Source organism: Pyrus communis, chromosome 17, assembly GCF_041283825.1.
Source record: "Pyrus communis isolate YQ-2024b chromosome 17, ASM4128382v1, whole genome shotgun sequence".
Lineage (NCBI taxonomy): Eukaryota > Viridiplantae > Streptophyta > Magnoliopsida > Rosales > Rosaceae > Pyrus > Pyrus communis.
In genome coordinates this window covers 27051220-27192954 of record NC_142581.1, presented here as the reverse complement: position 1 = coordinate 27192954, position 141735 = coordinate 27051220, and the positions used below count along the sequence as shown (strand labels likewise).

At 37.0% G+C, this 141735-nt stretch overlaps 15 protein-coding genes, 1 long non-coding RNA gene and 3 pseudogenes across 22 annotated transcripts; 8 read left to right on the top strand and 11 right to left on the bottom strand.

Annotated features, from left to right (window-relative positions):
* Positions 1-84: 84 nt before the first annotated feature.
* LOC148689748 (uncharacterized) lies at positions 85-837 on the bottom strand. Its single transcript, XM_088688527.1, has 2 exons — positions 652-837; positions 85-429 (listed from the first exon to the last, which is right to left on the bottom strand). Exons 1-2 carry the CDS (start codon positions 835-837, stop codon positions 85-87), a joined length of 531 nt encoding a protein of 176 aa, XP_088544653.1.
* Positions 838-4773: 3936 nt separating this feature from the next.
* LOC137709397 (uncharacterized) lies at positions 4774-5979 on the bottom strand. The gene is made up of 3 exons (XM_068448490.2): positions 5709-5979; positions 5550-5629; positions 4774-5322 (listed from the first exon to the last, which is right to left on the bottom strand). Exons 1-3 carry the CDS (start codon positions 5874-5876, stop codon positions 4896-4898), a joined length of 675 nt encoding a protein of 224 aa, XP_068304591.2. The 5' UTR covers positions 5877-5979; the 3' UTR covers positions 4774-4895.
* Positions 5980-6636: 657 nt separating this feature from the next.
* LOC137708286 (uncharacterized) lies at positions 6637-10289 on the bottom strand. Its single transcript, XM_068447330.2, has 6 exons — positions 9882-10289; positions 7867-8022; positions 7598-7730; positions 7465-7504; positions 7058-7193; positions 6637-6974 (listed from the first exon to the last, which is right to left on the bottom strand). The coding sequence occupies exons 1-5, from the start codon at positions 10137-10139 to the stop codon at positions 7106-7108; spliced, it is 675 nt and encodes a 224-aa protein (XP_068303431.2). The 5' UTR covers positions 10140-10289; the 3' UTR covers positions 6637-6974; positions 7058-7105.
* Positions 10290-11354: 1065 nt separating this feature from the next.
* Positions 11355-14570, bottom strand: LOC137707704 (F-box/kelch-repeat protein At3g06240-like; annotated as a pseudogene). Its single transcript, XR_015958531.1, has 3 exons — positions 14518-14570; positions 12774-14123; positions 11355-11671 (listed from the first exon to the last, which is right to left on the bottom strand). The product of XR_015958531.1 is annotated as an F-box/kelch-repeat protein At3g06240-like (transcript).
* Positions 14571-14850: 280 nt separating this feature from the next.
* On the top strand, positions 14851-15522 carry LOC137707628 (NADH dehydrogenase [ubiquinone] 1 beta subcomplex subunit 8, mitochondrial). The gene has a single exon (XM_068446544.2). It carries the CDS (start codon positions 14944-14946, stop codon positions 15319-15321), a length of 378 nt encoding a protein of 125 aa, XP_068302645.1. The 5' UTR covers positions 14851-14943; the 3' UTR covers positions 15322-15522.
* A 4652-nt stretch (positions 15523-20174) lies between these two features.
* On the bottom strand, positions 20175-23180 carry LOC137708163 (nuclear poly(A) polymerase 1 pseudogene; annotated as a pseudogene). Its single transcript, XR_015958530.1, has 2 exons — positions 22873-23180; positions 20175-22750 (listed from the first exon to the last, which is right to left on the bottom strand). The product of XR_015958530.1 is annotated as a nuclear poly(A) polymerase 1 pseudogene (transcript).
* Positions 23181-28288: 5108 nt separating this feature from the next.
* On the top strand, positions 28289-36481 carry LOC137707547 (potassium channel SKOR). Of its 2 annotated transcripts, none has more exons than XM_068446438.2 (13): positions 28289-28990; positions 31313-31537; positions 31723-31786; positions 32025-32364; positions 32440-32735; positions 32886-32966; positions 33426-33524; positions 34367-34588; positions 34699-34881; positions 35004-35079; positions 35170-35464; positions 35692-35813; positions 36130-36481. In XM_068446438.2, exons 1-13 carry the CDS (start codon positions 28725-28727, stop codon positions 36381-36383), a joined length of 2523 nt encoding a protein of 840 aa, XP_068302539.2. In that variant the 5' UTR covers positions 28289-28724; the 3' UTR covers positions 36384-36481. The 2 variants fall into 2 exon arrangements, with proteins under 2 accessions (XP_068302539.2, XP_068302538.2); XM_068446437.2 differs by lacking the exon at positions 28289-28990 and adding an exon at positions 31000-31145.
* Positions 36482-49343: 12862 nt separating this feature from the next.
* LOC137707706 (putative methyltransferase At1g29790) lies at positions 49344-50646 on the bottom strand. The gene has a single exon (XM_068446610.2). It carries the CDS (start codon positions 50554-50556, stop codon positions 49357-49359), a length of 1200 nt encoding a protein of 399 aa, XP_068302711.2. The 5' UTR covers positions 50557-50646; the 3' UTR covers positions 49344-49356.
* Positions 50647-53654: 3008 nt separating this feature from the next.
* LOC148689747 (uncharacterized) lies at positions 53655-62379 on the bottom strand. Its single transcript, XR_015958201.1, has 2 exons — positions 61947-62379; positions 53655-55659 (listed from the first exon to the last, which is right to left on the bottom strand). It is a non-coding gene; the product is annotated as an uncharacterized LOC148689747 (long non-coding RNA).
* A 611-nt stretch (positions 62380-62990) lies between these two features.
* Positions 62991-65715, bottom strand: LOC148689746 (putative polyol transporter 1). The gene is made up of 3 exons (XM_088689615.1): positions 65559-65715; positions 65016-65362; positions 62991-64163 (listed from the first exon to the last, which is right to left on the bottom strand). Exons 1-3 carry the CDS (start codon positions 65713-65715, stop codon positions 63078-63080), a joined length of 1590 nt encoding a protein of 529 aa, XP_088545741.1. The 3' UTR covers positions 62991-63077.
* A 10659-nt stretch (positions 65716-76374) lies between these two features.
* On the top strand, positions 76375-81091 carry LOC137707535 (receptor protein kinase TMK1). The gene is made up of 2 exons (XM_068446421.2): positions 76375-79055; positions 80370-81091. The coding sequence occupies exons 1-2, from the start codon at positions 76727-76729 to the stop codon at positions 80897-80899; spliced, it is 2859 nt and encodes a 952-aa protein (XP_068302522.2). The 5' UTR covers positions 76375-76726; the 3' UTR covers positions 80900-81091.
* A 156-nt stretch (positions 81092-81247) lies between these two features.
* On the bottom strand, positions 81248-82830 carry LOC137707536 (U-box domain-containing protein 21). Its single transcript, XM_068446422.2, has one exon. It carries the CDS (start codon positions 82726-82728, stop codon positions 81388-81390), a length of 1341 nt encoding a protein of 446 aa, XP_068302523.2. The 5' UTR covers positions 82729-82830; the 3' UTR covers positions 81248-81387.
* An 8693-nt stretch (positions 82831-91523) lies between these two features.
* Positions 91524-93920, top strand: LOC137709330 (zinc finger protein 4-like). The gene is made up of 2 exons (XM_068448414.2): positions 91524-91656; positions 92853-93920. Exon 2 carries the CDS (start codon positions 92964-92966, stop codon positions 93729-93731), a length of 768 nt encoding a protein of 255 aa, XP_068304515.2. The 5' UTR covers positions 91524-91656; positions 92853-92963; the 3' UTR covers positions 93732-93920.
* A 1161-nt stretch (positions 93921-95081) lies between these two features.
* Positions 95082-97306, bottom strand: LOC137708838 (Tetratricopeptide repeat (TPR)-like superfamily protein). The gene has a single exon (XM_068447992.2). It carries the CDS (start codon positions 97198-97200, stop codon positions 95236-95238), a length of 1965 nt encoding a protein of 654 aa, XP_068304093.2. The 5' UTR covers positions 97201-97306; the 3' UTR covers positions 95082-95235.
* Positions 97307-98345: 1039 nt separating this feature from the next.
* Positions 98346-100194, bottom strand: LOC137708877 (putative oxidoreductase At4g09670). Of its 2 annotated transcripts, none has more exons than XM_088689657.1 (2): positions 99654-100194; positions 98346-99055 (listed from the first exon to the last, which is right to left on the bottom strand). In XM_088689657.1, exons 1-2 carry the CDS (start codon positions 100123-100125, stop codon positions 98460-98462), a joined length of 1068 nt encoding a protein of 355 aa, XP_088545783.1. In that variant the 5' UTR covers positions 100126-100194; the 3' UTR covers positions 98346-98459. The 2 variants fall into 2 exon arrangements, with proteins under 2 accessions (XP_088545783.1, XP_068304139.2); XM_068448038.2 differs by having other exon boundaries at positions 98346-99080; positions 99658-100192.
* Positions 100195-101740: 1546 nt separating this feature from the next.
* LOC137707709 (uncharacterized) lies at positions 101741-102997 on the top strand. Its single transcript, XM_068446613.2, has one exon. The coding sequence runs from the start codon at positions 101741-101743 to the stop codon at positions 102995-102997; it is 1257 nt and encodes a 418-aa protein (XP_068302714.2).
* Positions 102998-103384: 387 nt separating this feature from the next.
* LOC137708884 (uncharacterized) lies at positions 103385-108667 on the top strand. 2 transcript variants are annotated; one of them, XM_068448045.2, is made up of 19 exons: positions 103385-103719; positions 104095-104295; positions 104401-104505; positions 104638-104703; positions 104811-104975; positions 105221-105295; positions 105393-105508; positions 105590-105668; positions 105748-105817; positions 105899-106002; positions 106108-106164; positions 106320-106463; positions 106734-106816; positions 106894-106960; positions 107042-107108; positions 107196-107332; positions 107969-108060; positions 108209-108275; positions 108386-108667. In XM_068448045.2, exons 1-19 carry the CDS (start codon positions 103690-103692, stop codon positions 108467-108469), a joined length of 1809 nt encoding a protein of 602 aa, XP_068304146.2. In that variant the 5' UTR covers positions 103385-103689; the 3' UTR covers positions 108470-108667. The 2 variants fall into 2 exon arrangements, with proteins under 2 accessions (XP_068304146.2, XP_088545781.1); XM_088689655.1 differs by having other exon boundaries at positions 103546-103719; positions 105575-105668.
* Positions 108668-118678: 10011 nt separating this feature from the next.
* LOC137708013 (transcription repressor KAN1) lies at positions 118679-126503 on the top strand. 2 transcript variants are annotated; one of them, XM_068446976.2, is made up of 6 exons: positions 118679-120256; positions 120398-120474; positions 121209-121254; positions 121704-121878; positions 124891-124987; positions 125900-126503. In XM_068446976.2, exons 1-6 carry the CDS (start codon positions 119407-119409, stop codon positions 126011-126013), a joined length of 1359 nt encoding a protein of 452 aa, XP_068303077.2. In that variant the 5' UTR covers positions 118679-119406; the 3' UTR covers positions 126014-126503. The 2 variants fall into 2 exon arrangements, with proteins under 2 accessions (XP_068303077.2, XP_088545646.1); XM_088689520.1 differs by having other exon boundaries at positions 118936-120256; positions 124894-124987.
* An 8592-nt stretch (positions 126504-135095) lies between these two features.
* On the top strand, positions 135096-136571 carry LOC148689745 (uncharacterized; annotated as a pseudogene).
* The last annotated feature ends 5164 nt before the right edge of the window (positions 136572-141735 follow it).

Genomic DNA, 141735 nt, shown 5'->3' with positions numbered 1-141735 from the left:
ATCATTCGCAGGGTTTGGAATTGCTTGGACAAGTGTCGCCCACTTTGGGTAGATGTCATTTGCCAAGTAATACCCCATATTGTACTAACAGTAATTGATGTAGTAGTCAAGTTTAGGTGATTTACCTTCCATCAGGTTATTGAAGAGGGGTGAACGCTTAAGAACTGTAATGTCATTTTGGGATCTAGGGACTCCAAAGAAAGCCTGCCAGATCCATGTGTCATACGACGCAACCGTCTCTAACACAATAGTTGACTTCCTCGACCTTCTGTTAAAGCCTTCTTGCCATCCGGTGGGACAGTTCTTCCAATTCCAATGCATGCAATCTAATGACCCTATCATACCCGGAAACCCACTGTCTTCAGCTTTGCGAATAAGCCGATCCAGATCTTCTTGATTTGGCTCACGGAGGTACTCCTCTTTGTAAAGCTAAACAATTGTGTTATAGAATTCAGCAAGAGTATCAAGGCATGTAGACTCAGACATACCATATGTTTCATCCATCGAATTAGCTGGGGAGCCATAAGCCATCATTCGTAGTGCAATAGTAACCTTTTGATGAGGTGAGCAACCAGGGCGGCTTGTTCTGTCTAGCTTCTGTCGAAAATATGGATTGACCTGCTAGACATCATGAAGTAAACGCTCAGAAACATGGCGCCTCATCCGGAAGTGACGTCTGAAATCCTCTTTAGTGTACACCGAGTTGGGGTTGAAATAGTTGTTCATTTGATTGGCATGCGTGATCACTCTGTTTCGTGGTTTGTAAGAGCGACCAGCAACATAGCCACCCCATTGAGCTTGTTCCTCAATTGGTTGACATACCATGACCGTAGCCATGGTTACCATATATTGTGTGTTGCACCATGCTTCATCTTCTTCATCAGACTCCTCATATTCTCATCTTATCTACGCCCATTTTTCTTCCAATTTGGAATTTGATGAAGACCCCCAGTTGGAATTCGAAAAGGATTCAAAGTTGGAATTCATTGCAAACTTGAATTCAAAGGTATGTGAATTATAACCCAATATCCACCCTATTTATAGCCCAGAAAAATTCAAATCCAACGGCTAGCTAACGTCAGTTACCGTTGGATTTGAATTTCTTTTTTCAACCAAATTTTTTTTTTTTAAAATATTAAAAAATTCTCATTTTTTCCTTTAAATTTAAGTTGTTGTAACTTTTAAATTAAAATAATCAATTATGTTTGGCCCTTGGTTGTAGATGGTTTTTTGTCACAAGGCTATGTTTAGCCTATGGCCCTCTTGACACACCCCAACCGAGATCAGGGCATGCTAGCCGTCACGTAGAAGTAACGTAGCCATGTGCACAGTGCGGAAGCTAAAAATAATAATAATAAAAGTACGAATAAATAAAAACCTAGCTATACACAAAGTAAGAACATACATGTGCAAGCGTAAGTGTGAGAAACAAAGTTCAGAGCACGAAAGACCTAGTGCAGTCCGGGAGAAACAACACTAAATAAACACACCCGAGGGTGGTCCTACACTAGTGATAATCTGTCAGATAAGCTGGGAAAATCCTCTGGGGAGCCACCAAAAGCGCTAGCCAAACTAAAATCTGGAGGGGCGCAAAACAGAAAGCGTGAGTGGGCAAAAACAAAGCTTTTCAAAAACCATTTCATAAACAAAGTTCTAACTCCTCGCCGTAAAACCTGTATACTTCCCAGAAAAAAATAGAATATATACATATATACAAATCATGCTCGGAAATATGTCATGCCAAATGCCTCGAAATAAAATGCAAGTACTCAGGTAATGCCAAACAATGCCATGTAATCTATCAGCCGGAGTCGCCTAACGTGATATGTACGGCTGAATCTAGAGCTCAAATCTCCATCTCACTAACTATACCTGCACACGAGTCGGAACCACCTAAAGTGGTCTGTACGACAGGACTGGGTGTATAATAAGTACGCTCAAGTGCTACGATCACGTGAAGGCTGGGCGAATAATCGCGGGTTACCTACGAGTCGGAACCACCTAAAGTGGTCTGTACAATAGTACTGTGCACCTAACTTGGATCTAAGATGAGCGTGTGGTGCGGGAGGTGAACATTACGTGAAGGACTGTGCCCAACTCTGGGCGGGAGTACTAACACCGAGGGTGCAGGTTATGAGCTCTCTATGCATCTCATATCACCACTAAGCAATAAATATAAACCATAACTTACCTGACACTTACCTGTGCGTCCGCAGAACCAAACACACATATAGATATGCAACTAATAATGTATAATCAACGACAAACATAATGCATGGCATATAAACGTATAAACATTTCAATTCACTTTCTGGGAAAAACATAAGTATATAGGTATATACGGAAAACCAAAAGTCCACTCACTGGTATGTAGAAGGGTTGTAACCCCCTTGCCTCGAGTGACCGTGCTCGTCCTCGGGATAGGTCTCACCTATATGCGAAACAACTATAATTACGTTAATTTTAAAGCACATAACCAACATTACGAAATAACTTCTCATACAATGCTCAAATGGGGTGTATGAATACACCAATGTGATTTACTCAACCTCACAAACATCCCCATATTTTTAAAATAATTTTTCGACGCTGCACGCGCATGCACGTGCCTGGCACACTGACGGCGTCAGTTAACGCCGTCAGGAATATTCCATTAACTCTGACATATTCCATTAACGCCGTTAGGAATATTCCGTCCAAACTAACGGAATATTCCGTCGTCTTCTCAGGCCAAAACGAAAAATCAGGAAATTTTCAAAACTTTGTATCTTCTTCGTTTTTCAACCAAATTTCACAAAATTGGTACCAAAATGAAGCTTACAACAAGAGGAACAAATACATACCACTTTCAAGCACTAAAACCCACGGAATCTCGCCGGGAAAACACCACCAACTCTGGCCAAACCTGCAACTCACGATCCCGACGTCCAAAACCTTCAAACGAACCACCCCGAGCCTTCTAAGGACCTCACCAAGCTTCCTACAAGCTTCAAATTCCCAAAAACACAAGAATTAACGTGTGCATGAACAATGATCAAATCGGGGGATCCCGAGTTAGACATGAAAACGAAGGTATCCTTACCTGAAATGGGTATGGTTGAACTCCTAAGGACCTCACGAGCACAACTATATAATTTGTTTCCACGATCCGTGAAGATCTCGAGGGTTATGGTGTTGTCCGTACGTAAAGAATAGGAAAGGAAGAGAGAGAGGGGCTCGGGACAGGGATAAGGATGAGGGTGAGTGTGGGGGTGTGTGTGTGGTCCAAACTCCACCAATCAAAACTCAAAAACAACCACACAACGAAAAAAAAAACCATACTAGGGGCAAAACCATAATTTCACCCTTACGGTACGAAAAGTCCGGGACGGGCTGTCACACCTCTGGCCTCTTGATTGGAGATGGTCAGAAATATGGCCCTGCACTGTTTATTAAAATATTAATTTCTTGTAGGGCTATAGAGCTAAAACGAGCCATCTGGCATTCCTTCGGTTGGAGATGGCCTTAGGTTCGATTCTCGCCAAAGACGAATTTGAACCACATTATTGGTAGCCCATTATGAGACTAAGTCCATCCCTTCTCCCATTAGTGTAGATAATATCATTTATAAACAATAAAAAAAAAGTTGAAAATAAAACGACCCCTAAGAATACAAAATCAATGAGGCGATTGCAGTGTTGGTGCTATTGTCCAGGAAAATGGGGTGTTTCATTTCGAGGTGCTGGTGTGGTTATTCATAACAACCGTGGTGAGTTCATGGAGGCCTATTTACTGTGCTAGCTATGGGGGCAATTGTAGTGATGCTTGAGTTTCAGTTTCCTAGTGATTTGGGGTTTTCAAAAGTAATAACGAAGATGGATTCAAAAGCTGTGGTGGATTTATCAATAGTGATGTAGGTATGTTGGACGACGGAATGGCTTGTTTGGTACATATGATTGAATTGGAATGAAAAACTCTTAAATTACAAGGTATATTGGTGAATATTTTGGAAAGGATTAACTATGAAAAAATTCATCCCTTCTAATCCAACCATTTTAAGAAGTATTGGAATGAATGTCTTTTCATGAGAATTATGAATTTAGTAGAGGTGGTCATAATTGTATAATTTCTCCAATACCTTTAATTTAGTAGGTTATCCATTTAAATCTAATCATGTGTACCAAATGAGTCTGAATTTAGTATGATTCAAGAGGTTATCCATTCCAATCTAATCATATGTGTCAAACGAACCCGAATTTAGTATGATTCAAGAGATAAGAACTATATGTATTAGTTCAAGTGTTTTAAAAAAACTAGTTTTATGACTCGCCTAGGCGAGGCGGAGTTATAAGGAAAACATTTTTGCCTAGTAGAAGTGGGCTATATACTAGCCTAAACTCTTAGGCTATTGCCTTAAGCGTCTAGGCTACCTGGGCGTATGAATCTTTTTATAAAAATAAAAAAAACAGCCCAAACACAATGTGACGTTGTTTTGGGCAGGGTTTTTTATTTATTTATTTTTATTTTTTATAAAATTTACGTTTCCAACTTTTAGTTTCTATTAGTTTATTGTGACTTTATGATGTGAATTAAAAAAATAATAATAATAGTCAAATGTTGATTGCTTGACATGTTTGCTTAATTGTTCTACAAAGTATCCTACTATATATATATATATATATATATATATATTAAGTTGTAATAATAATTTTAGGTACTTGAGGCTGTCCATGAAACACCTTTGTTTCGCTTTTGCCTTTTAAAACATTCACCGGATATTTAACTTAAACTATATTTCAACAACTAAAAATATTATAACTAAACTAGTTCTTGTTACAATAATACTTCTTTGTCGCGACTCGTTAACGCTCTTAATCTAGTGATATTTCTTTTTCTCTGGACGAGGTATTTATTGTTCACTCAGATATGGAGAACCTACATACTGGGCAACGACCATTGCTCTTCACCCAAGGCACAATGCATTCTTCATGAAACATATGCTTACAAGGAGTGAGCATAACCTCTTGTTTGGGCTCAAAGTCATCCAAGCAAATGGTACACCTCTTTTCATCATTCTCCATATCCTTCTCCTTCACAACTGTGTCTCTGTAATACAAGTTCACCCTCTTCGATATTCTCCTCAAAGGATTGTATATCTCTTTCTTCAGCTTCTGCAACGCCCTCTTTTGCTCGTTATGGGTCAATCTGGAGTCTGCTTCAAGTCCAGGGGCGGCCGTATTCCATTGGTTACCGACCATCTGTCTAGTCCTCGGGTCTGCCTGTCGTGCCAAATCATCGCCAAGGACCAGAAAATGAATTCGGGGACCTGGTGCTGCTGCTGAACTGCAAGTTTTTCATCAGTAGAAGGTGAGAGAGGGATAACAAATAAAATGTACTAGTAATGGCTGCGCTCTAAAGAGGCACATTAGCCGTTAGATCATATATGAACTGATGCTAAACCACATACGTATGCGTACTAATCATTTTACTGATATGTGAATCAATGACATGAAAAAAAAAAAAAAAAGGTGAAAAATCTGCATGTGAACTGTGATCTCGACTGCGATTACCCTGCTGAGCCAAGAGATCTTGCAACCGCTAGCGTTCCCTCAAATGGTCGCCTTGAATCCGACGCACCTGTTCTGGTTACCTGATTATGCAACCAAAATAGTTTGTGCCATATTCTACACATCGTATCATAAAGAAAAAGGGAAAGAAACTATACTTACTTGAGTTGCTTGAAAATTATCATAGAAGGGACTACCAGAGATCCCAGAAGCCCATTCACCAAAATCGTCCTCAAAATTCCCGAAGTAGAGATCAAACGGCTCACGATAGGTAAGATGAGGACGAGGAGGAGTAGGAAGAGAATAGGTAGTGTTGGTACTTCTGCTCATGATGTCTACGTTCTGCCTATCTCCGGAGTTTGCACTTCCTATGCAATATTGTTGATGTGTTTTCGGGTTCTGAGAGTTTTTATTCCTTCATCTGCTTCAAGGTGTGTCTATATATATATATATATATATATATATATATATATATGTATATATGTATATATGTATGTATATCCTTGTCAATCAAGGTTGTCATTTTTTGTATTGCGGATGCTTTTTCTGGTGGCATGCAAGAAAAGCTAATAGAGATTCGATAGAAAAAGCAACGTAGGAATCGATTCCAACCCGTTCAGTTTCTACTTTTCCTGTTTCTGCGATGTGATTGAGATAACAATGCATTCTATGGCAGAGGTTTCCCAGCAACGGCCACACACAACTGAACAATCAAGCACTCATTCTTATGAGTCAATCAACGGTTTGCAGATGCTCGTGCGCCGTGGATTCTGTCCATTGTAGTGCGCTCCCCAGTTCTTAAAGTTTATTCCCCCGAGTCTGAGCTTTCAGACTCTCAGTTGTCACCTTTTGGCCCCATTAGCTATCGCAAGGCATCTAAACATTCTTACATTTCGTTCACGGAGGATGTTGTATATCTCCATCTGTAATGCAAATTGCTTTAGATCCTTGCATTGCAAACATCTGTAATGCACATTGCTTTAGATCCTTGCGTTGCAAGTAAACTTGGTAGATCTTCGATAGCATCCACCGTATTGGTCGCTGTATGAATTTATTTGTTTATTTTTGCCATAGAACAAGTATGCTCGAGTTGTAGCAAAGTTCAAAATGCATTGCCAAATGTTCAATATGATTCCACAAGATCTAGTTTCGTTCAAGTAACGGAACCTAGCCCATTTAAAGGCAGTTTCAACAACTGAGTGGCTGAAAGATTAGAGTAATGACCAGGTACGTTAAGAAAAGTACCCGTTTTCCTTTCTTCTTTTACAGCTAGCAGAAAAAGAATCAGTTCACAAGGTCCGCGTTGTTATAACAATCAAACTTCAAAACCGAAGGGCTTGAATTTCATATTTTTTAACTAAAAAGTTGCTTCTGGTCCTCATTTTCTTCTCAACCGCGGTCTCCCAGATGTCAGACGTCCAACCCAACCTGCCACGAGTAAAGAAATAGCATAAGACAGGAAGAACTAAGAAGCTCAAAGCAAGGTAAGCAATCAGATGTGTAAATGATACCTCATGGCCAAAGTTGCTGATAACAATCGTTGATAAAATGCACAGATGCTACTTGCTCATAGTTGAAGACAAGCAGAAGTTCCAGAAAATTGAACCCACGGACATGAAAGCTACACGAGCTTGAAGAGGTACCACCCTGTATCGAAAGCCATTTCAGTCAATTAGATAAAGCTACCACTTGATTTGGTATTAAAAAGTGGAGTATATGCCAGAGTATGATGTTCTCGGAAAAGAATTTTCCCATCACCCACCGCAAAAAATCTTTCATTGTCTTTATAAAGAAATTACTAGTTTACAAACAATTTCAAACAGTCTATGATAACACTAATTGAGGCACGGCTTAAATTTCCGGTACCAGAGGAGATGAAAAAAAGAGGAAATAAATAGCAGAAGAGAAAATGGTGTACCAGAAATTCAATAAACTGACAGGTATCCAGAACCTAAATCCTGCACAAAATAATACAACAAAAATTGGAAAAATATGAGTTTATGAAATCTGAAATGCAGAGTGAACATAAATAACAATCAGAATAAGTTTACCATAAAGTAAGGTGGGAAGAGCATCTCTTCGATACTTCTCTGGAAGCTGTGAGAGTTTCCCTTGCCATAAATTGTTCCACGCAAAAACAACAGCAATCACACATGGACCAAGCACAATTTGATTCAACAAAACCTGTAAGAAAAGAAAGCTATGAGATACCTTCCAAATGGGTTCCGTTCATTTTTTATTTCCTCAAAATTTACTTTGTTTTGTTTCCGAAGTTCCTTAGAGTCATGCTACCTCAACAGTGATGTAAAAGAGGTCGTACCTTCAGCAGTAGGTTCTCTACAGTTTTCGCAGGCAAAGAATGATCAAGATACTGGTACCAAGCATAAGAACCAGGGCCGTACAAAAGAAACCCATAGGAAGTCATCCGCAGTGCACGAAGCCAATCATGGTGTGAGAGGAGAGCATGTGTTACATCCTAAGAAAGAGATTTTGGTCATCAAACACTAAACTCAAAGGAACACAAATAATAATGTAACAACGCATCCTTACAAAACATAAACTATAATATTAGACAAGACTAGACCAATTGACGGATCTACAAAGAGTCAACAAGCTTGGAGGATGGACCACATAAATCAACTAGGAGACGCACCATGATCTTCATAGCATTATCCATTATAAATGAATTTTCTAGCATTTGACTCCGCACCACCGAAAGGTTTGGTCGCATACTTGAAAAATAACCCAAAAAAATCAAGGGAATGCTTGGATAATTGGTTTATAACTTTATATAAATACTTCCTGGTTGAGACCACACATAAGAATGACATTGCCATAAACTGACAAGATAATATTTCCACTGTTTTATCGAAGAGGGGTATCCTTCGAAGACAGAACCCGGTCAAGATGATACAGGTCAACTCCTCCTTGTGCCAAAGATCTTACCATTTCCGAAAGACACTTGATTCTTTTCCACCTTCATTCAAGAGTTCTCCCGAAAAATGGACAACCTCCTTTTCTTAGGAACACATACAAGATTCGTCACTACAAAAAGCTAGCAGAGCCAAAAAACTAAAAGAAATTCAAGATTCACAGCACAAAGTGCTGATCCATCTTGCACCCGCTACAACCTTAAAACCAGAACCTTCGGCTAAGCAATAGCTTAGTGGATAACAACCTATAAACTGGGAAATTGTGGCCTAACAGGGCCATCCAACCCATATTAGGCACTTGTTCTTTCTAGTCAGTTTAACACATCGAGATCCAAGAGTTTCCTTCATTTAACACAATATACAACCAAGGAAACACCGGTTTAGCATTTGTGCCAACTTCGGTACAATTATAAGAAACAAAATCATCCTGCAAATTAAATAAGTAGCTGCTGCACTCAGAATTAGAGCACCAACTCGCAATTTACATCACTAGAAGCTGAAAGTTGTTCTTTTCTCACTCCAAACCCCAACTATAAATAAAGCTACTAGAAAAGCTACTAGAGATTCGACAGAAAAAACAACGTAGGAATCGATTTTTTGTATTGTGGATGCTTTTTCTGGTGACATGCAAGATTCGTCACTACAAAAAGGTTTATGGTAATATGTCTCAAACCTAGAATCGTGTTCGCTAGCAGAGCCAAAAAACTAAAAGAGATTCAAGACTCACAGTACAAAGTGCTGATCCATAATTGCACCCACTACAAACTTAAAACCACAACCTTCGGCTAAGCAATAGCTTAGCGGATAACAACCTATAAGCTGGGAAATTGTGGCCTAACAGGGCCATCCAGCCCATATTAGGCACTTGTTCTTTCTAGTCAGTTTAACACAACGAGCCCAAGAGTTTCCTTCATTTAACACAATATACAACCAAGGAAACACCGGTTTGGCATTTGCGCCAACTTCGGTACAATTATACGAAACAAAATCATCCTGAAAATTAATAAGTAGCTGTTGTGCTCAGAATTAGAGAACCAACTCTCAATTAACTGCAATTTACATCGCAGGAAGCTGAAAGTTGTTCTTTTCTCACTCCAAACCCCAACTATAAATAATTCCAAGCCTCAAACTTTATAAACCCTCAAACATTTTTTGAGCACCCAAAACACTTTTCCTTACCCCACATTTTCTCAGCAACCAAACCCATCATAAAATTCCGATATTTATCTTTTCCTAATTTTCTCAGCAACCAAACACAGCATAAAATTCCAATATTTTACCTTAAGTTTTCCTACATTTTCTCAGCAACCAAACACAGCATAAAATTCCAATATCTTACCTTAACTTCTCAGCAACCAAACAGCTTAATGAAACAAAGAAAGAGACGTTAAATTTGACAAACCTGTTGGTCTTCCGCGCCTGCTTTTCTCCAGCGCTGTGTGAGCTGAGCAATTGTATCTCCCGTCAGAGCCAGTGTGCCAGCCGTGGCGGCTTGCTTTAAGGGAAACCAGTGACCTGCTCTTCCGGTTGCGTCCACAGATTTGGAGGAAGACTGGGATTTGGAATCAAATGGGCGTTTTCTTTGCTGCTTCGGTTTTCTGGGTGATGAGTAGTTCCAACCCCAGAGGCCGCCATGGCCGCCACCGCCAAGAGCATTCATATTCTCAAAGCAAGGCAAATGCAATTGAAAATTGAGAAACGGTGTGCGTGCTGCGTTACTGACAGTGGACACGGGTCTGGTTGGCCCGGGTAGAGCTCCAGTCAACCCGAATTAGACTAGTGGTCTTTGTATTTTTTTCTGATTTTTATTGAGCGATGCTAAAGCCAACCACATGATTTTATCTATCTTTAGATTAATGACTTAATTGGATTAATAGCCTTCATGGTAATAGCGTAATCATGTGTTAACAATTAAAAAAGATTTGACGAAATTTTCAATTTTGTGGTTTAAATTCTAACATACTTCACCACAAGAGTTTAAATACTAATTTTTTTTACCACGGCTGTCTTCGGACTACTCATGGTATCCTATCACCACGGTAGCTATTAATCCAGGATAGTGTTATTCACACCTATTTTTACTTCTCACACACCCCATCAATTTTCAGTCGTTGGATTGAATAAATTGAAGAATATATCATCGACAAAAAATTAACAAGTGTTTGGGGGAGTAAAATAGGGTGTGTGATAGCACTTTCCTTAATCCAATTAGACCTAGATTTTTTTTTTATTTTTAAATAAACAATATTATCTATACTAAGAAGAAGAGGTAAACGTAACCTTATAATGGACTAACAATAATATGGTTCAAACTCGCATTTGACGAAAATCAAATCTAAAACCTCTCGCTTACAAGTGAAGAAAAATATCACTAGATCGTAATAGTAAATGACAATTAAGCCTAGATTAATTTAAGGGTTTTAAATAAAATGGTCCTTACAGGACCTCATTTATAGGCCCTTCGGCGAGCATTGTATTTTCTATCCACCTGGTAAATTTTTTGAAAAATGACTCAATAAGTGTAGTCTGTGAGATTAGAACTCATGATACCCAACAAAATGAGTGTCAAAACGGTGTAGTTAACAACTTAAAAGTTAAAAAGAAAATTTGAAAGGAGCATCAAACTCGGCTAGTAGAATCCGGATCCTCACCGGATCCTCTTTATGAGGATTCTGAAAATCGATGAATCATATACGTTCTTCGTACATCGTGCAGTAAAAAATTATTTTAAATATTTTCATTTAAAATTAAATACAAACAATACCTGACAAAAACTGACCGCACGATATACGATAAACGGACATGATTTACAAATTCCCATAATCCTCACCGTGTTGGCAGCTAGTAATTTAACTCTAATCCAAAATAATAAACATTTGAAAGGAACATCAAACATAACAATACTAGTTAGACCGGAATCAAAGGTTGTGCTGTCCAACAGTGTAAAATACTACTAAGAGCCCATCACAACCCTTTTAACAAAATGGCTCTTTTGATTCGATCGATACTATAATTTAACAAAATGGTTCTTTTAGCTCGCTGTGAAACCACATCACCTCCATCAGTGCCTGCTCGTTTCATTCGTCGCTAAAACAGTAATTGTCCGACGAAAAAGGGTCTGATTCGAATTCAGCAATTTCTTCCTTCAGAGATGGAGCTTTAGTCTCTCCTTGCAGTTTCAACCCTGCACACCTGTATCGACAACAGTAGTTATGAGATTCAAAGACAAAAACTTGAACAAGTAGAAAAATGTATCAAAGGATCAGAAGAGGAGCGCATTGTTTGGTTTCACGTATTCTGTCATTGCAGCACCTAATGTAAACATGATATTCTCTCAACGGCTTAACGAGTTACCCTTCAGAAAAGCAGATTACCCAAGTTCTAAGTTCTAACAGCGCAAAGAAAGGACAATTCAGCAAACCTATATGTAACAATGAAAGACGATGAATCCTACTTCCTCGTACTTTCATAGATATGTGTACATGCGTGTGCAGGTCCCATGTGTTTTTTGTTTGTAGAGATCCAAAGATAAGTTAAGTCTAAGCATCAGAACTAGTGTCAGCATCTTTCATTCATCTTTCAAAACTGACATTTGTCTGAGCAGGAGTTTACAGGTCCCTTCTTCTGCAGTTCTGGTGTCATAAAAGAGGTCAAACACACATTCATCATTTTCCGATTCATGAGCATAATTATTATTTGGTGCTCTGGTCTAAAGTAGTCTCAAATATAGAACAGTAGCCTCGAAAAGCACCTCCTCGTTGGAAATACTATGCAACCATAAAGCACAGAGTTCTACTTCCTCATGATTGAGAGTTGAGATACAGATAAACACTAACTCATCTTTTATACTTCCATTTCCAATATGTTAATTTATGTATACGTTCATATATGTGTCCAGTTATACATGGTTTTCAAATTAGCAATTGCATACACACGACCCATCTTTTCATTAGAACCACGGATATACTTCATATCAACTAAAATAGGCAAATATCACAAATCCTATAAATTGACAATATCAGGTAGTGAAAGCAACTAAGACGAAAAAATTCATGCTCTTCATCTAGTTGAAAAGTAAACTCAACCATGTACAATCAATCACTGAACAAAACTACAAATTAATCAGCGGGAAACAAATTAAACATATCGGGTGATTTTGGGATCTTTCAAAGACAGGCAAGCATAAATGTTTGTCCACATAAATTCTTCTGAGGTTGAGTTTGATATCCTACAAATACATAACTAGAGCAGCAAATTTACGCAAAATCTTAGAAGGTATAGAAAAAATCCTTACCTTGTATTTATATTCAATACTTCTACATCCTTCCCTGCCAGATTGTCCTTGAGTAAAATAAAGCTCGGAACATGACTAATTGCTTGAAAATTTTCCTTGAAGCCACAAAGCTTAAGATAAACGTATGAACTTGGTTTTTCTGGGTGATAGTAAAAGAAGGAATTTGTTTGAGAATGAAACATAAACAAACCATAGTTCTTATGGTATTTCATAGCTGTATATATATGGCCACCTTCCACAATCACCTTTATCAATAGCAATCACCTTCGTCCAACGATATTTTCCACCAGAATCTGTCAGTGTCCACACAGTGATAAGATCACCATAGGAATCACACAAGCAAAGACAACCTTCCAAAACTCCCATGCCCACATACATAAATTGCTTGATCGGAAAAGGCGGTGATGGAACTGATTTGAACTTTTCAGTGTTCAAATCAAAAGAACGAATTCTATAGCCATAAGACTCATACCAATAAAGCACTCCTTTCGCATAGGTAGGGGATACTAGGTTACCCGCTGTTTCAGAAACTTCACCAATGGACTTCCATGAACCTGTTCCAAGTGTGTGTATCTCAGCAAACTTAAAGCAATAGCCTGCTTCAGCTTAAAAAATTCGTATCACCTTATATTCATTGGTCTCAGAACTGAAACCCAATCCACATTCGACAGGAATCCTTATATTCTGATGCGGCCTAGAACTTTTGGGAAGGTTTATAAATTCACCGGTTACTGGATTGCACACAACAGCAGGGTCATTGTGGACTGGCTCAGACAAGCAAAGCAGGCCATTACACGAATTCACCACATTGTACTTGTGATGATGTGGTGGTATCCTGATGCAAGTCTTCCTTTTGGTGCCGCGGTTTCCATTAGGCATCACATTGCCGTTATCACTGTTGTTATTGATGACCTCCTCAGCGTTGCGCAATGGGATCTTGAACTTGGCAAGCTTCATGTGGACATGAGACTGGTCACAAGCATTGCCAGTAGCAGCACAGGCACAATCCTTCAAATCAAACCCAGAGCGATCTTCAGGCTCAACCAAGTAAAGGGTTCTTGGCACACGAGTTGGAGTTGGACCGAGGAGCGACAGCAGAGGACAGGGCTCTGCTTGTGCAAAGTGCAGCTTAGCAAATTCAGGGTCCGAAATTCGAGCACACCAAGTCTTGCAAACACATTTGCAAATGAGAATGCTCCTGGTTGGTAACTTTAGTAAAATATTCCAAAAGACGGGCTTCGGAAGATCTCTGATAAGGGGACCCTTTTCTTGAATTTGATCATCCATGTTGCCTATTTGGATTTGGGTGTCACAAGCAGCAGATTTTCTTTTCCTCTTCATCCTTGTTGCCTATAAATATTATGAATATATTCCTTTGAAAATCATAGACTTAAAGCCACAACTGGATCATATATAACAGATTGAACTGGGAAATTAACCATTTTTACCAATTTTAGAATAATGACTGCTACTGATGGTGCTTTTTTAAAGAACTTTTAGAGAAAATGTTTTTAAGTTCCAAAAGCACTTGAAGTGACATAACATTCTTGCTGGAAGCACTTCAAGGCAATTCCATGATTTATTCACATTTTACTCCAAAATTATTTTCACCAAAAACGCATTTAGTCATTTTAAAAACACTTCCTAACGAGTCCATACAGATTTTTAGGTTACAATTAATTTGAATAAACAACAATTAGGAAGATAAATACAGACAGACATAGGTTTTAAGCTATAAAATTACCTAGAAGAATTTAGCCCTACTTGCAGTTGCACAGAGAGAGAGAGAGAGAGAGATGAAGAGCCGGATACGTGCGTGCGTAATGGGAAGGGGCAGAAAGCTAACTTGTACGAGTGAGGGTTTCAGATTGGCGGGAAAACGAGGCGACGAGGCGCGCACATCCATGGGATATGGCCCAGTGGGCTTGCAACTTTTGGACTTTGGACTTGCAGTGGGTTTGCAGGCCGCACAGGTGGCCGAAAGAAAAAGTCACATTGGGCCAATAAGGGAAACCCGTGCCCAGCCCATTAAACAGGCTAAGATTACATTCCAAAGCGTCGTCGTTTCATCTGTCATCTCGATTCCTTCAACTCCAGATTCCAATTGCGATCGAATTTGTTGGTTTAGGTTTCAGAAAGAGAGAAGGAAGAAGAAGAAGCATTTTGCGCAATGGCAGGGAGATTGAGCAGTGTGGCTTCCAAGATCATGGGCGGAAACGGCGTCGTCTCACGTTCCGTCGCTTCCTCTCTCCGTGTCCGCGCCGGCATGGGCCTTCCGGTCGGCAAGCACATCGTCCCCGACAAGCCCCTTCCCGTAAACGACGAGCTCATCTGGGACAACGGCACGCCGTTTCCCGAACCCTGCATCGATCGAATCGCCGACACCGTCGGAAAGTACGAAGCTTTGGCTTGGCTCTGTGGGGGTTTGAGCTGCTTTGCTGGTCTGGGTTTGTTGGCCGTGTGGAACGACAAGGCGTCCAAGATCCCATTTGCCCCAAAAGTGTACCCCTACGACAACCTGCGAGTGGAGCTCGGCGGAGAACCGTAGGTACATCCAGCGGTCGGTTTCTGATTGTTAATTGTGTGGTTAATGTTGTTTCGGATGTGCTTTTGCTGATTTCTGTGTTTGAAATGATGGTTCTAAATAATGCTCTGTAGCTCAAACTGAGTCTGTTTTCGGCACTACGGTGTTCAAACAAATTGCGATTCTGGTTTCGTTTAAATCAACTTAGTTCGAATTTGGCGTTGAGATGCAATTTTTTTAGTTTTGTTCAAGTGGCAATCAATCTAGTATGTGATATGTATCATTGCAAGTCGAGATTACTTTCGGGAACCGGAATTTTCGTATGTGGAGCTCAAATTAAGGGGATAAAGGTATCAAATTGTTCGAAAAGGATATACTGTTTGCAGAAGATTAATACTTTTGAGTGATGTAACACTGAACAAAGTTAGCTGAAACCGAGAATTTGGTCTCAAGAGTGTGTTTGAAGTTTGTTTTCGCATGGTATTTTTTGAGAGTAGAGCATAGGTTGAAATGGCGCATTGTTTAATTTAGATTTCCACATGTTTTGTGTTTTTTGCTTAGTGTGCCGTGTTTTTTATGTTTTGATTCCAAAGTCGTCTTTCAAGGGTCGTCCTGTGTCTTTGCTTGTGTTTCCGAGGATATAACAGTGGAGTTGAGGGCTGATTCTTGTTGAGTTTGCTTTTGTACTAAACGTTTCTGAATGGAGACTGTAGTGTTGAATACTTTAGTGTTGAATACTTTATGGATCCTTCACTGGGGCTCAATGTGAATACATAGTTAATTGGTCTATAGTTTTTTGAAAATTATCAATTGACCTGCACAATTGAGTTAATGGGTTTGCATGTTCTTTTGCATAGCTGATTGAACAGATACGAAAGGCCAACCTTCCGGCATTATAACTGTTTCAGGTTTTTGGTAACACTTAAGTGGCTGTTGTAAGACTAGGGTGTTTCTTTCATCTAGTCAATGAGAAAATTGAAAAGAGAGAGAAAATATATGGGCAGTGTGTTCCAGGAAACATGTAGGCTTTGAGTTCATTTCATTTGTCGTGATGAAAATCCCATGATTGAATTGTAGTGTGTATAAATGCTCGACCTATGCAAGCTCTTATCTCAAATCCTCTGTTATTACAGTTAAAGTTGTACTTCTACCCTTGTTAGAACTTAGAAGGGAGGTTTTGGTTTCGTCCAACGGCAAGTGCAATCCAGACTTTTGATCAAACGAGGAACAGATTTCTTTAAACCAGGGTGTTGTGTTAATGTGATTTTATATGCCTAATTTGTTGTTGCATGATCCATTTATTATTTGTGAACTAGTTCTTTTGTTATAGATCAGTGCTACATGGGACTTATTACATGCCAGTGGTTAAACGTTGACGGTAATGTGATTCGGTTATCTGTTTAATTTGTTTGTTTGATTTTATCAGTCTGATGATGCAAGAACCTTTATCTATTAGACACACTTGAACACAGGCGTCAGTTAATGTTTCCCATATTGTAATTGGCTTCAGATTCACGAGTTTTGATTTGGAATATGCTCGTGAGTCAAGGATGGGCATAGGCCGGGCCCAAATTTAGAGGAACCGGACCTTACCCGTTGTAAAGGATGTGCATTTACTTATGAAGAGATCCCAAATTTAGAGGAACCGACCTTACCTGTTGTAAAGGATTTGCATTTACTTATGGAGAGATTCATACCATTCTTTGTTAAGTCCGTTGACGAGGTTGTTCTAGTGATCGATTCCATCTCGGGGTCTGCCACTTAAGGTTCCCTCTATGCATCTAAAATTTCAAACAAAGAGCAAGAGTCTAGCAGAGATTAAACGTAAGAAGCTCAGTTTTATTGGTCAAATGACATCTTCGAGGGGTTTGCAATTTTGTTTGAATTTAACGAAAAATCACCAAAATCCGAAATCATTGGACTATTGGATTAAATGGTAGTCATAGCAGTGTTTCTTTGTAAAATTGTCCTCCTCTATTTTCTTCATTACAATAGGATGTATTATTGGTTTTAGATTTGTCTAATTTTTGCAAGAGTAATCTATGAATGATGTACTAAAATATAGACGGTTTGGGCCATTAGACAAAGTTATTTGAAGGATCACAAGGTGTCCTTAAAATAAATTATTTGAAGGATCCCTCATCGGAATATATAATGCTCCTTCATAAATGTCAAAAACTATGACAACTCTTGCCTGGTTTGGTACTGAGGTGATTCTGAAAAAAGCTAGAAGCTGTTTTTGTGTTTGGTAAACATTCAGCTTCAGCTTTTTTTCACAGTTTTGGCTAAAAAAAGCCAAAAATAAGAAGCTGCAAAACTCAGCTTTGAAAAACCGGCTTTTTTTCACATTTGTTTTATATAAAAGTTTATCAAACACTATAATACTGCTTTTTTTTTTTTTTTTTTTTTTTCAAAAGCACTTTTACAAAAAAGTTTACCAAACACTTTGCTGCTTTATTTCACAGCTGCTTATTCTCACAGCACAGCAGAAACAACTTTTTTTTCAAAGCACATCAATATCAAACCAGTCCTTAAGATTCACAATAAACAGAACAAGAACTACTTTTCTTACCATTTGAGTTTTGTCTGCCTTAAATTGTTCTTAACATCAGCAAACAAGGTTTATTTCTATATACAACAAGTGTGTGATATTTATTTTAATTAGCAGCAAATAATTTAAAGACATAAAATGCTTCAATTCACATGTCTCTTTCTTAACATTGATAAGGATCCAAAGTTGCCCCAAAAGCACATATGTCGAGTCATCACAACTCAATTCAATCAATCCAACAAAATATCACCTAAGAACTTGACAATATGCCATATGATATATTAACTAAAGTGCCCGGTCAGCTTTTGTGAATTATTCATGTCAGCATAATAGTTATGTTGAGCTTTCTTTCTGAAATTCTTGATTTGCTAGAGTTAAAGAAGATAATGCGATGGGAGTATTACAATATCAAAATTGGACAGTTGTAGGTAATGAAAGAATTTCTTAATGTCTTCTGATTATGAAACATATCTTGCAACGCCTTAGTGACATGTGTGGCATGCTTCCATTCTCTTGGATCAAAGTACTCATCAAAGTAACATCTTTCCGATCATCCAAGTTCAATTACACACAATAAAAAGTCGACGCATGCTAGCTTCGTCGTCAATTGGGCACAAAGTTATGAAGAATGCGATTATTAAGATCAACAAGATTGAGAAAAATGACGTACTATAATTTTTTTTGTTTATTTTAATTTCCTCCAATATTTTACTCGGTAAACAGAAAAAGTAGGATGAAAATGTGCATTCAGAAAATTAATGATGTTTGTTTAAGGTCTTTGAGATTTTAGTAAATGAAAAGTTTGAAATTGGACATGATACTAATATTCATTTAGAATAAAATAGTTGTGATAGTTACGTAGGTGTTTTTCCATGAAATAAGTGTTTAAAAACAAGTTTTGCTAGTTTTGAACCTCATGATACATCATATCTAGGAATTCTTCCAATATGCCGATGTGGATAATTTAAAAAGAAGTTCTGCAAGGTTTTTTATTTTTTTTTTTATTTTTTTATTTTAACCAATTCTTCCAATACTTGGGGACTGATTAATAACGATTATTGAAAGGTTGTTAAATTAAAGGGAGTTTTAACGAAAAGTCCATGGTACTGTTCACTTTAAAGAAAAACCACATTTTTACATTAAAAAGTCAATCCTGGTACTATTCATTTTACCCTTTATTTTATCTTTATCATTAAAACTCAAAGTTTTCAATCTCTTTTCATTAATTTTCTTTAAATTAAATGGATACATTATGTATTTCAACTTTCAAAGTTATTTGTATCGAATTTTCTACCTGTTTAAAACCCCATAATCCTAATCGTATTGGGTTTTCGATTTCGTGTGAATTTCGAGGTTTTGTTTTGAAGACTTTCATGACATAACCATGTTCGAAAAAGAGCTTAAACAGATATATTTAAAACTTGTATGTATCGGATCTTCGAGTTTGCGTTAAGCTCATATGTCGAGTCATCCAGCTCAATTCGAGATCCCAAAAGGAGGAAATCAAAACGTTCTCTTTACAGTGGTGGAGGCTACATGGGATCATTGGTTGTCCTTGACTCTGATAAATCCAAAAACCTCATTTATATTTGTTTATATATTGTATTTGACCCTCTATAAATAGCCAAGACAAACAAAATTGCAACATTTTCCTCCAACATCTTCCTCCTGCTTCTTCTATTTTCTTCTAACATACTTGTCTCCTTTTTCTCTCCTCTTGTATGAAATACTTTAGTTGAAAAGTTTTAACAGTCTTTAACATTACTCCACAGTATCTTGTATCCACCATCAACAAGCATCTACAAATAATAGTAGTCGTTGACATATGTTGGCATAAACTTTCGACATATGCTGACAGGAATTGGTAGTTGCCAATTAGGTGTTAGACGAAATGACCAAATAAATTTTTTTGATTGATATGATGACCCTATTATTTGAAAATCCTGACTAATGATGCGATATGCTCCTTGTATTGCTTGTATGAATCAATGGACGTAAACATGTTCGAGTGGTCTAAAATCCAATTTAAACGTATAGAAAAAACTCATCCCAAATGATATACAATCTCCAAAAGAAATTAGGAAAATTGTCAAAATTATAGAATCTTGCCTTTTGTTTTACTAGTGTACTAGCTAGATACGATTACTTTTAATTTATAAACAAACACACAAGGATAAATAAATCACCTTAAATGTGCAACTTAATCCAAACAATTCTTAAATAAATGGATATGATGATCTGTATTTTCTACCATAAGACAAGTGCATAAGTACTCTACTTGTTAATTGAAAAATAATAGAAATTTGTAATCAAATAACGCAAGAGATTTACGAGGAAAACTAACTTTATTGATAAAAAAAGGAAAGATTACAAGCGTAGGGCCTTGGCGCCTGACCCGTCGCAGACAGATAACATAAAACTAAAACTTCGTGACTGTTAACTTTTAAATTGTCAATACAACGAAGAAAGAAAAGGAGCATTGTCATTGTGCATGTGAGGTTTCAACATTGAACATCCTCATGCCTTTAGCCACTAGCTTTGACGAATGTAGAGAAACTGAACCTGATGATTGGCTTTCTTTGCGCCGCAGGTGGAAAAGAGGTTCCGTTTGAGGATGGCGCCACGAATTCATCCACGAGTTCCTCTACGCCCCCATTATATGAATCATTGGAAGGACCAGCAGCTCCATTGCTAGAGTTTATTGGCGTACCAACTGAAGCGCCCTCCTTTGTAGCCGTAATCTTCTTCTCCAATGCCAGCTTCTCTGCTTCTTTAGAATTTGATGTATTTGCAGCAGCAGGTAGACTATCGATTGGTGGATTGCACCTTGACGAAGATTCAGTCTGATCATTCTGATAAGGAATGTCTCTTGGGATTCCTGTCTTTCCGGAGTTATTGTTGTTTGCATCCATACTGTCACATTTTATGGAACATGAATTGACACTGCTGCTCATAGAAGGGCTACCCTCACGAAATTCTTCACCGCAGGGACGTAAAGACTTGGCATGCCTTGAGTCAATTTCTACATTACCATCCACTCGCTTTCTCTTCTGCCTGCCATCTGATCCATCTAAATCAGTTTTAGCTTCACAAAATTTATGTGGTTCAGATGCTCCAGAAACCGTTGGTTCTGAACCCCGCCTTCTCCCCCAAGTTACTTTAGACGTGCGCAGAAGTCGAACCCCACCAGGAAATACAAAATTTGGGATGCTCCTGCGGTTTACATGGGATACACGGATCTCCATTCCAGGTTTCCATAATGTGTAACGGTTAACATCAGCTTGCTTAAACTCCTCAATTGTTCCTCTTATGTCAAAGTATCGCTGGCCATCATTGGCACGAACTCCTTGACGTCGTTGTAGACCCATGAAGAAAGAGCTATGAAAACCTCTTGATTTGTCTGAAAAATCATCTGGTTGTGGGTGACACAGCAGCTTGGCGGATGTGTGCCTCTCAATCTTCAGCATTAGTTGACGGATACGGGACCCAACCCAGCCTTTCCATGCTGTAAAGTCATCATCATTTTCTGCAGTGATGTCTATCTGTAAATAATTCTTATACGCTTCAAAGAAAGCATAAGACTCAAAAAGGGTATCCCAATCAGCCTCGTTTGCTTCCATAGCCTTACAAATATCATTTCCCCTCTGAAACTCGTCTAACATGATACACTTAGTACTCGGAGACACGCTGTAGCTAGAGTTCATGCTGGGATATGCCGGAGTAATTATGGGCATCAAATGAAGCCTGTCCATTTTGTTTCTTATAGGATCCCAGACCTGCAGTCCAAGAGACCCAGCTTCAATAGCACAGAGCATGACAGGATTTGGCCAGTGCCACTGCGTATATATCTTAAAGAACCGAGACACTAGCATATTAGGCAGGGCATTCGGGTAAAGTTGGCATATGCGAGCAACAAGCAATGTCCAATTTATACCACCAAGAAATCCCGCAACGTTGGAATAAACACAACGACGCTTTGCCCATAACCTCATGCATCTCAAAGTCGTGCAGAAGTTCTGAATGCTTGGGATTAAACGAAGAATTCGGTCTGTAACTCTGAAACCATTAAGACTACGAACCGTCTGTTCATCCACACCCTGTAGTACTGAGTCTTGTAATATATCCAAGTCTTCTGGAATAACCAAGAGTGCTAGTTGCGCATAAAGAAGATCTATTGCCACCCCACTGAACTTGAATCTCATGACCGGGACGTGAGCATCGGGTACAGGGTTCAACTCTGTCACTTGAGGCATCTCAGACAACATCCTATGTAGCTCGCCGAAGAAATCTTCTTGACGAGTTGCATATTTAGGACCGACACAGAGTGTGTCTATATCTGCTCCTGGGCCATGAACCCCTAGCCGATACGATCCAAAGGTGACGATCAAAGCATTTGCTTCATCCACCAGTTGCTCATTGAATCCCTTGGCCTTGCTAACTGTCTTAACCCACACCTTGACAATCTGGCCGAGGCTGCCAAGAACCTCCTGCCTGCGCACAGCCTCTTCCTGACTCTCATACAATCCAGCATCTTGCAAGTAGTTTTCCAATTCACGAGTCTTGATCACATCAGACTCGGTGGGTCCGGCCAGCGAGATGGGCCCCGTAAGGCCAAACCTCTGCCCGTTATCTTGATTGCTTAATGCATCATGGTTCCCCATTTACAATATGCAAGAATTTTGAGTATATATAATTTTGCGAATATGGGAATTGGGGAAATTTTTTATCTTTTCTTCTTTTCCAAAATAATGAAATCGAACCCAATCAAATAAAAAAAGATATAATGAAATCGAAACAAGCAAATCAGAAAAGAAGAATAATAATAATAATAATAATAATCTCAATTCTCAAGCTATTTTTTTTTTTTTCAGTTGCAGATGCAGTATTGGGCAGATCGAAGCCCTACAAAATACAAATTAAGATAACGAAATTGAGACAAAGCGAAACCCTAACCCTAGATTTTCAATATCGTAATTAATATAAACTTAATTTCAAGCAATTTAAAATTTCCAACCCTAACTAACCGTAGAGGAGGAGGGAGAAGAAACAGAACCGATCGGAATGGACGCCGGAAAATTGAGTAAGTAAGCGCCAAAACGTCTGCGACTGCGGCTTTCAGAATCGTCGGTGAATATCCTCGGCCTTGGTCGTTTGAGCCTGAGAAATGCAGATACGACGACGACGAATTACTGCTCCAATCTCGCCGCCCCTGGAGATTATCAGGGAATTCTGATCGAGAGATTTTGGTCGATCGAGAGAGAGACGGTAGCTTTTAATTTTTTAGAGACGAGAAAGACAGTGACGGTTGGGTTTCCCTGCCCCGTTCAGATGGTATATATAGGCTTCCGCTTTATCAGGGATTCCTCAAAATTGTGGGACTCTCAATATGGATTCCTCGAATTAGCGGGAAACTGTCGGGCCCCACTACAACCTATTATATATCGACCGTTCGATCGTCTACTTTAAATAATACTTTTTTTCTTAAAGGCGGTGTATCAGCATATTAAATGAGGAAAAGAATTTTTTTTTTTTTTTTCAAGGGTGACTCTATTAACTTTTTGTAATTTCACATTTTAATGTCAATTTTTTAATCGATATTATTAAAAATTGTACAAAAAACATGAGACGATAGATAATTCATAAAAAATTTCACTTTTAGGAAAGTTTGCTTAGCATTTTTCTATGTAGGTCTACTATTATTAAGAGCGATCTTGTTCTCCTGGCCCATGGAGACCAAGAAAAATGATAGTCAACCAATCATAAACTCCACCTTTAGAAAAGTCTGCTTATCATTTTTCTATGTAGATCTACTATTATTAAGAACGATCTTGTTCTCCTGGCCCATGGAGACCAAGAAACATGATAGTCAACCAATCATAAATTCCATCTTTAGAAAAGTCTGCTTGGCATTTTTCTATGTAGGTCTACTATTATCAAGAGTGATCTTGTTCTCCTAACCCATAGAGACCAAGAAAAATGATAGTCAACCAATCATCGAATCTAATCCAAGGGTGGAGAAAAATTTAGTGGTCATTTAATATATATATATATATATATATATTTTTTTTTTAACATTTTGTTTCTTTCTATTTCTTACACATTTCCACAACCCTCTATCTTTCTTAACTTGACTAGAGAACAACGATCGACGGAGAATGACGACCGATGACCGACGAATAGTAACTAAACCAAGCACTAGGTCCGACAGTCTCTAGGTCCCTTTGTAGGCTTCCTTCCATGTTAATAAACGATGCGGGGCATAGAGTTAATGTTTGGATAGACCTGTCTGTTGGAGTTTCGTGCTGAAAAGTTGTCAGGTTCACCCATTGACTAAACAGGAGAAAAATTATTTCCAAGCATTCATTTCTTTTTGGTCGGTGATGAGGATTGGCTATTTATTGACTCGAGCAGTTAATGATGTAGCATTTTTACTCACCACCATAACTATGATATATGCTCATTATACACTTAGACATTTGTCATGTATCATTTCACCAAACTCTAGTTAACTTTCACATTAAATGTTACATTTTTGCTTTCATTTTAAACATATTAACTAAGGTTAAGTGAAAAAACATATAGTAAATAATTAGATGTAGAATGAGTATACACCATAATTTAAGATGGGGAGCAAAAGTGCTCCCTGTTTGATGATGTTCTTCGTCCATAGTGTACGGGCTATGGAAACTCTTGGACTGGTTCATGGGTCTAGTAACTTAAATCTTTTAGCACTTGTGGCCTTTTATGGGCTTCCTCTCAGGGCCTATTCCAGAGAAATACAAATATACATTATTTCAACGAGTTAATAGAAGATCATTCGCTAACCACTCTCTCGTCACCGTTAAAAGTAGTTATTATTTTTGTAGTGCTAATAGTAATTTCATTATTTGTAGCAGAAAAGTAAAGCATAAGTGTACGCAAATAGTTATGCGATGTGCTAGTGTAACCGTTAAGTTCAATTATCATTTATTACAACTAGAAAGTAAATAGACAGAAAGTAGATTCATCCTACTTCGTAGGAGGGATGTACTCCTGTCAAGTCCACTCGTCGTCACTAACTGCTGCTCTTTTCCCACTAGGTCTTAATGAGTGAAAAACAAAGTGCCAGTGAATCATAATCAATCATCAAGTAAAAATCCTTTCGAACATATTAACTCCTGTTTTAGAAAACTTATATAACACAAAATAATATATGCTAGTATCTACTACATATATAGTTTGCATAATACAAAATAATATATACTAGTGTCTACTCATATTTTTGACACAATTATCGTACCAACATATAAAACATTATGTCAATAACTTGAGATGATGGAGAGTCCATAAGGAGTTTCACTTTCAGAGAATCTCCTTAGCATTTCTATCAATCCAGAATCTAGATAGCTAAAGTCCCACATCTTAAATCGATTTGAAGTTTCATCGTTAAGCAAAGCTTGTCTAATTTGGATTTAATTAGATCGCTCAATCTTTCGTGAAACAAAAGGAATATATGTTGCAGGTATTAATTAGTCTTAAGATGCTTATGTTGGCCTAAGACATGGGATGCTTCAAATCCGAGGCAGATCGTATTACTAAACTTGTTAACTCCCACGTGGGGTAATGTATTTGTATACATTGTATCTGTGTGAAGCTGTCAGGGGCCCGCATGAGCATATATTGATTAATTTGTGTGTTCAACATCCACGTCCTGTAGCCACAATAGTTCAGTAGTCTGGGCGCGAACTGAAACTTTTCAATAAATAAATAAAATATGAGAAGTTTCAGGTTCGATGTTCGACTGGTAAGTTTGTTTAATTGTGCTCATGAGAAAAGTGAAATTTTTCATAGTTTCTGCGTGCTTGAAAGAGATGGATAACCAAAATTTGTCACCATTTATCTCCCTTTTAATAAAAAAAAATTAAAAGAAAAACATCTACGCCCTGCTAACCTAATCAAACCAATCTTAATCGAAAACCACAATCATATTTTAGCTGCTTAATTATACCAGCCGCCACCAACCATCTTGCTTTGCCCTTAATTTTTTATATTTACATTTTAATATAATAAAACAGATATCGTTCGCGTGAAAAAATATGTGACATGCACGCACATATTTATTCACTGATTATTTTGTGACTGATAATTGTTTGTTTCGTTAATATTTTGTTTTACACTCAATAAAACATAATTAAATCAGGTTTCATTAAACCCTAAACCCAAATTTTCCGATGATTTCTTAGTTTACCGCAATTCTTAGAAAATGCAAGGGAGGATTCAGGAAGATTTGATCTTGTTCGAAAAAAAAAGGAAAAAGTTTGGTCATAAATAATTTGTGATGAGGGAAAATAAAAAGGAGAAACACAAGGACGAAGGAGTTAAATATGAGAATAATGTTTGGTTATTCAAGGATGAGGAAGAATTTATACTCAAAACTCTTCATATTCGAATCACAGAATTTTGTGCTTATGATCAGAACCGTTTATGTTATGAATCACTCTGTAAAAATCATATATGCAAAAAAATGAATTAACACTAAGATCGTGCAGTCAATCTATTATAACAAATACATAGACGGTTCATAATACTTTTATGAATTTTGTTCATCTATTTTTATACAGTTTGATGACTAAAAGACTTTAGTATTAATTGATTTTTTTTGCAAAGGGGATCTTTATAGAGTAATTTATAATATGATCGGTTTTTATCATAAGTACGAAGTTCTATGAATCGGTAACAAACTATTTTGAGTAAGAATTTCTACACATGGTTTGAGTAGTTAAGTATTATTCTAAACATGATGTGAGAGAGAGAGATAAATGATAATAAACTGGTTAACATTAGTTAGGAATATAAAAAGAAAGCCAAATTCTATATTCTTGACATGTCACGTTTCAAGTCATCAGACTACTCGAATGACTCAAAATTTATAAAATACGGATTTACATTCCTTTGATTAAAAAGATAGCAAGGAAGAAAAAAGAATTAAGAAAAACATAGAGAAAAATGAAAAATTTAGGATTAAATACGTTTGTTGTCCCTGTATTTTGGTCAGATTTCATTTTCGGTACTTGGGTTTGCAGTATAGTATCTCTAAAATTTTAATAAATTACATTTATTTACAAAGATAAAATGACAATCATTGTGGTCATTTTTTTGGGACAAAAATGAAAAAAAACTGAGTTCATTTCATGCACGTTAACGTCAAGGTCATATAAATAAATAAATAAATAAGCGTATACTACTTTTAAATATTGTGAAATTTACTTTAATATCTAATTGTGTTTGTTTTGTCACATTTTTATACTTAAAGTTACATTTTTTTTTATCAAATTTATACTTCTGTTAAGTTTGTTATCAAAAACTCTGATAAAGCGTAAAGTAAATGGTGACTTGCAATAAAATGACATTGTGACCCCACGTAAACAATAATTGTGCAGAATTTTTTTTTTTTTTTTTTTAAGATCCTTAAAACGCACGGAAATCATGCAAAAGACCAAAGTTATTGAAGATCCTTAAAACACATGGAATGGTTCATGAAAAGACCAAAATATTTTTGAAGGAATCTTTTAATAAATGGATTCGTTGTCACTAATATTGTCTATTTCTTATGTTCTAAAACTTATATATACATACAAACATATATGTATGTATGTGTGTGTATATATATAAAAAATAGGCCACACAATTTCAACCACACAATTTCAATGAAATTGTGTGGTTGAGATTAAATCACAGACCACAGAATCTCAACCACATAATTTCATTAAAGCCAAATTTAATGGTCAAGAGGGTATCCCCAATTTTTTTTTTTTTTTTTTAAATGAGAATGCCTCTTGTTGAAGGGCATGCATATATATATATATATATATATATATATATATATATATATTGCTTCTAACACAATGTATTCATTTTCATCGTAAACATATAAGTTTAAGGTTATGAATAACGAGTTCAATATCAATTTTTCGCTAGTCATCATGTCGCTTATTCCAAACTCCTACACCTAATATCTTTGAAATAAAAAAAACAACGTATCTCTTGCCTACAGATGGAGTAAGCATTTCGTCGCTTACTACACGCTTCATCATCCATTGATGCCTACATAACCATCATATACCATTACTCGTTTGAACCTCGTCTTTGAATTTATATGTCAATAGAGTTTTTTTTTTTTTTTTGTTAACAGGTGATTAACTGGATATCAAGGGTAGCATTTTCAATAACTTTATATTTTAAGGGAAAAACCATGATAATGAGGAGAATTTTTTTAGTGCGACAGAAACGCAACCCAATTAATTACAATTAAATTTTTTTTTTTTTTTAACCAATTATATTGTTACATACCCTTCCGATAAAAATCACTAGACAATTGTCTATTGGGTACCGCGCCTTCAAGTGCGATCCACGTCCAGTCGCTACAGCAGATAAATAAAAAATAATATCAAAATAATATTTATATTAAAAAAAACGTAAGGTGTTGGAAGTTCGTCGTCAAGGAAAGAAGAGTTGCAAGCATAAATTGCAAAGGGCGCATAGTGATTTTCAAACTCTGATAAGTTGAAAACTAGTAGCACCAGAAAGTGCCGCAGTCTCTTGTGCGCTGCGTGCTTCCAATTAATTCCAAAAAAGAGAAAAGAAAGAAAACAAATAACAAACAAACAGAGTTTTGAAACGCTTTGAGCTCTGCAGCTTTCAGTTTCTCCAACAAGAGTATCACAAATCGCAAATTTTTCCGAGAAAAAAGATGCTTGGATTTTCTCCCTAACCAAACACATCATAAGCACCACGTCCTCGTGATTTATTTCTTCATTTATTTTCTTCGCTCGTGATTTCGAATCTGCGCGCGCTTTCCTTCTGTTCAGCGTTTCGAGTTTTGGTCGATTTGGGGAAAATGTCGAGGCGAGTGGTGGTGGAGGACCACCGTCACACGGAGGGTGAGTCGTCGAAGGACGACGGCGAAGAGGAGGATGAAGAGTATCAGGTGCAGGATCTGAGGGAGCGAATCAAATCGTCGCTCGGGAGCCAATTCAATCTGATTAAGAACGAATTAGGACTCGGAGACGGTTCTTCGACACTGCGGCGGCGGTTCAGTCGCCAGAGCCTGGTCGATGGCGTCAGGGGGCTCTCCAAAGGACTCGTCATTCATCCTGACAACTGGTACGATGCTTCCTCTTCAGTTTATCTTTCGTTTTTCAGTTTTATTTTTCCTTTAAATATTGTGTCTCCATAATAATCGGTTAACGAATTGCAATCGGTATTATCTGTCTGTCTAAACTTAATTACCAGTTTAAAATTTAGTTTTAGTTTCTCTTTATTACAATGATATAATCAGTGTTCACAATATCAGTATCGATAGAATTATTGATTTGCAAATTTGTACAAACATTGATAAATATATCGATTGCCTTCGATGAAAATTTGCTTAAAAAGTAAAAATTTAAAATGAAACTTTCAGCAGTATCATATGACAATTTATCAATATTTAAGCCGAAAATATTGATGAAATTTATCGATTTTAGTTGAAATTTAAGAGTTTCTCCATCATACTTCAAATGTAGAGTTTAGATAGATGACCACCGACCATGCATAAAAGTAGGAACATGTTATCCAAAAAGAAACCTAGCCGCGTGCCTTCTTCCTCTCTCCAAAAAAAAAATTTCCTAGATCTGAAAGCCTCTTAGCTTACCCTTCTCATCGCTTATTAGATCTTTGTGTGGCCTCCTTATTTGCGATGAATTTTTGTGAGGGTATCGGTGTTAGGTCTATCATGTCTATCGTAAATTTGGTGTAGGTTAGCAAAAACAAAAAATCAGTACATAACTAATAAATTATTGATTAATTTTTTGTTTTTCTTATATGGTTGACTACAGTTGGAGAAAAACATACATAACATATGTACATCATCTTCTAGAATTGAGTCTTAAGATTACAAAATCAAGTCGTAGCTATCGTATCTATCAAGAATTTGTCAGCTCAATTTTAAGTCAAATAAAGATGATTTATATCCAATTGGCCAAAAACAAAAGTTCTATTAGTCCCCAATTTGAGGTTTATAATTTAGTATTGTATTAATTATTAATTGTTTCTCATGCCCAAAATTAATCAGTGTCATCTTTCATAATTCACTTTCAATCCCGTAAAACGCATTCGTTGAAAACGCTTACGTGGCATAAGTTAGTTTATCAACTATAATCGCGCGTGAGTGTTGTCAACCGAAATTTTAACAAAATTGAACGGTGGAAATCATATTGATGTATGGATGGAAATGTGGAGGACAAAATTTATCAGAATGAAAATGAGAATTTAAAAAAACGCGTACTATTTGAAAAAATAAGAAAGAAAAGGAAACACAGTAGAAAAAAAGTACTCTCTCTACCAATCTTCATCCCTAAACCTTCACAAGCTAATCCCAATGCACACATATTCATATAACAATATTAACATTCCACCATAGATTTGTGAATATTGACAAATGAATGCTTAAACTGATGTTTTGAAGATCTTCCAATGACCAGTCATCAAATTTTTGTAAGGTTCTAAAAGACGCTAGGCGCTAGTCGGGCGGCAGGCTAGGGACTAGCACCTAGGCGGGATCTAGGCGGGCGCCTAGGTGGACTAGGCGGATTTAATTAAATCTACTATATTTCGTGTAAATATGTCTATTTATACTTAAAAATATATACAATTTCAACATAAACTACAAAATATAGTGACGTATATATTATGAGCTATTGGAATATAATGAAAACATGGGAAATAAGCATATAATGTGTGTTCATTTAAGTATGCATTAAGTCTCTTACAATTTATTGACAAAAAATAAAATGCAAAATGAATGTTATCTCTAAGTGAGTCGCAACCTAGGCGGGTGCTTAGGCGGTCTAGGCGGGTGCCTCAGTAGGTGTAGGCGCCCTTTCTTAATTTTCAAACACCTAAACATTAATTAGGGCGATGACCAGCCGCCTAGCGCCTAGGCGGGGATTTTTAGAACAGTGGATTTTTGTCGGCAAATGAATCAAAGAACTTCAAAATTCGTCAGCAAATAAGCATCGTCCACGTTGCATTATGTTCAGCACATCAGCATCAGTATCGAACACAGGGATAATTGCCACTTTACTAGTGGACCTTTAGTGTTCAGCCAATAAGTGCCCAACACGTTTGAAAAATTATCCCATATAATGCATCTGGGATTCTGGTGGCTATAAGCAAAACGCCCTCCTTCTTGGGTTGCTGAACATTCCTCCTATGTGTTCCGGCAGGCCTAAATGATGCCGGTGATCGAAAACGGCCCGATCCCAAGATTAGTTAACAAGTAAAACCTTAGCCATGCTAAAGAACTACTTTTACCTTATATACTGTCATGCATTGCACTCTTGTCCTGTATATATATATGTACACACACATATAGTTATATATGATTGTTATTTTGTGTTTTGTTGTTCTTCTCTCTGTGTGCTGAAATGCGAAGACTAAATGCAGGTGGTATCGGGCATGGATGAAATTCATACTTGTATGGGCAGTGTACTCGTCCTTCTTCACACCTTTCGAGTTCGGGTTTTTCAGGGGTTTGGAAAAGAAACTTTTTATACTGGATGTAGTAGGACAGATAGCATTTCTTGTAGACATTGTTTTGCAGTTCTTCCTTGCCTACCGGGACAGTCACACCTATCGAATGGTCTATAAGCGCAAACTGATTGCTCTGAGGTTAGTTTTCTTTTCCATCTACTGTTTATGGAAAAGAGGATTGTTGTGATGTTTATCACTACTTACTGGAATTTGTTGAATTTAGTTAAACCTTAAAAGCAAACAAATGTCCACGGTGATTTTACAAGCTATATGTTCCGGCATTGTAGTTTATTTTTGTTGCTGATTTAACTTTTCCTTTGCAGGTACTTGAAATCGAGTTTTATCATTGACTTGCTTGGTTGTATGCCTTGGGATCTCATCTACAAGGTACTGCCATTTCCAATTTACGTGACTTGCCCATTGACGCTTTCTCTCATAAAATGTTAATTTGTTTATGCACGTGTTTGCCGATTCATGAGATTGGCGGGCAGGTGTACAGAATGTATAAGATCAATAAAAAATTGCAGCATATATCTTGATTTGTTGAAGTAATTAAGTTAATCTACTACAATGCTTTCAATATGTTCTGCTTCCGTATTCACTTTGTGAAATCTGTTTGGAATAGGCTTGTGGGAGAAGAGAGGAAGTTAGGTATCTCCTATGGATAAGGCTATATCGGGTGTGCAAAGTCATCAAGTTCTTTCATGACCTAGAGAAGGATATTCGTATTAGTTATCAGTTTACCAGGATTATAAAGCTTATTGTTGTTGAACTCTACTGCACGCATACAGCAGCCTGCATCTTCTATTACTTGGCCACCACCCTGCCTGCTTCACAAGAGGGGTATACATGGATTGGAAGTTTGAAGTTAGGTGACTATAGTTATTCAAGCTTCAGGGACATCGACTTGTGGAAGCGCTACACAACTTCTTTGTATTTTGCCATTGTAACCATGGCCACTGTGGGTAAGTTACCTTCTAATTTGTAAGCGTACAGTTGGAATGTTTAGTAATGCCTGACCAGCACTCTTTCTTTTATAGGTTATGGAGATATTCATGCAGTCAACCTCAGGGAAATGATATTCATAATGGTTTATGTATCTTTTGACATGGTTCTTGGAGCGTATTTGATTGGTAACATGACAGCGTTAATTGTAAAAGGATCAAAGACAGAAAAGTTCAGGGACAAAATGACAGATATTATGAAATATATGAACAGAAATAGACTTAAGAGGGATATGCGTAATCAAATCAAAGGTCACTTGCGTTTACAGTATGAGAGTACCTACACGGAGGCTGCTGTTCTCCAGGAAATTCCTGCTTCAATTCGTGCTAAGGTAAGATACAAATAAGTTCTCTGTGAACTTTGTCTGTTGACGACATAGTTTCAATAAATTCGGTAAGAAGTATTTCATTTTAATTGTTACCTCATGTATTCCAATATATATGCGTTATTCCGACTGTTTCTGGTTGTTTCTTCATTGCAGATTTCACAAACTTTATATTTCCCATACATTGAAAGTGTTCCTCTCTTCAAGGGATGCTCGACAGAATTCATCAATCAGATCGTAAGTCATTAATTTTCCATTTACATAATATAAAGTACTTTCACTGGAAGTGGAAACACTGGTAGTTGGATCTTTCTGATCTGGTGTGCAATGCTGGTGTGTTCGTAGGTGTCATTGGTGCTAATGTTAACAAGCATTGTCATTGACAATAAAAATAATACAAATTTGGTGCTTCTTCCTCTGTTGCATGGGTATGATTTTGAGCTGGAACCTCATTTGGAAAACAATACATGTGATATAGGGTCTACCCCATCTTGTGAATGTTTGTGCGGGCATGCCAAATAGGCCACCGAAAACCAGTTTGGCATCACTTTTCTGTAGGTGGTATAATTATGGTTGCCGGAAGTTTCATATGCAGCACCACGCATAATGTCAAGTAGAATCTTCCATGGTTCATGGATATATCTTCTTGAATGTGAATTAGTGAAATGAGTTATTCTTTTTCTTTTCGTCTTGCAGGTTATTAAACTGCATGAAGAATTTTTCCTCCCTGGAGAAGTGATCATGGAACCAGGAAACGTCGTAGATCAACTTTATTTCGTCTGTCATGGTGTGCTGGTATGATTTCGTACTCTAGAGTCAGTGATGTGTCTTATTTAGTTGATAATGCCATGTTTCTCATTTCATTTCTTGTCATCTTAGGCAGGGCCATTTCTGAGATTTTGGAGGCCCTATATGAAATTTATGAAAGGGCCTCTCCTTAAGATAGTTTTAAAAAAGGTAGGATAATGTATTGATGCTAGAAAATAATCACTTAAATCAAAATAAAGTTTAGCACTCACTGATTGCAAGTTTAAAAATGTCATTAATAATAAGTAAAAAGAGCTGCAAATTAACGTTCACTAAATAATCAAAAGCAGTTCAATCTTAAACAACCAAACAAGGAAAAAAAAACTTAAAATTTCTAACTTTAAAGTTTCACTTTAATATATAACATTGTTATAAAATAAAATTGAAAAAAGAATACCATTTTTAAGGTGTTAGAAAGGAAAAAATACGTTTATAAGGAGTGCACAATGAAATTTTAAAGTGCTAACAAAAACAATTTTTAAATATAGAACGTTATTACATATAAATATTATATTAGATGACAAAAATTTTGGAGGCCCCTTCAAATTCGAGTCCTGTGCGACTGCACCTTTCGCTCCCCCCTCAGTGCCCCCTCTGATTTTAGGGTGTTCTATTGAAAATTTGGAAACTGGATCAACCAATTCACACAAAAATCAACATATATTCTGTAACTTGTTTGTTTAAACCTGTATGAAGTTTGTCTGAAAATAATTTGTCCTTGCTTTGAACTATATGCTATTTAGTTCACTATTATGTATTTCTGGTTTCATACAAAAATCGACATATATTCGGTTGCTTGTTTGTTTTTTTGTTCTACTACGTGAGTACAGGAGGAGATAGGCGTAAGGGAAGATGGAACAGAAGAAATTGTTGAGCGTTTGGAACCAAACAGCACATTTGGAGAAATCTCCATTCTTTGCAACATTCCTCAACTTTATACCGTTAGGGTGTGTGAATTATGTAGACTTCTGCGACTTGATAAGCAATCTTTGACAAGTATCCTTGACATATACTTCTATGACGGGCGGAAAATCTTGAACAACCTTTTAGAGGTAAGTTATCTGTGGTTATTTATGTTCCTTTTTCTATGTGCCTACAACTGTATGGAAAGATTTTGATTAGATTTACCTATGTGCCCATCGTATGGCTGAAAATGGTACAGGGTAAAGCGCCTCGCGTGAAACAACTAGAGTCAGACATTACATTTCATATCGGAAAGCAAGAAGCTGAACTTGCTTTGAAGGTCAATAGCGCGGCTTACCACGGAGATCTGTTTCAGCTAAAAGGTTTGATCCGAACTGGAGCTGATCCCAACAAGGCAGATTATGATGGAAGGTCACCCTTGGTATAAATGGCATGAATTTCTTAGATTAATCATTACGAATATATCTGTGACTTCTCATTGTGTGTGCGCGCATGTATGCGTGACATGATATATTGTCTGAAAGCATTCTTTCTTCTGTACAGCATCTCGCTGCATTAAAAGGACATGAAGATATTACACTTTTCCTTATTCAGGAAGGAGTAGACATCAACATCAAAGGTATGTTTACAATGTATACCAATCCTTATGTGGCTTTATCTGTTGCCCAATCATAGTACCACATTATAATAATTCGTTTAACTTTTCTAGACAATTTTGGGAATACACCCTTACTTGAAGCCATCAAGAACGGGAATGATCGAGTTTCTTCTTTACTTATTCAAGAAGGGGCCTCCTTGAACATAGAAAATGCTGGTAGTTTTATATGTACATCCATTGCAAGGGGGGACGCAGATCTCCTTAAAAGGTTATTAGCAAATGGCGTTGACCCGAATTCAAAAGATTATGATCACCGGACTCCACTTCATGTAGCTGCATCAGAAGGACTATATGTGATGGCAAAGTTGCTGTTAGAATCTGGTGCTAGCGTTTTCTCAAAGGACAGGTACAGTTGAAATATTCATTTTATTTGAGACAAACTCACCGGTACTCTTCCAAAATGTTACTTCTCTATGCTAGTTCCCTAGCATTGTTTGACATGAAGTTTAGAAACTTAACTTTATAGACCTATCCAACCTCTTTCACCTGTACTTCTCTCTTTCATGATGATTGTTGTAAGTAGTAATTTTTCTTCTTGCTTTAACAACCATATGATCGTTTTCCACCCTGCAGATGGGGAAATACCCCACTAGATGAAGGTCGGATGTGTGGGAACAAGAATTTAATTAAACTGCTGGAAGAAGCAAAGGCAGCTGAGTCGATAGAATTCCCTTACCGTGCTCAAGAAATCACAGGTATGACAAGAGTCTTACATTTTCTTTGTGACCTTTTAGTTTGTTTTTTCCCCCTGAAATTAGAGAGAAGAAGAGCTAGAAAGAAATTTAGAACGATCTGAATGTTTTACGCTTCAGTCAGATGTTAATACCGTTTAGTAAACAAACACCAAGGAGAGATGACTGTATAGGGTGATGAATGTTAAGATTTAACGAATTAGTTATGTCCGCATAGATACAGATCACGCTAAGGGCCTAGTGAATATTCCTGTAGATGACGGCTCGTACTTACAGTTATCATGGTAAGCTGATACGAAATTTCTGTTGCAACCTGCAGATAAAATGCACCCGAAGAAGTGCACAGTATACCCTTTCCACCCATGGGAAAGTAAAGATCAAAGAAGACCTGGAATCGTGTTATGGGTCCCGACTACCATTGGAGAACTCATCAGAACAGCAGGAGAGCAACTAGAGTTTTCATCGAGCGGTTCCTGCATGATATTAACAGAAGATGCAGGTAAAATTCTTGATGTGGACTTGATAAATGATAGTCAGAAGCTGTATTTGGTCAGTGAGACGCATTTTACATAAACATTTTGGCCATTCCATCATTGTAATTTGTGTAGTCCTTGTACCATTTTAGTAATATCGAATCGGAATGTATGAAATGATATATGCATTTTGTAAAACATCTGCATTAGGTGTAAGCGCAACGAAGAAAACACATCGTTTTGAGTAGGTTCCAACATTGATGACGAAAGAGTGAAGTACAAAGAACTAGGTGAATTCTGAATTAGAAGAATTTAATTGACTGTTGGATCAACAATCTGGTTGGTTTGGGACCAAAATGTAGAGGTATGGTTGGTTGTCCTCGTACAAACGAACCCAACACAACCACAGCAACTGAGAGATTCTCATGTGTCATCAGAAATATATCGATGAAATTTACGGCACTCGTCTATATGGTGTGACGTTATGAGTGTTATAGACTTGAAAAATATTATCCCACAAACTAAAGCATTATATCTCACTAAGGTGATGGATGCTCGAGATAGTTTTTGAGTTGATCACTAAAATCTAACATACAAGTGGTTTATAACTCGGTTAAAAAAATTCACTATCTTTCTATTATTTACCGGATAATATCACTGATTACAAGAAAGAATATCTCCTAAATATTTCTTGTATAAAGAGGTAATTAAAATCAACTTGTAGTTTCTCAAAAACAATCAACGACTCCCAAAAAAATGAAAATATAAAAAAAAAATTGGCCAAAACTGTCATTTTCCAAATTATGGCATCGTTGTCAATTGAAACTTCCTATTATTGCCTTACGACTTGAGTGTCACTAAGAAGACGACATACTCTATAATTGCACCCTTTTTATCTTTCTTTTTTTGGAAACTTACTGTCATTGCTTTACGACTTGAGTGTCACTACATACGCAATTATTGCACCCTTTTTATCTTTCTTTTTTTGGAAACTTACTGTTATTGCTTTACGACTTGAGTGTCACTAAGAAGACGACATACTCCATTATTGCAGCCTTTTCATCTTTCTTTTTTTGGAAAAATGTTTAAGGGGAGGGGAAGCTATCTCATTTTAGGATCAGGATGAGAGATTTTTTGTGATCGGCATACGAGATGGTATATTATGTGTTATTATACAAATAGTAGGATTTATTTGTTAAAAAGTTAATGACTTAAAAAATAAAATTTCCCGTTCTTACATAAAAACACGTGGAACCATCCGTGTTCCCGTCACAAAGAAAAATTTCTTCACTTTGAGGACTTACAGAGAGGGTTTGAACCTTTTTTTTGGTTTTTACATATCGCACACGAAGAAGGATTACCAATAGTAAAACTCGAACCTAAGCTTGATTTAGTAAAGAGAAATATACTTACCAACTCACTCTTTTTTATCTTTTTTTTTTTTTTTTTTTTCCTACTTTCTTTTGGGAAACTAAGGGTCAATTTTGAGTGGTTTGAAATTTCAAACTACATAGAATTTTCCTAACTCAGTCACCACGTTCGTTTAAATATTGACTTAAAACTAACACGTCTTCATTGCACTTACTGGCGGAGCCACGTTAAGGGCTGTCTGGGCTGTAGCCCAGGTAGTTTTTGATGAAAAATAAAATTTTACATGTAATTTTAATTGATTTTCGAATGTAGCCCACTAAATATTTAGTCACTAATCCGAATTCTCTAGATTTAACTATATAAAATTATATAATACAATTTACAAACCATCCTTTTTTCTTACATCATGTTAAGCTAGCTAACATTATGAAAAATACGGTATCAAGTTTCTTTATTTATAAAGATTTAAAATTTTAAATTAGCCCACTCGGTAAAAAATTTATAGCTCCGTCATTGACTGCACTCTTCACTATAAATTTAGCCCAAACATCAAACGCACCACATACTTTCCAAATTAGTTATAAGCTATGAATATCAGACATATTGCAATCGTATGCTGCTCTCTTCCCTTTGTGGGCACTCTTGTTCGCCTCTTCTTGTCCTCTCTGCAAGACAAGCTTTCGACTTCTGGAGACAATGGGAAGAACGAAGCCGAGGATCAAAATATTGTTGTTGCTTCTGATCCAAGCAATGTAACGGAGGATCAAAGTGTTTTTGTTGCTTCTTATCGAAGCAATGCAACGGCCCAGATGCATTTCCGGCAACTTCAACACTTAAGAACAGCTTGATCATACTGCTGTTGAGTACCCGTCTAATTATGAGTATGACTTTTAGGGCCAATTTCTCTTTTTATCTTTTACTTGTTATTTCTTATAACACGTGAATTACATAATGTTGTTGACGACCCATCTAATTAAGGGTACGATTTTTAGGAATTGATTCTTCTTTTTGTCTTTTACTTGTTATTTTTTATAACGTGTGAATTAGTAACAATTTATGCATGATATAAAGGGTGGGGTTTTTTTTTTTTTTTTTTTTTGTTGTTGTTATTGTTGTTGTTTTTTTTTGGTTAATATCCAAATTTAAGACAAAAACAAAACAAAGAGAAAACACGTGTGGAAGGAATTTGACTCGCTCGCGTTAGGGATCCCTGGTAATCATTTGACCATGGTTTAGAATCGGACACCACAATGCTTATCTTTCATGCACTAGTCCTATCTTCCCACCCACCTTATATTTGCACCCGCATATCGGATTCTAAAGAACAATTGAAGGCAAAAACATGAAATTCAAAAGACAGGACAATGAATTGGTGAAATTAACCGGGTAACATCTTCTGTTAGAATTCAATTTGTCAGAAACACTCAGGCAGTCCCCGTTGGAAACTCTGCTCCAGTGCATCAGATTCAAAGACTTCGTACAGTAATCCGCGATTCGAACACTTTTAATATAATCTGCTCCAGTGCATCAGATTCAAAGACTTCGTACACTTTTAGCTCCACCTGTGGCAGCACAACAGAAATTCCACCAGTGATCAACAACTGTGAAAATTTAGAAAGTAAACCTTAATAATACAACATACATATCAATCAATTTGACGACACTAACCAAGTACATCTCTTAGAATTCGGTTTTTCAAAAACTTACACACTTTGGCCCCTCGTGTTCAAAACATTCAGGCTCATTCTATATGTGCATCATCCACAACATTCATCTGCAAAAAGGTGCTCTTCAAAGAGATTGAAGACATGTTGATAACCATTTCGTTTTTACGTTTTGTGCTTGAGATATGAGAAAAGTATATGACAGAAAGGAAGGATAAAGGAGGGTGATGAGAGAGAGGGAAAGAAATAAACAAACAAAGAATGGCCGTTTCACGATAACATTCGACTCTTCCTTCAAGAGGACGTCGATTTGGTGCACTCTTCTTGTGCATGAAAATAGAAGCATGGTTGTCCCTCTTTACACCATTGAAGAGGCCGTCAAGACCTCTGAAGAACCCTTCTGCAAGCTCTGCCGATGCACTGGTTGAAACTCCAATTTCTTTCATATAATTTGATCGTTTCCTTGATTTTGGAATTGGGTTTCTGCAAACTTCTGTTTAAGGTCAGGAAGTTGTTGGTGTTCCAAGATTTGCTTATATTTCTTCAGCATTGGCTTTTTCAAGTGGATTTCTCTGAAGAATTCGAATTTCTCTGATGAAATGGATGATATGGAAGTACTTTTTGGAGTAGCTGAATCGGGAGCAGAAGTTGGTGTGAGAGGAAGTGGGATAGATCTAGACACATCACTGAGGTATGAAGGCAGATCAGACACTTGGATGGTGAGAAGTGAGTGCGGGGCTAGAGGTGATGATGGGGAGAGGATGGTGGATTGTGACATTTGTGAGGTGTGGCAACATACACGGTGCTGCAGAATTGAGGATGCTGACACTGTTCCACCGCTGTTTGTATGCTCTGCATGTTGTGTTTCACTGGTGCCTCCTAGAATTGAACCCTGTCTCAGGTTCGACTGCTCTGATGCTTTTTTCATGTGCTGCAGAGACTGAATAAGGACTGGGGTTCGGGTTCGGGTACTAATGCAAACTGATGCAAATGATATGTGCTGATAGTTAGCAGCCTAGGAATGACAATGCATAAAGATTTGCGAATATTCTTGGTCCTTCGATAATATCATAATAGTAACTGTAAATGTCATGCCGAAATTCATTCTTTCAGACACTTAAGGGTAAGCTGATAACGAAAATCCTCGGAGTCATGCTCATCTCTCTGTCTCTGTCTGTCTCTCTCACTATTCACACATGCAGTCGGGTAGTTCAGTGACTGCTGCAATATGATAAAAATGCAGAATGATGTTTTGATGGCATGCTTGAAGTTCTTCGAGAAACCTTGCATCCTGACTTGATACGAGAGAGTGAAGAAAGGCCTGAAAAACAAGAAGCAGGCTTTACTAAGAAAGTTTTAGTGTTTAATTAATTGAATGACTGAAAACTGAGTACTTTCATTTTTAAGCATCAAGCATGTGAACTGACCTAAGGCTAGGCTTTAGAAAAAGGGGGCTCTGCATGGTTTTCCCTTTCTTTTGGATAAACTTCTTTCAGGTTTCGGAACTCTCTTGCGCTGCTTAGAAGGCTGGACGGAAAGAAATGGAGGAACTGAAGCACTGGCCTTTCTTGAAAATGCTTTGACCTGAAGTTTTACGCAGTAACTTTAGACGAATTCAATTGAAGGTAAAATGAAAGCAGTACACACACACACACGGCAATCATACTACAGTCAGAGACTTTCCTTGCAAGAAATACAGCAATAGCGATGACGATCTGGTTCACGTAATGTTCTTTTACAAATCTCACAGCACCCTTCATCATTGGCAGAGTCATTTTTTGATCCAAAGCGGGGAAGTGGAGTCTGAGGTAGAACCAATTTCTTGTTGGATCTATATGGCTGAAAAACCGACGAAAAAAGAAGAAGAAACAGATGAAGAAGGAAAACACATTAAAGAATTTAGTAAAGAAGGAAAACACATGAATAATTAATGTACCTGAATTTGGGAACAATCCATATGCTTTTTCATGGCATCAAGTGGGACAGCACCCTGATAGATATAGTGGTAAATTTGCAATGTTCGGTGATGTCGATGATCACCAGAATCAACGCAGTACTGGCAGGCTGCTGTGTTACAATCAACACAGTATCTGTTCCTTTCATTCAAGTATCTGTTCTTTTCATTCTTGTCTACAGGATGATCTGGACAGGCATCGAAAAAGATTATTTTTATAAATGAATCGAGCCATTCGGGCTTTTGATTTCCTTTCATAACTTCCTTTTTGCTTAAATTTTGCTCCCTCGTCAAGCTTTCATTCCGCAAGTCGCTTGCAACTTCAACTACTTCATCTCTGCTTTCATTAAGTTGATAATTCCCCTACAAAACAAGGTTTTAAGGACGAAAAGTCGGGAAAAGTTATTGTCTTGGCAATGAATTGTGATGCTTCAATCTTCATCACCCAAAACAGACACAAGTGCTACGTCTCTTGTCACCAACACCACAACTGCTCACTTGCGGTCGCAAAAAGAAGAGCGGCAAACAGATTCTCCACCCTAGAGTGGCAGGATGTAGGTGAAGAGACCATCCATTTACGACGAGAGGTCTCATTCACCCTTACTAATTAAAGTATGAATTTACTTGATGCAAAATGCAGCAAAAATGGAAACACCGAGACAATGGTATGAACCGCAAGCAACCAAAATGCAAAGTCTAACCAAAAAGATTGGAAGAAAGCCAAGGTCATAACTAGGCAACAGTAGCAAGAGCACAACATGAGGGACATCATGCCAAACCATGAAGCACAAAATCTCAAATTGTTCATCTTATAAACGACATTACTACTCTTGCAATTAACATGGAGGATCCAAAAACTTAATTTTGCCTAAGGGAGACACATACGTGTGAAATTTCATTAGTTCTTTAATGAATATTACTTACAAAGATAAATAAGAACCTTACACTATCTACAAAAGCCAGACTTAAAGTCTATCATTTAAAAAAAAAAAAAAAAAAAAAAAACTACTAGACAGTATTGCTAAAGGACTTAGTATATAAAACAGTCGGTAAGTATTTCCGTATTTCATGGCAAAATAAGGAAATTATTGGGAATCCCCTCATTGGACTTTTTGTTCGGTAATAAAATCCCCTTATTGGATTTGAGTGAATTTAATTATTGTCTTGCTTTCTTGTTTGTGGGAAAATGCCTTGTCTCTAAAATTGTTCTCGTTTTCCTAGCCATGTTCTAATTAATATATCTAAACGACATGGATGGTGACTCAAACTTGGGTTCATAGAAGGGACCGTACTACAACAGCCAACTTGATTAAGCTTAAGTTTGTGACTCTACAGTCACATGCAATTACAACTCTCAAATAGTTAAGATGGCACTAGTATGGTGCCGCTCAAGGACTTTCTAACGGTCAAGTTAGTTGTGTTTCAGTATAAACTTAAGACTAGTAGGCTTAGAGCTTGAAGGATGGTGTACCTTCAATGGTAGATGATTGGGTGCACTTATAACGATGATTGAAGAGTCACTATAGGAGGGTTTTTTTTTTTTTTTTTTTTCTTTTTTTTTGTTGCACAAACAATATTATCTATACACTAAAAGGAAGGGGTGGGCTTAGCCTCACAATAGGCTAGCACTAATGTGGTTTAAACTCGCATTTTGTGAGATTTGAACCTAAAACCTCTCATTTACAAGTGAAGAAGAATACCACTAGACCGTAGTACTTAATGGCGAGTCCCTGTAAGGATTGTATACCCTAATATGGGTGTAATCCAAATATAGCAGGAAATCTAGGAAGGTGTCTCCTTACATGATATGGGTTCATAATTACTTGGAGTGCGATCCAAGTCACATTAGGTCTAGGCTGCAGAAAATCTGTGAATTAAAGGCTAATTCAAACCTGAAAAAAACTTAATGACACTGAATATGGCTGCACAAAATCTTTAATACCATGTTAATTCTAACAATACGAAATTTGATCGTAATTCAGTTATGATGGAGATAATGAAGGCATTTAACAGAATCTATCTTTCTACTAAAGAAAGATGGAATCAACGATTTGAATAGTAACACTAACTATGATTGTTTTATTTTGTTCTAACACTAGGAAGATATGAACTTTATGGCCTCACATTGGTTTAGATTGAAACTATGTCTTCTAAGTAAATGTTCATAGGATGCATTTATAGATGTTCTTCACTTTGGATGCGTGGTATTTATAGGGCTCGATTTGGTCCCATTTCGGCTAGCCATGATTTGGCAGCTTATTTGGAGAAATCTTACTTATATAACTGAAACTTCTGTCATTTCGACGTTATATTTTTGAAGCTGCCCTCATTTTGTGACCTTTTGTTCATTCAAATTGTCTGCACAGTGACGTTATACTTTTGACGTTCATAATTGAGGTCTGACTTATACTTTTGAAGCTTCCCTCAGTTTGTGACCAGTTTGTTCATTCAAATTGTCTGCATAGTGATGTCATCTATTATATTCCATTTCGGCTAGCCATATTTGGCTCGGATGAAGCTTGTTTGGAGAAATATTACTTATCTAGACATAACAAAATAAATCGAGGTACTACGCTATGCTTTTTAATCTTCCTTCCTTTTGTGATCACAGTCTGTTCACTCAGAGTGTTTGCACAACACTGTCATCCATCATATTCCACTTGGGCTAGCCATGATTTGGTATGACTGAGTTTGTTTGGAGAAGTCTTATTTATCTAGCTGAAACTGAATAAATTGAGGTCTGGCACTATAATCGTTAATTTTCCATCCTTTTTGTGGCCACAATATATTCACTCAGATTCCCATTTCGGCAGGCCATGATTTGGCTTGGCTGAAGATTGTTTGGAGAAATCTTACTTATCTAATTGAAGCTGAATAAATTGAGGTCTGACACTATGCTTTTCAATCTTCCCCTCCTTTTGTGACCACAATCTATTCATTCAGATTGTATGCACAATGATGTCTTGTTCCGAAATAAACATACAAGGGTAGATCACCCTAAAACTAACTCAATAGTTTATTACAAACAGTTCGAGTCCTAAAGACAATGATCTGGAGAACATATCAAGTCAAACGAATTTGCTAGTTGGTGCTGCTTGGATTGCGACGACGACGCCCCTGGTCCGCATTGCCGTCACACTCTCACCGTCGTCACCGCCACCAAGACTCATGGCCCCAATCCCATGCGACGCCACTGCCATTAGAAGCAGTGTCGTCTCATTATTCTTATGTTTGAATGATGCCTACAGGTGAGCCATCGTCTCCAATTTTGCAGAATGACGCCCGCAGAGAGGGAGTCGGAAAGGGAGAGAGACTAGAAGTCAAAAAAAAAAAGAAAAAAAATGTTAGATTAGATCCGACAGTGAGTGACCAACATTTTTCTTGCACCCTATGACTGGGAGAACGAGACTGTTTATGTGAATAGGTCATTTGTCTGTTAGTGTTCGTTTTGTCATTTAATTGAACACAATAGCCTACCCAGACAATGAGGAAGCTTATGATTTCAATCGTACCACGAAAGGTCGAATTAATTGTTATTTAAGTTGCATTTTGTCTGCTTATTCGTTTTAAAGTCTACTGCATTCATCTTCATTTTTTTTTTCACCAAAGCCGGTATTCCACACCACGAATGGTAGGACTAATCACTAGTAGGGCTCGAAAAGGCTGAAGAAATTTTAAACCACACATGTTCTTTCAAAATTTTCAACCAGAAAATCACTTGTGTTTTTTCCAGTTTCGTGTTACAAACCCAAAATCAAAGAGCATATCTGACTTGGATTTCTACCGCATTTTCACTTAAAGACTTGCAATAATTGCAATAATCTTTATTGTTAAGTACAACAAAGGGTGGCAGTAATGGCTTCATCTGCAAGATACATTTGTATTACTCACAAAGTGGCTTGCCAATCGTACGTGGTTTAGTCACCGAAGTTTGGTAAATAAGTGGCTTGCCAATCGTACGTGGTCTATGCACCGAAGTTTGGTGAATGATTGTGGTTGCTCTCTCTTAAAGATATTCAAAGGAGTCCAATAGGGTTTCGATTTTTTTCTCTTAAGAGGGTAGAAATGTCAATTTGACTAATGTTTTTAATCCTACTCGCTCTAGCAAATATGGCTCTATCCATAAAAGGTAATCAACTAACATACTACTTAATTTAAAGGGAAAACTAATTAAAAGAGTTTGAAAACTTTAAGTTTTAACGATAAAGACAAAATAAAGGGTAAAGTAAATAGTACCAGGATTGACTTTTTGGTGTAAAAATATGGTTTTTCGTTAAAGTGAACAATACCGGAATCTTTTCGTTAAAGTTTCCTAATTTAAAATCTCCATATATATTTGCTATCCGTTACAACTTTCCCTTATCTCTCCATGTAGTCAAAACCGTTGCATAAAGATTGCATACATGTTTTTTATTTTTTATTTTTTATTATTTATTTATTTTTTTAAAAGATCAGCCAATGACTTCACCACGACAGTCTACTTTTTTGGAGTCTGATAAGATTTACAAAGACATTTTAGCCTCCCCTTGATCACCATCGTGTGGTTCACAAGCGTCAAAAATCGAATACATGATGTATTGTATGAAATACGGGCCTGAAATTCGTCCTTAACCACTAAATTGCTCTATGATGGTTATACACAGTTGATTATCACATAAGTTATATAGTTTACCTCCTAAGAAAAAATTTCATTGCATGATGGAAATACCCAAAAAGCAGAAAGAAAAACATAACTTGAATGAATCAAATTTATAGCAAAATATACAATTTCGAAAAACAAAAGTAGCTAGAGATGCCAAATCGATTTCGGGAAGCGAAAATAAGTATGTTTGCAGTGAAAAGTAAAAAGATATTTCAACAAATTTTGGGAAATTAGCTCAAGAATTTCCCTTTTTAATTATTAATTAGATCTTTTAGCACAACATAAGCAAAACATAATAATAATAATAAAAAATAACAAAACTAGCCACACTCAACAAAAAATACTTTTATTTTGCTAAAAAAAACCAAAATTATTTTATCTACTGGCTAATTCATAGCGAATACTCGACCAAAAAAATTTCATAGAAACTATATACCACAAATATATATATATATATATATATATATATATATTTTAAGTGAAAACGTTATTTTGGTACAAAATAAAAGTACGTTGGGTCTTGGACGGGACCATTCTGAATATACACCACAAATTGAATAGGAAAAAATTTCAGCACACAGGCACAAGAAACATAATTAGGGAAAAAAATCATGGATATATAGAGAATAAATATTGGTTACAATTTAACTATTTGCAACAAATTAAGCCAAAGGGAAATAGAATTAATATTAATTCGAGGTCTCGTACCTGAAGATGTCTTTTCCTTTGAGGAAGTGCCTCAGGCCTTAGCCTAGAGTAAGATGAACTCATCCTTCCACTGAAAACAAGTTGAAATTGTAAGGATTTGGTGTTTGATTCAAGGATGGGAGGAGAAATTTGAGAAGTGGTAAAATTCTTAGGAAAGAAGGGTCTACTAAGTGAAAGGGGATACGATTATATATGAATATAACAGCTCCTTTTACTTTTTATGATTAACTGGTCGATGATATCGAGAATAGTGTAATCTGTAACATAGCATGACAAACATTTATTGGGATGTTAAGGAAAAACTTTTATTAATACGTGGCAAATATTTGTTTAACCAATAACGCCAATATGACTATGCATAGATTTCAATAAATTCTTATGGATATGGACAAAAAAGTTGCATGTCTTTCTTCTTTTCCATGATGCATTTAATTTTCTTTTCCTTTCAAAAAATAAGAAAAGTATTTACAACGCAACAAATTTATTAATTTTCTTTTCTTTCAAAAAATAAGAAAAGTATTTACAACGCAACAAATTTATTAATTTTCTTTTCTTTCAAAAAATAAGAAAAGTATTTACAACGCATCAAGTTTATTATTATTATTTTTTTGGGTCAACATTTTATTATCTTTCTATAACAATACATGTGAGTACTCCACCTGGAAGCTGCCGTGGACGAGGACAAAATCGTAAATTCATGAATAAAAACAACAGTACTAAATTTGGATCTAAATGTGACGGTTTCGGGTAAATTGGCATCTTGTCTGATACTCATGCATTTCTCGAGGGATGCTTGCATGGCTAAGATTTAAAAAAATGAAAAGAAATTGTTAATCTTACCATATTGTTCATTTTATATTTGTAACACCTTTTCAATGCAGATGAGATCCCGATATATATGTGTCATTTATTTATTATTAGAAAAATAGTACAAATGAGATATGAAAAATATAATCAGTACATCATTAATCTTTTTAAAATTTTAAACACATTTTATTTTCCTCGTATTCATCATTCTGCCAGATCATGCCTAGAATTTTTTTTATTTTTTTATTTTCATACTAGTGGCTATTGCAGGAGGAGAGTGAATGGAACTTAATTAGGACTAAATTGAGGCCTCAGATGAAAGCTCAAATGAGCCCTACCTAATTTAATTCGTAAGTATATTTTTAATCATTAACTAGTGAATTTGAGGCAAATTAAATTAGGTTTAGATGAAAAAGAGAATTCATGATTTTTTTTTTCCCTTTTTTTTTTTGTTCGGAATAAGAAGACACTTTTATGGTACCAAAAAAAAATAAGAGTATGTAAAAAACTTAAGGCTTGATTCAAAGTGAGCCACATGTGTTGTTCGTTTTGCATTTGAGTCGTCTTTGTCTAGAATCTCGAATGCAATTGAGTTACAAGTCCGTTACGCGTCTACAAGTGTTAAGCCTTTGGCATGAATAAACCATAGGCTAATCCGAATTTACGAGCTGGTAATTTTCAAACCCATAAAATTTGTTTTTAGAAGTGAGAAGAAAAGTATCACTAGTTAAGCTAAGAGCTAGTTATAATTTAAGTAGTTAGTTTGATAGAATGACATGGTTTAAGGGTTTTAGAAATACAATCATTGTAAATGCTATTGTCAATATGTTATATAGGAATATCGCACTTTCTAAATTTGCGTTCTTCCACTTTCTTTTTCATATCTCATATCTGACATCATGACCACGAAACTGCTATCTCCAAGGATCAAATACACTCTCCTTATTTCCTAGCTAACTCCGCGGCAAGTGTTTAGACATTTAACTGGTTTTTTTTTTTTTTTTTTCAACAAACGATATTATCTACTTTAAGATGGAGGGAGTAGGCTATGCCTCACAATGGGCTAGCAATAATGTGGTTCAAATTCGCCTTTGGTGAGAATTGAACTTATGATCTCTCAGTTATAAATGAAGAGGAATAGCATTAGACCGTAGTAAGGGCGTCTTTGAGATTTTCGAGCCCTATGCGAGATATATAAAATGGGCCCACCTTAAGATATTTGAAAAAAAAAAAAAGGATAATGTATTGATGCTAGAAAGTTATCACTTAAATCAAAACAAACTTTAGCACTCAATGATTGCAAGATTACACAAGTAAAAAGGGCTACAAACATAACATTCACTAATAAAATTAAAAACAGTTCAATCTTAAACAACCAAACAAGAAAAAAAAAACTTCAAAAACTTTAACTTTAAAGTTTCACTTGAATATGTAACATTATTATATAATAAAATTGAAAAAAAAAATATTTTTTTTACTCAAAGTATCTCATTGTACTCCAAATTTTTATATTTAGGAAGAAAAAAAATTACACTTATAAAGAATGCACAATGAGATTTTAAAGTGCTAACAAAAGTAATTTTTAAATATAGAACATTATTACACACAAATATTAGATGGCAAAAATTTTGAAGGCCCTTGAAATATGGAGCCTTATGCGACTGCACCTTTCGCTCGTTATTTTTTAGTTTCAGTTATGTTTTAATGGACCTAAAAGTATTGATTCTCTATTAAATTTCAAGATAGGAGTAACAAAATTAACAAGAAGACATGTATTTTGGGGACAGCACACACGCGGCCCATTTCCAAATCTCCTTCTCTTTCAAATATTCTTCTATGCAACTTAACAATAAAAGAAAGCAAAAATGTCAAAAAAAACAAATACCAGCTAAGGCTTTTTATATTTCCCCTCTGGTTAACTAATGAATCACCTAGAGTTATTCAATGGCTTCTCCAGCAACGCCGAGAGGTACATCTCCCTACGCTCCGGTCCACGATCAAGCTTCTTCCCAACAACCCACTTCAACTTCTTGTACCCAATGCTCTCAATGAGAGGTCCATAGACCTCCTCCAACTGCTCACCTACGCAGAAAAAATGGTCAAGCCAAAACAACCCGCCAGGCCTAAGCACCCTGTAGATATCAAACATAGCGAAATGAAGCAACGTCGTCGGAATCCAGTTACTCAACACGTGCATCGAATGCACAATGTCGAGCGTATTATCGAAAAACGGCAGCCTCTGCGAAATGCTTAGGTACAAAGGCACGACCCCTCTTGAAGCAATGAAGCTGTTAAAAGGACCATTCAAGTTCATTGAAGTTGTCAAAATTGTTATGTTCCTCTCCTTCATTCTCACAGCGAATGTAGCCACTCCACCGCCGATGTCAAGCCCTATTCGTATCGTTCCGGGTTTCTTGAACCCCAAGACCTCATCCACGCCGAAATCAAGCCCTCCTCCTTTTCCTTTTGCCCACCGATGCTTCTCAATTCCTTGAAGGTCAAAGCAGTCTACACAGTCGTCGAAGCCCTTGTGGTTTTTCTTTCGATTGATGAGGCAGTCGTAGTTTTTACATTTGTAGGCTGTCCATACGACTGAGTTGTCGGACGGTGTGGACCAGTAGCTTTTGGGAAGAGGGTAGGGTTCCACGTAGTTAGGGTTTGAGGCAGGGCGGCAGCGGCGGCGTGGTAAGGGTTCGCAGCCCTTGAGGAGGAGCCTTTGGGCTAAAAACTCGTCATCCGGGCACGATCCATTTACCTTGTAGGACATGAAGCGGCGGAGGAGATCAGGGAAGAGTGTGCATGCTTGTCCAACTGGAGGGTATATGGTGTTGGAGTCAAAGTTTGCATTGTATCCAAATGGGAGGAGTTGTCCGGACGCAAAGGCAAGAAATTCAGCTGGGAGGTTAGATGTGTCTTCCGTACAGGCATCAGGGAGGTTGGAGCCGGTCGTTGGAGTGGCGGGATCCGCGGTGGCTGCTGCGGTGGTTGTTGTAGAAGGTTTGAGGGCGCAAGACGAAAAGGATGAGGAGACGAACAAGGTGATGAGATTTGTTGAGAGGAGAAGGAAAAGGAAAAAGATATTTGCTGAGTATGGAGGCTTGGATTTAAGTGGCGAATCCGAGGCCATTGTTGTTTCAGTGTTTATTTGTTTGTTCAGGTCACTTAGAGAAGAAGCAAAGAGATGGAGTGAGAACTAAGAAATCGGTGTGAGACAACATACCGATATGGTTTGGGATATGTACAACTATTCTATATAATATCAACTGACATTGCCTAGGGAAAGAAACTTAATTAGAACATTAAACAAAAAGTGAGAAAGTCAACACAACCTTGGGCAAAACTCATTAAGTTAAACTCCGATCCGTGTAAATTGTCTTCCATTTATTTAATTAATTCAGATCTGGTTTTTAATTTGTTATAGAATTGTATATGCAGAATTTAACTGTTGATAATGTCCACTAAATATTTATATGCAAAATATAATATAATTTTCAAGAGTGGCACGTAAAAAAATGAATTTTCTAGAGTCCACCCATTGCAGGCAGCGACGTGCATGCCTTGCCTTAGATCCGCATAAGAAGGTGAACCAAAGTCAACTGGCCAATAGCCAGAGCATCTGAAGTAGCAACTGGCTCCAAAAAGTCGAAACCTGCCGATTCGTGTACCTCAAAGAACTTGAAGCACTTGAGACATATATAATTAACAAAACAAAGATCGACTTAAAACAATGCACATGTATGCGACTTTTGGGTCAACTGGATTAGACGTCCTTATATATATGGTTACGATATAGGAACTCATGTTTTTGTCGCACATTTTAACGTCTATTTTGTAGGATCCACTTTATAATGTATTTTAACTATTTGAATTTTCTATTTTAGTACATTATTCATAAATTATCTTTATAAAAATTTAGACAAATCTAAAATCATTAAGACATTTATTTGTAGTGAAAAAAATAGACGAATGCGGTTCTATAAAGAAACACTAAATTTCATCCAACGGTTATATCATTTTGAATTTGTGTGATTTTTGGTAGACATGATCTTTGAGGTAAGATATAAAAGGTAGACTGTCATATCGTTGAAATACATTGCAGAGTAGGCCTCACAAAATATGTCAAGATGTGTGTCAAAAGCTTGTATTCCCGAATCATAACTCATATATATGACTACTAATCTACTATTACCACTTGAATAGTTCAGCTAATCTTTTACAAGTAAGAGCATGTCGAAGAGGCTCTTTAAACCTCTTAGAAAGTTGGTTTATAAAAAGGTCTTGGAGATGCTCTAACTTTGTGTGATATTTGTACCCGTGCACAGTGAAAGGTGCATGACTTATAAGAATTTAGGGCCACATGACCAATAATTACTTTGAACATATCAAACATCTTCAATCGTGCTCTCTAATTTGATATTTTAAATTTTAATTAGAATAACAAATTTATTTTAGGAGATCTTTATAAAATGTCTACTTTAATCATGCTCTTCAATTTAAGAATTCGTAATAATTAGGGGCCGATATAGTGTTATACAAAATATCTTGTTTTCAATGAACTATGTTGAACACAGACAAACCAACAAAGAAAACAAGAGTAGAAAAAAAGAAAAAAGGAAAAAAAGCAACTTTGGTTAAAGTATTAACCCCCTAAACCCTTTCATCAAACCATAAATCTCAACCCTCTCCCTCTCTCGCATGCTTAATCACTCTTGGTGGACTATTTGTAATCCAAACCTGGGTGATCTATCCATGATCAGGATGAAAAAATTTCATTGAAAAATTTAGAGTCTAACCTTGAACTTGCATCCCAGTTTAGCGTTTGTCTCTAAACTAAAATTTTATGAATTTAAGTCCTTGAATTTAACAAAATGTTCAGTATTCATTCTTTCATTTGACTCACGTGCGGTTATATCGGGCAACAAGAGGGAAAGTCAGATTTTGAGGCAGAATTTCATCTCATTCAAAGCCCTAATCTTTAAATTTCACATCCTTCCAAATTGTTTTAATTCATAAAGCAAACACCTCAATCGAATAGAAAGGGTTCTGGGTTCTGTAGTTTAGAACTATTTGAACTAGTCAATTTAAGTCCATCGGAAACTTTCATGTAGATTTCCGTATCAAGATCCCTGTATAGATATGCAGTTCCCACATCTATAAGCTTCATGTCAAGTTGTTCGGGAACTACCAGTCTTACAAGGTAGCATGACGTTATCAAATCCATAATGAGTGAATACGTCTCATCATAGTCAACCCCAGAGCGTTGAGAGAAACTCTGTGCCACAAAGCATGCTTTAGCCTCCTGAAAATAAAAAATCTCCGACGTGGTATCTTTAGAATTCTTGACATGGGCGAAATTCGTCTCACGGGTAAAAGTAATTAGAAGTAGTCGTTGAGGTAAGTGGAGCACAATGAAACGAGAGAACTGCCAAAAATGCTCCCGAGTCCCCTCACAACTACTTTAATATCTAGGCTCTAGATGAAAATTTTAATTGGACCAAACTGAAAACATATGATTGGCAAATATTGGATCCATGCTTGTTGAATTTAACAATGGTGAGAATGGATTTAGCAAAGAAAAGTTTTAGTTTATACTAGGTTTTATTTTTATTTTTTTTATTTTTTTTATACTCAAAGTGGTATATGAAATTGGTATAACTTCTCACTTTGGTCACATAGATTTAAAATTGATAAAAGTGGTCCTTGAGATTGTCTACCATCAAGTTTTTTGATGTAGTAGGGAGGAGAACATTTATTCTAGTCAATGACCACGTCTACATTTACACGGTGAGACTAAATTTATTATATAAAAAAAACTAACAAAACGGGCATCATGAACTACTTTTTGTCCTTGTTATTAATAAAAGTTCATTAAGTGTTTCTAATAATAATAATAAAAAAGTTTGTGTGACCATTTTATCAAATGTCCCCAAACATCGGGCGACCTCGTGGTATATTCATATCTTTATATAAGCAATATATGTTTGTTTTTAATTACAATTAGGGTAAATCTCAGTTTACTACGTTTAAGTTTCATGATTTTCAACATTTGGTATATGAAGTTTTTTTCGTCACAGATAATAACAGAGATATTGCCATCTGTCGGTTTATCATTTGTACACTTGTCATTTGTAGATTGATTGCTTAATATGTAAGCTCAGTAGTAGCACACTTAAGAAGCTAAGATTGGCAAATGTATATATAGCTGCTGTGCCTTGTTTTTCACTCGGTTAATAAAAAGTCTCCCTCTTCACAATTTTCTCTCTCTCTCTCTCTCTCTCTCTCTCTAAATTCTCTATCAAACCTTCACTGCAAAAACCTAGATTTTCATATTGTTAAGATGGTATCCAGAGCCAGTGATTCTTCTGTGGAATTGCTGACTTCTTGATTGATTTGGTTTGGTCCGCTGCTTCTGTTGTTGAGAATTTCTCAGGAGAAATCAAGTTCTGCGAGTTAGGTTTTTCTTTGGGGGATTTCGTGCGCTCTTTTCTGATGTGATTTGGTGTCTTCGGTTTGTGAGTACTATTCGTTTGCTTTTCTTCATCGATTGTTTGATTTTTGTGTAGTTTGTGTTGATTCTATAAAGGCCTATGCCATAGATTTTAATAAAGGCCGATGCCTTAATTCTTGCATATTTCAATTTTCTTTCAAATTGATATATTATGAAAGACCGATGTCGTTTGTAAATTGGTGAAGACCGAAGTCACTACCAATTGATTGTTCGGAGGCTTATTGCCAATCAGAATATCTCTGTTATTACTGTGATTTTATTACTGAGATTCTTTGAAAGATGGGTTTATCTACTATTAAGATTGAAAGTATTCTAGGAATGTTAACTATTCGTCTTACTGATAACAATTACTCTACATGGGCTTTTCAATTTAAGTCGGTGCTTAAGGGATACAAGTTGTTTGATCATTTTGATGGTACATCTGTATGTCCACCAAAATTTGTTGTTAGTCCTAAGACTGGGGTTACTAAAGAACTTTCTTCTGATTTTCAAGACTGGTAGACAATTGATTTAGCTCTTCTTAGCTTGTTAATTGCTACTCTGTCGGATGATGCTATAAACCATGTTCTTAGATGCAAAACTGCTCATGATGCTTGGTCCATTCTTGAGGATAGATATGCTACTGTTTCTAAGTCCAGGATTAACATGCTTAAGACTGAATTGCAGACAATGCAGAAGGGGGTCATAATATTGATAAATTTTTGTCTAAATTGAAATCTTTTCGTGATCAATTAATTGTTGCTAATGAAGTTGTATCTGATAACGATTTGATAATTGCTGCTTTTGATGGTCTTCCTTGTGAATATGCTATTATTAGAATAGTCATTTTAGCTCGGGAGTCTTCTATTTCTTTGAAGGAATTTCAAGCCCAATTGTTGAATATAGAAAGGGATATTGAATGTATGGAGCATACTTTGTTGACTTTTATGGCTGCCATGTATGTTCAGGGTTCTAGTTCTCAGACTAATATTGAACTGGGTTCATCATCTAATTCTCATTTTGCTGATGGTTTTTCATCTGCCACTGTTGGAACTATTCAACCTGGATCTTTTTATCCTGCTCCTATTGTTCATAATTCACCTTCTTTACATATGCCTCATGTGCAGCAACACCCATTACTTATGCTACCTCCAGTTCAGTTTTCTCCATATGGAGATGGTTATGGTTTTGTTGGTACTTCTGAGTTTGGTTTTTCTGCTGGTAATTCATCTCAAGGTTCTATGTCTATGTCACCTCAATCTAATTACAGATCATACAATGGGCATCAACATATGGGTAATGGTAACTTCAGGTCCAATTTAATAAAGGCAGAGGTTCTAATTTTGGTTCTAGACAGGGTCAGTGGAATGGAAATATTGATTCACGGTTTAATATGTAGCCTGAATGTCAGATTTGTCAAATGAGAGGTCATACTGCTCCTAACTGCTATTATCGGTCTCCAAGTTCATCTTCGACTGTCACTACATGTCAAATATTTGGTAAACGGGGTCATATTGCTTTAGAATGTTACCATCGTGGGAATTATGCATTTTAAGGCCATGGTCCACCTCTTGCCTTCAATAACATGCCAAAATATGTTTACTCTTCCTTTTCTGCTTAGTTTCTTGGTTTTACTTCCAATGTTTCAGGTCCTATTCCATCCTCTTCTAATATGACTCCCATGAATGCTCATGTTGTTGCACCTTATCCAATTAAAGATGCTTGGATTGTGGATATCGGTGCCTCGCATCATATGACTTCTTATGTATCTAATCTCAGCCAGCCCACTCCTTTTGATGGTTCAGATCAAATTAAAATTGGAAATGGTCAAGGTTTGGAAATAAAGCACATTGGTTCTACAGTTCTTAAAACTCATTTTCATTCTCTTCAATTATCTAAAGTTCTTCATGTTCCTCACTTAGTTGAAGATTTATTATCTGTTAAACAACTTTGTAAGGATAACCGGTGCTGGTTTATTTGTGATGACACCATGTTTTTTGTGCAGGACAATGTAACAAAAGAGATACTATACAGAGGTAGGAGTAAGCCAAATGAGCTATTTCAGATTCCTGTGTTCAAACAGTTTCAGATTCCTGTGCAGAGTGCAAATTCTTCAGCTTTTGTTGGGCAAGTGATCAAGTCTTCTGTGTGGCATAAGCGGTTGGGACACCTCACTAATGACGTCCTATCAATCATGTTAAATAAGTCTCAGCTTAGTTCTCTAGTTAATAAGCAATGCAGTATCTGTTATGATTGTATAAATGGCAAAATTACCTTTTCCTATTGAGTCCACTAGGTGTTTAGTACCTTTTGAAAGGATCCATACTGATATTTGGAGTCCTTCACCAGTAAAGTCTATTGAAGGGTTTAGATATTATGTAACCTTTGTGGATGATTGTACTAAGTTTGTATGGATTTTTCCATTATTCAATAAATTAGATGTTTTTGCCATTTTTGTGAAGTTCTATACTTTTATATCAGTTCAGTTTGGAGGTTTTGTTAAATGTTTTCAATCTGATGGTGGTGGGGAGTTTGTTAGTAAACAATTTCAATAGTTTTTTTAGTTCTAAAGGTATTTTTCATAGGATTTCTTGTCTTTATACTCCTCAACAAAATGGATTTGTTGAGAGGCGAAATAGACATATTGTGGAAACTGCTATTACTCTTATGTCTGTTGCTGGTTTGTCATAAGGCTTTTGGTACCATGCCTGTGCACATGCAGTTTATCTCATTAATAGGATGCCTTGTCGATCTCTTCAAATGTCTCTCCTTTCTTCAAGTTATATAATAAATCTCTAGCTTTGGGACATTTAAAAATCTTTGGGTCTGCGGTCTATCCTTATTATAGGCCATACACCAATAATAAACTTCAACATAGGACTCTATTATGTGTCTTTTTTGGTTATGCTGTTGGTTATAAGGGAGTTATTTGCTATAGTTTGGCAACCAAGAGATTATACATATCCAGGCATGTGGCTCATGATGAGCATATGCTTCTTGCAAAGCTGCCTAGTTCTCCAGTTATTTCTTCCTCCATCAGTTCAGATTCCAGATTTCTTCCTCCTTTGGTTGTTACACTGCCACAAGTTACTTGACAAGGTACAGGGGTTTCACCAATGTCCTTTGGTTTATCCGGTTCTTCATCACAGGAATCTGAATCTTTAATAGCTCGCTCCAATGCTACTCCTCCTCTTTCTCCTGAGTTGTTACCTGTCTTTGATTCCACTCAGCATTAGGTGCTTTTACCTTTTGCCCATACATCTAGTTCTTCTGCATCTTCTACTGATCATGGCATACGCACAAGATTGAAGATAGGTGCTATATCTAGGCATGATTATTCTGCATACTTAGCTGCTTCATCTTTACCTCCTATTTTTGTTCTTGAGCCCTTAGAACTGCACTCATTGTAGATTAATGTTATCAATCATGATACAATCGTTGATCACCTGGGTGACCTTCGTTGTCTTCAACTATTGGCAAGGACATTAGGTGTTTTTCTTAGTTCGAAAAAAATTAAAGTTAGTCAAACATACTCCAAAATTCTAACGGAATTTCGGCAGAACCTCTCCTATAATTATAGCGTTTCCCAAATCCTGCAAACAGTAATAACCAATATTTCATATCCACATTCCGAAATGCACAGTTACGGGATGTTGTTTATGACTCCATTGGATTAGATTTCGACGTGAGACAATTTTGGCAGCATCTCTTTACAATTCTTCAAGTGCACGATGTAGATATAAAATACATATCAAGCACTCGAAGAATGTAAAAAACTGTGACCGATCTGTGAACCGTAAACTACGCCCCATAACTGTGCATTCCCAAACTATCCAAATAATGGGACAATTCAAGAATCAATTGGACCACAGTCATATGCTTTCACAGCCATGTGTGAAATCCAACTAATCCTTGAACGGGAAACTAAGTTTATTTTGAAAAAACGCACGAAGTTAGTTACTATTAACTCTGTACAACACAAAACAATTTTGTTCGCGATGTACACAATAGTTTATATACAAACAATTTAACACACCATAATTTAAAAATAAATGAAATAATTTAAAATTTAAAAACCAAAGAGCATACCTCCAATTTTGTTTTTCACCAATCGATAATCGTATACAACAGCTCTATAAAAAAACAAATTTAATGGCGTTAGTACGAATTCACAATGAAATTTTCAAATACAAAATGAAAACGCATACCGAATAAAGTATGATAGATTGATTTAAGGAGAGATGATGAAGATAGAGATGATGGGAGTATTAGAGGAAGGCTGAATTTTTGTAGTGGCAGAGGCAGTTGCTGTAAAATTTGCAGTTTTTGCCTCTACAGCTGAGCAATCTGATTATAAATACAAACTCCTTGTGTGACGAAACCTCCGTCGCACAAAACATACACCGTTGAAAATTGGCACAAAATCTACCTGCATTTTTTGGCTACTTTGCGCGACGAATATTTTTGTGCGATGACAGGTTCGCCGCCTAAATGCTGAAGCGATGGAGGACATTAAATTTAAATATTTATTTGAAATTTTGAAGCTTATGTAAACAAAGAGTTTATTGTCTAATTGATTTAGTGAAAAAAAAAAAACTTAAATCAAATTAAGTTAACCAAATAAATCAAATTAACCAACTAATCAATTAAACTGAAAATTTAATTCAAATACATATTAAAGAAATAATTAAAAACATCATCCTCAAATACATAAATATAAACATATGTTATTCGTCCACAACAATTAATTAACACTTCTACTCCACTAGTCCGTCAGGATTTCCTTATAATTCTATGTGTCGCTAGATGTTAGGCCACCACTGCCGGTAATGCGTCCTGAACATCTCATTGATCAACTTCATCAAGCGTTGGTCCGTAACATAAATAATATAGTTACAATGTGACACAAAAAATAATTACAAATTAATCGTTATAATATACTATTTAACAAAAATAATTATTATTTTACTAATTTACACTTACTGATAATTCATCCAACGTAGACTTCTTCAAGTCCTCGGGCAAATTGTTCCAAGTCACCCGCTTCGTAAAACAGTTGATCCGCACTAGTACCTGAATGTCGTGCATAAGCTTCGCATTCGTCGTCGTATTCAATCCCCTCATATCATCATAAATGATTCACTTATGCTGGACACTTTCCTCTTTTTGAGCTTGCACCTATCTCTGGGTTTTTTTATCTGCAATATCCGCGGAAACAAAACATAAATTTCAAAATCACAGTAAGTGATTCACCCAAAATTGTTTTTCCAAAAATATAAATATTACATCCACAGAAACTTAATTATTACATTTCCTAAATCATTATCCGTTACATTGCTTAGTTGTAAGAGCAGCGAAATCGGCCATCTCACCAAATTAAAACAAGACCTTAGGATATTTTAAATACGACAAGTTCAATGTGCATTGACCATTTCAGAGCCCTTTACCTGATAAAATCTCTCGTGTAATGTTTACACGGGAAATTCTTCGTCATACGACTATTTGGTGCCAAAAACTCCTTACCTGCATTTACTTGAAGGCTTTTGCACAATGAAGGTTTTTAGTTGTTGAGAAAAGGTAACTTTCGCGGCAAAATCCTTCGTTGCGTAAATTTTTCCACATTTGACTGATGGATTACTGTTTTCGTCACTCAAGTGCACTTTAGGCGACAAAAGTTTTCCACATTTGACTGTCGTAGGGTAAGATTTTGGCGCCAACAAAAAATTTGGCAAGCAAGTAATTAAGGCTTACGGGTCGAAACAATGATTCGTTGGCTAAGTTCAGTTTGCCTGACGGACAACTTCATTGACTAACGGTTTTAGTTAGTTTTAACAAAGGACCACGTCGATGTTTTAAAAAACGAGCAGAAACACGTTTGCTCGATGACTGAGTGAAGGTGCCCGTCACGGATTTCGTCGAGCAAACACTACTTCACCAATTAGGTCTGTGTGTTATTCTTTATTCCCATTTTCCTTTCCCTACTCCCCTCAGCGGCTGCTGTTTCTCCCTGCATCTCTCTTTCTCTCTCTCTCTCTCTCTCTCTCTCTTTCTCTTATACACAAACACCCTACACTCTTCTCCATCTTTTCCCTTCCTAATTGATTGAAGATTAGTTTATTTTTATTTGTAGATTAATTTTTTCTTCGAATGTATGATTAATTAATTTAGTAGCTATTAAAAAGGAATCATGCAAGGAGCCTAATGAGGAAGGACGATCTACTTACCATTTGAGGTATATTATAGGGTAAAGTACAAAAAACTACCTTAACTATTGGTGTCACGACACTTTCATACCTTATCTTTTAAAATTGACAATGTCATACCTTATCTTTAGAATTTGATCCAATGTTATACCTTCCGTTACTTGGCCGTTTACTTTTTAGTTAAATATTGACATGGCTTGATTCGGGGCCCACTTTTGGTTAAAAAATTAATAAAATATTATTAAAAACTAAAAAAATTTATTTAATATTTTTTAAATATTATATAAAAAAAAAAAAAAAAAAAAAAAAACCCCTCAGTAACAACCCCCCGCCCGAAGAAGAAGAGGAAGAAGAAGGAGGAGGAAGAGGAAGAGGAAGAAGAAGAAGAAGAAGAAGAAGAAGAAGAAGAAGAAGAAGAAGAAGAAGAAGAAGAAGAAGAAGGAGGAGGCCACGAAGGTTTCCCGATTCCACCTTAATGGGATCTAGGTTTTTTTTTTTTTTTTTCTTTTTGTTTTGTTTTTCCTCCTCCTTCTTTTTAGGTTTTTTTTATTCTTTAATTTTTCTTCTTCTTCCTCCTCCTTCTTTTGCAGATTTGGGTTTTTTTTTTTTTTTTTCCTTCTTCTTCTTCTTCTTCTTCTTCTTCTTCTTCATTCTTTTTTTTTCTGGGTTGCAGGAAGGGAACTGGAAGGGAGAAAAAGATGAAGATAGGGGAGAAGAGAGAGAAGAGGGGCCGGGGAAGGGCGGTGGGGGAAGGGTACGAACATAAGGTTTATTTTTTATAATAACTTTTCTTTATTATTTTAATATTTAAAAATTATTAAATGATTTTTTTTTAGTTTTTAATAATATTTATTAATTTTTTAATAGAAAGTGGGACCCGGATCAAGTCACGTCAGCATTTAACTGAAAAGTAGACGGCTAAGTAACGAAAGGTATAACATTGGACCAAATTCTAAAGATGAGGTATGTCATTGTCAATTTTAAAAAATGAGGTATGAAAGTGTCGTGATACCAATAGTTGAGGTAGTTTTTTGTACTTTACCCTATATTATAATATAATATAATATTATATTATATTATATTTTGTTCTTGAGTAGTCTTTGAGGAGACTTAAATCTAGTTAAACTTGAATGATATCTTAAGACTATTGGTGATTCATTTTCACCAAATGGTCATCGTACATATCGTATAGCTAGTTATGACCATACGTTTATGCAAGTACTGATGTTTCCAATAAAATCTAGATTCGTTAATAGACTCCAGTCATTTATCAGGTAAATGCCACTTCACCTGATTGTTATACACTTGAATTACTTTGATAGTGTGAATGCAACTTACATTCTTTGATATGACGAGCGATGTGATATAAACTTGATTACTGTTATGGTAGTGTTATATGTATATAGTTTTTTATTATATATATGATTTCAAAACGAGGGTTATTATATTCAAATGATTTTAACTAGATAAACTTGATCCACTCACACTTTATTTTGTCGACCCTTCAGGACATAGTGAGAACAAGGATAACCCAGGAAGTGAAGAGTAGGCTTGGCAATGAGACCTTCACCTTCGTATTTTGGTGATGAGTCCCTTACTGTAGTTTATTCTAGTATATAATAATTGCATGATTGTACTCTTGATTATGTATGACACTACATTGTTTTGTGTTAATTGTTGTGTGAGGTTACTATCAGCTTTGGTGTAATGCGATAAGGATGAGATTACATCCCCGAACACGTGTTCGCAAGTGGGAAGGTTGATGAGGTTTGCTTAGTAGACTGTTTTGATTATTAATAAAGAACAGTTTGGTTCAAATTCATTCACATCATAATTATCTTATGATGGCTTTCATACTAAGTTGGCTTGTGACGTCATCTCATGATGGGTTCATGTGGTCAATTTAGTGGCGGCCATCATATTATGGCCTCATAACTTACGTTATTGGGGTTAGAGTGTGTCACTAAATTTTCATGCCTAGCATGTGAACAACACAAAGGGTAATGCTAGGGAGACCAAATTTGAAGACTAAATTTATAAACTAAATGATGTGTTACCAATAAGAATAAACACATTTATCAATGTGTAAGTAATAAACCAATCAACTTTCATGTCCTCTAGTTTAAACTTTGTCCATAAATTTAGTCTTCTTGACCTTACTCCAACACAAATAATGTGACGTAGAGCCATGTGGCTGTCGAGCTTCATACATAGAGCAACCTGCTCTGATATACCATATAGAAATATGATTCCCTGATTTGTGTGATACAATGTGTATAATGTATCGATAGAACATCTTGTTACTTAACAAAGAAAATAAGATGTCTGAGACTCTGAACCTTCCCAAAAGGTGAGAGTGAGCATAGAACTTGTGTGCTCGATCGATCTTGATGATGAAGATTTTGTGTCCACTAGAAAATTTTAGAAAGGACGCTAGGATCATAGAGAAGAATAAAGGGAGCGTCGATAAGTGAGGGAGATGGTTTACGGGTAAGTCAATGGATGTCTATGAAGACTGGGGTTTTCATGTGCTGTGTTTAGTGATATTTTTAGAAGGATAATGCTAGGTAGCAAACTTTTAAACCAAATTTTGCAAACCAAATGATGTATCATCAATAGGAGTTAAGCATGTTAATCAACACTTAAGTAATAATCCAACCATAAACAATCGTATCATTTGGTTTGAAAATTTGGTTCCTTGGCATTATTCTTCTTAAAAGTTCAGAATTTAATATAATGGCTGGAGCGATTGCTCGAGATCTATGTCTCACTAAAGATGAAAACCAAAAGTTTTTAAAATTTTCAACTTCACTACGTACTAAACAAGTTTTTGGGTTTTAATGAAAATTATTCTTATAAATGTAAGTACAGTTGCATATAACTGAAATATATGAGATAAATGAATTGATCATCATCATAAAGTGCATTAAACATTGATTAAGCATTGCCCTTCTATTCCTAATGGATTTGAGCCTTGTTGTCATCACCAAAACCATGATCAGCTTGCTTAGTCTTGTTAAGCATGGGATTGGCTTCTTTCCACTTGTGGTATTTACCAAACAAGACCTCCATATCTTCAAGGGATTGACCCTGCGTTTCTGGATACAACGTATAAAAGAAAACCCAACTAAGCGCAGCAATTCCCGCGTAAAGAAAGAAGGCCCCACCAATCGTGATGGCCTTATACAATGAAATAAAAGTCATGGAGATAACCCCGCTAGTCACTCTGTTTACGGCCACCCCCATACTGCACCCTTGCGCGCGCAACTGCAACGGAAAGATCTCAGAGCTGTATACCCACGTGATGGGTCCTAACCCGATAGAGAAAAAAGCGACAATGAATAGTACCATGGCGATGCACAACCCGACGGCCCATGGGACCTTGCTGTGGGATTGATCAACGACCGTAAGACCCACACCAAGCAACGTAAAAGAAATTACCATTCCACCCACGCTGCTCAAAAGCAAAATACGACGTCCGAACCGATCAACTTGAAATGTTGCCACTAAGATTGCAATGGTCTTGACAAATCCAACAGCCACGGTTGCAAGTAGCTTGTCATTGTAAGAAGTGATTCCCGCATTCTCGAAGATCCTGGGGCTGTACAAAACCACAGAGTCTATACCTGATAATTGTTGAAAGAAGTGGATACCAAGGGCTGCTATTAAGATGTGGCGAACGGCCGGCGTGGGGCGGATTAGCAATTCCTTCCATATACCTTCACCTTGGCTGCGTTTAGAAACCTGAACGACCTCATCCTTTGAGTCTCTTGGGATTCCTGCAGCTTCTTTAATCTCGTCTAGTCTGAGTTGCGATTCCTCTTCAGAAGATGATGTTTTATTTAGTACTCGTTTGGCGTCTCCGAGTCTCCCTTGCATGACGAGCCAGCGTGGTGACTCGGGCATGGCTAAAACGCCGAGGGCTAGAAAAACTGAGGGAATTGCGCCGATGCCGAGCATGATCCTCCAGTTCAAGTGGATTGGGAGCTTGGCTAAGGCAAAGTTGGATACGTATCCCAGTAATATACCAACGTTAACAAACACCTATATATTTTCAAAATGATAAATTCTATTAATATACACTCACGTGCATGCATGTGAGAGGTTTACGAAACAATAAATAGGGTGGGGCTATCACACATCCATTAATATTTTTCACACACCTCTTGTTAATTTCCGTCTTTTGATATTCTGTAGTTCATTTGATCTTGCGGTCGGAAATTCAGAGGATGTATGGAAAGTAAAACATGGTGTGGATAGAGCCACCCAATAGATATTTCAGGGAAATTCTAGGGTGAGCACATTTTTATATGACATTTGTGCACTATTTAATGTGGCAAGTGATGTGTACATGTCACATTAATTAATGAATTTATCTCATTTAATATTAGTTGTATACATCACTTGCCACATGAGATGATACACTAAGTGCTATAAATATTTGGTCTCCCTAGCATTATTTTTTGGGTGGTGGTATTCACACTCTTTTTTTTACCATCTCACACATTCTCTCAATTTTTAGCCGTCGGATCGAATGAATTGAAGAAGACCGGTGGACAAAAATTAACAAGATGTGTGGGAGGTAAAAAGAGGTGTGTGAATAGCACTGCCCTACTTTTTACGAGGAAATTGTTAGAATATCACATTTTTTTATTCGGACGTGGCAAGTGATGGTTTAAATGCCACATCAATAATTGAATTTATCTTATTGAATGTTCATTGTATGCACCATGTGTCACATGAGATGATACAGAAATGTGATATAAATATATGGTCTTGGAAGCATAACTTTTTTCAAATACTTAGATGCTTATATTTACGTAAACATATTACCTTGGCTAATAACAAAAATAGTTAGTATATTATATGATAATATAACGTGGTAATGAAACAAACCTCGGGGAAAGATGTGAGGAAGCCACGAAACGAGGCCGGAGAGATCTCGGCGGTGTAGACAGGAGCTATCATAAGAGCATAGCCAACTCCAACTCCGGCAATGAATCTACCGAACATGAGAAAAGCGTAGTTCGGGGCAAAACCCATGAGGAGAGCTCCAATAAAGAAGATTGTTCCGGCAAGTACTATGGTGTACCGGCGTCCAATCCAGTCAGAGGTTTTACCTGCCAAGGCGGAGCCAATGAGAGAGTATATGTTCAAGGTACCATTAAGAACTTCGACTTGAACGTCACTGATATTGAGGTTTTCTTTGATGAAGAGAGACGCTCCACTCATTACACCAATATCTGTAAATAAATTTAAAATAAGCATGCATCGCAGGTGGAGAAGTTTCTTCCAAAACAAAAAGAGTAGGAACGGAAAATGGCGGATTGCAATAGTAAGATACTATTTTTAATCAAATAAGAATAGGAGTGGAGAATGAGTGTATCATTAGACAACCACAACCACTAACAATATCCATGAGTTTTAAGGAACAATTACCATAACCCAGTAAGATAGACGTCATTGAAGCCAAAACGGCACAGGCAACAGCGAACTTCTTTGTCTTGGGTTTCTTTGGGGGATCAAAGTCTGCAATACTATTCTGGGGTTGGCCGAAGACGACATTATTTTCTGCTCTCTGGTCAGCCATCTCCATCTCTATAGAGCTAGATAAATGAATAGATAGATAGATAGAGAGAGAGAAAGAAAGAGAGAGAGAGAGAGAGAGAGAGAGAGAGAATTAGATATGAGGAATGAGCTACTAATCAAGTACCATTTATACAAATTATATCCATTTGTTCGAAATGTTGTTGTTCATGGAAACAAACACGTACCGTCATCCAGTACTGTCATCAATCAATGAACAGATTTGAATTATCTTAATTCTAGAACACAATTTAGTTAATTAGTTTTTATATACCAAAGCAACAAAATAAAAAAACTAAAATATGGTTCCATATTTAGTGTCATTTCAGGCATGCAACTATATATGCGCAAAAACTGTGTGATATTGTTCCATATATGTTACAAGCTCACCCGCCATCAGAAAATTAGGGTTGCCTTACAAAACCTTGCCCTTAGGAAATAATTAGTTCGTAGGGCGAATTTGGTCAATATTCACTTCTACATTTTATAGTTTTTGTGATGAAGGACACTTGGTCGCATAAAGTAAAATTCCATCGCATAAGATATTAGGCGAAGAAATCTTCGTTATGCTGGTTATTCTTTTGTGGCTAACATTTCTGATATGGAGGAACCAAAGACATTTCGAATTGCATCTCAGAAATCATTATGGCAGCAAGCTATGCAAGACGAGTTTAATGCTCTTAAATATCAAGGTACTTGGGTTTTGGTACCACCTCCTCCCAATCGTTCTGTTGTAGGATGTAAGTGGGTTTATAAAGTCAAAAGAAATTTTGATGGCACCATTGCATGTCACAAAGCACAACTAGTTGCTCAAGGATTCACCCAAGAACAAGGTATTGATTACTCTGAAACCTTCAGTCCGGTTGTTCAACACTTTACAGTGTGGCTTATTTTGGCTTTGGCCACTTCTCACTGTTGGTCTCTTCGCCAGTTAGACATTAAGAATGCCTTTCTTCATGGAGAATTACATGAGGAAATTTATATGCGGCAACCACCAAGATTTGTGGATCCTAGTCATCATTCTCATGTTTGTAGGCTTGTCAAGTCATTGTATGGTCTTAAACAGGCTCCTCGAGCATGGCATCACAAATTTACTGGAGTTTTACCTTCCTTGGGTTTTCAAATGTCTTATTCAGATGCTAGTTTATTTGTGAAACATGATGGGACTCATATAGTTGTTATGCTATTATATATCGATGATATTATCATCACTGGTTCTGATAACGGTCAGGTTCAGTGTACAATTACTCAACTTGGTGAACTTTTAAGGACATGGGTGCTCTTACATATTTTCTTGGTTTTCACATTTAGTATCAAGCAAATGGGGATTTGTTTATGAATCAAACCAAGTATGCTAAGGAGCTTCTTAAGAAAGCAAGTATGGAACATTGTAAACCTGCATTTACTCCTGCCAAACCTGATTCTCAGGTTTGTGTTACTGAAGGCACTCCTTTGACTGATCCCACTTTGTATAGAAGTCTCGTTGGTGCGTTTCAGTATCTCACATTTACCAGACCCGATATTTCTCATGCTGTCAAAGTTGTCTGTTAGTTTACGAGTAAACTTATTGATTCTCAATTTTTCTTGGTCAAATGAATTCTCAGATACATTTAAGGGTCTTTGCAGTGTGGATTGTCATATAAATCAACTTCTGATACTTTCTTGACAGCCTATTCTGATTTTGATTTGGCTGCGAATATTAATACCCGTCAGTCTATTATCGGTTATGTGGTGTTCTTTGGTTAAAATCCTGTGTCTTGGCAATCTAAAAGACAATATTCAGTTTCACTAAGCTCCACTGAAGCTGAATATAAGGCCCTTGCTCATTGTGCAGTAAATGTGTGTTGGTTGAGAAATATACTGCGTGACTTGCATGTCGTTGTTCCTTCTCGACCTCTCTTACATTGTGACAATCTCTCTACTCTTGCTCTGAGTACTAATCCAAGTTTTCACTCTCGAATTAAGCATCTTGACACAGACTATCATTTTGTTCATGAGAAAGTTCAAAAGGGTGATTTGTTGGTTTATTATATTCCTACCAAGGCTCAACTTGCTAATGTGTTTACCAAGGGTCTTCATAGTCCACATTTCATTCGTCATTGTTCTAATCTTAACCTTGGTACTCTTGGTTAAGATTGGGGTGGGGGGTAATAATAGAGATATTGCCATCTGTCAGTTTATCATTTGTACACTTGTCATTTGTAGATTGATTGCTTAATATGTAAGCTTAGTAGTAGCGTACTTAAGAAGCTAAGATTGGCAAATGTATTTATAGCTGCTGTGCTTTGTTTTTCAGTCGGTTAATAAAAAGTTTCCCTTTTCACAATTATCTCTCTCTCTCTAAATTCTCTATCAAACCTTCATTGCAAAATCCTAAATTTTCATATTGTTAAGACCAGAGTCATACCTGAAGTGTTAATTTTGGGACAATTTTATACATCCGTTAGTCTGGTTGTTAAGTCTCCCGTTAACTAATGATGTGGCGCTTATCTGGACAATGATTAGGCACCACGTGTCATTAAGGGGTCCACGTGAAAATTAAAAATTAAAAAAAAAAAAAAACCAAAATTTCAAAATTCAAAATTTTGAAAATTAATTAATGAAATTAAAAATATTTTATTAAAAAATAAGAATTCTGAAACCGAGATCTTCGTTCGTTTCCATCCGAACGCCAAACCTGCAGATCGACGATGACTCAAGATGTGGTAGGCAGGGCTTTGAATAAAAAAAAAGGAAGTGGGAGATTAGATTAAGTTTTCCAACCTCCAAATACCACACAGAAATTGCGGCATTAGATAGCTTGGAGAACATCTTCTTGGCTCATCTTAAAAAATAACACACATTCACCAAATCAAATCAAGTGCACGTTCAATACGATATTCAAAACCTTTTTTTCTTCAATTTTTTTTTCCAAAAAGAAAAAAAAGAAAAAAAGAAAAAGATCAGATGCACCTAAACCCTTTCCTTTTCATCCTAAAAGCCAGAGCTTTCTTTTCCAGCGGAAATGGCGGTGGCAGCGCAGGAGCGGGAGGAAACAGGGGGGGGAAGAAGCCAAGGCTGAGATGGGAATTCCAACGACTCTTCGTCCTCATCGATTTCGGGATTCGAAGTTATGGGTATGTTTCTCAACGGGTAAAACTGAAAGAGCAGCCATAGAGGTAGATGTAATACCCTAAAAAATTTAAAAATATATGATTATGTGGATTTTTTTTTTTTGGGAAGTGAAATGACGGAAATGTCCCTCGTTGATAAAACGTAAGTTTATGAGGATGTATTTTATCCTCATATATTTTGTCACGTTTCTTGACATATTTGGATAGAGTTCGATCCTACGAGCGCGTAAGCGAAAACCATTCGTGAAACAGAATTATAACGAATGAGTTATTAATGTTTAAAGTTAGGGACAAAATGGTCATTTAATTGTAAATCTGGAAAGCTCCAGATTTGTTGGAACTTTAATCAGGAGCCACGTGTGTGGCTGAGATGAGAAGAAAAGAAAAGAAAGAAGGAGATAGACGGCTATGATGGAAATGAAAGGATAGAAAAGGGAAGGACACAGATGAATCAGGGAGGAAAGAAAATGAGGGAAAGGAGGGAGAATAAGGAGAGGGAACCAGATTCCCTTTGCCGCCGACTCGACCCGTTTCCTTGACCTGGTCCTATCTTCCTCGTTCGATATTTGTTGGAGGTGATTCCGCTGTCTATGAAAAGCTCTTGACTAGCCCAACATCCATGTGGTGTTAGATTCTTCAATTTCTTATCCAATTTTATGAATCGAAGCTATAAACCCACGGTTGTTCCGAGGGGTTTCTCATTTTTCCGGTGAATTCTGAAACTGTCTCCTTCAATTAACACCTTCTTTGGACTCCCCTCGAGGTTTGGAACAAAGCCCATGAGTTATTTGGGACGTCAGAATGGTTTTGGAGTCGAATCAAGAACACCTTATTCTAGGGTTTTTAGCAGTTCAAGGCCGATTTGAGGTGTTTCTCGGCCGAATTGGACTTCGGCCTAGGTGTGAAAGTTTTTCCTCTCATTGAACTCTATAACCTTGTAAAATTTGGTAATTTTAGAGTTCGTCGGAATTTGGGGTTTCCGTTCGCAGGAAACCGCCACGCATGGCGGTGCGTGGCCAAGGGCCAATGCTACCTTTTTAAACAAATTTGATATTATGAATCCATATTTGATATGCATTTGGTGTAATTCACTTGTTTGAACCTAGTTAGTGATTGTTAGTCACTTGAATGATTTTCGGAAATGTGTTAGAAATTGAAATGTGAACTATGAATGGCTTGATGCCTTCGCAGGGTACGTAGACAGTCTAACGAGACGGTTAGATGCAACCATAATAGGATTGAATTTAATTTATGGTGGTTAAGAGTATGTTTATTAACCATGAATTATTTGGGCCTACCTTAGTATTTGGCTTCCGAGTTAACTTTTTGGGACGTTACAGTAGATCTGCGTTTTTGGCGGCTTAAGATGTCCTCATGGTTGCCCAGCAGCTCATCAACTTCTCCGGCATCAAGCCCAGCGACCCTTCCACCTTCCAAACATTCAAAGTGATAATTTGGATGTCGGGTTATTGGGGTTTTTGCTTTTAGGTTTTTAAATTTTAAATTTTAAATTGGGTTGATCTAACGAGAGAGAAGGGAGGGGAGGTGAAAAGGGTGAAGGAGAGGAATGAGGTGAGTCGGGTAGGTGGAGGGAGAAGTGGGAGGGATTAGGGGAGTGAGGGTGCAACGGAGAGAAGGGAGGTAGAAATTTTTGTTTTTTTTTTTTGTTTTTTTTGAATTTTTAATTTCCACGTGGATCCATTAATGACACATGGCGCTCAATCATTATCCACATGGGAGCCACGTCATCAGTTAACGGGAGACTTAACAGCCAGACTAACGGATGTATGAGACTGTCCTAAAATTAACACTTTAGGTATGACTTTGGGACGAAAAAAATTTCATATACTAAATATTGAAAACCACGAAACTTAAAGGTAGTAAACTGAGATTTAGCCTTACAATTAATATTAATATAACTTTAGCTCTTGAAACTCAATTTTCTCCACATAAAACTTGACATAATTGTTTTACTCGAATAAAACCTAGTGGCTAGACTCCATAGAAGCAAATTCATTAAGTTTATTTGACTTTACCCATTTTACATTTTTGGGGTGCCTAAAATACCCCTATGTGAATGTTTGATGTAGAAAATTAATTTCATGCGAATTGTAAAAGGGATTAATGATTTTACAAAAGAAAAAAGAAAATACATAGTTAATGATATATACTCATTGCCTAATATATGTTAAAATTCTTACAAAATAATTTACCTTGAAAATAGAGAAATAAAATATAGGTCAACTATTTACAAATAAAATGATAATACATTCATAATAATAACTAAATGGAGAAACCCTTGCCCCTTCTCCCTCTAGAAACCCTCGCCTGCAAATCACCCTAACCGTCAATCTTTTGCCATGGCTTGGGGCTGGTGGCAGCCCATCCTAATCTCCTCCTCCTAGCTTCCCTTTCCTTCCTTTCTTCTCTTAGTTTTTCCTTCTCCTTCCTTCTAATCTATCACATTTTTTCTCTGTGCGTTTCTTCACCTTCTTTCCTTCCCTCATCCACGATTTTTTTTCCTTCTCTTCCACCATGTGGGCACTGCTCTCTCTTCCCTCCTTAACGTTTTGTGCGCTGCATTCGAGCCACCATCCCAGATCTGTTTTGTGCCCTTAGCAAGGCTTTCTATTTAATTTGGGTCTGATTCGAGATTTGTGTTTGGTTTGGGGTTACTGGCATGTCAGAGCTACTTCCGCCATTCGTTCCAGGTTTTGAGATTTTCAAATCAAAATTTTCCATCGACTTCTGCTCCCATATCTGGTGTTGCGCCACCTAGGTCGTGCAAACTTTGAGGCTGCTTAGCCTTTGGGCGTGATAATCTAGAGTTTCATTGCTTGGGTTGACCTTTTTTGGAGGCCCCGCTGCTTGAGGTTTCTTGGACCCTCCGGTGTCTTTTCATCTGTTGAGGGACTTGCTGATGGTGTTGGTCTTATTGGTGCTTGTCATTGCAAGTTACCTTGTCTCAGAATTGTCCTATCCCTTCATCGAAATATGCCGGCTTGTGGTTCCCTTCTCGATTTTTTTCTTTTTCTTTTTAGTTTCTGATTAGTTTAGTTTAATTTAGTTTATCTTAGTTTAGTCCTGTTGTCTCACCCAGCGAGTGTTGTGGCAACTCGCAACATTGGCTGGATATAGTTTTCGTATTGAGCGATGTGTTATGTGGTCTCATCTACCTACGATGACTTTATGTGGTCTTGCTCCTGAGATGACTTTGCGTGGCCTAGCTATTTGACGATGACCCTTTGTAGTTGCTAATACAAATTTGTTATATCTATCGTTCCGAGATAATTTTGTATGGTGACATGTGAAGTTTTCGCACATGTGGTAGCCGTTTAGGGGTTTTATTATTGTTGTCTTGCTGAGCAAATTCACCTCCAGATCATTGTTTGGTCATTGAAGTGTTGTACCCAATTGGCAACTATGTACTATTTGAGATGATGAATGAAATACTAATCTATCATTGCTTGTATAAAAAAAAATAATAATAACTAAATGGAAATAAGGATTTCATAGGTAGGAAAATAAATGGCAACCAACCACTTGCTTATATAATAGAGTACAAGAAGTAGGCCTGGCAATTCCTGACACGACCCGATAATCCGACACGACACGATACGAAATTAACAAGTGTTCGGGTCAACACGATAACGAATCGGGTCATTATCGGGTAACCCGATAAGCACCTGTTAAGATAACGAGTTGATTCGGGTATACACGTGGGTAACACGATACACGATAAGCAAAATATTATTTTTATAATTTTATAACCCTAAAAAAAATATTGTAATAATTATATATATATTAACTATAATAATTATACCCCCAAAATATTAACTATCTATAATAATTATTTATATATATATATATATATATATATATATTAAATTTTGAATTAAATTTTATAAAAACTATAATAATTATTAATTAATATGCATCTATTGATTTGATTCCATAATTGATAATTCCATTCCATTCCTTGCCATTTTTGAAGAAAAAGGGAGGGAAAATGAAAATGATAAGAAAAGTTGAAAAGGAAACAAAAAAGAGAGGGAATTAGGGAAAGATGGGTAGGCACCGTAGGCTGCCGGAGAGAAAAGTGAAAATTATAAGAACAGTTGAAAAGGAAACAAAAAAAGAGAGGGCAAATGAAAATTAATAGAAGTGGTGAGAAATTTTTTTTTTAATTTTAAATTATTAACTTTTTATCACACATATAACATATCTCATTATTTTTATAATGACACACGTGATGTATTATTCCGTGTACCAGTCAATTATACGTACAAAATAAATAGATTTAAATCTACTTAATAAATATATATATACACACACACACCATTGAACTTGATAGGATACGAATTCTCCGAAACTAATTTCAACGATCCCAACCGTCAAACTTGTTTGTATATGCTTCGAGATCACATCAGCAAAAAATCACAAAAAACAAACATTCAGATATCAAGTAACGGGACAAAGCTTTTCAACGATTATAAACGAAAAATCACGATTTAACGGTTATTTTAACTTTGATTTTGATGATTTTTTACAGCTACACTCCTTGACCCTATATGAATACAATGAATGAATTCGATTTTCAATTTAAAATATTACACAAGTGGATACCACAAAATCTTATGTTATACTTGATGAAAGTATAAATAAACTCTAAGTGTTAGTCAATCTATTGTTTTTATGGGATATGAATTCTCCGAAACTAATTTCAACGATCACAACCGTCAAACTTGTTTATATATGCTTTGAGATTACATCAGCAAAAAATCACAAAAAACAAACATTCAGAGATCAAGTAACGGGACAAAGCTTTTCGACAGTTATAAACGAAAATCACGATTTAACGGTTATTTTAACTTCGATTTTGATGATTTTTTACAACTACACTCCTTGACCCTATATGAATACAATGAATGAATTCGATCTTCAATTTAAAATATTTACACATGTGGATGTTATACTTAATGAAAATATAATTAAACTCTAAGTGTTAGTCAATCTATTGTTTTGATGGAATACGAATTCTTTGAAACTAATTTCAACGATTTTAACCGTCAAACTTGTTGAGATCACATCAGCAAAAAATTGCAAAAAATAAATATTCAGCGATCAAGTAACTGAACAAAACTTTTCGATGGTTATAAACGAAAAATCATGATTTAACGGTTATTTTAACTCCAATTTTGATGATTTTTTACAGCTACACTTCTTGACCATATATGAATACAAAGAATGAATTCGATCTCTAATTTAAAATATGTACACTAGTGGATGTGGATATCACAAAATCTTATGTTATATACTTAATAAAAGTATGAATCAACTATAATAATTATATACATTAATCTAACAATTTTATACCTAAAAACTATAATAATTATATATATATTAAATTAAATTTAAAAAATTGATGACCATTGGATCGGCTGAGATTAAATCTCAGCTGTCCATTTCATAATTATATATATATATTTTTTTATTTATTAAATTTAAAATTTTGATAATCATTGGATCGATTGAGATTTAATCTTAGCCGTCCATTGTTACTAGAAACAGTTCAAGCTTTGTTGTGCACACAAGATTGGCTATTTGGAAAAGGAGGTAATATATTTTTATATGGTATAATACTATTATTTTTTTTTTCATAATTATTTTGGTAAACTTCTCATAATTTGAATGATTTTTAATGTTTGGTTTTTCTATACTTAGTTTATGGGAAAGAGAGTTCTGAAGTGAAAAACCTTACTGAAAACATCATCAACATAACTCTTGAAGACAATAGATCAAGCCAAAGTTCCAATACAATTTCATTATGATCAATGTAAATTGAAGATTTTGTAAATGGAGGTTTAAACTTTTGAGAAGGACTTACAACCTTGAAAACAAAAACTCTCTCATTTTGCATATTCTTGCACATTTAATATTTGTAATAGATTAGTACTGTATGTATTATTTTTTATTAGGCTCTTATTTTCGAGTGTAGATATAGTACTTAAACGACAAATGTTTTAATGTTTTAAAGTAATATTTATGTGACAATGTGTGGTATGTGCAAATTAAAAAAAATATTTTTTTTTCTTAACAGGTCATAATGGGTCGGGTCACTTTATCCCGTTGGGTAAAGTGACCAGACCTGTTAAGGACCCGTTAAGATAACGGTTATGACACGACACGACCCGTTAAGATAACAGGTGTTACATGAAAACAATACGAACACGACCCGTTTGCCAGGCCTAACGAGAAGTCACTTAGTACTATGGTATAATAGTATTATTTTTTACTTGTACGTGAAAGATTTTAAATTTTAAACAAGTACAACAAATTGAACAACTTAAAAAAGAAGTAATATTACAAGTGTCACGATGCCCATATAATTAGGCCGCCAAAGTCAATTGAAACTAAGGTCAGTAAAATCAATTATTTCTCTCCAACTAAGATCAATACCACTTGCTAAAATTTCTCTCTATGATCTTCTCATTTTCTAAAAAAAAAACTATTATTATTAAAGGGGGAAGGAGAGTTCGAAACTATTCCAATAATTTAGGAGATGAGAGAATTTCAAATCTGAGACGCATAAATAGAAATCCAACACCCTATCCACTAGAATATTAGACAACATGCAGTACACATCTTGATTGACTCAATCATACATTACACATGTTTTTGTGACTTCAAAGAAAATACCTAATACCAAAGTTTGGACCAAGGTTTGTCAATGCAAGGACAATCCTATTCACAAATCCATTTTTATCTCTCACACACCCTTATTAATTTCTTGGTCATTGATCTCTTTTATTTCATTCGATCTGACAGCTGAAAATTAAAAGAGATATGTGAAAAGTAAAATGAGTATGTGAATAACATCACTTATACATATATATACACAATGATTTTATGTTTTTCCATACACCTAGGCAAAATAATGGAAACATGCCATGTGCATTTTTCTGGATTGCTCACTTCAACTCGATCTGGATGGTTTCATATTCTGGCGGTCAACACGTGCATGAGATAGGAGAAATCAAATCATATAAAGAGAGATACTCCAAATTCCTAGACTTCGATCCAAACCATACAAGTATAACGCAACTTACTATGTATACATATCCTAATGCCAACTTGACCCTCCTTGTACTCATGGACCACTCCACTCATGACTCATTTCCAGCCTTATTAACTCTGTTATATTGATTAGTTCATTAAGGTACTTTGCATATGTTTATATTGTGAACCGATTACAGTGAATTCTTAACTTTTTATATGGTATCAAAACACATTAATCAACATGTTGAGCCCAATTGTATATGTGCTTTCACGTCACTCAATATGTATTATCCACATAGTAAACTTAAATAATGCTTCCTAGGATGATATTGAAAATATGAATTCGACATTAAGGAATTAGAGACTCTTATATGTCCTTACAAGAAATTACACTATTTTTTGTATTGTCAATTAATTTTACAACAGACTTTTTAACTTCGCTTACTCTTTGTTTTTTGGCAGAACTTTGTTTAGTTGCAGAGTTCAATTCTCCCTCCACAAAATTGCTGAAGTGATGTCAGTGACGGTATTTTACTCTTTTTTAAGCCTAAACACTCCACACCCCCATGTGGTCCTCACTCCCCATGTGCAAGCCAGTCAGTCCTCCTTCATCGATTCTCTCTCTCTCTCTCTCTCTCTCTCTCTCTGCATCCTCATTTCCTCCTACTCAAAGATTCCAACTTTCTTTCAGCTAAATGTATTATCTCCCCATTTCTCTACAATCTTATGATCATACCTAAAGAATCAAGTTCTTGACACTTCAAACCTTTCTTCAAACACTTTGCACAAAACCCAACTCCTAAAGCTATCTCTCTCTCTCTCTCTCTCTCTCTCTGAAAGTTTTTCAAGATGAAGAAGAAAACCCATGCTGGGTTCAAGTTTTTGACCATTTTGCTTGCTGGGCTTTCATCAGTCTTGCTGGGTGCCAACTCCCAACCAAGTTCAAGCAACGATGCTGCAGTGATGCTGGCTCTGAAGAAAACCCTCAAACCATCTGAATCTCTCGGATGGTCCGACCCGGACCCCTGCCAATGGACCCATGTGGGCTGCTCAGACGACAAGAGGGTGACCAGGATCCAACTGGGTCACCTTAATATAGAAGGTACGCTTCCTCCTAGCCTCCAAAATCTCACTGAACTCGAGCGTTTAGAGCTTCAATGGAACAAAATTTCAGGTCCTCTGCCGAGCCTTAGTGGGTTAAGTTCACTGCAAGTTTTACTGGTCAGTAACAATTTGTTTACTTCAATTCCCAGTGATTTTTTTACTGGTATGACTTCCCTTCAATCTGTTGAGATTGATAACAACCCTTTTATGAGTTGGGAAATTCCTGAAACTCTCAAGAACGCATCTTCGCTTCAAAACTTTTCGGCCAATTCGGCCAACATTACTGGGAAAATACCCAATTTTTTCGATGGAGATGCGTTTCCGAGTCTGGTTAACTTGCACCTGGCCTTCAATGGCCTCGAAGGCGACCTGCCCAGGAGCTTTTCTGGATTGCAGATTCAGTCTCTGTGGCTTAATGGGCAAGAAAGTGTAGGTAAGCTTGGTGGAAGCATTGCTGTTTTACAGAACATGACTCTGTTGAAAGAGGTTTGGTTGCATTCGAATGCGTTTTCAGGTCCATTACCGGACTTTTCGGGTTTGACAGACTTGCGGAGGTTGAGTTTGAGAGATAATATGTTTACTGGTCCTGTTCCAGTGTCGTTGGTGAGCCTTAAGTCACTAGAGGCTGTGAACCTGACAAACAATTTGCTTCAAGGACCAATGCCGGCTTTTGTTTCAGGGGTTGCAGTAGATTTGGTTAAGGGTTCTAATAACTTTTGCTTGCCGAGTCCTGGTCAATGTGATCCTCGAGTGAATACTTTGCTTTCGATTGCAAGTTCAGTGGGTTACCCCCAAAAGTTTGCAGAGAATTGGAAGGGGAATGATCCATGTGCAGATTGGATTGGGGTTACTTGTAGTAATGGGAACATTACTGTCCTCAATTTTCAGAAAATGGGTCTCAATGGAACGATTTCTCCCGAAATCGCGTCATTGAAATCCCTGCAAAGGGTAGTTCTTGCTGATAACAATTTAACTGGAAGGATTCCAGCCGAGCTTGCCATGCTACCTGCACTCACCGTACTTGATGTGTCAAACAATAATCTCTATGGGAAACCCCCAGCTTTTAAGGATAAGGTGCTTGTAAAAATGTTTGGTAACCCTGATATAGGGAACGAAAAGAGTACTTCAGCGGGAGGTGCACCATCTCAAAATTCCACCAACCTTTCTACAAGTATAGGTTCTGGAAACAGTTCTAGACCTCATGGAAAGAAATCTTCAAGTCTAATAGGAGTCATTGTGTTCTCTGTAATTGGGGGTGTATTTGTGATTTTATTAATTGCACTGTTGCTTATCTGTGTATATAGAACAAAACAAAAGCAGTTGAGCAGAGTTCAGAGCCCGAATGCAATGGTAGTTCATCCCCGCCACTCTGGATCCGATAATGAGAGCATGAAGATAACAGTTGCAGGCTCCAGTGTTAGTGTTGGTGCACTGAGTGAAGCTCATACTCTTCCTAGCAGTGAGTCCAATGAAATCCAAATGGTTGAAGCAGGAAACATGGTGATTTCTATTCAAGTGCTCCGGAATGTGACAAACAATTTCAGTGAAGAAAATATTTTGGGACAAGGAGGTTTTGGGACAGTGTATAAAGGGGAACTGCACGATGGAACAAAGATTGCTGTTAAGAGAATGGAGGCTGGGGTAATAGTAGGAAAGGGGCTTTCTGAATTTAAGTCTGAGATTTCTGTTTTGACAAAGGTTCGTCACAGGCATCTCGTAGCTCTTCTGGGGTATTGTTTAGATGGAAATGAAAGGCTTCTTGTATATGAGTATATGCCTCAAGGAACGCTCAGCAGGCACCTCTTCAACTGGCCGGAAGAAGGACTGAAACCACTGGAATGGACAAGAAGGCTGACAATTGCCTTAGATGTAGCAAGGGGTGTTGAGTATCTCCATGGTTTGGCCCATCAGAGTTTTATACATAGGGACTTAAAGCCTTCAAATATTCTTCTTGGTGATGATATGAGAGCTAAGGTTGCAGATTTCGGCCTTGTGCGGCTTGCTCCAGAGGGCAAAGGTTCAATTGAAACAAGGATTGCAGGGACTTTTGGATACTTGGCACCAGAATATGCAGGTAATTCTTGTTTCTGTTGATTTTTTTTTTTTACTTCGTTTTTGCTAAGTTTCTTTTAAAATCAGGCAAACTTTCAATTTTGTTTACTGAAAAAAAAAAATAGTAAATAAAACATGAGAGTGATATGAGGTCAGTTTGAGACTTTGAATACCTGATACTGCAAGCGAATAGAAAATGCTTGCATAATATGGCACAACCAGAATGCAACCTTAGTTCCTTGCCTTCATTTCCTTAAGGCTTTTTTAATATTCAAGAAAACCAGTTTAAGGGAAAAAAATAGCTACTACTTCTGGCTCTTAAGTTTTGGTTCCAAAGTAGAGAACCTTTTTCTATTTCTATATCATCAATTTTAAGTACGTTTGTCATTACTTTTTACCAGAAAATTATGAATGGTTCAGAAAATATGGACTATGAGCAGCTCTGCAAATGTATCAACAACTTTATTTTATTTTTTATCTCTTGGTCTGATTAACAAATTCAAACAAGAATGCTTAATTTCTAGTCGGTGTTCTTAACGCATTGGGGGTGAGAAGATATGTCAGGCAAATAGTTTAACAAGTTTTATTGTTTACTAATCTTTAATAGAGGTAAGGTCACAATGAGTCCGTTTCTGCCGTGTTATGAAATGTAAATCCATTGTTGTGATCCATTATGAGATTTAGGTTGGATTCTCATGACTGCCATTCTTAAGAAAGTAAATTAGAAAAATGAAGTCATGATTTTCTTGGGAGTTCGTGGGTTGGTTACAGGAAAAAGAAAGGCACCAGAATGATGAGTGTTCTCTAAATTTCACTAAATTGCATGTTCAGTAATCATCGTTTCACATCATCTTATTCTCTTCTCTGCCAGCTGTGTATTTGGCCTTTTGGGACATCATTGCTAAGGGTTTCTGAAATCACTCGAGCAACCCGAATATTTTAAAGCCATTTTCCCTTGCTGTTTGTAATAACAGAATGGTAGAATATTTTGCTATTGGATTGTTCTCATTGGAAATCTCCATGATATTAGTTGTTCCCAGCTGGTTTTGGCCTTTTGGAGCTTAAAGCAGTCGATTCACTGAACCCACTTTAGTAGTTTTGATTTTCTGTTTGTTCCTTCCTTTTTAGGTCAGCTGATCCCACTTACCTAGCTTTACAACAAAGCTAACCATTGCCTTTATTCCGGGTGTTCCGCAATTTTAATGTCTTAGACGTTTTGCCTTCTCATAGTTCGTTTTACTTTTCATTTAAAAGAAAATTCTATTGAACTTTTGGTTAATAGTTGGTAGTCAATATTGACATTGATTGTAAACAAAAAAATTTGCGATACTTGCAGTTACTGGCCGTGTGACAACTAAAGTAGATGTGTTCAGTTTTGGAGTGATTTTGATGGAGCTGATCACCGGGAGAAGGGCACTTGACGACAGCCAGCCTGAGGAGAGCATGCACTTAGTGACATGGTTCCGGAGAATGTTCATTAACAAGGACTCATTCCGCAAGGCAATTGATCCCACAATTGATCTCAACGAGGAAACACTTGCCAGTGTCAGCACTGTCGCTGAGTTAGCAGGTCACTGCTGTGCCAGAGAGCCGTATCAGAGGCCTGACATGGGCCACACCGTGAATGTCCTATCTTCTCTGGTGGAGCTTTGGAAGCCAAGCGATCAAAGTTCTGAAGACATATATGGTATAGACCTTGAAATGTCGTTGCCGCAAGCACTTAAGAAGTGGCAGGCATATGAAGGTAGAAGCAATTCGGAATCCTCTTCTTCATCGCTTCTTCCCAGCTTGGATAACACTCAGACGAGCATCCCTACACGCCCGTATGGATTTGCCGAGTCTTTCACATCTGCAGATGGGAGATAATTAGTTGGTGTAAATGATTGTAATGGTGGGTTTGGTATGTTCCTTCTGGTTGATTCCTACCTTGCGGGTTTCTGTGTACAATTTGTTCAAACTTTCATGTTTTAGCCTTACCCCCTCGCTCGGATGTTATCAGATATTTTCAGTTGTGTTAGAGGTTTTTGAATGAAACTAGAAGAAGTCCTTCACTCTCAAGACTGAACGTCTCATTTTCTTTTTATTCGAGTGATATTCTAATATAATTTATATTACAATTTAACGAAAAGGATTCGGACCTGCGTGTAGATGAGGAGCAATTGTTTTAGCCAATTTGGTTACGCTAAATTAGATCCAAAGACAATACACAGAGCATAGAATGAATGTTTGTTCCAGGTTTCAACTTGATATATAATTGAATAAGTGAATGGTATCTTGCTTTACAAATCTCTCTATTTTGTACAGAAAAGAATTTCTAACACAACTAAAGAACAAGAAAAGTAATTTCTTCTCTCTTAATTCAAAAATGACCTCTTCAGGTACTTGAAATCCATGGAGGAATCAACACAGTCCAATTTACTCGTGTGCAGATTAAACAATTTCAACAAGTCAGTAACCTTGTCCTTGATCCCATCACTAACCCCGACCTGCAAGACCACCAAAAGCTTCTGAAAAGCACCCACTTGAAGCGCCTCAATCAAAACGCTTTCCTCGGTTTCAATCCTGCACAGCTTCCAGATTATAGACACCGAAAACTCCGTCCCCAACTCTGAAATCCTCAAAATCTTCTTGACCAAAAGAGGCATTGTGAGAGCATTCTCAAGGGCCTTTTCCCTCCCTTGTTTGCAGTCGCAAAGAACCTCCAAAACACCCAAGGCTCTCTCCGAAACTCCTTTCTCTGCCTCAACAAGAATTTCCAGCAGCAAAGAAACCAAACCCAATTCCACAAATCTTGATCTGATTTCGTCACTGGTTTGCGCGGATGGCGGTGATGAAATCATGAAAATAACACAAGCTAGAGCGGCCTTGGTCGCTTGAGGACAAATAGGTTCTCTAATGATCCCAACAATTGCTTCAGTACCTCCTTCAATCGCCCAGAAAGCATCCACATATTTTTGATCCGAAGAAAACAACTTTCTAAGTACCAAAACCGCGTTTTTCCGTGCTGTTAGATCTTTCCCCTCCAAAAACGACACAAAAGATCGCAAACACCCTGAAGATCCAAGCTTTGATTGGCCTTCTTCACTCAATGGAAAAATCCACGGCAGCACTGATAGAATTTCCACCAATATCTCAACATGTTTGTCCATTGAACCGTCGGCAAAGGACTCGAACACAGCGGATAAGCAGCTGCCAATTCCGTTCTCGACCATACACTTCTTGTTCAGCTCGCTTTCCTTGCCCCACGCTTTAATCTTCCCCACCAGTTCATGACACTTCTTCTCATCCAAACGCCGCGCTGCCCCCGCAACTCTCTCGCGGATCCTCAAAATCTCATAGGGAGTCACGGGGATTCGCGGCGTTGGAATCCGCTCGATGCCATTAGACCTGTTCTCCACACACCAATCCTGGATCATCCGACGCAGTGCATGGTTCGGAATCTGGTCAAAACTCACTAGTTCCTGATTAGTCACCGGACACGTACTGTTGCCGGTCTCGATCCACATCTCAATGCTCGACCTGTCGTACGTCATTCCCGTCGAAAGCGTCACCGGATCTTTCATCAAGTCGAGGGAAATCGGGCACCGGAAATGCGTCGGAATGGCGATCTCCTCCACGTCCATGTCCAAATTACAAAATTGTTTCTTGTTGTTGGCTTTACGTCCGGCCCTTCTTCTTCCCCAAGATAAGATCATTGTTCGTTGCTTTGAATCAAAGTACGAAAAAATAAATTAGAAATCGATGAGAGAATTTGCTTTGAGTATTCGTGTTGTTTTTGGTTGTGAGAAATGTGGGGAGCTCGATGAGCTTATATATTGTATACGCAACGCGGGGTCAAAACTCAAAAGGCGGAATATGTAATGAATGTTTGCGTTTTTGAATGTTGACCGTTGAATTGAAAGATTCAAATGTAGGAAGAAGACAGGTGGTGGGTGTGTATTGGGTGGGGGAATGGGGTGTGGGTCCAGTCTACACTTGTCCTTTTATAATTTGTATTTGCGTCGGTAGATGATTGACCAAGCTGTTTTGAGCTGTGCTGGGGTTGTGGTCAAATGTCGATTAGTCGGTGCTTGGACTCGGACGCGAACTCTACGGTTGGTAACTGCGTGTCCAGATGTTTTTCTTTTTAAATTTGGTCAACTAAAACTGCTAAATCACCTGATACACTTTGCTACATAACAGTGCATTAGGTGATGTTGGCAGTATAAATTTTAAAATGTCATTTCATTAACTCTAAGTACTTTGTGGTTTTTCTTAAAATATCTTCATAAGTTTTTCTAGGTTCTTCTCTATCTTTTTGCTGTGAGTATGTCTCATAATCGTACTTTCTAACCGGAGAATATAGATGTCTTCAGTTTACATGTCCAAACTATCATAACCACATAAATTAAGTAGTACAAAAAATAAATAATTGAATCTGAGTGGTACAGTTAAAACATTTATAGCATTAAGTGTTACGTAACTTTGAAATCACAAGCAAAGTAAATGATTGAAACAATCACATCGTATGGACATGGTGGCCCAAATAAGTGGTTGCGTTCTTCTAGCCCTAATAATGCGATTTTTTTTTCTCTCCTAATTTTTAAGTTTGGGTAACAAGAATAAACCCACCACACAAAGGAGTGGTTGAGCCATACTAACAAGAGAATTTTTCGATGAGACATAGGAGATGTTCATTATTATCTATTATTTTGACTAAGACAATTGAACGCACTTCATTGCATTTTGGATGTGAGTGATTTAAGGTGCGAATAACAGGAGCTCACATACATTGTTGCTTTGAAAATGTGTACTAATTAATGAAATATGATTATTTATATGTAATTCTTTTATGTATAATAAGTTGTTAACGCTCACTAACAACGGTTGAATGGGTCAAAGTGTTTGTCCTTCATGGACTTGGGCTTTGCAAACAAGGATAATAGACATAGAATTTATGTTGTTCACCCCTCAAAATTGGCTATGTTCACTGAGTTTCTTATAGAAACTGAGAAAAAAGTTACAAGTAGCACTTGGCCAAAATTGTACAATTTCTCTCTCAATTCATCCGACCCTCTGTAAGGGGTCATTGTCTTTCTTATATAGGCGATTTTTTGAGTCTTCAATCTTTTTGCTCGAACCTATCACTTCCTTTGCATTTGATGCGTCGAGTGCACATATTAGACCTGCCAATTGTCCCTCATCTCCTTGGTCGACACATGGCAACAATGCGACCTTCGCATGGGTCCACTTGTGTCTATTCTTGAGATGAAGCGGCTGAGTGCCTTGCTCTGCCCTTGTGTTGGTGGGAACTGGCACCTGAGCGTCCTACCTGTCAGCCTTTATGTCTATTCGTAGGTATTTGTTCCCTCATTTGGCCATCACATGGCCTGAAATTAATGTTTGACTAAACCTACCCCTTCCATTTCTTAGAGCCCGTGCTTAAAATTTGTCAGTAGCCAACTGGCCATCTAGTGCTCGGAAGACACTCTATGAAGAAACGCTCAGCTTTATTGTTAATAAGATGTTAGGAGGCCATGGGCTCCTTTAAAGCACTCAGCCTTATCCTTCCATGTTCATTGGACCTTGAATATCTTTTGGGCCCGTGCCCCTTTGGGCTTGTGTTACTCTAGGTTTGTATTCCTTTGGGCCGGTCATAGTCGGAAATGACCCTTCTGTTTACATAAGTTACTACAATTTTTTTATTTTGTATTAATTGGTGAATAACAATCCATTTCCAGATTATCGTTATTGAGAAACATGATTCAATTTCAATTATGTTACTCACCATGTAATATATTGTAGTAACTTAGTATACCTTATATCAAAGAACAATTCATCAATTCTAATCACAATTGTTCTTTATTTAGTTATATTATCCTTCAAGGAACATACTTTTTTTGGGCCCCTCGATTCGAGGCTCTAAGTCGTCGCACTCGATGCCCATGGCCAAGGAAGGTAGTTTTGTATTAATTTCATCGATTCCAATTAGAAAATGTTTATTTATTATGAGAAGGAATGAGAGTATAAACGATTGAGTTTGAGATTAAACAACTCCTGCACATAAATTCATATCTTGGCTTTTCATTCCTTAATTGTTAATAAACACATAAATGAGAATCATAAGCATTCATTTCAAATCATTAGTCGTAAGTAAATATTCGATTAAGATAATACCGGTGAATCGCTTGAATTTAGTAGTGGATAATGTGAAAAGCATGTGCTACAACTCACAAAAGTGAAAGGATTCTTTTCGGTTGACTTCTGCATATGAAGTTAGGGAAATGATAATGGAGTGGATATGCTTCATTAGATTAGCCATATAAACTTTACGTCGGGTCTTAAATTATCTTGATATATATGCAGCATGTTTATGTTATTAAAACTAAAGCAATGAAGCATGAGAATAAAGAAAGGAGTCACTAACTTAGTGGAAGAATGTGCAATGAAGTAGTAAATTATGATGTACATCTTCAAGAAAACTCTAGTGGTTGGATGCTTGGTGGTGGGAACAAGAACTGGTCTTCGAATGCATGCTTAATCTGTATAATTTTGATATGCTTTATTGACCTATTCTGTAATAGCTTCAACATTTAATAAAAAATAAAATTTATAAAGCTTTTGTGGCAAATAGTAATGTAATAGGAACACACACACATATAAGATTGTTAGGGTGATCGAACTCTAATTTTCAGTAAAATCTTATAAATTAAATGATGGAATGTAGTTTTCATTTGTTATCTAATATTATTGCTAAAACATTCAATCTTCATGTTCCTTTACGTTGCGAATGGTATGATCAAGTCAGTGACAATTAAAATATGTTTAGTATTTTGTAACGTCTAGTTTAAGTGTGATTGTGAAAATCCTAAATTAGATTTGATTCTAGCTATATTTTTATATTATGACTTGTATTCCTTGGAGTAGAAGGATTTCTTCTCTCTTTTATTACTATAAATAAAGGCATTGCGTAAGGAAAGTAACACATTCCTCTACACAACCCTACAAACACATCTCTCTCTCTCTATTTTCTCTCTGTGCCGCTGGTCCTCTCTCTCTGTCAGTTAAATATAGGCCACAACACATTATCAGCATGCTCTTACCGTTGTGCTTAAGAATCTGATGTGAAAGCTTTATGCATCAAACCAGTTCATCCGTATCATCACGCAATCAGGTTCTTCCAAAACAAGCTTTTTTATCGCGATATTTTTGAAGCCCTGATAGCATGAACATTCACCATAATGTATGACCAAACTTTATGTTTTTTGAATTTTAAATTCTACATAAATTGTGTACGCATTATATTCATAATTGTTGAATAATGTGAATTTGATATTGCCATGAATTGCATCAAATATCTATTCATTCATTAAAATTATATATTAAATATGCCTTGAATTAATTGAAGAAAAAAAATAAATTTTTTTTAGGGTTCTTCGAACCCATGACCCGAGCCGCTAGCCCAGGCCTGCAGCCTGTGTGGCTGAGCCAAGCCGCATTACCACGAAGCTGGAGCCATGGGCTCCTGGTCTTAAACCCCAAAACAAATCCAACGCCATCCATGGCATCTTCTCCTTCACGGTTTTATTTTCAAATTATTGGAATATTATAAATATTGTTATATAATTTATAAATTATATATTATATTTTGGTACGGTACGGTAATACCGTGGTAATGGTATCCATTACCAATACTGTACCATAAAATTTCGGTACAGTACAGTATCGTACGATTACCGATTGGCACAAAATCAGTATGGCAAGGTTGGCACGGCAATTTGGCAAAAAAATCCACCCCTAGTTGCCACTTCATCTAACCATGCCAAAATTTTTGCCTTACACGAAGCAACTTGGGAATGCTTTTGGTTGAGAGCAGTTGTGGGCCATATTCGAAGGTTTTGCGATCTTTACCCCGTCGTTGATGTCCCGATGACGATCTATGAAGACAACGCAGCATGCATCAAACAACTCAAGAAGGGTTACATCAAAAGAGACAACACCAAGCACAATGCGTCGAAATTCTTCTTTTCACATCAATAACAAGAGCATTAGAAGATTGAAGTCACACAAATCCGTTCACAAGACAATCAGGCCTACCTCTTCACCAAATCACTATCGAAGGCGACGTTTCAGAAGTTTATACAAGGAATTGGTATGCATAAACTTTATGAGTTGTAACATTGCTAGTTCTCTTTGGAATTGTGTCAAACTCAAGGGGGAGTATCCTGGCATATGCTTGCTTGATTTTAATATACTCTTTTTCCCTACGATTAGGAGCATTTTTCCTACTGGGTTTTTGCTACCTAGCTAAGTTTTGACGAGGTACCCACATTGGGTTGATCATATCCCTGATGATGTCTCGTAGACGTTTCATTTGATTTTGCATTTCTCACGCATTTTTGCTTAGGCTATAGATTTTGTCCCAACTCGGGTTTTTACCATAGCCATAGGGTTTTTTGTGAGACTTACTTCCTTATGCAAGTTCATACCTTATTTGAGAGTGGCGTGTTCCCAAAATCAGTGTTGACGAGTCGACTTCCTCAACCTCTACATGATGCCGAATCTATTTGAGTATTTACACATTCAAGGAGAGTGTTGTAAACTTCTAGTTTAAGTGTGATCGTGTAAATCCTAGATTAGATTTGATTATAGTTATTCTTTCCTATTAGGACTTATATTCCTTGGAGGAGAAGGATTCCTTCTCTTTCTTATCACTGTAAATAAAGGCACTGCATAAGGGGAATAACACATTCCTCTACACAACCCTACAAACATATCTCCCTCTATTTTCTCTCTATGCCGCTGGCCCCCTCTCTCTATCAGTTAAATATAAGCCACAACATGGTAACTATTTTAGTTCTAAGTTTTGTATATAATTGTTTTCAAATTTCATTAGAAAATTGAGTCCAAATTTGAAAACTTAAAAAGTAACTTTAATTTTTCATTTTCGGTTTTTTTTTATCCCTTTTTTTTGGGAAATTCACTAGTTCATTGTTTATGCTCAAGGTCTCGTGAGCATGCAATATGTCAAAAACCCATCGTTGGATTCCTCCACTTTTCATGGCTTCCCAATACAAGGTGGTTCTATCCACACATACAGGGGCGGATTTACTAAGGGATCAGGGTGGTCTCGGGATCATCCGGAAGCTCAAATAAATGGATGTGAGAACCTCCTAGGACCATCCAAGTCTAGGCAGTTGTAGAGAAGAGCAGCATCCATGGCTGCTACACTGTGCAAAACTGAAGGAGGAAGAAGAAAGGTTTTTTTTTTTTTTTTTTTTTTTTAAATAACTTGGCCAAAACGACGTCGTTTTGAGCTAAGTCATCAAAAAAAATTTAAACCCACGTGATAGCACTCACCATCTTTTATTAAAAAGTCAAACAATTTGAAATTTAATAAAGGGAGATTTAATGAAAAGTTTCCAGTATTATTCATTTTAATTAAAAAAATCATATTTTTACACTAAAAAGTCAATCTTGGTACTATTCACTTTACTCTTTATTTTGTCCTTATCGTTAAAACTTAAAGTTTTCAAACCCTTTTCATTAGTTTTCTTTTTAATAAAAGCCTATGACTTTTCATTAGTCTGCTTTCAATCAAATTCAACTTTATAAAATATAATATACCTAATTGTCTGCCACTCTTATTCCTCACGCAACCCGAGCCAACGAATGCCATCAACAGCAATTTCAGAATTTCTATAAGTTTTCTAGTTTAGTGTTAGTTCATACATATTTATTTTTAGTGTTAGTTCATACTTATTTTTAGTGTTAGTTCATACATATTTATTATTAATTTGTTATTGTAACATCCCACATCGTCTAGGGGAGTGATCCTTAAATGTATATTCTCATCCCTACCTAGCACGAGGTTTTTTGGGAGCTCACTGGCTTCGGGTTCCATAGGAACTCCGAAGTTAAGCGAGAAGGGGGCTAGAGCAATCCCATGATGGGTGACCCACTGGGAAGTTGCTCGTGAGTTCCCAAAAACAAAACCGTGAGGGAATGGTAAGCCCAAAGCGGACAATATCGTGCTACGGTGGTGGAGCAAGCCCGGGAAGCGATCCGCCCCGGGCCGGGATGTGACAAATTGGTATCAGAGCCAATCCCTGGCCAGAAATGTGCCGACGAGGACGTCGGGCCCCTAAGGGAGGTGGATTGTAACATCCCACATCGCCCAGGGGAGTGATCCTTAAATGTATATTCCCATTCCTACCTAGTACAAGGCCTTTTGGGAGCTCACTGGCTTCGGGTTCCATGGGAACTCCGAAGTTAAGCGAGAAGGGGGCTAGAGCAATCCCATGATGGGTGACCCACTGGGAAGTTGCTCGTGAGTTCCCAAAAACAAAACCGTGAGGGAATGGTAAGCCCAAAGCAGACAATATCGTGCTACGGTGGTGGAGCGGGCCCGAAAAGTGATCCGCCCCGGGCCGGGATGTGACAGTTAGGATTTTTTGTTTTAGTTTTTTATTTTATTTTTTAAGAACACCAATTAAAAACAAAAGGCTGAGCAATCACACACTAACGGGTTTTAAACTAAGTTCAGCCTTATTCATTATTAATTTCTTAGGATTTTTTCATATCTATTTTAGTGTTAGTTTATACATATTTATTGTTCATTCGTTAGGATTTTTTGATATTACTTGAATTGTGTTACAGTGTATTTTTTTCTTTTTTGTCGAAGATTATGTTACAGTGTTAGTTCAGACATATTTTTTGTCGAAGTTGTAGTTTGCCATTTATTTTTCAATGTTATTTTCGTTTTTTTATTCCAAAACTTTTATATTAGAACCATCCTATGTTAAAATCCTGGATCCATCACTGCACACATATATTTTATCTTTCACACTTTTTAATTTTTGGCTATCAAAGCAATTAAATTGAAGAATATCAACAAAATTAACAAACGATGTATAGAAAATAAAACGAGTTGCGTGAATAGCACATCCTAATACAATACTTCTATGAAAAAACAGATTATTAATTAATCTTGAAAGAAAAACGAATCCTCTTTAAACATGTGCTTAGAGGCTGGAGCCCTTAGGCTTGTAGTACCGCCTACCTAGCTAGTTATAGGTATGTCGCTGTGCTAGTTGAGCACTAGAGGATACGATAACTTAGAGTTAGTTCTGTACTTTTTTTGTTCTTTTGCATTATCCATGCACAGTCCCACGTTGTCACACATGTTTTTCTCTCTTTCTTTTGAGAATTATTGTTGTTATTTCGTCAAATAATTGGAACTTCAACTCTCCATTTAGCTCTGGTTCTACCCTTATTTCATTGATACTGCTAGGGTTACATATGGAGTTTAGTTCTTTTACGGTTTATTGCTCTTTTATGTTCTGATGTATTGCATGCATCAAAACAATCAATAGTTGAATATAAAGTCATAAATAAAGATTCAAAAATTGAGGATTCCAGCGTATAAAAGTAACTAATAATGGATCAGCATCATTGCTCTAATGCATGTAGCTTTTTACTATTCCTGTAATCTGACTGAGGTTTTATATCAATCAATATTAGAGTGTTCTATTCGTGAATTAAAGAATATTTAAAGAAATTATTTGATGCAAAAAAGATTAATTAATATGTGGTAATGGGAGTGGCAGTACCAAAATTGAATTCTCTTGAGATTTTAGTGGGTGGACTTGTCGGAAATTTTATATATTACAAATATTGGCATATTTAGCTTTGTGTGATCACTACATGCAGGCATATCCTAGCAAAGAAAGAGTAGCTTTTGTTTTTGTTTTCCAATGAGAGAGATGCGCGAATCGAGCCCAAAATTTCACGTGAAACAATATATATACTTTAAACTATTTGAGCCACGAGTCATAAAAAAAAAAGGTAGGTTAATGTTAGGCTGGACGTGCACAGTGAATATGATGAATGAGAGGAGGCTGGACCCATGCATGATGGAGTTATCTCAATTCAAACACTTGAAAAGTGGGATTGAAAGAGAATCTCAATGCGGGACTGGCTTTGTTTGTAATTGGCTTGGCTCTTGCTTCTCTCTCTCTCAATGTAATTGTTGCACTATCAAGGTTTGAGAGTTAGTTGTCCATGTAAGCACTAAGCAGTGGCCCAAAAATCAACAATTTAGGATAGAATGGTTGAGAGATAAGAAAAAATTACATGAAACAGGTTCACTGTTATGTGATGTTTCGATCTAATAATATATTATAATGTGTAACTTTTTCATTACATAACATTGTATTATCAGATCAGAACATCATAACAATAAAGTTGTTCTATAAATTATTCTCCCGATAAAGACTGAAGATAAATAGTAGTAGTAACAGTAGTAATATGTCATAATATTCTTCCCCTTTCTTTCTATAGTTTTTCCCAACTACACTTTATCTGGTCCCTTTTACTCTTAGTACTCTCTCTGACCTCCCACCAGTGTCCCCCACAACCCCACCACCACCACCACTGTCCTCTTCCTACCTTTTGCTTTAGCATAATTTATCCTCAAAATCTCTCTACTTTTCCTTTTTCTTCAACTTCCTTTTGTTTGTTATTTAAGTAGCGAACTGTTTTGAGATGATCAACTGCATTTATATAATAAGAAACACTCAACTGGTAGATGTCTGCTAATTTCAAGCATTTGCAATACTATGGACTCCAGGAGCTAGCCAATTGTACTTGATCTTCAACCAGATAAATGCTATACTTTTCTTCGCTCATCTTTCTTTTTCTGCATGTTCTTGTTTATATACATGTACGCGACAGATTGTATACAAAAATCACCAGTTGATCTAGTCTTTTATGGTGTACCAATGCTGATTTGTGGTTGAGCCTGGTTTTGGAGTTGTGATTGTTGAAGAATAAGTAATTCCACATCGGAGAATTGACAAAATTCCCACGGTTGAGAATATCATCCACATCATATTAGTACTAACTTGTTGGTCTATCTCTCTAAAATCTTGATAGTAATAATATACTAGGCTACTTTGAAATTTTTATGTGACTAGTGGTCTTTTGATAAATTTTCCTGCATCTCCTCCTTAATTTCCTAGGTTCTGGAATAGCGTCTGAATTTCGACTAGTCTAAAGAACACGTTTTTTCTATTTTATTTCATATTTCTATACAAGATTAAAATTGTCCAGAAAATATGCAAGGATTAAATAGAGATTGTGTGCTTCGTGAAATTCCTAGGTCTTTTCTGGCACATAATTTTCCATGTAAATGTGAAAACTGTTTTCCTTGTGAGAATCTGTTGGACCCTGTGACATTTCAAGATGCTGGCCTCCTCTTGTTTTTCGGAATAAAACACTTGAATGCCAGCCTATTCAATCCCTTGTTCGTAATTCTGTGTCTTCCGATGCAGCTAATCTCTGGGCATGCCTGCTTCACGAGATGAGAATCGTTCTCTATAACTATCGACAAAATCTTGCTTACAGTTCGAGGATCAGTAGATAATCAACAGGTTTAGGTTGAGATGAATCTTACTTCCGTAGGAAACTTTTGTTTTGTGAGAGAACCCTGGTCTAAATATTTTTATGACAACTCATAACAATGACGCTTAAACACTGTTAAAGGATTAAGTTTCGAAGCGCTTGTAACATTATATGACTGATTTTGTTAAGAAATCAATTATGCTTCCCCTCTATGCTCCGGAGATTCATTGCTCACCTTTCAAATTATGTTTCAGTAAAATTCAAACTCATAAGTTAAACTGCAATCGATCAAAACATAACAAATGGTTGCGATAGATCAATAAATTTACACTGCAGACAGCAGTATTCAACTATTCATGATCTTTCATTTCATTCAGGTAAAGGAGAGTGCACATTACCTCTAACATTTGAGCTTTGTTTGTTTCCAAAAATGCAGGATGTATAAGATCGGATAGAGATCAGAGAGTCCTTACTAGACCGGCTTAATCCGGTTATTTCAAGTCTGATATGTAAACTATCCCCCCCTCAACTAAAAGGACAGTCAATCATGAACACATATATTGACCTTGAAGTGGAAGCCTCGTCGGCAATTGACTCTGATGTTAGCAGCCAAATTGCTTCTAACACCTCCAACGACAGCGCGGCTAACTCTTTCCATTTTTCAAATCCCATTGCAGCTCAGCAAGTATTGGAGCCTGCAGTTTCCCTTGACTTAACTCTTAGCTTCAACAATGAGGACTTGGGAGGAAGTGATTCGATAGGACACTCATTGTTGAGCACAAGTGAGAGCAGCAATGAGCCTGCATTTCAGAACACGAATTCTGCGACTCCAAGACTTTTTTCTTGTAATTACTGTCAAAGCAAATTCTTGAGCTCACAGGCACTTGGTGGACACCAAAATGCACATAAGAAAGAGAGGACACTGGCAAAGTGCGCATTGCGAAGGAGTATTTTCTCTGAGAATTACGCAAGCCTGGCATCTTTGCCTCTGCACGGACCTTCATTTAGGTCACTGGGTATCAGAGCACACTCATCAGTGCATCAAGGATTTGCACCACCAATGAGGCCTCCTGAGACCAGAAGCGGCGCAGGATTTGAACATGGGTATATGGGGGTACCAATTTTATTGGTGAATGATGGGGCGCAGCTGTTATGGCCTGGTAGTTTCCGCCAGGCTAGCGCTGCCGAGACAAGTAACACTACTCACCCAAGTTTTGTACTGACTCATGAAAGTTCAAATTTGAATTTTGTAGACGTGAGTCCGCCGGTGGATGCCGTAGACCACTCTGCACCAGATCTCACACTGAAACTTTGAAAGGTTTATGTTTGTTGCTCTTAGTTTGTACATTGAGAAACACATGAGCCATATGACTGCAAGTTTTCTTTTCTTCTTATTGTTGCCTTTACCTTTTCAAATTGTATAAGAGCTGCATGAGTATGAGGATTATTTCAGCGCTCCTTAGCTTGGATTTGATACAAATTGTTTTAGTTTGCTGTGGTACTAGTCTAACGCTCAAGCTCTAACCAATAAGTAAATACAACGCTAACCACTCGTTTCAACGCTCTACACAATCTAATCTTATAATTTGAACTGTTCTTTTTCTAAATCCTTAATGAAAGTTCATATACGAATATTTAAATTCCTATATAACAAGTGTAACTAATTTTCATTGTAAGAGAATTTTACTTGTGAAGATATTTACATTTAAATGTTATCACCACTTGAGCTATAAATCTTTCAAAAATAGTTTAAGTTATGCGCTATGGTAATAATTAGTCAAGGCTGAGTTTATGGAGTATGGGTTAGCACTACAATTAATCTAGTAGTATTGTTCTCTATTTATAAGTGAGAGATCTCAAGTTTGATTTCCTTCAGAATTAAGGCAGTTTCATTAAATTGGTCTTTTCCCTTTATACATAGAGATTAATAAGAATAAGAATAAGAATAATAAATAATTAATAAATAAATAACAAAATAATGAAGTAAAACATATTCACCCAAAAAAAAAAAAAAAACAGGAAGTAAAATATAGGAATCATGAAAAATAATTGTCCAAGTGACCCCTTAAATAAATAGTAATTGCCTTTGGTGAATAATAAATGTCCAAGTGCTTTTCCATGAATAATAAACGTCCATGTGTTTTTCCACCCTTAAACTAAATAGCCTGGATTATTGGTATAAAATATTTTTTTAATAAAATAATTTACTTTTAATTTCGGATATGGTTTCAATTCCGTTTGGTAGAAAATCATATAGACGTTGTGTTGAAGCAATCGGCAGCAGTTTAGGAGCAATCCAGGAAAATCGAAGTTTCTCAGTCAGAGCTGCAAGGGCAAGTAGAAATGAAGAGAAATTTGAACAAAGGGATGGCAATGCTGCAAGAGTCGTACAGCCATTTGGGTAAAGAAATTGATAACTTGAGAGATGAAGCTGTTGAAACTGACAAAGAGATCGTTAAAGTTGGAGGACGAAATGTCATCTAGGATGGAAAATCTGCAAACCAAACCAGATGATATCGGGAATTTGGCTGGGATCTCTTTGGATAAGCAACATCAGCTTCTAGATGGACAGATGACCACTCTCAAGGATTGAGACCAACTTACCGGAAGATGTAGACGGTTCTGAAGACCCTGATTACTTCTTTAAAATTGAATAAGAAAAAGATGCTAGAACATAACATAATTTTATTATATAATCGGTCCTTATAAGAGGAAGAATCAAACTTCACAAAAAAATTTAAACAAGAATCATGAAAATAAAAAAAGAGACAGTGGCAGAACGTCGAAAGAAGCAAGAAAGAATTGTGTTATTTAACTTATTACCAGTAGTCCTTGCAAGAGCATGCTCCTCCTTTGAAATGGTGGAAGCGATTTGTGTCTCTCAAAACAATCTCTCTCCCTGTAACCATTGAAACTATTTTCACCCAGGAGTGGCAATCTGAACAAATGCGCAAGTTCTTTGTAATCCTAATTGGCATTCCGTCAGCAGTGTGGACAAGTGCGAACATAAGTGCGATTCTTTCACTATGTCCACAAACCCACATTGCTTTGGTTTCTTCATTTACATCATGTAGGACAACACTGGTGTCAGTGTTGTATCCAACCTCTTCCATAGCATCCATCAGTTCACTCCAAACCTTTTTAAACTTGGTTGAATTACGAAATTCAAAACCGCCACCTGCTACAAACGTGTGAATTTTGTTCTTTATTTGTATCCAACTGCATCCAGCCTCCTTTTTTATTCCCCTATCCTTCATTAGTTCCCTAACCCTATTCACATCTTCCCACATCCCTGCATTTGCATAAATGTTTGAGAGCATCACATAGTTCCCAGGATTGTGTCGTTCAAGCTCAAACAACTCCATTGCAGCATGCTCTGCAAGAGAAACATTGCCTTGGAGCCGGCATGAGTTGAGTAACGATCCCCATATGCTACCAGTCGGCTTCATAGGCATGTTTTCCACTACATCTAACGCCTCCTTAATTCTACCGGCTCTACCCAAGAGATCCACCAAGCAAGCATAATGCTCAAATGTTGGTGACACGCCATAACCCTCCTTCATTTTACTAAATAAACTCCGTCCTTCATCAGTAAGCCCTGCATGGCTACAGCCAGACAACAAAGCTATAAATGTCACCCCGTCTGGTCGGATTCCAGACTCTACCATCTGAGCAAACAATTTCATTCCCTCTTCCATAAACCCATTGCTGGCATACCCTGCGAGCACAGTATTCCACGATGTCAAGTCTTTACTTTGCATTCCGTCAAACACCCTCTTACAGTAATCAATTGCTCCAGATTTCGCATACATGTCGACAAGTGAGTTTAGTACAGGTACATCTGGTCTCTTGGTGGACTTTACAATCTGGGCATGTATCTCTTTCCCGAAATGAAGTGCAGTCATTCTAGCACAAACTGGTAAAATCGTCGTGAGGGTGACCCAACTGAATCCCATCCCTTGTCCTTGCATCCTTCTAAAACAATCCAATGACTGAAACACTTGGTCTCGTTGAGCAAAACTAGCAATCAAAGAGTTCCAAGACACAACATTTCTCTCAGGCATTGTATCGAACACCTTGAAGACATCCACAGAACACCCGTTCTCCGCATACAGCCGCAGCAGAGCATTACTCACCACCTGATCAGGCTTTTCACTGGATTTCACAATCTGGGCATGGACCGCCCTACCAACCCTCAACTCAGACAGCTCCGCACACGCCTTCAAGGCCATCGAAAAAGCGAAATTACCCGGCAGGACTAACCGGCTCAGCATGTCACAGTACACAATCAAAGCTTCCACCAAGAACCCGTTTCGCAAGTACCCGATAGCCATCGCCACCCACACCGACTCCGGCATCTGACCATCTTCAACCCCATCATAAAAAACAGAGCGAGCATCGTCGACTCTGCCGCAAACGGAGTAGAGCGTAATGAGCTTGCTTTTCAAGGTGGGGTTTCGGAGAAGGATGCCGTTTTCAGCTCTGTCGTCGGAGAGGAGAAGCTGGAGATAAAGCCTTTGGCCGTGCTCTAAGGATCTTCTGGAGATGCAGGTGTGGAGGAGGAGGGAGTAGGCCTCGATGTCCGACTGGGTGGCTGTTAATTTGGAGGGTGAGGATTCGATCAGGCGAAGGGCCTCGTCTAATTTGCCGGATTTGGCGAGCCATTTGAGGGTTGTAGGTAGAGGTTTGCTGGGTTTCTGAGGACCGTTGGGGATTGAAGAAGGTACAGTTATGTTGGTTGAAGCCGCGGGTTTGGTCGTTGAGAGAGAAATGGCGGCAATCATCTTTTGTCCCACTTTATTCGGATTTTAATTTTCTTGATATTATATACATGGCCGAGTCAGCAGACTTTGAAAAACAAAAGCCAAACGCAACAACTAGTATTAGAGATACAATCACAGCAAGTGGCCTAGTAGTAAGGGTGCGAATTGCAGCTCTCTAATAAATAAATAAATGTGGGAGATTTCAGGTTCAATACTTCGAGCTAGTCAGTTTGCTTAACCTTGGCCACTGGCAGGGTGAAATGTCCCGGAATGGGTGGATAACCGTGGAATTCCTCATAGCTCATCCGGGCTTGAAAGGGGTGGATAACCGTGACTTACCACCAATTGTCGCCCTTTTTAAACAAGAACTAGTATTAGAGATACCACAACGTCATACCCTCAAAATGATTAACGTCTCGTTTGGAAGTGATTTTAAAATGACTGAAAATGTTTTTTTATACCAATTCTTGGTGCAAATCTAAGTGAATCCTAACAAGCAGTTTAAGTATTTCATGCAAGAATCACATATCTAGTGCTTGTTTCAAAATCAATTTCACCAAAAGCTCTTTTAGTCATTTTAAAAGTACTTCCAAAACGAGCCTTTAATTTTATCTTTGGAGCATAATAACTAATAAGAAGTATGATTAGAGATGAAATTTTATGAATTCTCCCTAAATTTTAATTGTGAAGTCATTTAGGGAGCGCATGGAAGATTAAGGTTTGAGATTGAATATTTGAGATTTTAAGTTACGGGATTAATTATTTTGAAGTTATGAGATTATAGCCTGGTGATCTTTTCTGAAATTGATAGGTTTATAAATTTTCTCTTATAATTATCCACCTAACTCAAAAAATTTCATTTGAAAATGTGCATGTTAAATCGGACCGCAACATTTATAAACCGATTAAATCAATTTTAAGCCTTTTATGGTTTATTTGTGGTTTGGAATTCAGTCAAATCGCATTGTGCAGTTTGGGTCATGTCTTGGACCCATAATCGAATCAATCCAAACCGCACCCACCCCTAATTCACGACTAGTCTCGGAGCAGTAGAAATTTAATGACTATTCATTATAATTAATCAACTTTATCCATGAAGTCTTTCCTGCTTCCGAAAAGAATGGTTTGCCATTAGTTGTTCACCTTTTAAAAAAAAAAAAATCAACTTTATCCATATTTCACCACTTGCTTTAAATATTTATAAAACTACAATTGTCCCAACTTATTTAAGTGTTCTTACCAAACTAATCCCGTACGCCTTAAAAAAGCCAAGAAAATTATTACAACTTAACAGGTTTACAACCAAGATCAATGGATTTCTTCACCGCAGCCAACACTAACTGCGTTTTTCTGCTAATCTCGGGCCATTTACTGTCCGGACGCTTTCCAAATTTCCGAATGTCCTCAGCATTCCTTGCAAACTCTTGAACCATCAAGGCCTCTTGCGGCAGCTCAGAAATGACGGTAACTTCTCCTGGTTTTGCATCCCACCCGCTATGGAGTTCCACAAATGTTGCGCCGGATGTAAAGTCAAATGAAGCCGAATTCTCTTGGTACGGAATAATGTAGTCGTTGCAATGCATCGAACCATTAGAACCGGTCATAGCCAAGTCCATGGACGAGTGGGAGAGGAAAGAGAAGTGAATTGTGGCGACGGTTTTGTCTGCGGGTTCCCAATGAATTGATGCAGAGCAAGACAAGATGACCCCTGCAGAGTTTTTGAGGACATCAGGTAGAGCATTCACCACAGTTGGTAATTTGTAGTCCTTTGCCCACAAGATGGCCCCAATGCAGTACCAGCCTATGTCCCCAAGTGCACCGAGAGCATCCAAGTTCGGATTCACTCTGATGTTGCTCTCCAGGAAATCCTGGGTTCCTGGCATTGTTGACGTGCTACGGATCTTAAAAGCATAATAACATGTTAAACAAGAACAAAGAATACCAATTATAATTCACATGAGAATTCTCAGTTCATTACAATACATTAATTATTGATAACAAACATATAAAGTACTCAGCAAAGTTTTATGATATGCTTTAACACCCTGGGGATAATACACACTTCCTTTATGGAGAGTTTTCCAATTTATTAATAACGAGCATATCCGAGATCAAGTAAGAGTGCCCGCAATTGGAGATAAGATGAGATAAAATTAGTTAAGGTGATTTGGACATGTGAACGAAGACCTAGAAATGCTCCGATTAGAAAATGGGATTGTGAAATACAGGCTCATGCCAAAAGAGGTAGAGGAAGACTTGGAAAAAAATGGATGGAGGAACTGGACTCGTACAGATTTGCACATTCACCTAATGACCATTTAAGTTTCTTTGGGAAATCTGAACCACTTGAAGGGGGTTGAGAGCTTTCGAGGGGCTTCGACCCAGAACATAAATTATAACACAAAATATGACACTGAAACTGAATATATATATATATATATTATATAGAGAGAGAAAGAGAGAATTATACATACTTACAATGTCAATCTGACCAAAAAGCTTGGGATCAGAGACCAAGTCCTTCAACTTGGCAGTCCTGGGATGATGCAGCCACATGCTCCCATCCATGAACTGTACACCGTTGGATTCGCACGCTTCCAGTATCCGATCAAGCTCACCCACATCCAGAGCCGTTGGTTTTTCCAAAAGCAAATGCTTCTTCTTTCGAGCAGCCAACACAGCCCAGTGCAGGTGAAGACTTGTGGGCAGGGGCATGTACACTGCATCTACACATGGATCGTCGAGCAGTTGATCGTAGCTCCCGTATATCTTGACGGCTCCAGAGAGTCCACTGTCGGCTGCGAATTTCTTTGCTTTGTCAATCGAACGGCTGGCGATAGCGTAGAGGGTGGCGTTGGGTGCGAGCTTTATGGCTCGCGCTACTTTTCTGGCTATGTCGGCGCATCCAGTGATGCCAAAACGTACCGCTGCTGGATTTTCTGCCATTTTTTTTTTTTCGATTTTTGACCTCTGAGAGTTGAGAGACTGGTGATATGAGGGTGGTGGTTGTTGCCTTTGTTTTAGAAGTGCCACTATTGTTGGTCAAAATTACTTTATAACCTTTACAATTTCATTTTCTTTTTATTTGATGTTCGAGAAAGTTCAGAATCAATCCGAACACAATAAGATTATTAATCGAGTTAATTTTTCTAAATCGAATCTCATATGATTAAAACGCAATAATAACACGATAAACTTATTTGATTTTCGTATGATAAACTTATTTGATTTTCGTAAGGACAAATTACCCATAAGAAATAATGTATACATTAAATAAAAGGGTTTAACTTTATTATTTTACCTTAGAATTAAATAACTTATGCCATCTTATGCAAATTACTAAGTTACACACTTGGATAAATGTTTATGCATGTCATTTTCGAGTTAAGAGTATTCACACGAAACACGAATATAATTTTAACCGTGTTTAACGAGCCGACAAATTGTCAACTTATCTCATTTAGTAAGCGAGTTCAGTTTTCGTGGCATGTCCAAAAATGCAACTTCCATCATTTCTTAGGTTTTTTTTTTTTTTTTTCCCTTCCCTTTGTAATGATAGTGGCAAATTGTTCAAAATAGCACTCACAAGCCACTTCATTAGGAAAGCAATTTGTACGGAACAGATTCATTGTCATTGTGATGTTCATGTCTAATAATATTTTACTATGTGAAGTAAAAATTACACATACTAATATATTATTGGACTGAAATACCACATAACAATATACTTGTTCTATGTAAGTGTTTTTCATTACCCAAGACAATGATAGGGAGACTAAATGTGTAGACAAAATTTTGTAAACTAAATGACATGAAAGTTGATTATATTTTAGGTAAAAGTAATGTTAGGGAGACTAAATTTGGAGACAGAATTTGTAAACTAAATGATGTGTCACCAATAAGAATGAGTACGTATATAAACGCTTAAGTAATAAATCAATCATCAACTTCCATGTCCTTCAGTTTCCTAAATTTTATCTACAAATTTAGTCTCATTAACATTACGCTTATATTATTACTTAAACGTTAATAAATGTGCTCATTTTTATTAGTGACACATTATTTAGTTTGCATATTTTGTTTATAAATTTACTCTCATTAGCATTTCCCTATTAACAAATTTACTAAAAATTTGTATTTGAGCTCGGTAAAACTCAAACTTCAAAAGAATGACGTTCAATTCAACTGACTAACACGGTGTGTTATAAATTTTTTTTTTTTAAGTCCCACCACAGTCAGAGAGATTTTCTGGTCTCTAGGGAACACGACTTGATATACAAGTGACTGGATAGTTAAAAAAATAATTACAACTTTTATAATGATATTATATGTATCGAGTAGTATTTTCGATGAAAAATAAATTTCTCACCACAGTCAAAAGAGTCTTCCAAGCATTTACAAGCTGACGTGGCTATAACTACCATAACAGAAACAAAATCTCTCTCATAAATAAATCCTCCCCTCCAAAACCTCAAGACTTCAAAAACAAAACATTCTTTCATTCCCTCTCTCTGTCTCTGCGACGGAGATCAACTATCCTGTCAATAATCCCAGTATCCTGATGAACCAGCTGGACCAAGACGCCGGAGAGCTTCTTGAATCTCCATTCCCCCTACCCATGGAGTCTCTACTCGCAACCATCATCCTCCTCCCCATAAACAGCCCCCTTGCCCAACAAAAACGAGAGCTCCTTCAACATTGCTCTTTCCAATTCACCGATGCCCTCTCCCTTAAGCTCTTCCAGGTCTCCAGCTCCTCCCACTACCCCCGAATCCGCCGCAAATCACTGAAACTCCTCCACAATCTACTCACCGACCCCGCCGTTCCCCAAATCTCCCTCATGATCCTCAACGGCCTCAAATCCCCGCTCTTGTCCAGTTTTCGACCCAAGACCGGACAACCCATGTCTCAAATTCTGCCCGAAATCGTCGCCGTTGTCGCTTCTCGAATCTTCAGCGGCTCCGACCAGCTGTGGGAAGAGCTCCTCGACTATGTTTACGTCTCCATTACCAGCTCCAACGTCACTCAAGAAGTCCAAGAAATGGGATTCATGGTACTCTGCAATCTTCCAGATAATCTTTTGAATCGGTTGATGCCGGGATTCGATTTTCTTTGGGCGAAAATCATGCACCGTTTGCGAGATTCCTCTGATTTGGATTCCTGGGCGGCGGCGATCCAGGCGGCGTCCAGATTTCTCAAGATTTTGCCGTATTTCTTGGGGGCCGACCGCCTTGGAATGGCCATGTCTACAGTGGTCAATTCGACACACAAGTTGGCCACGAAAGTTGACCCGAGAAGCGCAACGGTGGCTCAGAGGTTCCTCGAGTTTATAACCCAAATGGTGACTAAAACGCAACCGAGACTCTTGCTCAACCGATTAAACTACGTGTTGGAATCAATGCTGATGATCGCGGAGTCTGCGGTGGCCACGGTGATCAGAGAGGGCGCAATCAGAGTACTTAAAAAGATCGACGAATCGAACAGAAGGATTATGAGTCGTCAACTCGAAAGATTGGATCGTGTGAATTTGGATGGGTTTTTCTTCAGCCTGATGAGGGTGCTTGTGGGGGCTGCAAATGTCGAGAAAAACAAGAGCTCTGTTCTTGCGAAGTATTTTATAGACCGGCTTTCGACTATGCACGGAGGGAAGATTTTTGCGCGTCTTCTTCGGAATCAGATCCAAGTTTTTGCGGCGGCTCAGGAATGGCAGAAACGCCATGCAGGGCTTGTTACTATTTGTGCCACGGCTGATGCGTGTGAAGAGGTATATTTTGATTGGAGTATTTTATCATTTTTTATTATTTTTACAATTTTGTGAATTCGAAAAAGGAGATAATAAGTGTAGGAATATTCGTGATTTATTTTTTTCATTTGGTCTAGTGACATTTAATCTTAGTGTTTTTGGAGTATGTTCTAAGTTCAGTTTTCATTGACGGAAGTTTATTGTAATAAAATTTTCATTTATGGGAGTTTGTTGTAGACCATTTTCGTTGACGGGAGTTTGTTGTAGTTCAAATCTCATTAGCAGGTAGGAGTTTGTTAGAGGTCTGTAGTAAAAGGGCAATAATGGACACTGAAAAAGATTATTGGGCCTTGTCGCAAAGAATTTAGGGTTAGTTTCTATAGTAGTGCTGTAACTATTTACACATTTATTTTTAACTTTTGCATACTTTTAATTGATTGTTGTACTTTTTTATTTTTCTTCCCTTCAAATCATTTGATCGATGGTTTGGAAATTAAGAAAGATATATAAAAAGTTAAAAAAAAGTATATGGATAGTCATATCAGTAAAAAAAAAAAAAAAAATGCTGATTTTGTAAAAGTGTAGAATTGCCATTAAAAACTTAATTGGAAACTTGGAGTTCATCTTCTACATGCACCCAACAATTTGAGCACAGCACCCAGTGACGAACTTGTTGGAATAAAACACGAGGAATTTGGAAATTTTAGTCACCACACCCACTCAACAACACCAATGGCGGTTCTGGGTCCAAATCCAATCGTACACCAATGGCGGTTCTGGTTCATCAAAAGTGGCAAGTAAGTTTTGGTAATTAGTGTTACGAATGTTAGTTAGTGGCTTGCTGGGTTGCTTGGATTAGGAATTCCGGATTTTGGGTTCACAAATTTTGAATATTACTTGTTGTTTATTCTTCATGAGTGGAAATTTCAGAAATTTTGGATATTGCTATTTCTCCATAAGAAAGTATAAAGATTTCCTTTTGTGTGTGTGTATATATATATACATGTGTGTGTGTGTATGTATATATATACACACACACGCACACACATTTAACAAGTTCAAGAAACTTGGATTTTAGAGAGAAGTGATTTAGCTACTAATTTGGCATATTTGGATTTTGGATTTATTTATTTTTCAGTTGATTCTGGTAAATGGTGATTGTGTTGTCACAGGTTATGGGAAACCATGTTGAGGAATTGGCAACAATAGTTCTAGATAGCCTAGAAGATCCTCACTATCGAGTTCGTTGTGCTGCCACCGATGCCATTAAGGCACTCAGTGTGAACTTAGCACCTACATTACATAAGCATTATCATCGCGCGATTCTACGTCTGCTAACTGAAATGCTTAAAGAAGAGAACGACACCATATGGGTAATAATATTTTCATTTTACCAATTTGTTGACACCTCTAGCTCTTTCGATTGATTTTATTCCCACATGTGTATGATTTACCATTGAAGCAATTCGTTTCTTCAGGGGAAAGCCATTCAAGCAATTCGTTTCTTCAGCAATGGCTGCACACCCGATAATTTAGAACCTTACTTGCCTCAGTTAGTGGGGGCACTGCTTGCACATCTTAAGGTATGAACTCAAATTTCATCAAATTTAATGAACTCCTTGTTCTTTATCCAGCAGAATCTGTTCAGAATGCTTATATCTAGTTTTCTTTGTCAGTTTTAACTTTCTGAGCTCTACTGATTTGTGCATATTCAGAACGGGAATATAACTGTACAATGGGGGGTTTTGGCAGCTCTGGGAGCAGTTGCAACTTCGTCGGAGGTATTCATTGATATCTGTTTTAGCACAGCTAGCCGTTGTATTTTCTGATTTTTTTTTTTTTCTCGTTTAAAAACATTGGTCTAACCATGCTATATTTGTGCCAGCAGAACCGCTTTGATATTTACTATCGCCACACTATGGATGCCATTAAACTTATCTTGTTCGGTGTGGCTAATGCATCTACGAAATTGCTCCATGCCCATTGTCTGGAGTGCATTAGTTATATTGCAAGTGTTGTTAGAAAGGATAACTTTGCAAACGATGCTAACGAGGTAATGGTTCCTTAGAATTTTCTTCTGTGACAGCAACTACCATGTATAGTTGACAATTATGTTGCAGACGATTCTAGACACGTAATAACTAATCTGTATTAGTTTCGGAAAGAAAATTGTTCTATACAACCAACAGGTTGTTGCTCAACTATTATGTACTAACACTTGAAGAAAGTAGAATTTCTTTTACTGATAGACCTTTTGAATTGATAAAGTTTTTAATTTTTCAATGTATTCCGTGCAAGATTATGGGAGTTCTTATCTCGCTGCTAGAATTTCTGCTGGAGACAGACCACATGGTAAAAGTTTCCATCTTCCAGGTAATTTTAATCTTATTTTATCCTGGAAATTATGCCAATCAAATATATGAGTTCCCCCTTTAGTATATACTTACGTTTTATCTTATTTTTGTTGCAGGTGTTGGCAAAACTCTGTAGGCTCCTAGGGGATGACTTTTTAATCTATGTCGACGATCTGATGCCTAGCTTGATTCAGTCTGCTCAGAATAAAATCAATACAGAAGTCAACCGAAGGTATAGAAATCACTTCTCAACTTATCTGCAGCAAGGATAAGACATCAAACTATACTAATATCTTAGAGTTCATGTCACAAGGGAGAAAGCTTTGGCCTGTAAATTGCTATTCTGCTTCACTAGCCAGTTTAAGGGAAAGTTCTTGCCTTGGATTGAACAGGTTGGTTGTAATTAATTCATGTGGATTTTTGTTAAACAAATATCTCAGCGGTGTTTGAGTGGGATTTGAAATCGTTCAGGTTACTCCGGTTTTGCGTCCACTTCTTCACTCTGATCTACATTTTGAAACTCGAATGCAAGCTATTTCAGGTACTAGTTTGAATTGCAGTTTGTGTTTCCTCTTTGGTTCAATGAGCTTTTCTTGTGACGGTTTTTACCTTGTCTATCTAGCCATGCCAGTCCTATTGCGTTTAGCTATATCTAAAGAAGTTATTTTGGAAGAGATCCAGGAGGAGCTTATCTACTTTATAACAGCATTAGTAAGAAACTTGAAGGTGAGTCTTCCAGTTGGAAATAATAATGTTGGGCAATATCATTTTCGGTTCATTATATTCTTTGTAGTTGATGTAATTAAATTTCAATCCACTATTACATCTCAGGAAAATGATGCAGAAATTTCTGCGAGAGTGTTAAATTCTCTAAAAGAGTGCATAAAGGTTTGTCATATTTTTACTTACAAAGATCTTTTCTCTTCCTCTTTATGCTGTGCCACCAGATTGCAGCTTACCATATATCATATATAAGCAATACTGAGGCTTTGGACTGATAGTCAGTGATGCAATTTTACAAGCATCGGATTTTCCTGTCACAGGTCTCTGGCCGCATTTTGACTAATATACATGTCAAGTTTGTTGTGGATGAGATACAGAAAATCCTGAACGAAAACTCTTCAGAAAACGAAATACAAGAAGCAGAGGGTTTTGAAATTGGACCGCAGGAAGAAACCCGTAATCGTGTATGTTTCAAAAGTTTCTTTTCTCTATTTATCTTTTGTTTTATTTTTTTCTTTCGAGTATTTCGTATGCTTTGTAAAAATTTAAACCGTCATTGTGTTACATACTCTACCTTTTTGTTATCTACACGAAAAACTAGTTAAGGAAGCAAACAGACAGGTAGAAAATTCACTTTTAAATTATGTTTCATAATGTTGAAATGGGTTTTCCATTATTGCCTGAAGCTTCTGGTTTCTCTTGTTATAAGGTTTCACGTTGCTTTCTAAATGCAGGGTGATGATCATACAGTTAATGCAAAAATTGTTGTGTTTCTGTTCAACTATTTTGTGCAACAAAGCCAAGAACCTGCTTCTAAGTGAGTGCATTTTCCTCGATTATCCTGTGTCTTCTGTAGGGGTTTTTTAATATACATATTTCATATTTGGTGGACAGATATTGTTCTACATTCCTTCCATTCCTCCTGAGAGCTTGCAAGGATCATGATCCATGTGTTAGACAGGTGATATTCGTCCTTGTCCTCACCATGGATATGGTACTCTCTAATGCTTCAATGAACTTATGTTTTGCCTTCTCATTGCAGCAAGCTGTACGCGGAATTGGTACTTGTGCAGAGTTTGGCGTTGATGAATTCAAACCTTTTGCTGAAGGTAGCTTCTTCCCATTCTCTTATTTTGCCTAGGGTTATAAATTATAGTCACTTTTGGTTAATGTGGGATCCCATGGACTTCCTTTAGAGGCTGCCAAAAGTCTGGATTCTGTGATTAGACATCCAGGCACATCAAGCTCAAACAATCCAACGGCACATGTGATTGTCGTGTCATCTCTTGGGAGAATATGTGGGTCTTATTTCAAGGGTATTAATGCTCCTCAGGTAACTGTCCCCTCCATCTTTTCCCACAAATATGCTTTCCTTTTCACTCTTCGGACATAGTTTCAATTTCTCCTTTCCTTCTCTAGGACGCTACATAAATTACACGATGTTGTGTGTTATCTCTTAAAATATTGCAAAGGCACATATTCTTTGGTTACATCATATGTCAATGTATACGGGTACACATTACTATATTGTGAAGAACAAGTTCAAAAATAAAGGACACCATTATACTTTTCTCAAAAGGAATATAGATCGTCGGGTATTCCATACGAAGAAACTTTAGCAATAAAGGTTGATGCGTCAAAATACCTGCTGCTATGGATACCAGGATGTAGGCTGTCCTTATCATCAGATTTTATTGTATCGTTTAGTTTGGCTGCTGATCTCGAGCAGCTATTATCAATCAAGTTTCGATGTTGCAATTGCAAAATGAAATTTGGGTCAAAAAATTTATTTCTTTGCGAAATATGAAAATATATTTAGCCGCATCATGAAACTAGTTGGACTATTTTGAGGGATAACAGTACAATGCTTTAGGATATCTGCACAGATTGTTGTTCTTCAAGCTGGTTGCTCCCACTATGAATTTATGGATTGATTCTCAAAATGTTGTTATTTGATTCTACTTGTCAGGTTGTTGGCAAATGGTTGGACTTCTTACCACTGAAAAATGACACCACTGAAGCCAAACTCGTACATGCACGACTTTCTGCAATGATTGAAGAGTAAGCAATTTTCATTCTACACGTTGAACATGTAGATTGCTCCTAGTTCAACCATATCACTTCTTCTTTCAAGTTTCAAGTACACGTGATCATTGCTTCGTCCTTAACATGAAATTGAATTTAGTTTGCAAATTGTATTGAATTTCAGGTTTCACGACATTCTTTTGGGCGTTAACGGTCAATATAAGTCTAGGATTTTGGAGATCTTTGCTCAGGTAAACTCTTTTAGCGAGTCTTATGACAAGTCTATACAGAATGCCGTCACTGCTTCCTGTGATAAGATGCACAATTCGGGCTTTTCGTGACATATAAATATAATTTGTAGGTTGTAGCTGACGGTGATAATCTTGCAACAAGGGATACTGTTAACAGGATGGTTGTTCAATTAGTCCAGTGTAGCAGGCCATGAACGCCTCTGCTGTACGTTCAGGTTCTACTCGGCATTACATCCGCCTGGCATTTTTCCTTTTCTTTCCAGGCTGTTTTAGCTGGTTGGGATACTGAGATTTCTCTTGTAAATTTGTGTTGCGAACTTGTAATATGTACAAGTCCCATTCTTTTGTACAGCGTCTTTTCTTCGGCATCAATCCCGTAATCTGGTTATTCAGTTTTCTGTACAAATGTCCTATAGAGTTTCGTTTGTTATGTTCTTGAGCGCTCGCTGAATGTAAAAAGAGGTGAAGTTAATGATATTGGGCAGAAGTACATCAATACATGCACATACCTACTTTTAAAAAATACTCCCGTTTTCAGTATACATTTTACTCATTCGTTAAATCGCACATTTTTAAAACTCCTATATCATAGGCCACTCAGTACTATGGTCTAATTTTATTCTTCCTCACTTGGAAGTGAGAGATTTTAGATTTGAATGTCGTGGATGACGACAAATTTGATACTAAATTAGGCTGCCCATTGTATGGCTAAGCTGAACTTTCCCTTATTTTACTCATTTTTTAATAATACATATTAGATACAAGTATCCTTTTCTATGTTTTTTTTTACCCCAGTTAATGGACTTGGTACACAAAAATCAAGCCGCGCCCAGAAACGGGCCAAGTCCAATATTAAGATATATAGTGTGGAAGCTAGACTTGTGGTCAGGGAGGAGCTAAAATGCTTTTACGAGTCTTTCCGACCCTCAGAAAGAGTGAATAATCGTGGCTTGCTACCAGTTGTCTCCTTTTTTTTTTTTAAACAAAAAAATATTAAGATATATACAAACCCTATTTCATCTCTTGTCAACGAATATAGGGTACTTTTGTTATGAAAAAAAGAGTTCAGTTTTAATGCTACATGTGTTTTGGCTCTTAAATTTGATTTTCACAATTATTTTTATTTTCAATTTATACATTTATTTTCTGTATAACTCAGTACTAAGTACAAATAAAGAAGCAGATGGAAAGCATTGAGGCCTATGCACCTTGGTGCGGGTTCGATTCCCTACGACTCAAGAGATTTTTTAATGTGACCGGTCCACGGTGTCATTATACAAATAGTGGGATATGTGTGCTAAAAAGTTAAAACTTAAAAATAGAATTTCACACCACTCCTATTAAAACACGTGGTGTAACACTTGTGTTTCCGTCATAACTAAAAATTTCTCCTACGACTCCCCTTCTCCCTCCTAATAAATTTCTAACCTACTAACATTATTGCTCAACTCAAAAAAATAAAAATAAAAATAAAAATAAAGTACAAATAAAGAAAAACTATGAAAAATATATTAGGCCCTTTATTAAAAAGTAGTAGCATATGCTCAATTTTTCTTCGGTACAGCATTTTCTTAATTTAAAATAAATATGATAAATGAAGGGCAATGGCAGGTAACAGGTCACAACATTTTCTTATTGACTTTATAAATATGAGATGTCACATTTGGATTGGAAGAAAAAAAAAAGAATTTTATTGAGGTCGTCACGTGGGATTCCAACTCTTCTTCCAGTTTCTAACTTGTTCTGCTATTCCATCAGCTCCACAACACGAAGCAGGGAGTTGGAGTTCCAAATGTCAAACAGGAACCCAAGAGGTTATTAAAGCCCGTGATCGGTTTCACGATCGGCGATGCAGATGTGACTGTTCAAAAATCTGCCCTTTTGCTCCGTCATATTCGAAAACATTCGACTTTCGAATCCCATCTGCTGATTTCCTGCGATTTCATTGTTTGAGCAATATATAATACTCTACAACAGGTCAATACGTCACTCAACCGCAGCCGCATGATCAAATCCAACGGTGATGAAACGTTTTGTAATCATGCAGGGACGGAGTTAGAAACTTTCTTTATTAGAGGCTGACCTTAACTTCTACTTGAATTTTTTTTTTTTTTTTTTTTTTATGATAGTAAATATCTTATATAATTTCATTCCTTCTTTTCTTCTCAAATTTCATTAAGTCACAATTTGAAGGTATTTTTTTTACAATGATCACTTATTTATTATACCTATTTTTTGAAAATAACAACTAATCAGTTAAAGTACTTAAATATGATAATTCTAAGTAATATACATCTTTTACGTTATAATTCTTTTAAAAAAGCATGAATAATATGGTAAATATATTCTATGCTCCTTTTGTAAGCATTCCTCAATTTCCTCTACACACAAATTTGGGGAGGCATCTGCCCCCAATGGACCGTAACTGCTTCTGTCCTTGTATTCATGCGGAGTTGTATCCAAGAAATATTGATAAATGCTGCTGTGACAGTAGGGTCAATTAGTTTGTTTATGGACAAATGTCTCTCTCTTAACAAGGTATGATGTGAAAGCTCAGTCACACATCCCACATTAATGCCCCTAATCCTATTCCCCTCTACTCCTTCCCACACAAAATTTACAGCCCTCATTTTCACACCCACCTACTTACTAGGTCCAAGTCCAACCAAGCCAGCTAAAACACAAAAGAACTTGACAAATCTTTACAACCAATTTAAAACGATAGATGTTTCCATCAGAACATGAATCCATACAATACGTATCATAATATAAGACCGTCTTCCTAAATTTTACACATAAAATTTAAATTTAAAAGCTTATGTGGCATTTTAAATTTTTTTCTAATTTTGTTCTATGTCCGATATGTCAAATTTAAACTATTATTTGTTATATTATTTACTTTCCCTAATTGTAATAAGTATTTTTTAAAACAAAACGTAAGATAAAAATTATGCAAAGCCATTTATTAATCACTAAAAATATATTCGAAGCTGCTGTTAAGTTTGACAACAACCTTTTTTAATGCCATTTTATGTCATGGCATATAAGAATTGATATTTCGATTAAAAAACACTAATACTACCTTTATTTTTATTGTTATTATTGATGTAGACTATTTGACTACTCCATTAAAAATGTCCTAAATGGAAAGAGAATATATTTTACAGTATCTCTTTATGTTTGCTATGACATATGATGTAACGACTTGCGTGGCGAATGGAGTAAAAAATCTCATTAAAAACAAGGTAAAAAGAAAAGTCTTCAGTATAGTTACTATTCCCACTAGTACTTGAGAGAAAGATCTGACACACATGCATATATCCATGCATGAAAACATGCCTTATCATATGGTCATGATCGTTTCATGATACAGAGACTTTCTTTCTTTTCACTTTTTTGTCTTTTTTGTGTCAGAAAAAAAAAAAAAAGAAAGAGAAAAAGTAAAAGTTGAAAGAGCTAGCTCTGAAAATTAATTTTATTATTATTTTTGAAAATATTTACTTTTGATTTATGTCAAAGGATGATCAATCATAAAGCAATCGATTACAAAATCATGTCATGACCTCTCACTTTCAGATTGGACCATCTTTTCTGCTCTGCCCAAAAAGTCCTCCTCTGCTCCTTCTGCCGCTTCGCATTTATTATCTTTTTTTTCGAGGAATGGGCCTTCGTTGCTACCAGGCAATTGGCAATGACAATGGCAAATGGCAATAGCATTCCCTCCCCTCTCTCTGCCTTATTTATTCATTCATCAGTCAACTTCGTAAACACAGAATGTTGAAAGAAACATTTCTTACCAATTTAATTACAGAATTGTTAAGTTTATTATTGAGATTTAAATTCTAAGTTTCTGAATTACTTCACCAAAAGAAAAAAATGAAGTTTTAACGAAACACTTCCTGTATTATTCACTTTTAAGGTAAAAGACATTTTTACACTAAAAAGTCAATAATGTTACTATTCACTTACAACACATTTTTGTTTTTTTGATTAAAACTTAAAGTTTTCAAACATTTTTCATTATTTTTTCTAAAAAAGAAGGAGATAAATGCTAACGGATTCTCTATGGATTCTATCACCTCACAGTTTAATAACAATTTTCGTATCAACATTATTATGTTAAAAATATGAGGTGCGAGAAAGTCCATAAAAATCTCACTCTTGAGATAACTCCCTTGGCATTTCCCAAGAAGGGGAATCCTAATTTTTATGCAACTTGGGTTGTCTATGCTTATACAACCCATAACTTTATTAGAGGAATGCTCAACAAACTATAATTTTGCATGTAGGTTTTTTTTATAGAAAATGATAAATACACAGCTTTTGTTCTACTTCTCTCACACATTCATGTTTATTATGTGTGTTGTTTTCGTTTGATTTATTCAATTAGATGACCAGAAACAAAGAGAAATGTGCGAAAAGTTAATCTTTTTAGAGATAAACGAAATACAAGAGTTAGAGGCAAAAACCTGTGTTACAACCACCACTAAGTCGAAAATGAAGGCATGCCTAGCAGCTGTAGGGATAGTACGATCCCAAATATACTTTTATTCTAAATTATGTGCGAGAAGCTAAATATGATGAGTAAAAATCAGTTTTCTTACACTAAATTGGTATCGAGCTCGCCATCTACGAGATTTATACTTAATATGAATATCATTAGATTGTAGTACTAAGCGGCAACAACTTTCTGTAGTTAAGAACAAAAGAAATCTAATTTTTAATTACTTTTCCGTAAGAATAAACCACCCAACTTTGTATTTGAGATTTTTTTTTTTTTTTTTTTATGCATAAAAAAATGCCCAGAATACAAAGCAACTGTAAATGGCTTGACAACTATAATGGACAGAAATTGCCTTGTAATATAATTGAAGGTCTCAAAGGGCTGACCTACATCCCATGTAAGTTTCTCTTGATACTTCCTTCCTCCTGGTACGTATATCCTTATATTTTAGTCACATGTAGCTAAACAACAAAATTGAAGGCCGATCATTCCATGGTTTATGCCACTTATCATGGTATGTCGATATGCAGCCTGTAAACTGCAACCAGTTACAATATTCATACCTCAATTTTACAAACACTACTCCAACATTTGGTCCCTAAGATTGAATCGGAATGAGTAACTCTCTAGATTTAAATATATTAAAGAAAAAAAAAATAAAGTCAACTTCTGAATTTTGCCAAAATTGAAGGTGGAAGATGAATTAATCATGAAGAAAACTTGACTTTTAAAGTCGTATCATTTTATAGGGACTGGAAGATGATAAGTTTCCTACATGATATATATGAAGAAACTACATTTACTTATTATACCTCAAAGGAAGTTGAAGTTTAACCGTGAAACTAGTTGACCACAAAGGAAGCGCCGAAGTGGGTATAAAAGGAAGCAAGTGAGAGTGGGTGAAAAAGAAATTCAGATTTGGAGGTCGGTAGGGTTTGTGGTGGCGGGATATGGCATGATATATATCATTTACAGTACATTTTTTGCATTTGCGTGGTGGTCTTTCACCTTCAATACATTCGCTCGTCAAAGGGAGGAGCCACAAAGGGACCCCTACCCTCCATCCCCACCCCCACCCCGCAATTGTTTCTTAATTTCTTCGTACCCTCACATCACATAAAAGTCACTTTACATCTCTCTAGGAATTGATGCTTAATTCATTAGACAACAACTTCATACATGCATACACACACAGAGATATGTATCCAGTCGTATAGGTATAACTATATGCATGCATATCAATATAGAGCATACAGAGTGTGCATGTCACTAATAGTAGTTCGGCGTTGAGAGAGACAAAGCACTGACCCTCCGGCTAATCCTAACTTATCCCCTCCCTCACTCACCAAAAGGGAGTTACCCTAAAGCTTAGTTGATGTTACATTCGTGATTTTTCCTCTTTTGCTACTTTAGGTTTTTCATTTGTAGCTTACTTCTTTTTTGTAGTTTATATGATTTCTTTTAGGATACGTTTGGGAGAGAAATTTTCAAGTCATGAGATTGAAAGTCAAATTATAAAAAAACAAAAATCACAAAATGTTAGATATTACGGACACATATGAGAAAGATTAGCTAATCCCTCTTTGGAATGTGTCATTTGCAAATTTCTCTTACATACCTTTGTAACTCTTTATGGTGCGTTCCTAATCCCACTATCCAACTTTTTGTGATCATTTTCTTTATAATTTGGCTTTCAATCCCATGACTTGAAAATTCCTCACCCAAAAATAGAGTTAGTTCAAGTGTCATCAAACTAGCATTCACGTAAGCGAAAAAAAGGATTTTTATTTTTATTTTTACGATTAAAAGCGGTAATCTTAATTATCTACACCAAAAAAAAGAAAGAAAATTTAAACCCGAGACACGGTGATTTAAGAGAAAACCCCTATTCAGCAAAACAATCCACCACTTGTTTTAAAGAAAAATATTAACTTGATGGTTGTATATCCACTAGGAGTTTAGGGTCAAGGATTAGTACCTTGATATGACTGACTTCAAACAATATTATTGTGCAAAATGTTTTTATTGCCAGACGAATCTGGATCCCATTCCGATTGGATATTACAGCAAATTCCAGCCTTAAAACGATCACATTCTTATTTAATAGCTTTAATTTTTCGTTAAAATTCTGCTACTGGGAGAACAAAAATATAAACATACAAATAAATAATGAATGACTTAATTGGGGCGCCTTTCTTTTCCTTTCAAAATTTTCTTTACTTTGTACGTATCATTAATAGTATGAAAAACAGTTTGAATCTTACATGTAAGGATCTGCTAGATCGTGCAACAGTTAAATATTACATAAAAGTCATATATATCATTGAGTTAAGTAAATGGTGGTACTATTCACACACTTATTTTTATTTCTTATAGTTTTCTTTCAATTTTTGGCTGTCGGATCGAATAAATTGAAAAATATCAATGAACAAAAATTAATAACAGTGTATGAGAGGTAAAAAAAAACATGTGAATAACACTACCCTAAGTGAAACGTAGCATGATAGACGGACTTTTTTTTTCACTTTATTTGTTTTTAGTTTCAACAGAGTTTGATTGTGGGACCCAAGGTAATCAAACGGCTCAGATTAAATGGGGAATGAGCATCATTTGTATGATATAGGAGGAGCTATGCCAAACAACGAGTATAATGGTACACAGGCCATTCCATATTCTCTACCATACATTCTTATCAAACTGGCCGCCAATAAATGTGATACGTGTGGGAAAATCTTCTGCTCAGATAATAATAACCTAATGATGATCAATGGGGAGAATTTCTTAGAATTCGAAAGTTTTACCAAGAACAATCATTCTTAATTAAGGACAACCTAAAGCCTTATGTGCTAATTGTATAAGTTCATTTTCTAATATTCTTTAATAACAAAGAAAAATTAGTTATAGAGATATATGGGTACATTATATATATATATAGGTTGTACGTAATTACGTATCATTTTATTTACATACTTGTGTATTTTCTTCATGCGTAGTTTGCACTTGTTGTTGATAGATATTAACAACACTAATACATGACAAGATAGAGGTCGATTAAAGTGGGGAGAGATAAAGAAGACATAATTGGTACAAAATAAGAAAGAAATGCAATGATGAAAAAACATACATTCAAGAGCAATATTTGGCGTGAGAAAAGGCAAGAAGTTAGTTTTCGCTATTTGCTGGTGGCTCGAGTGTGTTTCAAGAGGTTTGACTTTTAAGTTTTTAAGGTCTTTTAGTTTTTTTTTGGCATCTGTTATAACTTGAGTTTAACTTCTTGCAATTCATACCATGAATTCTAATTCTATCTTTTCTTGTCCCATAAGGATTTGGTTCCTTTTTAGTAGAATTAGGGTTTGTAACTTACATAACGGCCTGGTTGCGATTTATAAATTCATTCACTATCGTGTGTTCATTAACTAATAATTTAAAAGTATTTTGGAAACATTGAGTGACACAACGTATCTAAAAATTGGAGCGTGCATCCAAAAATTGGAGCTTGCTGACCGTCACCTCACGTGACGGTCAACACGTTCCAATTTTTGGATCGGGGTGTGTAATTGAGATTCAAGTGTGGAGTAAGAAGTAATATAATTTACTCCTCCACCTGAGTTTGCAGCTGCTATGGTGAAGCCTTGCTCTTAATTAATATCTAATGTACGAGAAAATCTTAAGCGGCGGTGTTAATGATGACAGTAGCGAAAGTGATGACAACAATAGTGCTTGAGGTGGTGACAATGGTCATGATAAGGTTGTGGTGGCATATTCGAGTTTTTTTCCTTCTTAAAACTCTAACTCTGTTTTTTATATGCAGATTTTGTGTTATATAATTTTTTTTTTTTTTAAATTCTATTCTTGAAAACGCATGAAACATTAATCTGATGCTTTATAGAATTTAGCTTAAATATTATTTTCTACGTATTCTATTTCCGGAGTTTGCTTTTAAAATACAATTAACCTACTAAAAACATATTACACTCGTTAATGGATGTGTAAAACGAAAACCTATTCTGCAAAACGTTACCAACACAAACCCTTATTTTTCTATATGCTACTTTCATTCTAGGTGTTGTCTTTTCTTTTTTAATTACTCATTCCAGCTAATGTTGCCCTGGTAGTTGTTTGATACGAACCCCAAGGTCTGGAGACAATGAGGTATGCATGCATATCACCTACCTCCCGCATTTATCCAAACAAAATTTAATAGAATACATCTCTCTTCTGTAACAACACAAGTGATTATTTTGTGGAATTCTTTTTGGAGGAGGATGTGATAGAGAAACTGTGCTCCTAGAAAGCAAAACCACGACATTTACATTACCCAATTCATCATTTAATGCACCATCCAAAACATCACCTATGGTTGAGTGATTCAAATTCAGTAGGAGTAATGCTATTCGTACCATGTTTTTGTACCACATCTTCATATCACTTTAGGTGGCATTTGATGTGGACAGCCACATCATTTAAATTAATTAGATTTTTAAATTTAGTTTATTATTTAATAAACTAATAATTAAGAAAAACTAGTTAATTAAATAATGATTGTGGTATACGAGGAGTCTTTCTCCTTTCTTTCATTGGGTTTTGCAAATCTTTCAAATGATGTGGCTGTCCACAGCAGATGCCACCTAAGGTGGTATAGAAATGTAAAAACATGGTATGAATAACGGAAACCCTACATCAATTATACGTTAAATAAAGGATTAACATGACAAAGAAAGAGCTATTTAATTAAATAAGTAATAGCAAATCACGCTTTAATGCAATGACGAAAAGTAATTATGTTTATGTACTTTGGTGCAGTTTCGATCCTCACGATTTCCCTTTTCTCTAACAAGTAACAATTTAGCCCACTAACGCTATCATGCCACTGAAAAAAATTAAAGGAAAACTAATGAAAAATACTTGAAAACTTTGAGTTTTAATGATATGAACAAAATAAAGGGTAAAGTGAATAGTATCAAGATTGACTTTTTAGTGTAAAAATGTGGTTTTTTGTTAAAGTGAACACTACCATGGGCTTTTCGTTAAAACTCTCAAAAATTAAACATATAATTACTTATCAATATTATACTTTTTTATGCAGGTGCATATGCCAATGAAGAGGGGGAGGGTGAGATATACACTACTTTAACTAACTTAATTAAATCCAAATGGTTAATGTTAGGGAGATTAAATTTGTCGATAAAATTTTGTAAACCAAATGACATGGAAATTGATGATTCAGTTATTACTTGAGTGTTGATAAACGTGCTTATTCCTATTAGTGACAAATCATTTAGTTTACAAATTTTGTCGACAAATTTAGTCTCCCTAACATTACCCAATCTAAAATTGCGTTACTGATAGGATGAAGGATGTCATTGGATTTGAAAACCCTAGCTAGCTGCAAGCATAAGAGTGAAGATAGTTAATGACGGATGAGGATGGTGGGCTCGGACAGGAGAGAGTCATGTGGGAGAAAGACATAATAAAAACCATGTGTGCCAGACAAGTTTGGTGAGATTAGAAGGGAATATATGGGAGGGCTATAGGGGAAGAATTAGAAGGTAAAATAATTAACGTGGGATTAGGGTTTGCGATGCGTACATTATGCAAGCAAACAAAAACCCCTTTGTGGGTCTCTAGCTAGCTCACTCAGATATCATAAGGTCAATGCCTCAATCTTTTTAAAATATTAACTTATCACACACACAATTTCAGAATCTCACGAGAATTTGGAAAACCCAGAGACAGAATTTTATGTCATTATACTATTATATATATTATGTACGTCCAATCTGTAGAAATATAAGCAATAAAATTCAAACCCTATATTAGTTATATATACATTTCTATTGAGTACTGTACTGAGAAAAAACAAAATTGTATATAAAATTACAAAGATAGAGAGAGAAGAGGACCAAGGAGCGCAGTGGGTGGGGGAAAAGGAATCAGAGACGAGGGTGTCTTTCTCTCTCTAACATTTTTTATCCCGTCGTCTGCGGAGCAGGGAAATCTGAAGTGACCATATTTTTTGGTGCATTTGATGGGTTTTGACCAGAGAGAGAGAGAGAGGAGAGAGGAGAGAGAGTGAGAGACCTTGTGCTCTTTCTTTTCTTCTCCGTCTAGTGTCATTTTCCAAGATATACTCTCGAGGATAACCAAACCCAAAGCCTACAACTTATGGCTTTCTCTCTCTCTTCCTTTTTTCTTTTTTTTTTTTTCTTTCCATGACTTATCTCTCTCTCTCTCTCTCTCTCTCTCGTGAGCATGTCTGTTTGTTCCAGAAGATTGCTGTCTTCGTTTGCTTTACCTCAATATCCCTTTTAACTTGTTCCCGCACTCAATAATTTGGTCTTCAAAGCACGCTCACACAACAGCAAGCTTTCTTCTTTGTTCTTCATTAATTGAGATAGCTAGCTTTCCAAATATTATTTGGAAGAGAAAAAAAAAAAAAAAAAAAAAACCAAATCTCCCCCAAATATCTTCAAGCTCAAAAGAAATTACCTCCACCTTTTTCTTTAACTCTTTTCCTCAACTTTCTTCACTCACAAGTTGGATTTGAGTAGCAGCAGGGAAGCAAAAAAGAGAGGAAAAGAGGGGTAGCTTGCTAGTATTTGGTTTGGTAAAGTAGTGAATCAGAAAATGCCCTTGGAAGGGATTTTCATAGAACCCTCTTCAGCCACAACTACGACTAGTTCTTGTCCAATTCCTGATCTTTCTCTTCACATTAGTCCTCCCAACACTTCCTCTAATTCATCATCAATTTTCAATACCACCATTAGTGAAACCCAAAATCCCACTACTAGTAATTCCCAAGCTCACACTGAGCTATCCCTAGGGCGATGCTTCACCGGCGGAGCTCACGAGCAAGAACCACCACAAAACCCTTATCAACAACAAAGTTTTCATCTTCACCGTTCCAACAGTCATTTAAGCCACTTAAATCACGGTGTTTCGCTGCTTGATGTCTCGTCATCAGAGGGTTTAAGGCCGATTAAAGGGATTCCGGTCTATCATCAGAACCGTTCATTCCCCTTCTTGCCTATGGACAATATGATCACAAGAGATCATCACAAGGATTCAAGGATGTGCTTCTACCCAAAACCTCCTCCACCTTCTTCCTATAACCATCCTTCTTTTCCTTCAGCTGCCTCATGTTCCCCTAATACGCCGTCTGCGCCTTATTTCGGAGGAGGAGGAGCCGGCGGTTTTGATCCCATGTCGAGATTTACCGGGTTCTCACCCGTGGATGTGTTTAAATCTAACAATCAACTGCACCACCACCATCATCTTCATCAACTTCATCATCACAATCAGTATGGTATTGGAGGGGTTGGACCAATGTCTGAGGGATCTCATCACGGTATCATGAGATCGAGGTTTGTGCCAAAGCTGCCGACAAAGCGGAGTATGAGAGCTCCGAGGATGCGATGGACAAGCACTCTCCATGCCAGATTTGTTCATGCTGTTGAGTTTCTTGGTGGCCATGAAAGTAATCAATAATTCAAAACCTCCTCTCTTTTTTTCTTCACCTCTTAAGATATATTTGGAAAAGAAAATTCTCCTCATAATTCCTTCATTTCTTGTTCTTAATTTCCTTTTATTTCGCTTAATTTTTTGTTATGATTTTTAGGAGCTACTCCAAAGTCAGTTCTTGAGCTCATGGATGTCAAGGATCTCACTCTAGCTCATGTCAAGAGCCATTTACAGGTAGCAAGCTACTCTCTCTCTCTCTCTCTCTCTCTCTCTCTCACAGTCACTCATGTGGGGCAGTGTTTCTCTCTATTACACGAGGCACAGTTACCGATGGGGAGCTGTGAATGAAAATAGTAGTAAGCTATATTATTTGTTTTGAGTCTGTCTGAAACTTCTGAACTACTACACACTGACCTCTCTCTCTCTCTCTCTCTCTCTCTGTACACTTAATTTCAGAGAAAAACTTTAAAAAATGGATGATATAAAACAGACAAAAGTGTCATCATTTCCCAATAATGAAGAATTGTTCATAATTACTTCCTTATCCAACATGAACCTCGTGATTAATGTTCCGTCCTTCCTTCGTTATTAATTTATACATGAAAACCAAGACAGTCCCAGAAGCCCGCGGAGAGAGGAACCTAGCTACAAATTAAGAGATCTGAATTGTATTAATTAATTAGTTAATTAATGGAAAGAGAATAGTTTTATCATTTTTATGTGTATGTGTTTATTTAGACTTTTGAATTTATATTATGAGTGCTGATTGAGAACAATTTTTCAGATTATATTATTTAAACTACATGATGTACCGGTTAACAGTTGAATTCCCTCTTAAAATCATTAATAAAATGAGTCAAACCTTCAACTGCTACATTATTTGATTTACAAAAATATGGTATAAGATGATACCCCTAACATTTTTCTTATTTTAATATTAATTAATTAAATGGCCAATGACTTTGCAGATGTATCGAACTGTTAAGACCACTGACAAGCCTGCAGCTTCTTCAGGTAATTCGTATTGCTAATCGTTTACCTCTTTTTCTGATTTTTGCTCCTTTAGCAGCCTTAACTTTTTCGTACTTATTACCCTTCACTTCACATTAATTTTTTACCGCACACATTTGGAAAATTTTTTGCTTTCCTTCCCCGTTGGTATTTGTTGTCCTTTTAATTGTACTTTAAGCCCTATCATAGATCGACCTAGCAGAGCTTGCTGCATATATTTGTAGGCAACATTTGACCGTAACACCTAGCTAGCTAATACATATATGCATTCATGCATCCCATGCTTGCATTCCATGCATACATCATTACCATGTCATGAATCATGATACACATAATACTAATGTACCCCATATACAAATAATACAAATTTACATTGTACATATGTAGCTTAGAAATAATTCTTATATGGATGGACCTTAATTAACTTCGATTTGTTTTCCTTTGAAATTAAGGGCAATCGGATGGATCTGGCGAGGACGACATCCTCTCTCCGATTTGCAGCGCAACGGATCAGCATGCCCTACGCAATACTCAGCAATTTCCAGAGCAAAGAGGACCGTCCGATCGGTCCGTGCAACCAGAGGCGGACTACACTTCCAGTACCACTCTTTGGAGTAACTCTTCAAGGTAGGGTCCTCATCACTCTCTCCTTCTCTCTCTCTAATGTTATATATATATATATATATATATATATATATATATATATATGCATGCCTGAACTTTTAAATAGTGCATGATAGTTTTTCTAGGGGAACTTAAATTATAATCGTACTAGTACTGCTTCCTTTTTCGGCTTTTGCATGGTACCTTATGTAGCTTAATGTAAAATCACGTCCACCATCTTTTAACAAAATAACAGGGTTCCTTGTGGGCTGTGGCCAAGCAGCTTTTGCTTTATTTTCTGCTGGTTATTTTCCTCTTTCTTCGTCTTTTCTCTTCTGCGAGATTTTCTTTGGTTGATTAAGAAATCTTATTAAAATAGCTAAGAATCGCACTAATAATGCTCAAGGTACGAATTAAACAATAAATTCCATTACACAAAATTACAAATAAACTAAAGAAACAATTTTAGATCAATATTCTTTCCTTTTTAAAAATAATTCCTGCGCAAATGATGAGATTTGTGGCATAAGCATTAATGGGTTTTAAAGAAAAAGTAGCAAACACAATCAGAATCGTTAGCTGAGATAAGAAAGCAAATAGTAACACTTTTTCTTTTTTCTTGAGAATTATTAAATAAAACTTGGAACTGTTTTTTGGTATTCCTTATGTTACCGATATTATAATCTGGTTCTTATTCTCTCCACAAGAACGTCGCAATATATGACCAAAAATGTCATTCCTTCTTGCTCTTGCTCCCCCCTTTTTTCCAAAGTTCGAATAACTATATGTTATTTTATAAATTGTACTCCACCCTTGACATATACCCAGTCATGTCAAATGTCATTTAGCTTCTCTTTGACTAAAACAAAAAGATAAAGTCCTCTTTTTGTGTTTCCTTTTATTAGTTTATTTCTTCAAACAAATTAAATTTAAGAAAATTTCAGAGCAACTCTTCAGGGAAGTGTTCCTTAACTGTGTGCACTCATACCAACTTATCATACACCCAACCGTAGCAATTTGAGTCTTGCCAGTGCCTCATACGGCTGTTGGGATTATCTAACTAGGTGCCATATTCTGAGGACAGTAACCAATACATGGAAGGAATGTGAATTGTGGAGAGGAAGTATGCGAATGGCGATGACAACTAATAACGGAAAAATCTGCTCCAATGCGACTCTTGGCATGTGGATCGACTAGGGCACGTAGCCTGGAGTCATGGCCCTTTGGTTAGGGAGCTAACTGTAACTTCTATCCCACCAGCTATAGCTAGATATAGGAGAGTTACTTGTGGATGCTACTAAACATGATCCGATGTTCTAATCAACTTGACTAGTTCAACAAATAGAAGATAAGTCGGATGAATTGAGAAGGGTTTATACATAATTTATAGAGTATTTAAATGAGTCCATTGTAAAGTTAGATAGGGAACTTAAGTTGCATTCTGTAATCCTCGCCTTGAGTGAGGAAAATAAATCTTTCCTAGGCTCTGATACCATGGCGACTTGAAGAATGAAAGCAAGCAGATTGAGAAAATCTTGAGAGAAAATGAAAGCTCTATATTTGATTATCCGAAAAGAATGATTACATGGCAGTGATGAGTACATCAATGTGTAAGTATATACCCAGATATTAAAGCAACCTCCTCTAACTAATTAATCAAGAGATTTAGTGAATTAATGTTTAACTAATTGTAACAAACTAGTAATTAACAACAAACCATACATGTGACAAACAGATGTACTTTCTCAGTGCTTGAGTTATCAATGACCAAAAAATGGTGGGGTATGTACAATGATTGAAGAAATCCTGAAACTCATTTAAAGTACTAGAGGTAAGATCATCTCTCGTGTCATGTCAAGCATGACGTTGTTCTTGTGCCTCATCATGCCCGATTTTGTCTAGCTAGTTTTGGGTTTATCCTGGATTTCCCCAGGGATATCCCAATTGTATGCAACATTCTGCCGTAGTTTTAGGCCTAGCATGATCATATATATATATGCTCGTACTTTACTCATATGGTAGCTTGTATGTGGCTAGTTTTAGCTTGATACTAAGTTAAGCCTAATAAGGCATTTTGTTTGGGAAATCGTGTCTATTGGTTGTCTGATCATTTATCACGGCTATGTTCACTAAGCTCTTTTGGAGTTCTATTGTAGTTCTAATTATTATACTAAAGTTGTGATGTTTTTGACTTAACTGTGCACCCATACATAGGTCAATCCGTAGTTTAGTCTCGTATATTTGGTAGAGGTTGAGTTTTGTAAGCTTGTGAGATTTGAGTTTATTGAGGATTCTCCATTAAGAATTGTGTTTAGAGTAGGTAGATTATTTAAGAATTCTGGAGACATGCATTCATTTCCTCTTCAATTTGCAATGTTCTCCTTCTTTTGTGAATTGATCATCGCTTGTGGGTTCAGCCCAATTCCGGTTTAGGGTTTAGATTTCGCTCGTTGTGATATTTGGGTAAGGGTTTTCAGCTGTTGAACATGAATTTCGTAACATTTACTATTCAAGCAAGGTTCTATATAAAAGACTGAAAGCAATGGTCATTGAAGGATCCAACCTAGCTACAATGGAAAGGATTGCCGTGAACCTTTGGAGCGAATATTGTTTTTCGAAGGCTGAGTGTGAAATAGTGGGACGTACTTTATAAGAAGGAACTATGTGCTATTCTGCTGCTGATGATTGTGAAAAGTGTGTTACAAGACAATCATATTTATGCTAATTCTTTGATAACCACGAGCAGCCCAACAGGTACATGTAATACGGTGTCAGTTTACTCTGTAAATGGCTGGTCGTGGCATAGTGAACCTAGAACTTAGCCTAATGAGTGGCCCTTTTTACTGGAGACCTTCTCTTCAACTTTAAGGAAGGTTTAGTTTAAGTCGGCATAAAATTCTATAAAATTCACCACATGATATAACGGGACAGTTTGTTATATTTTGATCGTTTGTGTTTCTACATATAACTTGAAATTTGATTTAAATTTCTTGCTAAAATTGTTTTTATTTTCCTCCATGAAATTAATCTGAGTAGTAGAGAGGCGTTTCCACATACTAATTCTCATGACATGGACGGGCAAACACCAGCAGTATCCTCCCAATTACAGAAAATATCTGGTCATCAAATTCAGGTACTAAATCAATATTTTCAATTTTCATATTTATTTGATCAACGGATTATAGTATTTTAAATTCAATATCGCCTGTACAGAAAGCATCCACCGTACGAGCATTCATGCATAAGCATACATAGTAGTCCATTATTTATAGCCCGAGGCACCTATAAAAGTTAATAGTTGTCTGGATTTTCATTTACAATGAAAAAGCTCTTTATTCCTTTTATTAGCAAATCACAATCTGACATGTATATAAAATGATATAAAAATAAACATCTATGCACACCGACCATACAAAAACTGTTCGGAAAATCATATTTATAAACCACAAAAAAGTGGGAGAAGAACCCATTTCTTGTTTCTAGACCATAGCAAAGTATAAATTCAATTCCTACATTCCACATTTACACTCTAAAAGTCAACTTAAAACCCTAGCTCCCTTCTGAGCCCAAAAAGTGGTGTATCCCCTCTTTCTCTCGCTTCATTTTCTCATTCCCAAATGGCTACGGCCGCCACTGTGCACCCCTTGGTCACAGTCCAGTCTCTGGACGGCAACATGACCACCGACCAGACCCAAGCTATCCCCTTCCCCAATGTCATTAAGGTCTCCATCCAGCCCGACATCGCCACCTTCATCCACCTCTATTTCATTTTATTTTATTTATATACAAAAAAATTATAATCGAAAACAGACATTATGTGTTTTTAATTTTCATCATATGATCTAGTCTGTGATGAGAGAAATAAGCACAAAGCCTCGTGTGGTCGTCCGTTGAAAGTATTTCTCCCACCTTGTACGTATAATGCATACATATGGAGCATCTCTTCACATGCACACCACTGCATTCAATGCATTTATTTGGTTATAACTTACCATACAGTTAAGCCATGCATTAATCTGGAAAAGGTTGTCTGAATGTCGTACAGGAATGTGATTCAAACAACCTGAAGAGCTATCTGGGATCTAACTTTGATACCAGACATCCAAGCTTGGAGTTCACGTTAGGCAGACCGGACTGGAATGGCAAAGCACATGAGTGATTCAGTTTCTGTCTTTTCATGGTTTACTTTCTTGGAATCAAAGTGTTAGAAGAGCTTAAGTTGAGTTATTTGAGTGGATAGAAATTCTTTTAGGACTGTTATGAGCAGCTATATTATACGTAGCTGCTTCAGTTTCATAAGTCCTTTAACTGGGCGAACAAGGAAGAGAAGAAAAGGTGTGTATACAGGGGAAGAGAATTCACATCAAAATGGTGGATTGGTTCGCCTCCTCATTTCGATTATGGCTATGTATATCCCAGCCATCCATGTCTGACAGAGACTTGGAATTTTCAGGGTAAAATCCAGCTTTGGTTCCGTGTAAGGAATCATCGTAAGTTCGACGGGAAAATCGTGATTTTCCGTGTTAGATAAATGAGAGTTTACAACATCATACTTGTAATAGTTGGGAAGGGGTTTCTCATCAGAAATGAACAGAGCTTGTATCAGTTTGAATCTCTATTGCTGCCCAAGTACTTGTATTTCAAACAAATAGTTGGCACTGCTGCATAAAATAAGGATTAAAACGTTTTTTCCAATTCAAAAGATTGGAGTTCACGTTAGACAAAGTTTATCAACGCTTTAGTAATAAACCAATCATCAACTTTTATGTAATTTAGTTTTCAAAACTTTACCTACAAATTTAATCTCCATAGTATTACTCCAAAAGATTTTCTTAATCAGGGGACTTTTTTTTTATCCGATACTATTGGTTTGTTCTTTATTTTAGAAGCAAGCCCAATCCCCAATGCTCCATTTTTTCTAGTAAAAAAATCAAAACTTATAAAAAAATAAAAAAAATAAAAAAAATAATAATAAAAAAAAAGGAAAAATCCCACTATAATATTGGATTAACCGTTCCAATATGGGTTTTAAGCTCCAACTAGGGTCGTAAATCGGCTTGAGCAATTCGACTTCAGCTTGTTTTGGGCTTGTTCAAGTTCAATTTATACCTGAATTGTTCAAGTTCAATTTATACCTGAAATGAGTTGAGTTAGAACAAAATACATGTTAGTCTCCTTAAAGAATTGAGCTGAGCGTAGCTTTGGTATGTTGCTTATAAAATTGTGAACTTGTATTTACTTAAGAGATAGCTCAGTTGTGTTCGAGTTTGAGATGATTTTCAAAATTGATCATGAAGTTTCAATTTTCTCATATTGCATTTTGAAATTGTATCAGTTTATATTTTGCCTCCTTGAATGTGTAATCATCCACTAAATTCAACAGTTCTTTTGTCAATATCTGGTGCTAGGTCCTAGGTTTATAAGTTAGTCCATATCAAGGTTTTAAAAGGTGCCAAGAGCTAGTCGGACGACGCGCATGAGCCTAACCTAGGCGGGAGCTTAGGTAGTTTTTATTTTAATTTTAATTAAGTTTATTATATAAGAAATAAATATCTACTTGTACTTAAAAATATATAATTCTATTGGGTACATAAATTGCAAAATAGAATGACATATAGATTATAAAGTATTAGAACATGTTGAAAACGTGGGCAACGATCATATAATGTGTGTTCATTTAAATATTTAACAAGCCTCTTACAATTTATTGAAAAATTAAAATGCAAAATGAAAGTTATATTTTTTCCTATCTAAGAGAGAGTTGCGACCTAAACGGGTGCCTAGGCAGGTTTAGACGGGCTACCGAGCACTTAGGCAAGTCTATACGGGTTACCGAGTACCCAGGTGGGTTACGTAGACGCCTAGGCAGGTCTATGCACCCTTTCTTAATTTTCAAACTGTCACGTCCCGATCTTATCATACGTCCAGAATTGACACATGCACAACATGTAACATATCAAATAACCAACGAAGCACAATATTATTCTCAAGCCAAATTGATCAACTAAAATAATAATAATAATAATAATAATAATAATAATATCCAACGTCATTCCACAATCCCGTCAATTAATCAATTCATGAATCAAAGATGCATGATTTTAACATTTAACTAATATCCAACGTCATTCCACAATCCTGTCAATTAATCAATTCATGAATCAAAGATGCATGATTTTAACATTTAACTACGTTAATTAATCAATGAGATAACATATCATTTCACGAATTTAATTAAGGAACTCTATATAATTTCCTACTTGGATTATGAGTAATAACATGGTAAATCTAATTTATATTCACAACGTCTATTGTGGGTAATTCCCATTCACTCGAATCTAGAGTTCTAGACTAGCCTTATGGAAATGAGCGAGAGCAAGGATTTCGGACCACTCAACGGAACCAAAATATCAAGTGCTTTCTGGCAATCTACCATGACCTGTCGCATGTATAATCAGTGCCTACATCAGAGGAATGGTGCACTGGGCAAATCAGAACTTGGATAAGCTGTGAAGCTCGAGTGAGTGACAATAATACAAGTATGTGATATTCAATAAAAAGAAAGGCCATCGATCACAGTTTATAAATCTCAAATATAAGTTTATATTTATGAAATCATAATCAAGTCACTAAAAACTCTGAAGAAGTCACCGAGACATCCAACGGCTTTTCTAATTCAAACCACAAAGATTCTCAAAAACTGTCGTTCATAAATATGTTAAAAACTAGGGTTAGAAGGACGTAGTTCGGCCGAAGCCTACATAAGTAACCAAACATGAAGTGGTCCCCCCCATAGCGGATTAACCAATCAGAGCCACATTTGAGAAACCATGTGGGTAGTGACCCCTAATCGCAGATTAACCAAGCACAATCCATAAATAGTATGGCCCCCTATTGCAGATTAACCAAGCAGAACCATGGTCCCATATCGTGAATTAACCAAGCAGGACCATTAGTGACCCCTCCCGTTGCGGATTAACCAAGCAGGGTTATAGGCAGTGATCACCCATCCTGGATTAACCAAGCATGATCACTCCTAAGTATATATGACCATAAGGATTGCCCATTGCGGATTAACCAAGCGCGATTCATAAATAGTATGGTCCCCTTCGCGGATTAACAAACTAGGACCATCCATGTACCACTGCTACATAGTGCAGACTTGGTGTCACCTAACCCCATGACACTAGGGTAACGGTCCCCTACTAGCCCTCAGGTTTAACAAACTTTTCAATATGCACTTCAAATCACTTTTTTCACAAATATTTCCAATCCGTGAATCAAATCACATTTAATAAAAATAGATTGATGGCCAATTATAAAAATCACATTTTAATAGAAAATACATTTATAAAACCAAGTCATATCCACAAAGGATACTAATATAAGAAAACAGGGTAATAACCATATCACATATATTAAAGTCACTCACCGAGACGAGTCCGCAAAGCCTCACTGAGTCTTTAGTAATACTAATTTTAGTAATTCAAATGGTTCAAGACATGTTGACCAAAAGTCAACTCTCAGTCATTCAAATGGTTCAAGACATATTAACCAAAAGTCAACTCTTAGTCAACGGTGGGGTCCACACCTTAGCAATTTAATCCGAAGATCCACACATCGTATTTTGGACACGTAGCTTCCTAAGGTCCACATTATGCTCATAGAACAACATACTAAAATCCTATCACGATTCGATGGTCGGATCTTCTCCAATCTTAAATTCAAGTGGCGATCAACAATTAGTTTTACAAACTTAAAAATCCAATTCGAGAAGATCCGTATGTCGGATTTCCGATCTGTCAATTCCTCTATCCTCAAATATTATGCACTATTATGTATTTAAGTTTGGTGCTGATCCAACAGTCGGATTGTCAATACATATAATAACCCCATAGCGGCCAACTAGGTGGTCAACTACAAAACTATACTAAAACATCGGAATTCCACTAAATAGATGTCAAATATGGAATTGGGGCATTAAAATGAGCCTAGGATGGTTAGGTGGAGTCTTAGCCCACTTGCCGCCGCAGGCGGCTGACAATCGCCCAACCGCCCTGACTCGCCAGAAAATTCAACTATTTCTAAAAATTACCAAATTTCACAAAAATGTAGATCTTGATGAGTGGAGCAAGTTTCATACCTGTGACTAAGCCCAATTTGGCCGAGAAAAGCTTCAATTTCCCTCGAACCCGTCAGAAACCCTGAAAATGGTAGGCTTCGATTCGTCACTTCCGGTGATCCACTGCCCCCAAACCTGCTTAGGCTTTGTTCCTGAGGTTGAGGGAAGCCTTTTGGTGGCGGTGGTTGACGGAGTTACCTTTGGATTTGATGGATCACCGCCCCGAAGCCCGTCGTACCTATCGGTACATTTCTCCACAATCCCGAACCCAATCTCCTCAAATTTGGTGTGGAAATGGTAGAGAAAGGGGTCGAGATGATGATTGGGAGTGGTAGATTGGCCCAATTCATAGGAAAAACGATGAATTTTGTTGGAGAAACTCATGGGTCACAATGGGGTCATGGGTCAAGTAGGAACCAGTTCGGTTCCCTTCCTTCCCCTCATTCTTCTCATTTCTCCTTCCCCTCACCTATATGCGAAATAACTAAACTAATTAATTAAATAGGACATATACTAAAAGGCTAGGAAAATCCCTCATAGTTTGCTCAAACAGAGGGTTTAAATATACGAAAACATTATACACGACGTCACGGACCCATACATGTCAAGCATATGTCGGCCGGTGGCCGGATGCGCCCTCACGCTATGGCCATGAGCTCACGTCGGACAAAACTGACGAATGACCGAGGAATATTCTGTTAAATACTAATGGTGTAAGTTACCTTTAACAACGTCAAAATATTCCGTTAACTTTAATGGAATATTCAATCTTCTTCTCTGGTGGACCTCCGCCGCCATCTGGTTTGTCGGAAAGTGGGAGAAGTTGTCGGTTTTCTGGAAAATTTTCAAAACTTCATATCTTCTTCATTTCTCAACCATTTTTGACAAACTTTATATAAAAATGAAGCTGGGGAAGAGGAGAACAAGATTATACCTCTTAAAAGTCCAAAAGTTGGACAGAAATGGATCAAAATAAACTCAACGGCCTCGGACCTAAACTCGACTTCTCAAACCGTGGGTTTCCTTGTCGGCTCCACTTCAAAACTAGTCTAATGGCCTCGGGAAGTTGCCTAGATGCTTCCAAAAATCTCAAAATCTTGTAACTCGAACGGAAAAACATTGGGGAAAACTCCACCTGAGTGGGAGCTTTGAGTTGCTTTAAGTTGGACTCAAAACTCGTCTATTTCGTGATCGGTTCGTACAGATGTGTTCGTGGGGATGAGAGGAACACTATGGTGGTTTAAAGGTTAATTGTGAGGTTTGATGTTGGTGTGTGTGTTGCAGAAGGAAGAGAGTCACAAGTAAGGGAAAGAGAAGAAGAAGATGAGAGAGAGAAGACAATTTCTGATTGGGCAGAGATGAGAGATGTCTAATTGGGTGAGGGAAGTAAGGAAACAATCTGATTGGTAGTAAGGGTGAATAAGGCACGGTACATATTTTAAAAGGGAAAAAGGGATAGGATTTGTACAATTTCCGATTACACAAAATCTATTCCCTTATCAAAAACAGTAGTTTCCTACACTAAAAAATTAACGCACACGTGTACGAATTTACCCATTGTTAACGCACTTCAATTAAATGTAACTTTTTCGTTACAAGTCCATTTCGGGTATAACTTGCGCTCATGCGTTCGTAACAACGAGTACTAATTAATTACGACAATAAGAAAAATAAATTAAAAGTCAAATAATTACGTCCACGTCAGATTCCACTTTTGCAAAAAAAAAAAAAAAAAAAAAAAAAAAAAAAAAAAAAAAAAAAAAAAAAAAAAAAGGGCATAAGAGTCAATTTACAGCATAAAATTTCATCCCCAAAATTTCAACACTACTAAAGATCAGTCAAAGAACAAACATGGATAAAGATCTCGCATACGCTCATCTGTCTCCCAAGTAGCTTCCTCAACAAAATGGTTTCTCCATAAGACTTTCACCATACGAACGGTTTTGTTCCTGAGAACTTTGTCTTTCCAGGCAAGAATCGTCACTAGAACCTTATCATAAGTCAAATCCGGGTTAATCTCTGATGGCTGAAGATGAATCACATGTGACAGATGAGAGACATATCTTCGTATCATGGACACGTGGAACACATTATACACTCTTGACAACTCTAGAGGTAGATCAAGTTGGTAAGAAACTTCACCGACTCACTCAATAATCTGATATGGGCTGATGTAACGATGACTTAGCTTTCCTTTCTTTTTGAAACGTACAACACCTTTCCATGGTGACAACTTTAAGAATACCCAATCTCAAACCTTATATACTTTTTTGTCAATTCTGTGGTACTTTCAGTATCACTTGAATATTCTGTGTCATCTTGTCCATAATTTCAGGACCAACCAAAACTCTTTCGCCGACTTCGGACCAACACAACGGGGTACGACACGGTTTTCTTTAAAGCGCCTCAAATGGGGACATACCAATGCTGAAGTGAAAATTATTGTTGTAGGTGAATTCTATCAAAGGTAAACGTTTGTGCCATGTGTCTCCAAACTGCAGGACTGAAGATCTCAGCATGTCTTTCAACGTCCGAATAGTTATCTCTGATTGCCCATCAGTCTGAGGATGATAGGCAGTGCTGTAAACTAATTTTGAACCTAGAACTTCTTGAAAAGTTAACCAAAATTTCGAAGGAAATCTGGGATACCGATAAGAAATAATACTAACTGGAACACCAGGATACTTGACAATTTCAGAAACGTTTTGCCAACTAACTCAACGGGTAGTTCTCACGAACAGGTAGGAAATGCGTTGATTTGGTAAGTCGATCTACAATCACCCATATACCTCATAACCATTTCATGTACGAGGTAGCTTGTCCACGAAATCCATTGTGATATCTTCCTATTTCCACTAGGGTATGAGAAGTGGTTGTAGCAACCCAAATGATTTCTTTCTTTCTACTTTGACCTGCTGATAGACAGGACAACGACTCACGTACTCCGTAATTTCTCTTTTCATTCATGGCCAATAGTAGAAAGGTCGGATAATATGATACATTTTAGTACTCTTGGGATGCATCGTATAAGCTGAAATATGTGTCTCATGAAGTATTTCTTTCTTCGGTTCTTTCACCTTCGGTATATACATTTGATCGCCTTGCATAAGTATACCATCAAGCCTTCGAATCCTGAGATCTCTTCTATTGCCGTTCGACACTACATGTTTTAGCTTCTGGGATTCTAAGTCATTCATCTAAGCCTCAAGAACACGAGCCAACAAAACTAGTCTGACTTGAAAGTTGGCAAGTAGAGCTCCCTAGTGATCCATTCCCAAAACTACCCCAGTAGATCTTAGGTCGGTGAGAAGACGAACATAACATGCATAAAAAGCATTGAGTCGACCGTGAGATTTTCTGCTGAGAGCATCTGCTACAGTATTCACACGACCAGGGTGATATTCAGTGGTGCAGTCATAATCGCTAATCAATTCCATCCATCTACGTTACTGAAGATTAAGTTCTTTTTGAGTAAAGATATACTTGATGCTTTTATGGTCAGTGAAGATTTAACATGTTTCCCCATAAAGATAATGCCACCAAATTTTCAAAGCGAAAACAATAGCTGCCAATTCGAGATAATGAGTAGGGTAATTCATCTCATGAGGCTTTAATTGTCATGAAGCATACGTGATCACCTTTCCATGCCGCATCAATACACAGCCTAGACCATTCAGAGAGGCGTCACTGTAGATCTCGAAATTCCCATTGTCATTGGGAAGTGCCAAAACAAGTGCATGAGTGAGACAATATTTCAACTGTTGAAAACTCTGCTCATAATCATCACTCCATTCAAAATTAACTCATTTCCTAGTCAACCTTGTCAGAGGTAGGGCTATGGCTGAGAAATCTTTCACAAAGCATCGATAGTAGCCAGCAAGACCAAGAAAACTCGGTACTTCAGTGACAGTCTGAGGTTGCTCCCAGTTTTCCACTACTGTTACTTTTTGAGGATCCACAAGAACACCCTGAGCTGATATCACGTATCCCAAGAATGCCACTTAATCATGCTAGAACTGGCATTTACTGAATTTAGAGTACAATTGATTATCCCTTAGCTTCTTTAAAACCATATGTAAATGTCTAACATGGTCAGCCTCACTCTTAGAGTACACCAGAATGTCATCGATGAAGGCAATTACAAACCTGTTAAGATACAGGCGGAATACCCGATTCATCAGGTCCATAAAGCCTGCTTGAGCATTAGTTAACCCGAATGGCATCACAAGAAACTCATAATGACAATATCGAGTTCGGAAGGATGTTTTCGGAACATCATCATTTCTGATCTTCAATTGATAATAATTGGACCTTAGATCTATTTTCAAGAAAACACAAGAACCATGAAGCTGATCAAAAAGGTCATCGATACGAGGGAACGAATAACAATTTTTAATCGTCACCCGTTTTAGCTATCAGTAATCGATACATAGTCTCAACGTTTCGTTTTTCTTGCAATTGGGTTTTTGATTTCCTTAACTCTGCAGGAGCTATACGATAAGGAGTTAGAGAAATAGGATCAGTACCTGGAATTAGGTCGATGGTGAACTCCATTTCACGATTCGGTGGTAGGCTAGGTAAATCGTCGGGAAAAACATCAGGAAAATGCCTGACTACCTGAATATCTTCCACACGAGCATAAGTCTCCTTAGTCATCACTAAATGAGCTAAGTAGCCTTAATAACCCTTCCTCAACATCCACTTCGCCCTTACAGCAGAAATAACTCCGTGTTTTAGACCACTGCGTTTGTCAACAAAAGTTACAATCGGCATGCCTGGTCAATGGAATGTAACAGGGAAACCCATAAGCTCGCACCTTGAACCAAAGAGAAATCGGGAATCACGGTCTGGGTTCTTCGAATCCATAACCCTACGCCTTGAACCAAGCCAAGCACCGAGTCACCAAGCCTGAGCCGCGGACTCTAGGTTGAAACCTAGAAACCCCGACACCTTCCACAGCGTCTCCGCCATCGCAAGATGGCCTACATCCCATCCTTATACCTCGGGTCACCATGTTTGACAGCTTGAAGCTCGTCCCCGACATCGATTAACCAAGATTTGATTGAATCTTATTGGATTTTTTGAAAACCCGATTCGAATTTCTAGGGTTTTACAAAGAATGTCGAGATTGTTTTTCAAATCTCCGTTCACATTCGAGGTCTCCCCATGACCTATAAAGTCACCCCGAGCACCATTGTCCCAAAGCATAGCCACTTGAAGTGGTGGCGCTGGCTTTCTTTCTCGATGAACACACCCAGCTATGGCTGGGTTGCCGTTTGGACCTAACCCGAGCCCTCATAGGCTCCTTCTTTGGGCCTGTTTTCCTTTTCTTTGGCTCACCTGTAGTGACCCAAAACCCTTTGGCTCGGCCCACGTGAGACACCAGCCCAAGGGCTATGGTGTTCCCAAACACTGCAACGTACTAGATCGCGTCCTCCCATAGACCCAAATGTTTCCCCCAGCTTTCAAAGAAAAAAAAAAAACCTAATATTTTTTGGGCTCGCCTAAAGCGTCCCGTAAGAAATTTTTATTTTGTTTAGTTTTTTGGGCTTGCCTGCAACAGCCCATTTCCCTGGCCGGTCCTCCTCATGGGCCTGCAGTCCCACCCGAGACCACACCCAACCCACTATAGGGCTTGGAATGCATGGCACACATTTTCTTAAGCCACCTGTGGGCTTAGTTTTTTTTTTCTTTTGGGCCCCAGGTTTTATTTTCCTAATTATTTTAGGCCCAATGGGTTTTATATTTTTTCACCCACACTTTAATTTGGCCCGAAGTCCGAATAATTAATTCAATTATAATTATAGACCTAAAAGTTCTATTTTTGCATATTCTTGTTGCATATTTCTGTATATATATATATATTTGTGTTTGCCTGCAGGAATATATGAACCTGAAGTTCATAATTATTTCGAAACCTGAAGTTTCTTAAAAACATGCCTTGTTTGAAAACCTGAAGTTTTCATTTAAAAACATCACCAATGAAAACCCTAAGTTTTTTCATGCAAAATTAAACCAATACATGTCTAGTAGAACTTGTGTGTTCTACTCCTATGTGAATGGATTGATTTTTTCTCCATTTCACTAACCACATCTTGTCCATCTATTTTGTGATAAGAACGTATTGAATTTGAACAAACTCAACTTCACCGCTTTAGAGGTCTTTGGAAGAAACTATCTCAAGTGGGTCCAAGATGTGAAGCTCTACCTCACTGCAAAGAACTTGCATCCCGCTATTGAAGAAGAGATAGACAACCCTATTGGCGAAGCTGAAAAAGCCACTGCTATGATCTTCATCCAAAGACATATCCATGATGCTCTGCAAACTGAGTATCTTGCTGAGGAGGATCCACGTGCACTATGGGTCGCTTTAGTTGCTCGTTTTGATCACCAAAAAGACATATTCTTGCCTGGAGCAAGATATGACTGGCAGCATTTGCACTTCCAAGACTTTAAGTCTGTGAATGAATATAATTATGAAGTTTGTTGAATCCGATCACTTCTTAAGTTTTGTAACGAAACTTTGACCGAAGAAAATCTCCTAGAGAAAACCTATTCGACCTTCTCTACTTCTAATATTGTCCTGCAGCAATAATATAGAACTCAGAAGTTCACTAAGTTCTCGGATTTGATCTCTGTTTTACTTATTGCTGAAAAGCAGAACCAGTTGTTGATGAGGAATCATCAAGCTCGACCTACTGGGGCGACTGCTGTGCTTGAAGCACATTATAGCACCAACCAACACCCAAAATTCCAAAATAGGCGTGCTAGGGGCGGCTAGAAGCCACCCCGCTAAGGTCAACAAAGTTAAAGCCCATCTAAGGGAGGAAACAAAGCTCAGGAGGACCCAAACCTCGCTCCTAAGGCCCCGAACTTCAAGAATAAAGGCAAAGCACCTGAAACCATGGATGCGGATATGTGTTATCACTGTGGTTCAAAGGACCATTGGTCCCGTGTTTGCCGAGCTCCCAAGAAGGTTGTAGATGAATATCATTCTCGTTGTAAAAAGTTTGAATCAAACTTCGTGCAAGTAGACGAACAGGAGCCTACAAAAATGGAGGTTTTCTGACTTTCAAGAGGATACCACCCCTATGGAAGATTAGAATCTTAGACATAAACTTATTTTTTAGCTAAAATAAGACAATGGGGCTGAATTCCACCTAGTGGCCGAACCCCTCCTTTGTTTTTGGTTAATTTTTGAATAATTTTCCTTTATGTTTGGATTATTTGTTGGGGATTTGTTTTTGGATATTAAGTTTTAACCATCCTTGAATAAATGAAATTATTTTGAATTGATATTTGCTTTTAGAACTTTTATGCATGTGACCAATTCAAATTAATTTTTCATTCTAGGTATGACTAGTGGGGAAGTTAGTTGTCTGGAAGATAATGCAACCACGCACATAGTTTTGCGTGAACGCATCTATTTCACTAACTTCATACCTAAAATGCACCTTTGACAACCCTCTCAAGCCCATCCAACTTGTTAGAATGATAAAGTAAGGCATGTATAATGTTGTCAAATGGTACAATCTTGACCATTGCTGAGGCACTCTATCTCCACGTTCTGGAAGAACGTTGTTGAGTTTCAAGGACATTGGAGATAACACTTACCATGTTGAAACCCACGTAGAAAACAGAGTTGAATTTCTGTGCATAACTTCCTACAAATATGCCCAAAAACGTATTCTAAAGAAGATGGCGTATCCCGAATGGTCTGTATACTACGACCATACGCCCCATAAAATGCCACTATGTGGCCGGCCCTACTACTGAGATCGTGCATGAAATTACACTTTGGCATGATTGTTTGAAACATCCTGGACGAATAGCCATGTGCCGTATCCTAAAATCATCACACGGGCATCCACTTACCCAAAGTTTAGGTTTGATCCAAGGAATCGCATGTCAAACATGTTCCATGGGAAAGCTTATTCCTAAGCCTATTTATGACAAGATTCGTTCGAATCCTCCCATTTTTCTACAACGGATTCAAGGGGACATTTGTGGACCGATTCACCTTTCCTGCTGACCATTTAGATGGTTTATGGTTTTGGTTAACGCTTCCATATGTTGGTCACACGTGTTCTTGTTATCCATAAGGAACGCTGCATTCTCCAAACTGTTAGCTCTGGTTATCAAGCTTAATACTCACCACCCTGATTATCTGACCAAATCTATTCGATTAGATAATGCTGGAGAATTCACATCTAAAACTTTTCATGACTATTGCATGTTGGTTGGGGTTGAAGTTGAACATCATGTACCTCATGTTCACACCCAAAATGACCTGGTAAAGGTTTTCATTAAGCGCTTACAAATGATTGTTCGATCGTTGGTCATACGTACCAAGTTCCCGATCACTGCTTGGGGCCATGTAATATTCCACGCAGCAAAGTTGATCCTCCTGAGACCTGTTGTGACACAACCATTTAGTGCCCTTCAATTAGTTACCAGATATAAACTCGACATATTGCATCTGCTCGTTTTTGGTTGTGCGGTATATGTGCCGATCTCGTCGCCTTTACGTACAAAAATGGGGCCTCAGCGAAGGATGGGAATCTATGTCGGAAATGATTCTCCTTCGATTATTTGTTACTTAGAACCTTTGAAAGATGATCTGTTTACCACTCATTTCGCAGATTGTCACTTTTATGAGACAGTCTTCCCTTCGTTAGGGGGAGATAAGAACGTCAACGTTCTTGAAAAACAACGATAATTATCGTGGACGACCCCCACTTTGTCTCATTTAGATCCCCGTACCGCTCAGTCTGAAATTGAAGTATAATGCATATTAGATCTCTAAAGCATAGCTTAGAGCATGCTAGATACTTTCACCGACTAACACGCGTGACAAGATCACATATTCCACTTGCGAATATGCTTGCAAAGATGGATGTACCAAATGTATAACGGATTTCCCTTCTGGAGGCCTAGGATACTAATATTAGTGATCTACGTATATTAACGGTTAGCCAATCATCTGCCCCTACACAAAAGTGTGGTAGACCTCTTAGTTTAAAGGATTCACACCCTTGGAAGAGGAAATCCACGACACAAGGTCCCGAAGAGCCTACCGTGAATCCAATTATCACTTATTCATTTTATCCAACTCATGAGGAAATTCTAGATTATGAAAGCATCCTTGAAGAGACAAATCCTCCTTTCGAGAATCGTGAGATTTCGGTTTATTATGCTAGCTTAGATGATGTGTGGTGTAGAAGTGAGATGATTGTCGATGATGCATTAACATTTGCAGTACTTATTGAGATCATGCTGAGTGATGACATTGAACAACATTCCATTGATGAATGTTGACATAGAACAGATTGATCAAACTGGAAACAAGCAATCAAAGTCGAACTTGATTCGCTTGCGAAACGTAAGGTGTTTGGACCTGTAGCTCATACTCCTCCACATGTGAAGCTCGTTGGTTACAAGTGGGTTTTCGTTTTGAATCGTAATGAAAAGAATGAAATTGTGCATTACAAAGCTCGTCTTATTGCACAAGGCTTGTCACAACCCCCGACATTAACTATGACGAAACTTACTCAGCCGTTATGGATGTGATTACTTTTCGCTACTTTATCAGTTTGGTAGTTTTCGGAAAACTGGATATGCAGCTGATGAACGTAGTAACTGCATATCTTTATGGGGATCTTGACACGAAAATTTATATGAAAGTTCCCGAAGGACTTACAATGACTGGTCCAAATATTTCCAAACCCTGGAACACGTTCTCAATTCGGCTAAAGCGTTCACTCTACGGTTTGAAGCAATTTGGAAGAATGTGGTATAACCGTCTGAGTGAGTATTTGACTGGTCAGGGATATGTGAACAAAGAACTATGCCCTTGTGTGTTCATTAAGAAGTCACATTCCGGATTTGCGATTATTGCAATATATGTTGATGACATAAACCTTATCGGAACTCCTAAAGAGCTTGCAAGAACTGCCGTGCACTTGAAGTTGGAATTTGAGATAAAAGATCTAGGTAAGACTCGATACTGTCTTGGTCTCGAGATAGAGCATTGTTCGGATGAAATCCTAGTACATCAATCGAACTACACCCAGAAGGTGTTGCGCCGCTTTAATTAGGATAAAGTGAAGTCCTTGAGTACTCCTATAGTTGTTCGATCGCTAGATGCAAAACGAGATCCCTTCCATCCAAAGGAGGATGATGAAGATATTTTGGAGCCTGAAGTTCCTTATGTAAGTGCGATAGGCGCTTTATTGTACTTAGCTCAATGCACTAAACCCGACATCTCCTTCGCTGTTAATCTTTTGGCAAGATACAATAATGCACCAACACGCAGACACTGGACTGGTATGAAAGACATTTTCTGTTACCTTAAGGATACTACGGATTTGGGCTTGTTCTATCCCTATGGATCCTCGAGTGATGCCGCACCCTTTGCTTTTTGAGTCGATTCTCGTCTTGTTAGTTATGCCGGCGTAGGATACTTATCTGATCCGCACAAGGCGCGTTCTTAAATGAGTTATGTCTTTGCCGTTGGAGTCATTGCAATCTCTTGAAGGTCAACTAAACAGACCTTAGTTGCCACTTCGTCTAACCATGCTGAAATTCTCACCTTACATGAAGCAACTCGGGAATGCTTTTGGTTGAGAGTAGTAATAGGCCATATTCGAAGCTTATGCGATCTTTATCCCGACGATGATTTTTGAAGACAACGCATCATGCATCGAACAGCTCAAGAAGGGTTACATGAAAGGAGACAACACCAAGCACATTGCACCAAAGTTCTTTTTTTTTCTTCACATTAACAACAAGAGCATCAGAAGATTGAATTCACGCAAATTCGTTCACAAGACAATCTGGCTGACCTCTTCACCAATCACTACCGAAGACGACATTTCAGAAGCTTGTTCACGGAATTGGTATGCGTAAACTTTCTGAGTTGTAACTTTGCTATTTCTCTTTGGAATTGTGTCAAACTCAGAGGGAGTATCCTACCTTATTGAGAACAAGCGTTGTTCCTTAGAATCAGTGCCAACGAGTCGACTTTCTCAACTTCTGCATGATGCTGAATCTACCTTGAGTATTTACACACTCAAGGGGCAATGTTGTAAACTTTCCTAGTTTAAGTGTGATTATGTAAATTCTAGATTAGATTTGATTCTAGTTATCATTTCTTAATACAACTTGTATTACTTGGGGATGAAGGAATATCTTCTCTCCTTTTACTACTATAAATAAAGGCACAATGTAGGAGGGATAACACACACATTCCCTTACAATTGTACAAACACATATCTCTCAATTTCTCTACCCTTGCCGTCGGGCCTATTCCCTTTGTCAGATAAAATAGGTTACAACAACATTTTCACTTTATAATAAAAAATACCTTTTGAAACGTTGTGTATACACTTGAGTAAAATGTCGATTTAGTCTCTAAATTATAATTTGTGTGAAAATTAGGTTGCCAAACTATTTTTTCGGAAAGAAACCAATCAATTTACATCCCTAATATCAGATTTGAAGCCATTTTATTCAATTTTTTGACAATTTAATTCATGTGACTTGCATGTGATACACTTTAGAGAGTAGACCAGTAGTTTTTCATAATTTAAGGACTTATTTTCTTCGAAGAAATATTGTATGGAGTTAACTTTAAAGGGTAAATTAGACATTTGATTCGCAACCTATTTCCAACATTAAATTAATTGCCCTCCAAGCGTTTAAGATCTACCCTTATCAACAGGCACCTGATTAGGATATATACCCAAATGATGCTTTTC

What these genes read in the sequence shown, in the direction of transcription:
- LOC148689748 (XM_088688527.1), bottom strand. Translation starts at nt 837, where the DNA reads ATGGCTACGGTCATGGTATGTCAACCAATTGAGGAACAAGCTCAATGG. An exon ending in ACTTCCGGATGAGGCGCCAT is followed by an intron (nt 430 to 651) that starts GTTTCTGAGCGT and finishes ACAATTGTTTAG; the next exon opens with CTTTACAAAGAGGAGTACCT.
- LOC137709397 (XM_068448490.2), bottom strand. Translation starts at nt 5,876, where the DNA reads ATGAGCAGAAGTACCAACACTACCTATTCTCTTCCTACTCCTCCTCGT. An exon ending in ATAATTTTCAAGCAACTCAA is followed by an intron (nt 5,630 to 5,708) that starts GTAAGTATAGTT and finishes TTGCATAATCAG; the next exon opens with GTAACCAGAACAGGTGCGTC. An exon ending in AGATCTCTTGGCTCAGCAGG is followed by an intron (nt 5,323 to 5,549) that starts GTAATCGCAGTC and finishes AAAAACTTGCAG; the next exon opens with TTCAGCAGCAGCACCAGGTC.
- LOC137708286 (XM_068447330.2), bottom strand. Translation starts at nt 10,139, where the DNA reads ATGAATGCTCTTGGCGGTGGCGGCCATGGCGGCCTCTGGGGTTGGAAC. An exon ending in TCTTCCCACCTTACTTTATG is followed by an intron (nt 7,505 to 7,597) that starts GTAAACTTATTC and finishes TATTTTGTGCAG; the next exon opens with GATTTAGGTTCTGGATACCT. An exon ending in GTCAGTTTATTGAATTTCTG is followed by an intron (nt 7,194 to 7,464) that starts GTACACCATTTT and finishes CTTTCGATACAG; the next exon opens with GGTGGTACCTCTTCAAGCTC.
- LOC137707628 (XM_068446544.2), top strand. Translation starts at nt 14,944, where the DNA reads ATGGCAGGGAGATTGAGCAGTGTGGCTTCCAAGATCATGGGCGGAAAC.
- LOC137707547 (XM_068446438.2), top strand. Translation starts at nt 28,725, where the DNA reads ATGTCGAGGCGAGTGGTGGTGGAGGACCACCGTCACACGGAGGGTGAG. An exon ending in GTCATTCATCCTGACAACTG is followed by an intron (nt 28,991 to 31,312) that starts GTACGATGCTTC and finishes GACTAAATGCAG; the next exon opens with GTGGTATCGGGCATGGATGA. An exon ending in CGCAAACTGATTGCTCTGAG is followed by an intron (nt 31,538 to 31,722) that starts GTTAGTTTTCTT and finishes TTTCCTTTGCAG; the next exon opens with GTACTTGAAATCGAGTTTTA.
- LOC137707706 (XM_068446610.2), bottom strand. Translation starts at nt 50,556, where the DNA reads ATGGCCTCGGATTCGCCACTTAAATCCAAGCCTCCATACTCAGCAAAT.
- LOC148689746 (XM_088689615.1), bottom strand. Translation starts at nt 65,715, where the DNA reads ATGGAGATGGCTGACCAGAGAGCAGAAAATAATGTCGTCTTCGGCCAA. An exon ending in GTCTATCTTACTGGGTTATG is followed by an intron (nt 65,363 to 65,558) that starts GTAATTGTTCCT and finishes ATTTATTTACAG; the next exon opens with ATATTGGTGTAATGAGTGGA. An exon ending in TCCTCACATCTTTCCCCGAG is followed by an intron (nt 64,164 to 65,015) that starts GTTTGTTTCATT and finishes GAAAATATATAG; the next exon opens with GTGTTTGTTAACGTTGGTAT.
- LOC137707535 (XM_068446421.2), top strand. Translation starts at nt 76,727, where the DNA reads ATGAAGAAGAAAACCCATGCTGGGTTCAAGTTTTTGACCATTTTGCTT. An exon ending in CTTGGCACCAGAATATGCAG is followed by an intron (nt 79,056 to 80,369) that starts GTAATTCTTGTT and finishes CGATACTTGCAG; the next exon opens with TTACTGGCCGTGTGACAACT.
- LOC137707536 (XM_068446422.2), bottom strand. Translation starts at nt 82,728, where the DNA reads ATGATCTTATCTTGGGGAAGAAGAAGGGCCGGACGTAAAGCCAACAAC.
- LOC137709330 (XM_068448414.2), top strand. Translation starts at nt 92,964, where the DNA reads ATGAACACATATATTGACCTTGAAGTGGAAGCCTCGTCGGCAATTGAC.
- LOC137708838 (XM_068447992.2), bottom strand. Translation starts at nt 97,200, where the DNA reads ATGATTGCCGCCATTTCTCTCTCAACGACCAAACCCGCGGCTTCAACC.
- LOC137708877 (XM_068448038.2), bottom strand. Translation starts at nt 100,125, where the DNA reads ATGGCAGAAAATCCAGCAGCGGTACGTTTTGGCATCACTGGATGCGCC. An exon ending in TTTTTGGTCAGATTGACATT is followed by an intron (nt 99,081 to 99,657) that starts GTAAGTATGTAT and finishes TATGCTTTTAAG; the next exon opens with ATCCGTAGCACGTCAACAAT.
- LOC137707709 (XM_068446613.2), top strand. Translation starts at nt 101,741, where the DNA reads ATGAACCAGCTGGACCAAGACGCCGGAGAGCTTCTTGAATCTCCATTC.
- LOC137708884 (XM_088689655.1), top strand. Translation starts at nt 103,690, where the DNA reads ATGGCGGTTCTGGTTCATCAAAAGTGGCAA. An exon ending in TCGAATGCAAGCTATTTCAG is followed by an intron (nt 105,818 to 105,898) that starts GTACTAGTTTGA and finishes TTGTCTATCTAG; the next exon opens with CCATGCCAGTCCTATTGCGT. An exon ending in AGCCAAGAACCTGCTTCTAA is followed by an intron (nt 106,817 to 106,893) that starts GTGAGTGCATTT and finishes TTTGGTGGACAG; the next exon opens with ATATTGTTCTACATTCCTTC.
- LOC137708013 (XM_068446976.2), top strand. Translation starts at nt 119,407, where the DNA reads ATGCCCTTGGAAGGGATTTTCATAGAACCCTCTTCAGCCACAACTACG. An exon ending in CTTTGGAGTAACTCTTCAAG is followed by an intron (nt 121,879 to 124,890) that starts GTAGGGTCCTCA and finishes TAATCTGAGTAG; the next exon opens with TAGAGAGGCGTTTCCACATA. An exon ending in TATCTGGTCATCAAATTCAG is followed by an intron (nt 124,988 to 125,899) that starts GTACTAAATCAA and finishes AATGTCGTACAG; the next exon opens with GAATGTGATTCAAACAACCT.